The sequence below is a fragment of the Passer montanus genome, unplaced genomic scaffold (genome assembly GCF_014805655.1).
Source record: "Passer montanus isolate IOZ18808 unplaced genomic scaffold, ASM1480565v1 scaffold55, whole genome shotgun sequence".
Taxonomy (NCBI): domain Eukaryota; kingdom Metazoa; phylum Chordata; class Aves; order Passeriformes; family Passeridae; genus Passer; species Passer montanus.
The window spans coordinates 749,065-890,213 of record NW_024370485.1 but is presented as its reverse complement, the minus strand read 5'-3'; the positions used below and the strand labels follow the sequence as shown (position 1 = coordinate 890,213).

General features: G+C 43.9%; 4 protein-coding genes across 16 annotated transcripts; 3 read left to right on the top strand and 1 right to left on the bottom strand.

Annotated features, from left to right (window-relative positions):
• The first annotated feature begins 4,891 nt into the window (after positions 1-4,891).
• On the top strand, positions 4,892-15,797 carry RBX1 (ring-box 1). Its single transcript, XM_039725538.1, has 5 exons — positions 4,892-5,034; positions 7,293-7,371; positions 12,936-13,006; positions 14,239-14,324; positions 15,618-15,797. The coding sequence occupies exons 1-5, from the start codon at positions 4,957-4,959 to the stop codon at positions 15,628-15,630; spliced, it is 327 nt and encodes a 108-aa protein (XP_039581472.1). The 5' UTR covers positions 4,892-4,956; the 3' UTR covers positions 15,631-15,797.
• Positions 15,798-43,303: 27,506 nt separating this feature from the next.
• Positions 43,304-105,655, top strand: EP300 (E1A binding protein p300). Of its 10 annotated transcripts, none has more exons than XM_039725601.1 (33): positions 43,304-43,376; positions 44,375-44,487; positions 44,612-45,194; positions 58,879-59,534; positions 68,160-68,336; positions 70,465-70,726; positions 71,482-71,595; positions 72,507-72,743; positions 75,209-75,302; positions 75,630-75,764; positions 76,151-76,268; positions 76,768-76,942; positions 77,329-77,406; positions 78,258-78,367; positions 78,880-79,035; positions 80,092-80,535; positions 81,021-81,209; positions 82,119-82,275; positions 82,817-82,935; positions 84,390-84,629; positions 85,178-85,266; positions 87,713-87,793; positions 89,919-89,975; positions 91,397-91,474; positions 92,698-92,765; positions 93,416-93,566; positions 94,107-94,253; positions 95,309-95,422; positions 97,064-97,229; positions 97,851-98,015; positions 99,997-100,158; positions 100,633-100,914; positions 102,256-104,478. In XM_039725601.1, the coding sequence occupies exons 3-33, from the start codon at positions 45,101-45,103 to the stop codon at positions 104,476-104,478; spliced, it is 7,338 nt and encodes a 2,445-aa protein (XP_039581535.1). In that variant the 5' UTR covers positions 43,304-43,376; positions 44,375-44,487; positions 44,612-45,100. The 10 variants fall into 10 exon arrangements, with proteins under 10 accessions (XP_039581535.1, XP_039581533.1, XP_039581536.1 ...); XM_039725599.1 differs by having other exon boundaries at positions 44,609-45,194; XM_039725602.1 differs by having other exon boundaries at positions 43,305-43,372.
• A 7,415-nt stretch (positions 105,656-113,070) lies between these two features.
• On the top strand, positions 113,071-129,865 carry L3MBTL2 (L3MBTL histone methyl-lysine binding protein 2). 3 transcript variants are annotated; one of them, XM_039725579.1, is made up of 16 exons: positions 113,071-113,540; positions 114,921-115,188; positions 115,401-115,534; positions 116,247-116,361; positions 117,304-117,383; positions 118,694-118,811; positions 119,139-119,273; positions 119,950-120,038; positions 121,639-121,870; positions 122,588-122,667; positions 123,252-123,356; positions 125,127-125,274; positions 126,072-126,154; positions 127,638-127,872; positions 128,622-128,687; positions 129,597-129,865. In XM_039725579.1, the coding sequence occupies exons 1-16, from the start codon at positions 113,520-113,522 to the stop codon at positions 129,848-129,850; spliced, it is 2,163 nt and encodes a 720-aa protein (XP_039581513.1). In that variant the 5' UTR covers positions 113,071-113,519; the 3' UTR covers positions 129,851-129,865. The 3 variants fall into 3 exon arrangements, with proteins under 3 accessions (XP_039581513.1, XP_039581512.1, XP_039581514.1); XM_039725578.1 differs by having other exon boundaries at positions 113,072-113,540; positions 116,247-116,370; XM_039725580.1 differs by lacking the exon at positions 128,622-128,687 and having other exon boundaries at positions 113,073-113,540; positions 116,247-116,370.
• Positions 129,866-131,672: 1,807 nt separating this feature from the next.
• CHADL (chondroadherin like) lies at positions 131,673-139,450 on the bottom strand. 2 transcript variants are annotated; one of them, XM_039725605.1, is made up of 5 exons: positions 137,685-139,450; positions 136,517-136,687; positions 134,763-136,424; positions 133,907-134,073; positions 131,673-133,558 (listed from the first exon to the last, which is right to left on the bottom strand). In XM_039725605.1, exons 2-5 carry the CDS (start codon positions 136,667-136,669, stop codon positions 133,333-133,335), a joined length of 2,208 nt encoding a protein of 735 aa, XP_039581539.1. In that variant the 5' UTR covers positions 136,670-136,687; positions 137,685-139,450; the 3' UTR covers positions 131,673-133,332. The 2 variants fall into 2 exon arrangements, with proteins under 2 accessions (XP_039581539.1, XP_039581538.1); XM_039725604.1 differs by having other exon boundaries at positions 136,517-139,450.
• Between the last annotated feature and the right edge of the window lie 1,699 nt (positions 139,451-141,149).

The following is a 141,149-nucleotide window of genomic DNA, read 5'->3' as shown; positions in this document are numbered from 1 at the left end:
GAATTTTAGCTTGACAAGCTTGTACGTGAGGTGATGGGGTCAAGCCCTGCACTCCGTACCCTGTGTGGTTATTTTTTGCTTATGCATTATTATCAGAACCAAATGATTCCTTATTTTAACCAAATGATATTGTCAATATTTCAAGTGTATTCAATTTTATATATATATTGAGCTACTTAATTAAAATTGCTGTTACATTTAATTTCATTTGTTTTTTTTTTTTTTTTTTTAATTGGATAATTAGGTACTACCATGTCTCTGACATCTCATTGGGATCCCAGATCAGGTTAAAGGTTTTCTTTCTTCCATCTTCCAAGCTCTCACGCTTCCCTGTGTATACAGATGATTTGGTTTTTGGTGGGGTTTTTTTAAAATTATTTTTCTTTTTTGGGGTGTTTTTTGGGATTTTTTTGGGGTTTTTTTTGTTTGTTTGTTTGTTTTTCTCAGTTGCTGTAGGCAGTCTCACCCTCTGCTTCTTCAGCCTTGTGAGTAACAGCGGTGCCCAGGCTCCAGCTGCCCTTGGGCCCTCGTGCTGCCTCCCCAGGCTGCAGGCGGCGTGGAGAGCCCTGGCTCCCCCGGGCCCTCCGTGCAGCTGGGAGCCTGGCTGCCTGTGGGACGTGTCCTTTCCTCCGAGCAGAAGCCGGGATGCTGCTTTCTCTCGGGAGGTGGCAGCACAGCCAGACGCGATCAGCGTCTGCAGTTTGACGCCCGGAACTGCAAAGCGGTGGCAGGGAGGTGGGGTTGATGTTGGTAGAGCTCCTTAGCTGGGAGCTAGGATTAGGATGGGGAGCACAGGGGTGCTCATGCATAGCAGGGATAGCTTGAAGCCCTCTCTCGAGGCGGAATGGAATCAGCCCAGCATCCTCACGGTGACATAGTGGGATCCCTCTGTCCTGACCGTGCTCCTCTGTATCGGCTGCAGCCGATGGTTAGGTGTGGTGTGGGGCTTGAGATGCCCGCTGTGGGGACAGTGTCATTTGCTGAGCCTGCAGGCACAGCCCCAGCTGCTTGTTTATCCCTGTGTGGGGAAAGGCTCTGCAGGAGTTTGGGCAGAGTCAGTAGGTATTGTGGGTTTTGCAAGCACCCACTTTCCTGCAGGCTGCCACAATGGTTTTGTGTTATTTTAGCTATCAAGCAGTTTAAGGTAAAATGCCAAGAGAAAGGAAGAGCAACAATCACCATCCCATTAAATGCTACAACCTGCTGCTCTCTCAGAACCTCATATGTTCTTTTTAGCCGGTTTGGGGGCTCCCATTCTCTCATGAGGTTTTAATAATGGATTATAAAGATGGGGTACTATATGGGGTTTAATGTGATCATCATCTGGAAAACATACACAGACGTGGGGTGTTTGGGTTTCCACAGAAAGCAAGCACAGTTTGGTCCAAAAATCTGTGGGATATATTGCTTAATGTACCCCTATGGCTCTGTTCTCTGAATTCAATTTCCCTATGCCAAGCACACTGAATCAACTGGAGATGCTACAGAGCTTGTACAGAGCTTTGTTGGGGCCTGTTTGCCTGCTTCTTGAACTTTGAGAAAGTTTTGTGGCAACACGGAATAACCATAGATTCAGTACTGCCCCAACAGTAATTTGTGAATGCTGTCTGTGGGCATCCAAAAGCAAACAAATCCCAGCTTAGGCAACTCAAACAATTTCACTAGCATCAGCAACTGGAGGGCAGCCAGCCAGTCAGCCCTACAGCTCCTTAAAAAGTAACAAAGTGCACCTGAGTTTTGCTCCTTGGCTGGCAACCACTGACTGGCAAATGGTCCCATATACTAGGTAATTCCTGCTGGATGCTGCTTAGGGCACCATTGAAACCATACCTTAAGCAGGCAGTACTGAGAGTGTGAAGCAGAGAAATGCAAGAGAAAACCTGAGGTTTGTAAGCACTTTGAAAAGGGCCACCTCCCTTTGTTTCCCCCTCTTTGCTCCTGGCAGTCTTGGAAGGCCACATGACACTCACCCCAAAGTGTTTGAAAGTGCTGCAATTCTCTTTCAGACCAGTTCTTTTCCTAAGTGACCCAAGTGCCCCAGAAAGATCCTGTTACATTGGAGGACTAGTCATGATAACTGCTCATCTTCCCTGGGGCTGGGAAACAGAATGCAAACAGCTCAGGCAGGGGGGACTAAGCAAATCCATCTTTCCTGTCTGCATTTTCCTTCTAACTCAGTTCTGGGGGATCCTCCCACTGCCATGTGGATCCCTCTGTCCTGCAGGAACAAGTTGTGTCAGTATGGGCACCACCAGGCCCTCTGCCTGGTCCCTGTGCAGCTGCAGAGCCAGGGCTGCAAGCAGCAACCCCTCCAGGAGCAGTCCAGTCAGCACCACCAGGCCCTCTGCCTGGTCCCTGTGCAGCTGCAGAGCCAGGAGCAGTCCCACAGCAGTCCAGTCATGAACATGCATCCAAAGAGTGCATGTATGGAGAGGGAAGCATTTGGGGGATAAATCCCACACAGGATAATGTTGGTGACTGTAGAAAAATAAACAACAAACCACCAACAGAATGAATATAAAGGAGAAAGACAGTGACCAAAATCCAAGCTATTGGTTTTGAAAGGTTGATAGTACCTTGCTTTTAGGAATGGTCTTTGACAACTGGGAGAGAGTTTGTCTCGTTTTAATTGGGACTAACCATATTCAGTTAGCTGTCACATGTCACCTAGTCTGTCTGTCCCCCTGCCTTTTCAATTTGGCAGCCTTTTCTTTTTCCTCTGTATGTCCCAAAGATTTGAAAAATGATAATGATCCATTCTTCAAAGCATCCCTGGTAATTTGGACCACAGTGTTATATTTCTTTTGAGACTGATGCCTTTCAAAGCTGCAGCTTTTCTTCCTGCAGCAGCTCCTGACAGCCCTCTATAACATATAGCCTTAAGAGGGGAAAACAGGTCTGAGGAAATACACTTTTACTAGGAGGAAAGACATTAGAGGTGGCACTAAAATCAACAGAAAACAGATTATTTCAAGCAAAGAAGGTAGCTTAGCCCCTTTTATGAAGTGCAGGACTATACTGTCACTGATTTCACTTTGAAAAGTGTACTGGAGATCTCTTAATGCACTTGTGAGTAAAATGTACCTGTATACACAGATCAGTAAATATGAATTAATTAAACATGGAGATGCAATAGGCGTTCTGTCCTGCACCATGTTTCCTGTCTTTTTTGTTTTCCTAAGAACACTCCCACCTTTTTAGCAAGACTTAACTCGAGATCTGCATTGCTACATTGTTTTTGCTGCCAGATAAGGAAAGATAAATCCAGACCTCATGATTGCTGGCTGTATGGCTTTACCCCATCGGCAACCACCTCCCCCTGGTGACATCAGCCGAGGTGGGGAGACTACAATTTTACACTACAGTAGTCACTTAAAGTGAAAATGAATGTTTACATCTCTCTGGTATGTGTATGCCCCAGTCTACATGTTTGATCAATGTCCTGGTTTCTTACTGAGAAATGTCCTACTGGAGACATTGCCATACACATTTAGGAATTAGGGTTAGAATTGATGCTTCTATTAATAAGAAATCTTGCAAATTCTGCTTTGAAAAGAGCTATTTTCTTGAAGGGGAAAAGTACTTTCTCAAGCACCCAACTCCCATTTTCAAAATACTCCTTTTCAATAGTCCTGAATATGGAGCAACAGGACAGAAACCTGAATTTGTGCAGCTGCAATTTATAGCAATAGAGATGCCCGTAACCAAGCAGCATCTGGGGAAAGGGGCAGTTCAATGAAATGGGAGTTTTCCATGTAGGTAAGTTAAGGGGTGTTTACATGAGGGAGGGCATTTTTCTTCTTCAGACTTACCTTTATTTTCCGTGTAACTTTCAGGCTCAGCCTGATGCTGCAAATATTTAGGTATGTGCATAAGTCAAGGCACAAGTGGTACATGTCTTTCAAATATTAATCCCAATCCAAACATGAAAATTATTCCAACACATCCAATGACAGCATCATCTTGTTCTTACTGCAGGTCCCTACTTTAAGTCTATTTGCAGACTGCCAGAAACCCCACCCCAGCAAGCAGCGAGTCTCAGGAAAAAGCTGTATGCACACAGCAAGACAGGTACAATGGAGCCAGGCCAGAATGCTGCTGTTGGGCCCAAGTACTTGAGAGAGGTAGAGCACAGATACTGCTTGCCTGTCTCTATGCAAAATAATGGACTTTTAGTGCTTCTACAAACTCCTCTTTCCCACATCCATGGAGCAGCACAGCGTACAAATGGATTTAGAAAGGGCGGCTCTGCAGAGATCGCATCTCCAGGGACCTGCAAAGCTGGGTGAAATTTCAAGAGCTGCAGCTGCGCTGCTGGGGAGTGCATTGCCCTCAGTTTCCGTATCATGGAGAATGCTACCACTGACCCCGCCGGGAAGGTGCAGACAGGGAAAATCCCAGAGCCAGCTCCCGTGCCCGTCGTCTCCATCCTTGCAACGGAGCACACAGGGCTTGGGCACCTCTGGCAGCCCCTTTGAATCCGTGTTGGTTGTAACTACTGTAAGCTCAAATCGCACGCCCTAAGGTGCGAGTCCTGTCTCCAGCAATTCCATGTTCCTTTTTAAAAAAAAACCTGGACTGCGGGAGAACAAAGAGCTACAGCGGCAACACCGCCGGCCCCACCTCGTCCTGCCTCGATTACGATGGGCGAAAACAAGTTAGAAGTTTACTGAGGGCTGAAGCCCCTCATGTGAAGAGGCAGATCGCACGGCACTGTGGCGAGCCGCCGCCGCCACAGCCATGAGGGAACCGCGGCGCGGCCCCGCCCGGGCTGCCCCTCAGGAGCGCGCTCACGGCAGCGCGCTCACGGCACCGCGCCCTCAGCCCCCGCACCTGCCGGCGAGAGGGGGCGTGGCCAGGAGATGACCCCTCCCAGCGCCCCCCGCTCCTCCGGCCCCCTGCCCCGCCCTGCCGCGCACGCGCGCGGAGCAGGACGGGCCGATTCACGCACCCAAAATGGCGGCCGCAATGGATGTGGATACCCCCAGCGGAACCAACAGCGGCGCCGGCAAGAAGCGCTTCGAAGTGAAGAAAGTGAGGCCCCGCCGGCGCGCTCCTCCGGCAGCTCCCGGAGGGACGGGGGGGGGCTGGGGCCGGCCTGATGCCAGCGAGCGGGACGGAGAAGGGGCGACTTCCCGCTCCCTTTACGGAGCCGGGCTCCCGGTTCCGCACCGGAGCGGTGGGAGGGGCGGCGCGAGGCCTGCGGGGAGTCCTGGCGTGCGTCCTAGCCAATGGCTGCGGCGGGCCGCCGCACGTGCAGCGGGAACTGGCCAATCAGCGGGCGCGGCTGGCGGGGGCGGGAGCGGGAGCAGGGGCGCCGACGGGGCCGTGCCGGCCGGGGGATGCCCTCATGGGGGATGCCCTCATGGGGGATGCCCTGCTCGGGGTTCCGCCGCTCGCTCCCTTCTGACGCTGCCGCCCCGACGGGCCTCGGCTACTCCTATCCAGAGCCTGTGGGCAGCTCGGGCCGGCGAGCAGCCCTGGAGTGTTTCCGCCATCACCCCCGGCCGCTGTGGCCCAGCCGCCTGGGCTGCCCCATGTGCTGCGTAAAATACTGCCTGCAAATGCCTGTGGCTGGCTTTTTTCCTCCTTCTTGTTTAAGCAGAGACATAACAACGTGTTAGTGAGCAAATGTCCTCGTGGCACCCTGGCTTTGCCTCCTCGCTCCGAGCAGCCATAATATCGCTCTCCTGTCCGGTGCCACCAGTTGTCAGCTGGGTCACGGTGATGGTCCGAGGCTCTTCACGAGGGTGTAGGAAAGCAGGGTTAGGTTGTGTGGGCTTGCACTAAGGTATAATTTGAGGGAAAGTGACCCCTAGACTGAATATCAGTAAACATTTCCAGTGATTCCTGCTTGTAGATGAGTTTGTTTGAAATGCAGCTGCCATCAGTGATGGTGGAAGCCCGTGCATCTGTGCAGAAGGAAGTGTTTGGGTGATGTAATTGCTTGTCCTTTGGAAATAGGGACAAATATAATGATAGTGGTAGGAAGTGGCATCATTTATGTGTCAGTGGCATTCCTCCTCCCTGGCAAGGTAAGACCTTTGTTGCATGTGTGCCTCAGTACAGGTGAGCAGGTCATCAGAGTAGACCATAATGGAACAAAAGATTAAGTTCTGGAGTGTATGGAAGAGATAAGGGTGCTGAGAACTTTCATCTCAGCTGCCTTGATATGGATGAAGTCCATGAGAGATGAGTACCTCAGCCAGAGGCCAGCTAGACTTGAAGTTGGAGATTAGTATAACAAAAGAGATCACTACTGGTGCATGTCCTGAAAGATCTAGTAGTATTGTGGTTACTTTTTATATCAGTACTAATAAAAAATTGAAGAGCTTATCAAAGTCCAAAACTGCCTATCAATACTTGGAACTCAGTGTTCCTTCTTTAATGTCCCAAACTGAGGGAGGGCAATGAAAACATTGAGATGGAAATGGAGCACAGGAGAGAAGATTTACTATAGTATAGTCAGTGCAGATATATACTGAAAAAATGTAAGGGGGGAAAAAATCTATACTACTTAAGTAGTAAATTAAGATTATCCTGATTACTAGTACAACATACTGGATTACTTTGTATGTTGAAGGCAGACCCATTTATGTAATGAGTTTACAGAAGACCTGATTATGGGTTTTGTCTGGAAGAATAAAAAGGTGCCATGTTTATCTGCATAGCTTACCCTAAAATCCTCAAACCTTTCCCCTGGATAGGACAGTGTTATTACTTTTCTATATGTATAAAGTAAGTCTTTGAAAGGTTGATTTGGTAGTACTTCGAAATTTTTATATCCAGCCTTGCTGATAGGTTGTTGCTTATGAACCTTTTGTAGGGAAGATTTTTCAGGAGTCAGTGGAGAGTAGCATTAGAGATTTAGTTCGTGACCCCAACTGCTCTGAAAGGTGGTTACTAGAAGAACTCCACAAATAATGGGAATTCCTCCTAACAAAAATGGCATCTGGATTGGTCTTTCTCCAAGGGGCTGTCCTTTCCTTCAGAATCGAGGATTTGGCATGAGCTTCATCCTTGGATTCCATTGGATCTGGAATTGTGGGAGTTACCTTGTTTTTGAAGTGGGAAGGAGACATTGTGTCTGGGAGGTTTGTGAGGAACGTACCACTCCTTCCTGGTAACCTGAACTTATGATGAAGAATTACTCTGGACTTCTAAGATTTGTTTTTTCTTAAATATCCCAGCTTTTCTGTTTCAAAAAGTACATGACATTTTGAGGAATAGCGAGGATTTCTGTCAGTGTAAATTGAATCACACCTGTGTTTCTTTTTTCCCCCTCTCTCCAGTGGAACGCCGTGGCTCTGTGGGCATGGGACATTGTGGTTGATAACTGTGCCATTTGCAGAAACCACATCATGGATCTATGTAAGTAAATGGGAAGGGACAGTTTGGACTTGTGTGTGCTGAGCAGCTGAAATTAGCCCAGCTGAGGATATAACTCAGCAAAGCTTTCAGTTAGTAACTAATTCTTCTGCTAATCTCTATTTTATGAAAATGCTGAAGTCTCATAATCTATTTTTTTGACCTCTGTCACCATACTGCTTCTTCCTCACCCTTTTCTTGTAAAGGGTAGGATCACTTGATGCCAGATCAACAGACATGATGCTGCTGAGTGTATTTGGAACACAACAAAGGAGAGAAGGAGTAATAATAAAGAGGAACTGAAATTATTCAGGGTTGACAGGCATTGCTTACAAAGAAAAGTATTATATTTCAGAGTTGGGAAGGCTGCTACGAGTGTCAGCTTCTCGATGACACTCATTAAGATGAAGTCTTGTAACACCCTCTGTGTCTGTGTCTGGCAAGGAAAGGCATGGACCAGCAAATTAATTTGACTCCTCATTCTATAAAACCTACCTTGCCTAACTAACTTAGTACATGTTATAGTAGGGGGAGTTTTGTACCCACCTAGAAAATTATTTGTTCACTTACTAAGGAGAGTAATCAAATGCCAAAATAAAAAGTAATACATTGTTAGTATTGGTTTGATTTTAATTTTTTTTGCTGTGTAATCTTGATGGTTCATTTCTATAATGAAATAGGTCTGTATGCATGAAGTTACTGTTTTCAGTCCCTTAGAGTATTGGTAATGAGTACAAACCTTTTTTTTTTCCCCTCAAAAATGACCAAGTATTGTTGACACTGTAACTGTCCATCTTGTTTCAGTCATGAGGGACAGAAGACCTTTTAGCCTACCCCAGATAGAAATTTTTCTATATTCCTAAAATATGAGGCTCGTGGAAGCCCCCAAAACAAGCCCAGGTCCAAGAACAGTGTCTGGGCATGGCCTGTCCTGATCCCATTGGAATAGTTTGGTTGCACTTTGGTTTTATGTGGACACCATTGGTACCAATACTATTGGCCACTTCCTGTCAATAAGACTGTATGGAAATAAAACACTTGAGAAAAATGAGACTTCAAGTTTATAGGAACAGCTACTGAAGCATGTACCTAATTTTACTTCATATTTAAGTAATAATTACAAAATTACTTACAGAAAGTTTGTTTGGGTAGTTTTTTTGTTGTTTGGTTTTTTGTTTGTTTTGTGGGGTTTTTTTGTTTTGTTTTTGGTTTTAATAAAAGAAAACACACCATAACACACTGGCCTGAACATGGGTTAAGCAGGTTCACTTCTTGGGGATAGATATGTTTGTATTTTGAGCCAGCTACTGCCTATCCATGCTTCAGTTTATTCTTGGTTATTAGGCAGGGAATGATAACACTAAAAAGAGCAGGAATTATGAAATAAGTTGAGGTTCTTTAATGTAAAGGTTTCCTTTTGAAGTGTCTCTAACCTGTACCATCTTGGAAAGAAGTTTCAAAAGAAGGTGGACTCTGGACTACTACTTAGTCTCTCAGGTTTATAATGTATTGGAGAGGAAAGCATTTTGCTGACAGGCAAATGGAATTTCAGAGACTTATTAGAACACAAGTTGCATTTATAGAATTTACAAATGTATAGAATACATATATAAAATCGTGTAATTCAAGATAATTATTCATTATAAGAGGGATGTATTTTAAGCTAGGAGATGCAGATGTGTTTCATTCTATCAATCTGCCTTAAAATTAATTGTACCTTCCATGACAGACCAAATACAGTCTCATATATTTGCTTTTTTTTTATAAATAGCAAATAGGACATATGGGATGAAGGAGAGGTGTGGAGGAGTTGGAAGGAGAATGGACAAATGGTATTTTTCAGTAATACATTTTGTTTATCAGTTCTTTAAAAAATATTTTTAAAAGCCCCACCAATATGTGTGTGGGGGTTAAGAGTATATAGGTAGGTTAGGAAAGAAAGTAAAGAAAAAACTCATAGGTAATTTTTTTTCCTTCTTGAGTTGCTCAAGCATAACATGTTATTAATTGGTATGAGCAATGTTATGAGGAGCCTGGACTGCAAATGACAGACTAAAATTGACAGCATACAGAGTGGAAGGCATATCTAAATTGGTATTCCGAGATCAGTGTTGGTTCTGGATTTGCTTACTTCCTTGTTACAGATCATTAATGTTGTTAAAAACCCCTTTAATTAGATTTTCAAACATAAGATGTGAAGTGATGGCAAATTGAGAAAAAATTAATAGAATGTGCAGGGAAGAACAACACAAGATTTGATTTGATAAAATGCAGGATATAAATGTCTCCCACTTCTAGTGATTAAGAGAAACTTAGATTGGGAAAACGCTAGCAGAGTGATAAGCCAGTCATGGTAATGAAAGTTTGTTAATGTTATAAAGTCAGCCATCAATGCTAAGGTGTCATGCAGTTCTCCTCATGCCTTATGACTCAGTAATAATGTGATTCAAAGGATCCCCCTGCCCTCAGTTTGGTTTATATTCAGTGTACAGAAGGAATTAATAGATTCTCAGTGTTTTGGTTTCATTCTTCTCTGGAAAGATGCAGGTTCTGTTTAGATTTTACTTTAGTCTTTCTTCAAAGGCTTACTCTCTGGTGCTGTCACTGCAACATGGTAAGTTGGGGAGTATTAACACTGTGTTTGGTATATTGCACTATTCTGGTCTAAAATGTGTAATGTCTTATTGTAGTAAGATGACCTGTATAGCTTTGAACTGTGTAAAATGTGCCATCAAAATACTGTCCCCTTGCTTTGATGGTAACATGCCAAGTGCCACAAATCCAGCTTCACAAAGATAGATGCATTGCATAGAATCCATCTCAGGATGTTTATTAGCTGGAGTGGGTTTGGATTTATTTCTTGATGTGTAAATATGCAGGTGATTTTTGCAATAGAAAATGTATAGGAAGTGGGCTGGTTCTTACAATGCCAAGATTCAGAAGCTGCCATTTATATAAGATGCATTTCCACAGCTCCCTGAGTTGAAATGCTTCCATTGCATCTTTCACAATTATTTACAGGTATTTCAGGTTTTAGCTGTCTGTTTCTGTCCTCACCTGGAGATACTCTGTGAAAGGCAAGGCAACAGAAGAGTCATTCCCTTTTCCTCCGGTACCTGTTACTATCTCACTCTTACAACTTCTTTTGGGTCAGCAGATGGTAAATAGCTTCTCTTTCTCTCAGCCAGGCTCATCAGCTTTCATTCTAGGATGGAGATTGCCCATGTGGGTTTTTTGTTTGTTTTGGTTGTTTGTTTTTTATTTGTTGATATATTGTCCTTTTGTGAAATTAAGCAAGTAGGAGACCAAAAAGTGCTTCAGCTTTTGAGAGGCCCTTTTTTAGCAGTCAAAGGTAGCAGTGCTAGCAGTGGTCTCCAGTGTGTTTGATGAGGGAGCTAAACCCAGATGTCTTGTTAGAAGGGCTTTCTGTCACCACCAGAGATCTCCTCAGCCACTTCCACAAAAGTTTGTCTGTCCTCTTAAATTTTTGGGATTGTCATGCTTTAAATTGTCAGTGAAAGTTTAGGTTTGTCAGTGAAAGTTTGAGTAACACTGCAATGAATGTCAGTGGTGCTTCTTTTCCTTACCTAAACCATCTTTCTTCCCTCTCACTCCCAGGCAAAATACAGATTCCTTTGAATTGTGTTCATGCAGCTCTAATGTGAGGGCCTCTTAGAGAGGGGAAAAAAAAAGACAAAATGACATAAAAAATGGGGTAGATGGACTTCATGTCTAATATGCCCAATATTTTGTTTCTAGCAGGGAAAGAGAAGAAACAAGATAAGTATATTGCATGCTGGAGTATTTTCCTTGCTTTCAGCAGAGTCTTTCTGAGTTAAACTTTGCTTGCTCTTTGACTTTTTTCCCTTCAGATGAATTTCCTCATCTTTTCCTACTACTCATCTTCTCACCATTATCTGTTACTGTACAGACTCTGGCCAGATATTTAAAATTTAACATACTAGGCCCCATGACCATGAGTCCATACTGCAGTAACAGTAAAATTGTTGCAAAGATCTCAGGTGTAGAATTTTAAACAAGTATCCAAAGTAATTCAAGTCCTTCAAGAGTCTTGAGCATCTTCCATATTCTTAGCCAGTTTTATTGCTGTATCTATTAAGAGATTCAGGAATTAAGACTGAAGTACTGGATTTTGTTTTCTTCTATAGGGAGGTAAAGGATTGAGCTTTGGACTTCCTGCTGTGGTATATCATATCTTTGATGTAAGCCATGTGATAAATACAGGTTCACTCAAATCTTGCAGAACAACTGTTGTTACTGAGTTTCTTTAGACATCATTTAGACAGTTTTGAGTAGTTCCTCATGACCAAGGTTGATTGATATCTCTTGCACCTCAGAAAAAATGGGCCTTTCTTTTATTTTGTGCACATCCACACCTGAAGAGCATGAAAAATGGAGAAAGGGAAGAATGGGACAGAACAACGAGAGATCACATTTTTCAGCCAAATGTTTGGGATTTGAAAGTTTTTGAATCTTAATTTGGTGAATCAAATTCCTTTTACTCTAATCATATTCAAGCACATGAAGAGTGAACAGAGAACTGGAAGTCATTCAGACATCTTCTTTGCCAGGAAAAAAAAAATCTGCAAAACAAGAAAGCAGCAAGCCCATGTATTGAGTTCTAAGCTGATGATCTATCAGCAGATCTTTTTAAATCATTTGGGCTTGACTCCCAAAGAAGGCATCTTTTAGCAAGAAGTAAAATGTTAGTCTTACAGGTTTGTGGTGCTGATGGTGGAGGAGTTGGAAAAATCTTATTTTCTTCTGAAATTTCTTCTTGAACTGGAGCAGAAGTGAATTGTTCAGGCCTTAGAGTGGAGAACTGGCTTGTAGGATTTATTTTCTCAGTGTTGTTCTTCTTTTCTCACTCCTTTTCATCTCCTTCATCTACACCATCTGACACAAAAGCCCAAAACATAACCCAAACTCATAAAAAGTTAGGGTTGGGGATTCTCCTGGGTACTCAGCTCCAAGGTATAAAAGGTCCAAACCATACTGTATTTCCTATTGTGGATTTTTGGGATGTACTGATCTATCACAAGACTATAAAATAAAGACGAGTAAACCCCAGCATTACATGAGCAAATTAATTTGCAAATAAAGTAGATAATGTCTGACAGGAACATATAAGAATTTGTATTGAGAGAAACCTGGGTAAGAAGTTTAAGTAAATGTACTATCAACTCATCATCAAAAGACATCTCTGTAAACACAAGAGGAAAAAATGAAGATCTTTATCCTTGAAATTTGGGAAACAGACACATGTTACCAGCAGATGAGCTATGTACTCTTGCCCTCTGGAACTTTGGAATACTAAAAAAGTAGAAGAAGGGGTTAATCAGGATTAAGAATGTTTTGATATGATACTTTTGGAAAAACAGCACACATTAAACCATAGCTCTTGATACTTTCTGGTGTGTTAAATACCACAAAAGAGCTCCTCCTCCCCTGCCTACATTTGCTATTCTGAAGGAATCTGCCAGTTAGTACATGTGCATGTACATCTTCAACTCCTTTGTATATTTGTTCAATCTTTATTTCCACAGGCATAGAATGTCAAGCCAACCAAGCATCGGCTACCTCTGAGGAGTGCACAGTTGCATGGGGAGTCTGCAATGTAAGGAGAACTTCTTCTGTTGTGGAGCTTTTGTGGGGTGATGCTATCCTCCTTTTTTCAAGATGTGGGACAGAATGAGTTCTGTAGCATGCTTCACATAATCCTCCAGAAATAAGAATATTAAAGTCCTTATGTTTGCTAGAGTGTAGAAAGGAGAGAGAGAAGAAAGTGAAAGATGGAGAGATGTAATAAGACAAAGAAGCAAAGGGAGGAAGATAAGCCTTAATATTTTTATTTTTAGGAATAATAGATCTGTCATTCCAAGCATGATTTTCCTGATCATGGTTTGCCAAGGAGTTATATCTTTTTCTTTCCCCTGCTAATAGGATCACTTGGATGTCAGCCTGCTTGATTTGTCTGTGTGCAGGCTAATTCAAAAAGTCAGTCTGGGGTAACCAGCTGATTTCCTTCCAGTTTTGGGGGAAGATCAAATCAATTGGTCCCACTAGCATGTTAACTCCAAACTCAAATACCTGTTAGCTAGCCTGGGCCTGAGTTGGAAAATAAACTATTCCATAGTGGAATAGCTTCCTGATCCTCAGTCCCATCTTTACTGTGCTGTGGGATTGAGTTACAATGTGATAGTGCTGGAACAGGACCATAAATGTTGCAATTCTGTCTGCAGAGGACAAGGGCAAAATGTTTAACCATGTCAGGATATTCTAATGTCAAAATTATGTTATTGTGTGTGAGAGTGACCACAAGTGGAATGTTGGTTTTAAGTAGCTGGATGGGGTAAGAGAACAGTTGCCCTTATTAAATACATAAATGAGATTTTTTTTTTCTAATTTTGCAAATTCCTTTTTATTCAGGCCCTGGTATCTCCTGCAAACTGACAGAAAGCTTCCTTCAGCATGTATACATTTATGTCATCCCTGCTAGTCACTCTGAAATCCTCTCTTTTCTTTCCGATTATGCTTCTTATCAGCATCTGCTCTGCCAATTTTGGCAGCTGCTAAACTCTGCACTCCCTCCTTCATCATAAGTCAGTCAGTTAGCACTGAATGCACTGTGGAACAGGCTCCCTGCTGCTGTTTCACTAATGTTTCCTCCTCGCTGAAAATGTGGATCAATTCCTTTGTGTTTATCACCTAACTGACTGATCAGTTGGCCCCACCTTTGCCTGCAAACTCTTGCTACTCTCTTCTTACTCCGATGCTTTCAGTGGTAGTTTTCTCATTGAGATGCATTCATACATTCTGAAATTATGTGATCTGAACTTTGTCTTCCAGCACGCTTTCCACTTCCACTGCATCTCTCGCTGGCTCAAAACTCGCCAAGTATGTCCGCTGGACAACAGGGAATGGGAGTTCCAAAAGTACGTATCCTGCACAGATTGCAAGATGAAAAGTCCACTTGTCCTGTAAATATAATAATCAGTGTCAGATTGGTGTGTCTGAGGGCATAGTTGCTGTTCAGAGAGGTTCTTTCCTTAGTCACCTGGTTCTGAGTGAGCTTTGAAGGAAGTCCAAACAGATGTGGGGTATGTAGGAGCTGTAAAAAGTAGTAATTTCTACTGACATTCTCTCTAAAGAATGGAGAGCAGGAGAGAAATGGAATTACCTAGAAGTGGAGTCTCAGGTGAGTACTGTGCTGCTGCATGAGCAATTTGGATTTAGAGGATGACCTGAATTCAGCTGCCTAGGTTCCAAAGTGTTTCTGCTGAGGTGCCAGAGATCTTATTGGATCTTTCCAGTTATCTTGATGATTTGTTTTATAACTCTGATAGCCTCAGAGATTAATACAGCTGATTTTCTAGCCTCTGGAAGTCAAGTGTCCATGTAGCCAGTCCTGCAGCTTTGGCCCATTTATTTATAATTGCTGTATTGTTTGTTTTATACTGTTTTTAAAAGGTCTCCTGTCAAGGATAGTAGGAGGAGATCCAAGAATGGGTTTTTGAGGGGTAGTCATATTTTGAGAGGTAATTGTTCATTGAGAATAGTTAGGAAGTTTGCCTATCACTTGCTTCATTCTGCACCATCGATCTACTAATCTTTTCTTAACTGTAGATTGCCCTCTCCTCACCCACTTAAAAAAATTAATTCTAGTTAGAGTCCAGACTGAAACAAAGCAAAACAGGTATTATAACTGTTGAGGATTGTGTCTGGGCTCTGGTAGACAGTCAGTTGTGCCAATCATCATTGGTGTGACAACTGAAGTACTATAGTGTTGATATTAAGATGTTTTCCTGAATACACAATGAAAACTGAGTCCATGTTGCCTGGCTAATCACTTCATATTGCACGGGCAGCATGATGAGAAACAGAGACATGAATTAATATTTTCTGATGTGTGCTCAGTCTGGGGCTGGGACAAGTTTTGGCCTTGATTCATGCCAGATATATTTGAAGTGGGATTCAGGGCAAAAGATAAATGGTATTGAGATCTCTTGCACGTGGTGTTGTGGATTGCTCAGGCTCTCTTCTAACTTGTGCCTGGGTAGACTTTTAGGGGAAATGAATCTTAGGAGAACTTCCTAAGATTTCCTCAACAGTATTTCACCTATTTACGTGTTAATTATGCTGTGGTAGAATGAAAATAAATCCACCCAGACCAGCACTCCTATGAACAGTAATTTTTAAAATAGCATTAATATATTATCTATTTGCAGGTATGGACACTAGAGAGATGGTCACACGCTCCTTGTTATGTCATCGAACTCAGTAGTTCTTGTCACTATGGGTTTGTTTTAGTGACTTGGAAAGTCAGTAATGTATACAATTCTTCTTTCATGCTAATTTCTTCCTATTGTATACCACTGAATAAAGTCTTGCTGGAGCTTCCTGTCGAAGTTTTTTTGTCTTGTGTTCTGGAGCGGGCAGTCAGAGCATGAGGGAGGAGAATGATCTGCAGACCGGGGACTTAAACTAACTTAACTCTTTAGCTGGGGAGTGCTTCTTTTTTGCTGTGCCAGGCTTTTGACTGTGAGTTTGGTTCTACTCCCACACAAATGAGAACCACACCTTTGGCTCACTGAGGTCGGTGTTGAGCTCCATTGTGTAGTGCAGTGGGTGCAGGACATGGCTTGGCTAAGAGTAGTTTATACAAAGAGCTTTTTGTGTGGACATGCTTTATTAGAGCAGAGTTGAAATGATGATCTATACAATTAGGGGTTGTGTCATCATTAGAAACTACTCTCTCACTTCTGCTCTTAAGTTTGACTAGACAACCTCCCTTGCAGAGGAAATTTTCACTAACTTCCCAGTTCCAGCTGTTTAGCTTTGGGGAACAGAAACGGGATGTCACTTTTTGTGTGTTCATAAAGCACTTTCATGTGTTGAGTGAAAGTAAACTCAGGAAATTCATGTGCTAGATTGGCTGGAAAGCTAAAAGTAAGCAGTATATAAGCAAAGCAATTCTTTATTTGCTTTCTAGTGGTGTTTTTCCCAGTTGAAGTTCAACTGGCCAAAAATCATTCCTTTGAAAACTACATAATGTTCTGTTTGGTGTCTCCTCTGCCACATGGCTTGGTATCCTGCTCCCTGCATCAAATTTTGCCCTCTATGTCAACAGCCTCAGCAGATGCTGGGAACTGAAACAGCATCCAAGAATTTCTTCCTGCTAAAGAGGCAATGAAAGGCTGCCTCTTTATGTCAGCAGTGGTAGACATGGTAGATTTCTGTCTTTGGCTATTCATGATGCCATCTTTGGAGGTCATTTTTTTCCTAGTTACTGAGGATGGGAAATTTGATAGATGATGTTAAACATTAGTGTATATATACTGTAGTGATAGAGACTAAAGATGGCCATTGACAGAACCAAAACTTGGAGGTTTTCTGTAATTGCTGGGGCTTTCTCTAATCTGCAGCAAGCAAATGTCAGGATTATTTTATCAGCTGGTGTCATTGCTCTGAAATGATATGGCTTGCTGCTTTCCACCCTTAAGAAGAAAACAGGAACAAGTAGGACTAGAAGAGTTTATAGCTAGACAGTTTATTTACCATTTTTCTTGGTAGAAAGTTATCCTGAATTTATCAGGTAGTTTTGGTGATGGAGGCAGGAAGGGAATAGAAGAGGAGGGGGAGGATGATTTCAACAGTGGTCAAAGTATTCACCCAGGCAACAGGGTATCCAGGTTAAATGCCATTCCCTGAAATTTGAACTATTAATGTCCTGTTGAGATGAGTGAAATGTCAGATGTCCCTGTTTTTGATTGTCCATTTTGTTTGCAGTATTTGGTTTTTCAGGACCTGGTACCCAGATGCTCACCAGTTTATATCCTTGAGAACTTTGTTTTGAGTCCAGCTACATCGTTCTGATTCATCTCTCTTTCATCTGTGCATATTTCCCTGAGCATATTTGTTTTAGCTGGAGACAGAAACATTTTCCTCTCCTCTGTAGCTTTGTGTGCATTTGCTTGAGGCTGTGCCTGCAGAAAGACAAGGGAGTTTGGTATTTTTTTATTGCCTTTTTTTTAAAATGTACCCTCCAAATGGCTGGCTACAGGCACTCTCCCTTAAACACCCTTTGAAACTCTGCTCTGCTGCAGTGCGTAAAACTTAAATTTGATTTTAGATTGCTTTTGTAGTGTCTGTCCCAAACCTGGTTTTCCCAAATGGAAAAATACAGAGTGTAAAGCACCAATTGCTTACATGCCCAGGAAAGAAAATCCTTTTCCAGCTGCTGCTGGTTGCAGTGGCCGTGCTGCCACTTCCCCTGCTGCAAAGGTGACAGGCCATGGCTGCTGCAGCACAGGGCTGCCAGCAGCTCTGTTTTCTGTAGTGCATTAAGGCTTGTGTTTGGAGAGACAAGGAAAAGCTTCAGCCAGTGAGCTCAGAGAGAAGCTGTGTGGCACAGGCAGCACCAGGTGAAGGTACAAGAGATCTCTTTTATCCAAGGGCACAGAGTGCCCCATTTCCCCAGGGTATGTTTGCTTGCTCAAGGCTGGTCTCTGTCCTGACTTACTGTTCAGCCTTTCCACCTCTGCTAGATGTGGGAGAAAGCCCATTTATTCCCACTGCCTTTTTTCCTGAAGCGACAATCCTTTTTGACTGCAGCTTCGCCTTTTTGCAAAATACAGAGAGCTTCTTGGGGAGGAAAGAGGAATAGGGCACATTTCTGAGTATCCTGTGGGGATGATAGGTGCACAGGGGAGAAAAGACCATGTCAGTGCCATTTGCCCTTCCTATAAATGGAGAATGCATTTGAACTGTGGATTTGAAAATAAAATCGGGAGAGAATGACAGTCAAAACTGCAGAGAACAGAGCATCCTGCAGCTGCCTGGCTTAGAGAAAAACAAATCACTGGTAGACCTGCTGTGGAGCAGAAGGTAATTTTGATTTTTCTGATTCTTTCTACAAGTCTGTCAGCAGAACCAGGCTGCATTACTGAGCAGACCACGACAGAGAGCAGCCAAAATGACCAGACAGTGACTTCCTTCTCTGCCTTTTGCAAAGGAGACAATGAGCTCCAGGTGCTGCATGGCATCGGCTGTGCCTCGTGTGCTAAATCCCTCAGTGGTCTTGCTTTAAAATGCCAGAATCAGGACAATGTGACACCAGGATGACACAGCACATTGGGCTGCATGGAAGTAGGAGATGGATGGGAATTTTCCTGTCAAAATCACTACAGACCTTACATTAAAAAAATGCCAGGCTGTCAGGAGTCTGCTGGTTGAAAAATGTTTGATGTCTGAGGAAAAATGGCTGAAGCCTCAACCAGTTTTCCAGGTTTGTAGCGACACTCTATGGAGTGAACTTCATCATCATGTCCTCCTGCCACAGTCAGATACGGAGGGAGTATCTATGGAGATGCAGCTGTTTGGGCTGGGATGAGGAAGCTTTGCAATTGTTTTGTGTGGTCTTGTGCAATTATCCCTTGCAGGGGAGCCCCAGGAGCTGCTCCCACTTCTCTGCTCAGGTGTGATGGTGAAACCCCAAGCACACATGAGAAAATACACCTTTGAGTGTGGAGTTGTCTGTGTGCAGGTTAGAAAGGGGCCTGCAGCTGTCAGCCTTTCACACCATCTCCTAATAAAGAAACTAATGGCCTCCCCAAGTGGTCTGGGACCACATCAGCAGAACTGATGTGAAGATGAGCTAAGCAGCACTGGTGGTGTGTGAGCTGCAGCAAAGCCTGTGCAGGCAGAGAGCTGAGCTTCCAGGAGAGGAGCACCCACTTGGGAAGATCTGCACTATTTCTAAAAAACTGCCTCCTCCAAAGGCATCAGGACAGAGAATGGCAGTAACACCACTTCCCTGACTGACTGTGCCTTGAGTTTCATTTTTTGAACTAAAAAGGAGCAGCCAGGAATGGGGGGGAAGATAACTCAGAGATGGGCAGAGGCAGAGATCAAGACGAAGTCTCTGTTGCTCCCATTGTCAGGCAGGCAAGGAAGTGTTCTGGCAGATGGGGCCTACACTTGGTGAGGAACACAAGCTTGACCCTTTCTCAATGTGGGGATGATCCCACATTGTATTTGGGCAGCAAGAATGTGATGCTGTCATGGAACAGCAGAAAGGCATTTGCAAGGTGTGGAGCTGATGCCTGTGAAGCATTGCATGGCCAGCACACTGCCAGCCCTTTCCTGGACTGCCATGAGCTCCCATCCCTCTGCCCTATCCATCAAGGAGATGAGTTCCTTGGTGCTGGCACCCCAGGTTGTTCACACCCAGCCTGCTCACCCCAGCGTAGGTGACAGCCATCACTGCCTGGAGATCCCCAGGCTGTGGCTGGAGAAAAAGAGGAGGAGGTGACACTGCTGAGGGTATTGTCCTAATGCAGGTTCCGCTGGGAGCTGGAGAGGAAGAGGATGGATGTAGAAAAGCATCCTTTGTCTCCCTGCTTTGTTCACCACCTTGTCCCCACAAAACCTGTGGGAAGAGCGAGCTCTTCTTGCCTGCTTTTGCTTTTCCTCACAAGCTCCCTCTGCCAATATTGCTGCCAGGTTAATCTGCTGTGAGGAAACACACCATTCCCCCACCACAGGCTCCATACATTGCTCAGTTTTGCTCCCCAGTGCAGCAGGCTTTGCAGTAAGCCTGTTATTGCTTGCCACAGGGACACCTTGGCATGTGGATGGTTTCCACATGCCCCTCACCCCACCACCGCCCTCTCCCCATTCCTTGCTGCTCACTCTGGTCTGTTCTCTGCTCTCCTTTTTTATTTCCCCTCCCTCTGATATGGTTCCCATGGAGATCCAAGGTACCAGTGGTGCCCTTCCTCTGCAGCCTGAGGGAGGGGGTTATTGGGCTGATTTTGGGCTCACCTGGGCTGACATTGCATTCAGTCCCAGAAGTCAAGGTGCTGCAAGTTCTGTTTTGTCTCTCTGCTACTTGACTCCTTCACAACAACAGGGCATTGGTCTGTCCTTTCCCTTTTTTAGTAGCTTTCCAGCTTCTCTCCATTGGACACAAAAGGGATAGCTCATCAGGTCTTTGCATCCTGCCATACCTAGCAATGGTCCTGGTTGTAAAAGCAAAAAAAAAAAAAAAAAGGCATTTGAGGTTTGATTTGAAAATCCCTTGGAAATTAGCACCAACTGATTTTGAAGAGGCCAAATCTGAGTGTGGGGATGTACCACCGCCTGTTGCCTTGAAGAATTTACCCACTCCACTGCAGCAGCCTGGAATTTCCCTGTTTGCTGGCTTTTCTTTACATATGACTGTGAATATGGCTGTGTCGCCTAATTTCTTGGTCCTTTCACGAAAGGTAAGTCCTGACCTCACTGCTCCAGCATATAAACCAGGAACACAGCAGAGCAGTTTCCTCTGGAAAGGAATCATATGTATCAGCATGGTAGGTATCAAAACTCAAGATGGGAATGCAAAGTGCCAGTGTTCTGATGGTGCCCTTGAGAATGTGTGCTTTTCTTCTGATTGTGCTGTTCTTACTCTCATGTCCTCTTCATCTTCCTGTGCTGGATCTCAAATGGATGTTTATTTGCTGGGAAGGGGATTAAAGGGAGTCTTCTTCTCTTGAGATGCAGCCTGCCTAATATCCTTTTCATCCTCCTTCTTCCCCCATCTCCTGAAGATACCATTTTCAATGGAGATCAAAAAGGGCATTCATCTCCTCTCCACTCACAGAGAGAAGTGGTATGCTGTTGGAGCAGTCTCTTCATTACAGTTGTATTGGATGTGTTGAAATTAATCATTTTGGTACTTTAGACATCAAACATTACGATTTTTTAATGAAAAACATGGGCTTGGATGTTTTGTGTGCTCCTCCCCCTCCCACCCTTCACCAAATGTCGGTATTGTGGATTTTTGGAGGCATGTGCTTGCCAAAATCCATCCCAGAGCTGCAGCCTTTTCTGTAAAACATGCGTTCAGTTTTGCATGGTTTCAGTGTGCAAGTCATTATGCTTGTCACAAAACCCTTTTACTCACGTTTGGTTTTGGGAATGAGAGATGGCTCCAGGTGTCAGGGCTCTCGTGTCCCACTGCTCCATGCAGGGTGAGTGGCCATCCATCTCCCTGCTTAACTAAGTGGAGACCAAACATTTAAATACTCATAAATCATTGATCTGTGCAATTTTCTGAGATGAAAGTCTACAAAGAAGGACAACAGCTCTGCGAGGATTTTCTGAGCCTCTGGTTTCTACAGAAACCTTCCAAGACTCCCTAAAGGGACTTATGTGAGAAGCAACACAAAGTTATCCTCACAGTGGATATTTTGGTGTCTCTTGGTGCCACTGTGTGCCTTTCCAGTGGGGCGGTAAGACGGCAAAGAAGTGTTGCTCCCAGGTAGGAGGCAAAATGAGATATCCCCCTTCTTTTTTGAGCCATTTTAGGACAGATATCATTTTATCCATATGGAATCTTCTTGAGATGTTTCAGATAAACATGAATACCAATGAGTCTCTTGGAAACAACTTCCAGAAAGGTAAAATTCAGAAAGCAGAAAGGCCCATATTGGATTTGCTTCAGGGGATTTTTACCTGTTTCCCAGACCTTGTTCCCATGCCTTCTGATGTCATCCATGAACCTCAGCTTAATTTCAGACAATATTCAGCTGATGATAAACCCAAACCACAGTATCTTTTTGGTTCAGGCACCACCCACCTTTAAAACCTGAGACCGGCACACAGAGATATTCCTTCTGCTCCCATATCACATGTGACATCTCTCAAAAGTTGTTTTTAGTGTTTCTGCAACCACTGTTGCTCATGCAGTATTTCTGTCCTGGGTTGTGACTACTTCAACCATCTTACTGACATGGCTCATCCTGCTTACAGCTGGAGACCTCCAAGGGGCAGGCAGGCATCCATGGGAGAGTGACACAAAAAATCCTCAAAATCACAAGCAAATTCAGCATTTGTGCTGCAAATCACTGTTAGAACCTCAGCCATTACTTGTTTTGTGGCCTTTTCCTCACCTGTGCTGTAGGTTGTGTTGGCAGAATGGAGCTACAAGTGATGATGGTGGGTCTGGATTTGAGGTCACTGTTGATCAGCCATCTACTGAAGCAATAAAAGGAGCTCCTGGAAGATGAGGCAGCCTCATTTACTGTCTCCTTTCCCTCTTCTTTTCTGGAATCAGAATACCAGTTTGAGCTCACTCCCTTGAGTGCATTGCCAAGCTATTTGAGCTGTCTATAACTGTAGTATCTTCATTAGTGTTTAATAATCCCTGGTCATCTCTGAGCAGCAGCCCTTGAAGATGTGGTGCTTCTGACAGGAGGCACCTGTGGCCAGTCCTGTCTGTTGTGGCAGCACGTGCCCATCAGAGCTTTGCACATAGAGCAGATGTGCCTGAGGTGGGGACGATGAGCTCAACTCAGCTCCCTTCTGCTGCCCATAAATCATATTAGAGTATATCAAAGCCTTGAACTGTCAGTGCTACCTAGATGTAAATACTGTAATTATGCTAAGTAAAATTAGCAGTTTATCAGACTTCCTGTGCTGAATCTTTTTATTACAGGTTTGGGGGTTTTTTTTCCATCACAGATTTGATTTGCCATAGAGTTTATGTGACTCTGGATTATAAATCTCTGGCTTTCAAACACTACCTGACATCATGAACCGTTATAGCAGCTAATTAGCAGCTGCTCTGAGGCTTCTTTTGCTGAGGAGAAGGCTTCTCTCCTGACTGCCCTGAAATTTTCTAGTCCCTTTCAAAAAAAGGTCTTCCCATGCAATGAGTGATGTTGGATCCTTACCAAGGTCCTATGGGATCCAGGCACAGATGCAACCCAGCAAAGAGCCTGTGCCAAGGAGAACATGGGGTGGCTGTGTGGGGAGTGTGAGGAGCAGAAAGGGCTCGAGCCTTCCTCATGGGCAGCAAAGCAGAAGGCAGCAGCATCACACAGTGAGCACCAGGATGGTCTCTCCAGCCCACCATCCCCAGCAGTGACTGCCATCATGGGCTGCTTCCACGTTAGGGGAGGCTGCTGACAGCAGCTGCCAAGGTAGGAGCTTCAGAGAGGCACCTGCACAAAGCTGTGCTGGTATCACAAGTTATTTATAACACAGTCAAAGCTCCCTAACCATTGTATCAGGCTGCGCAGTTCAAGTCATATGAAATAACCTTCTATTCATCCTATCAGAACAAAATTACTCCAGTAGCAGGGAAGCAATTGACAAAGCCCAGTGCTGTGTTTTGCACTGCCCACCTCCCTGCAGCAGAAGACAGAGGAGAGTCAGCACATTCACCATGTGTTACAACAGACCAAAAGAAAGGGGGCTGTATTTTGAACACATTAAGAAATGAGCCTTTTTCCATACACACCTTTGCACAGCATTAGGCGACAAGGAACATTATTGCTTTTGTCCTAGTGGGTCCTGGCATGAGAGGATCATCTTAGTGTTTTTTCTGCCTGTTCAGTGCCTCTCGACCAGATCCACACTTCCTGAAGATGATGAACAAGAAACATGACAAAACAAAACTCATTTTAATAGCTTGTCTTGGCCAAGGCCAACTAGGAATATAGCTGTGTTATTATTGTGAGCTGGAACACAGAGCTATTTACTTCATTCACAGGAACAACACCAAAATAGCAGCCCGGGGTGTTGGCATGCGTAGAGCCATAACTAAAATATTGCATACAAAATAGAAAAAGACCTGGAATAAACTCCTTATTATGGATCTAAAATATTTTTTCTTCGACAAAATAGGCTCAGAAAGCTCCAACAGCTTGTGAGAGTCTCCTTGAAGAGTGGAGTTTTGTCCAACATCTGACTGGAAACCTCTGACACCCTAAGGATGAAACACTGACATGCCTGTCTCCAGATGAAAGCCAGGGTCTGAACACTGGCACTACAGTGATGAATGAAAGCTTCAAGGCTGGAGACTTAAGAAGGACAGGACATTTAAACAAAGCAATTTTACATTTTGGATTGAATAGAATTCTGGAACCAGGATGAGCATTGAATATGTATATCCATTCCCAGCCATTGAAAAAGGAGAGCTGCAGGTAAAGTAAGAGCAGGCTGAATTCCTCATCATGAGACTAACATAATTAGGTTGGGGTTTGTTTTGCCTTGCTTTACTTTTCTTTTCATTAAAAGGCTCTCTGTACAATTTTGACAAGTATTTTCACTGTTTATGGATATCTTCTTTCCAGGGACAGGTTTCATTCCCCAGCTGGACCTGAGCAGCTTCCCCCAGAAATAACTATAGTAAAATCTGCTTAAATTTGAAAGAGGAACAGACTGTTTCTCTGGTTGTACCAACAAAATGTCCTTCAGTTTTATCCAAATTTTCAGTCTATCTTGGACTATCTTTTGCATCTTAAGTAGATTAAGCTGTCCCTAAATGCCCCATGAACATACCTGAAAGAAATATGTGCTTGTACCTCGAGCATATCTTCTTCTTCTTCAGTTCACTGGAGGAATCTTTTAAAACTACCCTTCAAAGTGCCTTGCAAGAGAAGGAAGGGTTCCCTCTATGGGATTTCAATTTTCTCTCTCTGTTCTGGACACTTGGTCCATCCACCCTGCTCTGCACCTCCCCATTTCCCCAGCCTTGCCTCTGCCTGCTTCCCATACACTTGCAGGCACTGCTGGAGGAGACCGGTGCCACCAGCTCTGCTGAGCCAGGAGGGGGCTGTGGGAGGCAGCACCAAGGACCTCCAACAGCTCATTCAGGAAAATGGCTTGGGATTGGAGGGGTAGGTCCTCTTACCCCCATTCCAAACTGCTGTGAGTGACAGATGTGGATACAGGTGCTTCCCCCCATCTGTCCATGGCAACTTTAGGAGGAGACATAAAAGCTGTCAGAGCTGCCTTGGCTTCCTTCTTTCCTTGGATTTCCACCACCGTTTTTCCTCTCACTCGTACTTTGGGATCAGCTGCAGTATAAACCATACAGAGGCTTGAAGAAGACAAGGTGATGTGCATCTCCTGGAAAGTATGAGCTTCAAGGTATTTAGTCCGTGGGCACAATTACATGCAGAATGGTGTTCAGAAGGACAGCAGGAAGAGAAATACAGATGAGTCCCAGCTCTGCCTTAGTGAAAAGGCTGTGTGCAGCAAGAGGAGCTGAAAAGCTCTGCCACACCCGTGCTCGCTCAGTCTGACTCTGCGGCTTTTCCAGGACATCAGACTCATCCTCCACCTCAGCTTTCTTGCTGGCAGGCCCAGGAAAGCAACACAAACATCTGTAACACAGGTTTAGAAGTGATTACTCAGAGTCTACAACGCTTTGGATCAGAAAAGTGCAGGGCAAGCACTTTTATTTATTTAGATGCTAGACATGTATGGTAATTACTCAGTGCTTGTGTGTTTGGGTGGCTTTCTAAGTTTGAAAAAAAACAGACTGCCACGAATCAGTCACCAGTAAAGATGTGTAAAGAAGACGAGCTGAGGTAGGGAAGTTTCTGTAGTGAGTCATGGCAAGATCACAAGTAATTTGCCAGTGAGTTCCCATCCTCATCCTTGTCTATCCAAACCATTTCCATCCCGTTGGGTGGCCTCCAGGCAGTCGTGTGCTGCTGATGCCAGTGTCCAACATCCCTGTGCATGGCCCCTGTCCTCACCTGTCTTCTGTGAGCAGCAGTGCACAGGTCATCCTCTGGGAGCATCTTTATTCCTCCCCAAAATCTGCTCTTTGGGGTATCTTTCAAGGATTATCCAGAATGCAACAGAGATACATGTTGGGACTGAAATGTAAGCTCTTCCTTTAGCAAGCCATACTGTTTTGATACAAGGAAAACCAAAAATCAATTTCCTCCCCCTCCTTCTGCACACACATTGTTAGAAACATAGACTAAATTAATTGCAGGAACATCGTGCACCAGAGGGATAGAGAAAAAAAAAATCAAAGCCTTGTAGTACAACTCTAACAGCATTTCATGTTCTCTGGGGTTTTCACTTGCAGTGACTCTGAATCAAGGTTTCAGTCACACAGAATTTAATGCCAATTTTTATTCTGCTCATTCCATGCTGGGGACGTGCACTTGACCTCTGTGAAAATACACATTAAGGCCTCAATGCATCAATGCTTTTTGTGTCTTGGATATGAGCAGGCCCCCAAAATTATTTCTCTCTTTAGTCCTCTAACGACAAGCTTTTTCTTCCTCTCTCCTCTCTGGGTCTGGATTAACAGATAGACACTATCCATCTGTGCCAAAGTCCCAGCTCCTGGGCGAGGTGATGAAATTGAAATTTCAGCTTCAGGAGCTGACATTATTTCTTTTTATAAATTAAACTTTCAGTGTTTCATCATACTGAGAGGAAATTTGAAAACATCACCTACAAGATGTTGGCTGAAGTCTGTGGACATGCTGGAGCTGTAGATCAAACAAAAGATGCACTGCACCATGCATCTCAACCAGGACTTAATGAGAAGGGCTATTTCTACAAGGGCTTCTTCCTGGTTTATGGCTGGGGTGGCCTTTCACTGGTGTATAAATCTGGCTGTTGGGGTAGAAGATTTGGCAGAGGTCTCTCTTACTCCCAGAGGTGTGGGAGTCTCACAGCCCAATGACATCATACCAAAGATAGGGGACGTTTGATATACTGAGGATGGGAGATTCCCCTCCACTGAATTGCCAGCAGAGGCTATTTTGGATCACCTTTAGAGGTGATTCGAAGTCTGGAAGATTGCAGAGTGCATCTGGCTGCTGGCACAGAGCAGTGAGCCCTACAAATGTGCTGTATTGTCCCTGGGGGCTTCTGCTGCAGCCTCTTTTGCAGGGCTGCTTACAGGACAGGAGGACCTGATAATCTTTGAGAGCACCTGCTTCATGCCTCCCATCAGGAGTGCTGTGACCACTGCAATCTCTACCTGTTTGTTTCTAGGAGTGAATTTTTCCAGTTCAGTGACTGAGGTGGAGGAGAGGGAGAAGATCTCCAGGTGCTTGTGAGCAAAATGCTTGTCTTGGAAAATGAATCCACCAATATTTTATGCAACCAAACATCTTAAAACACATGATAATGAATGTTCTCAGTAGATCTTCTCTATAGGATTATCTTTTCAGAGCATGTTGGAGCCTGGACGTGTCAGGCTCCTGGCCCATGGAACTTTGCTGAGGGGACACTTATTTTCTCAGCTCTGAGTGAAGAGCTTTGTCAGATAAAACCGTAGCAAGCAGTTAGCAAAATTCTGATCACTTTCTTTGCCATCAATGTGTGCATCTTCTCAAACAGAAAGATTTTGCAGCCATCACTTGTGTACTTTCAACCCCCATACTATGCCAGTAGATTGTTCTGGCTTTTCTGTAATAAAGGAGCTCACTTTGGATCCTGCTGATTTCAAGTATTCACTTCCTCTTGCTATCTTCTTTTTTTTTGTTTGTTTGTTTGGGGTTTTTCCCTTGAGAAAGCGAAAGTAATTTGCCTGTTCTTGCAAGATCTGATTTGCCCGTTCCCTTCCCCAGGACTGACACATGGCTGCTGGGACCAGGAGGTGACTAAGGGCTTTGCTGCAGCCGAACACCGAGCAGAGAGCCCTTTGCAAAGTTGTGTGTTATATAGCGGGAAATGCTAAATATGATGAAACAGTTTCAGGGCTCAGCCTTGCAGCAGCCGATTACTGCCAGTCCAGGATGAATCACCCTGGAGCTGCTGCAACCTCAGGCAGGTGCCGCCTCCAGAGCCCTCCCACCACCTTCCCCATGGCCTTTCCCATCCCCTTGCAATGTTTTAGCCACCAGCAGCAGCAGCAGCCACACAAGCACTCTTCTCACTCAGCACTCTTCTCTCCCTTCAGTTCCAGCACGATGGCTGGAGCCTGTCTGGCATGGTGGGACATTGCTGCTGACTTACTAGACAGCAGCAGCAAAACAGGAGAGGGAACCTCCAGCTGGGAAGTTTTAGGGTCTCTCAACCATTTCCAGGTTTCCCTGAGCTTGTGCAATTTCCTGAGAGCAGAATCTGCTGCTGTTGGATATACCCCATTCTCTGGAGAGGCAGAGGGACTCAGCACCCCTAACAGCAATAAATCCCAGCTGAAGTAAAAGGGGCTGTAGGGTCAGCCTCACTCAGAGAGGCACAGAAACCATGATCACAGAGGAGGAGTGAGCTTGAGATGGAGCTGATAATCCCAGTGAGTTCTGCAATCCGTTATATGCTGCCCACATTGATGGCTGCTCTCTGGTCCTGCGGTTTAAGACGTCCATGGGGTGCTCCTGAGGAATTCAGAATCCCAGCTCATCCCTGCTTTGTCCTGATTGCATAAATGACCCCAAAACAACACACCTCTTGGAGTAGTAAGGGGCTGAACATGTTCATCATCAGGTCTCCCACTGGCAGTATTCTGAAGACAACTTCCCTGCTTAGCGTAGGTGCTGCCAAACAGTGTGGTTGGGAGATGTGTCCTCCTCTTCCTCTCACAGCACCTTCTAGATCCCCAGGGCTCTTCCTTGTCCCACTGTGCATGAAAACTGGGATTAGTATCAGCTGCAGAGCCTGTCCCACCCAGAAGCATCACCATCTACTTCTGGATATCCTGCTCACACCACTCTGACATCTACTTGTAGCTCCAGAAAACAGACATTTGAGGGGCTGCTGCAGGGTAAGCTTGTGACTCAGTCCAGTTAAATGGTGGTTTGTGATTGAGCTGGAAACTGTTTGAAACTGGGTCCATCAGCAAAGTTGGGTGATCAGAAGATGGGGTTTTTTATAGTTGGAGACAGGTTATTTAGAAAAATAAATAAAAAGCCATCAATGATGTGATATTTGATTGATTTGTCCTGAATTCAATTGCTGTTCTTTAAATTCCCTAAGACTAAAATATAGTAAAATAGAGTTTTTTCAGTCTCCTTTTCTTTATAGCAAAAGATAAGATTGATACCGAGCCAAGGTACTGAGCTGTACCATGAGATCCTGGCTGCAAACTTGGCCCTCCATTCCTGGCCTCAGACTTCTTCCCATTGCCACACCAAGGGCTAGAGGAAAAAGACAGGTCCTTTCCAAAGGGACTCAACCAAACTGATTCACAATGTTGGGGTTCTGTACATAAAACCAAAAGGTTTATCAAAATCTGCTGTTGATATACCCTGTGCCATTTAAGCACATTTCTTAAGGAATGCTACTATGTTCAACACCAAATCTATGAGCATCTGTCATGCTCTGTAAGTAAAAACATTAGCGTATCTAAAAAGAAAGTAGTTTATTTTGACTATCCAGAAGGAATGAAAACTAGCAACCAAACTACACGAAAACACAACTAAAACCATAGTCCTTATTTTCTGTATTTGAAAGCATTTAGTTTTTCTCCCCAGTAATTTCTTGGTTTCATGTCTATACATTTTTATTATTAGTAACATGGCAGCTCTTTTTAAACTACATTTTAAGAAATAAGATTTCCTCATTGATAATCTCAAACCTTCAGAACAAACAATGAGTTCCCAACCAAAGTGCTCTTCCCATGTCAGCACAAGATGCAAAATTTTGAAATGCAACAAAAGTAAGGAGAGGTATTTAAATTCCTTTGAAGGAAAATAACTCCCTAAAATATTACTATCAAATGCAGAAGTGCTAACATTTGTCAAAGATGAACAGATCTTCACCTCCTAGAACTGCTGTGACAGAGGGATCAGAGCAGGTGGAAAACATGCAGAAGGAAAGGAATAAAAACTCTTTCTGACAAACATAGGCAGAAGCCCTGGAGAGGGAATGGGCCAAGAAGGATACAAATACAACTTGTGATCCTTCATTAAAATAATCATCAGAAGTGCTATGACCTGGTAGGTAAAAGCTTTAGCTTGTAAGCTGGGAGGAGTGACCAGTAGGGTTTGAAATGTCCCTTGGTGATGAATAAGCAGCTGAGCAAAGGTGGGGGCACCTACCATGTGAACACCCCGAGGCTTCACCATCATTGCTCCTCTGCTTCATTCATCCTCTGGTTGAGTTGGGAGCACCAAGGAGGAGATCTCCCTGGGCTACCCACAGGTCTGCTCCAGGGCAAAATTGCCTTTAGGCTTTAAGGGTTCTGGTCCATCCTGCTTGGCTCCTGCCAGTCCCCTGAGAATCGGGGCAGGGGAGCACACGGGCAGCTCTGCTGCTGCTCTCAGTGCCACAGCCACCCCAGCTGGATCACGGGGAGCAATTTGGTGAGTTTTGCATCCAAAGCAGGAGGCGAAGTAAAAAAATGTCTCTTTCTCGCTGATGTTCTCAGAGCAGTATGACAATGACACAAAAATGAACAAAAAATCAATAAAAAGTCTCTTTTAATCATTAAATAAATAAAAGAGTGCAACAGTGAACCACATAGGTTTCTGGAAGTTTTTCCTCACAGTGTATCATTTCTCTGTTGAATTCAAAACCACCCACTAGTGAATTTGAATGAAAATCACTGAAACTATAAAAGCTCCAGAAGCATTTCTGATTGAGAGAGGTGGACAACAAACAGATCATAAAGCTGCACACAGTCACCATAGCGACGGGGCTTCCAAAAGGACGCAGGGGAGCCTCAGCCTTCAGGAGCATCACCCACCTCCACCACACCAGGAGAAGCAGGAGCGTCCCAAAAGCGAGACTGGGAGGTGTCCTTCAAAGAGGTGTCCCTTCAGGGAGCCAGGTAGGAGACTGTGCAGACAGAGTCCGTCCTGCTGGCCCCCTTGCCAGAAGAATCATCGAGCAGATGTGGAGAGTTTGGGATCTTGGGAAGAGACCTTCAGAAAGATGGCCTTACGACAACGATTGAGTTGTCTGGGCTTACCTCAAGCAGAGGGGATGGGAGGTGATCTCAGTGTCTTTATCAGCCCAAATTTCTATTTGAGACTGAGCCCTGAAGAACTTCAAAAAAATAAATAAAAAAAAAAAAACCACATTAAAAACCAACAGAGGTCAGAAACCAACTAGCTTGGCTCCAAAAAATCTTCCCTGTCATGCACTGATAAAAGAGCACTGAACATTTCTGACTCCAGCATGGGGCACCATTCACAGAAGACTTTGTCTCATAGGGTAAAAACAATATGAGTAAGAGAAAGGGTTGCTCTGCTACCTAATAAATAGCAAAAGCTATTGATAAATACTTTCAATAAAGTCAAAGTCCTTAATACTTTTTTTTATTATCAGCCTGCAGTGAATAAACTGCTGCCGAATAGGCAGCCAAGAAAGGGAATGAGATGCAATCCTGAAAGAAAACAGTGATTAGGGAGCACACAGATGAGGTAAATGTTTTCAATTTTGCTGTGCAGGAGCAATTTCACCCAGCACTAAATGACAGTAGTGGTTAATTTGGGGAGTTAGTGATGGATATGCCAGGACCCCCCAAGTTTAAAAAGGCCGAAGGAGTTCCTATGAAGAGAAAAGGGAAGACAAGAGAAACCAGGGAATCACAGACCAGTCAGCCTAGCTGTAACTCTTCAGAACAAATAATGAATTTATTTGTAAACATCCAGGAGATGACAAAGAGATGAGAAGCCAACTTGGATTAGTCAAGACCAAGCCATACCACAACAACCAGCTTTCCTCCCAAAGCAGGCTAACAGCAGAAGCTCCAGAGGTGCAGCAGCTCAGCTCTGGACAGGCTGTGGTCCAGTCTCATGCAATGTCCTGCTAAACCAGGCAGAAAAACACACTTGATAAAATTAGTGGAGGGCTAGTGGCAAAGCCCTGTGCTGATCTGGACTTTATAAAGGTAATTTATTTTCCAAATGAACGGGTGGACCAAGTGAGAGTGAGCCAGGATCTGTCCTGGTCACAGGCCTGTACATGACCTTCATGTAAATTATTTGCCTGAAAAATCAGGTTGATTAAACCTGCACATGACCCAAAGCTGTGTCACGTTGCAAGTAACAAAGATAACTCTCCCTAAAAATAATTCAAAAGAGGCTTTATAAAACAAAATAAGATATTCAAATTTCAGCTATGCTTACTAATAGCATCTCGGAAAGACTGAATATACATATAGATGAGATCAGTCAAAATCCTAAGCTACATATCACTCTAAATCAGGAAATTACTTTCTACCAGAGCACTGTGCACAGTTCACCCCCTGATTTGTGCTGTCTCTGCAAAAGGAGAACCAGAGCATCTTTTATTTTGCATTTGAATTTTTTAAGGCCCACATATTGCCTCAGGCATGCTATAACTCACATTGGTGACAAAGAAATGTGAAAAGCCTTCCACCACATTACCAGCAAGCCTGGGGCCTCCATGAACTGGGAATTCAGATACATTTTGACCCTTGCTTGGACTGGACATTGTGGAATGAGAACATACCCCAAGCAGAGTCAATACTGAGACAACTTTAATGGTCAAATAGTAATTAATGTAATAGTGTTTTGTAGGTTTAGATAGAAGCCATGAGAGTAAGGGAAAACATTTCCCCAAATCAGCATCCCAAGTCTTTTCCATCATGAAATTCACAATATTTTAAGTGGTGGAGGAACTAGGCCAAGGAAACTGCACCAAGGAGAAAGTGTGCTAAGCAGGACACCAGGTATTTTTCTGAAAGCTGGGAGACTTCCACCGACAGCATGTGATACTCCCTTTACTTCTCCTGCAAGAAAAACTTGCACCTTACTGGGGAGACTTCCTCCTTCACATCTGCATTTTATATTACAGATATATGATCAAAACTGATCAGGCAAAATTAAAGGTCACTTGCTGGTGGGATTTCTGGACACAGCTTATGAGGGACCTGGATGATAGATACCATCCAAAGCACCAGGGTTCAAAACTGGCCAGACAGCCCTACAGTGTGAACCCAAGGCTGATTTAAGTAGAAGTTATATCTATACCAATGATAATGATAAGAGAAACACGGTTCTTTTGTACCATCCACTACCCAAAATAAAAACATGAACATGATGCTTTGGTGTGGGTAAGGCACACAGAGGAAGATGAGCTAGACTTGAGGGAAGGCTCTCATGGGGCTGGGCAGGCTGCAGCCTGCTCTGGGGCCACGTCAGACTCCAGGCTGTGTGCCCAGAGGAAGCCTTCAGTGCTGTGCTTGGTGTAATGAAGAAATATGGATGTGAATTAAACCCTCCAAGGACTGATGAAATTACACTGTTTGTTTTTACCTTTGTTTTAATTAATCAATTCCATCTCTTCTTGGTTTTCTGTTGGTATGAATGGGTGACCAAGTGTGCTTGTGTGAAAAATACCCTTGAAGGAATACTAAAATGAAGTAGTAAATTAGTTAAGATGGCAGGTTTTGGAGCTGAAAACAAGATTATTCAGAAGTAGCCATGCTTACCTAACCACCCCTTCTGCTTTGGCAGTGGAGAAAAACTGGGCTTCTTGTGAAACAGGGTATAAATAGACAATAAATGTTAATACATTTTAAAGTAAAATTAAGGTTTAAGAAAGATGTGTTAAAGGAAAGTTACTGCAGTGATGCCTGTCATTTACATCCCCAAACACAGTGAAAACAAGATTACCATATGACCTGGGTGATACAGCTTGGCAAAAAATCCAAAGACTGGATATCCCCCCCGAAGCAGGAGAGATACCTCCTTCAATATCCTTATATTTTTCAAAGGCCTATGTTCTTCACTGCTGGAAAGCTCACTGGGGTTTTAGCCTGAAAAGACTCTGCCTCCTCCTTGAAATCTTCCTAGACAAGATTAAAATCTAAGTAATTCCTTCAGCGGCAACCTCCGAAGTCACTTTGATAGACATACAATCTGTTGGTCAGCCATTTGAATCTACTGATTTATTGATTTGATCTTAATCGTGATCTTGGTGTGATCACTTAATTGATCTGCCTTAATACTTAATTAGCTTAGTAGAAATAATGAATTAATCTACTGATATCCTTGCTCAGGTGTTCCTTCATGTGATCATCCTTTTTAATCACCTCTGCAGGGAATATACAAGGTAGGTTTACACTATTAAATAGTCACCGAGGTCACAAACCTGAGGGCAGGAGTAAATTTGGGCAGGGCATATGCCAGCAGCTCAGCTCTGTGTCTCTCTGTGAATAAATTCACCCTGTGAATAAACTCATCTCCAGGCACGTTTGGTCTCCCAAAGATCTTACTGCATTGCTGAATGAAGGGCAAGGAGGGCTTTGTCTCAGAAGCAGTCAAACATTTCAAGGATGTCTTTCTCCTCCAAAGAGGAGCAGACAGGGCATTGTGGGGCCCACGGTGAACCATTTATCCTCCCTTAGCCTTCACTCATGAGCACAGAGAGCTCTGACTCTTAAAGTCCTTAGGGAAAAAGTTGTGACTGAATTAAACTGAAAGAGAAAGTAAGATTTTGAACTGTAAGATTTTGAACAATACAGAACTGGGGTGACAAGCATCCCATACTATTCTTTATTTTTTTGCATTGTCACAATTCTTGGATACCAGGAGAGATCATACACTCCTGTGGGATAGGTAACACACAAAAAACAAGCCTCAATGGACTTTTATGTGAGGTGTATGGGTGGTAGAAGGAAATGAACAGCTGAAATCACACAAAATCACTCAGTATTTGCACCTTGATGGTTAAAATTGGAGCAGAAGAGCTGAGACTTCATGCTTGTCACAAAATGTGAGTGAACAGAGAAGGAACTGGGCTGGTGCCCATGGAATAACCCACCATCAGAGCATGAGCCCCCACTGCTCCCAGTGCCCAGGCAACTCTTTTCAGGATTGATGCTTTCAAATTCAGGTCAGATGCATACCAACGACAGAATGAGTGAAAAAATAAGAAAAAAAAACCAAAAAAGTAAAAAGAAAGAAGAAAGAAAGAAAGAAAGAAAGAAAGAAAGGAAGAAAGAAAGAAAGAAAGAAAGAAAGAAAGGAAGAAAGAAAGAAAGAAAGAAAGAAAGAAAGGAAGAAAGAAAGAAAGAAAGAAAGAAAGAAAGGAAGAAAGAAAGAAAGAAAGAAAGAAAGAAAAAGAAAGAAAGAGAAAGCTCATATTACCAACTCTGAGTGGGTAAGGGATGCAGCTTTCCTTACCACTCAGTTAGCTAATTTTGTTCTTTACGAATATTGCTGTCAGCTTTGTGAGAAAGTCAGGAGACGTCATCTGAACTGGCTTAGAAATTATAAACAAACATTTTAATTTTTATTTAAACTGGAGAAGCTGCTAGAGGCCTGTTTTGAAGCCAGTTTAAGCCCATGGAAGGATTTAATCGGGCTTTGTTTGCAGGCGTGGCGGCAGCCTCTTTTAAAGTCATTCCTCTGCTTGTAATCAAGCCTTGCCCCCGTCAGATTTTAACCACTTCTTCCTGGCTTGGGCACGGGGATGGGCTGGTGACAGTCCCTGCTGCAGGCACACACCACTCGTGTGCTGCTGGCCTTCGAAGCCAGGCTGCTTCACTGTTTCCACTGCCGACTGTTTGCAAACGCAGGAGAGGAGCTGGGAATGAACAGAGCAATGCAGAGTCGGGGAGGGAGGGGTTTGGTGGCTGGGCTGGAGTTAGTCACCGCAGACTTCCATTTCCAGATCGTGAGGAAGGACTCAAGCCATTTTAGGCATTTTCTTGGACTTCCTTCTCTGCTTTTAATTGAAATACCCAGGAGGGATGGAGGAATCCACAGGCCTGTTTTGCACTGATGTGGGATACTTCTGTGCAAGCACAGACGTGCTCCCCCTTCATATTGTAGAGTCAGACCACTGTTGTTAGTCCTTGGCTCGGTTCCTTTGCATGGCAACAGGGAATCTTCCACACGTCTCACCTTCTGGAAGCTGATGCACTCCTCTGTGAAAGATGCTCACTGTGGTGAAAATCATTTTTAAATAGTTTTTTTGCAAAACGTAACTATGTTGGGATGGCTTGAATATTCAAAACAAAACACGTTTAATTCTGGTACCTCTAAGGTCTATAAATATACATATACATTTATCCATATGTATCTGTAAGTGGCACAGATAGGAAGACATAAACCAGCAAATTGCAAAATTACAAGAGGCTTTGAACACCCCTGCTCCTTTTCAGCAGGAACTCTGATGCCTACATCTAGCAGAGTAAACAAGAAAAAACCCTGCACAGCTGCCAAGACACATCCAGCTGCCAGACTTTTCACTACTCTTCTCACTCCGGTGTTGTAAGGTTTGCATCTCCCCTTGTCCAGCAGCACTGTCCTTTTTGCCAGAGCAGCTGTCTGGGACATCATCCCCAGGATGTCCTGGGGAGGCAGGCAGCAGGCATGCCAGGAGCACATCCAGCATGGGCAGGTAAAGTCCCCTCTGTCCATTCCCAAACATGGGGCAAACACTCACCATGCAGGGCAGCAGCAGCAGCAGCAGCAGCAAATGGGATTTTTTGCGTGGTTTATGTTACAACACTTTTTTTCTCCTGCTGAGACAAAAGAATTTTCTCTGTCCAGGGGAGCTCAGTGTCCAGGTCACCCAGAGAAGCTTCTCCTGGGCTTGGTGCTTGGCCTAACAGCATCGTGCAGAATGCCCATGGCCAAGCCTCTTCACAAGGGGACCAAACATCTGCAAAAACACTTATTTATCATGGTGAAAGAATCAATATTTCTGGCCTTTTGTGACGCTGATTGTGCACCTCCAGCTTTGTGTTTTGCTTTCTTGAAGCTGATTCTTAATTAGCAACAAAGTTGCAGTCACAGAAACACTGAGGACGGAGGAGTAACATCAACCTTGAAATTGTTACTTTTCTGACCACTAGAAAAGTTTTCTACCTTCTCCTAAAAGCTACTTCAATGTTTCTTCACTTCTAAAGAATGATAAACAAGTCCTTGCTGGCAGAGTATCACGACAACCTCGACCTTCCTTTCCCATTGGGGCCTGCTGGTGTATGAAATGATGACCAGTCCAGCCATCTCAAAATGTTTTCGTTTTACTCCTGGGTGGTTGCACCTTTATTATGGTGCCTGTGCTGGACTGAGTGACTGGCCTTTCCCTGACACCCCACTGATGGGGTTTGTGACCACCTCCACTGAATCTGGAACATCCTGTGGAACCCCTTCTCCCGTGTCTGTCCTGCAATCAGGAAGGCTTCTGAGATGGCAAAAGAGGTTGGAGGAAGTATCACAAATCAGCCCATACACCTCTGCTCTACTAAAATGATCTCTCCAGGGCTTGAGGCAATGTAGGAGCACAAGGAGAAAAAGTGTGCTGCTGGGGTGCTGCCGCAGCTTCTGCATTCTGGCTGCTCTCTTGGTACCTTTTAACTGAGTTGCACCGTCAGGGGTGATGCTCCCTTCTCCAAGGCTGCCAGGCCTCACATGAGGAACAGGCAGGGAATGAGAACCGAATGTCTGGTGTCACCTGATGTCAACATCCCTTGCTACAAGAAACGAAAAAAAAAAAAACCCCAAAAAAACCTCATAGGTAATGAAATGTGAGGGTTCACAAGGAAACTTTTGGGAAGAGAAGTGATAAGTCCATATAAATTAGGAAGGTAGGGAACTGAGGATTAACCCTACTGTTTTACACACAGTGGTGGAATTAGAATCAATTGTATTCTGGTGTTTGTGGTTAATAATTGACTTCTACTTGCATGTAGAAGGAAAGAATTCATGCCAAAAAGCCAAGAATGTACAAGATCTTTTTAGAAAAAAGCAGAAAAAGAAAAAAGAAAAAAAAAACCAACCAGACCTATATTTCCTGTGGAATTTTTTCTTCCATGGCAGCTGCAAAACCAGCTCAAATTGTGTTAAGTAAGTGTATTATCCTGTGAACAACAGGGTTCCATTAGCTCTGTCAGAAGGCCAATACCCTCTATACTAAAACCCTCTTGGTTCAGTACATTTCCCTGTCACAGAGTAAATTTCTGCTTGACCTCATTGAAGAAATCACTTTAAATACTGAAATATAAAAACTATTACAGCAGGAAAAAAAAAGTTACTTTTTCCCTCTCGTTGCATTTTGATTGCAGACATCAAACACCATGTTGCAGTTCAGCATAGAGAAGAACGTTGTAGCAAGTAAAAAAAAAATAATTAAGAAATACTGAGGAAAAAACAAGAAAGGAAGGGATTGTATGGCAGTAATAAATGTATACTGTTCTTTATAAACACATGTGTGGTGTGGATTTCTGTCTGTGGGACAATTCAGGAAACAAATGAAAAGATAAGTTTTGGGTTTAAACTCAGCAGATTTCAAAGTGCATTGTTTATACCCTCTGCAGTGCAATAAAGCTTATCAAGAACTTTTCCATTGGATACAAGAGTCAAAAGAAGTAAGAGGAATGTGAACAGTATGCTTCCTTTGGGTTGCTACAATATCTGTAATTCTTTCAGCACAGATTTCCCATGTTAGCTTAAGCTCTGTCTCACAACGATCATTTTCAGCAGATAATCGTAAATACTTTGCTGAGCTGACTGAGTTGTTCAGAAACTTGCCATCATTTCACTCTCCACAAGCTCAAAGCTTGTGGCAAGTTCAAGGGCCCTTAATTAAAAATATAATACTTTCATTCTAGAAGCTCTTGCTTGCATCCCAGTAATACTCTGGGATAAATCAACTGCTGATGTAAATGCAATTAATTTCAGTGTAATTTCATTTAGAAGCAACAAGAGTACTACATTTTTATTCAATTATTTGAATGTGTTTTCTGTAAGAAGGAGTGGGATCACCTCCCCCTTACAGAGGGGAGAGCTGAGCCTGGGAAGTGAGAGGCAGAGATTTGACCAGCCCTTGGTAAAAGCTGGGAGAGCTTGTAAGCCTCTCAGTCTGGTCCATGTTTGTGCTTTCAGCAGGAACCAAGACATGGAAATGACACATGAAGTACCATACATTTCAAGCACGAGATTTGGCTCTAGATCACCAGACCTCAGAGCTGCAATATTTTGTAGGCAGAATGTACTTCTGCCCCTCTCTTAAACTGAGAGGTCAATTTTGGTCTTCTTTTCCTATTTTGCTCTTGTAAGGGAAGACAGCATGGCATGTTTGTTAGAACTATAATGTTGCATTTGCTAATTAAATAAAGTGGGGTTTTTGGGAGAACTTCTTTTAAGCAAAACCATGTGTTCCAGGGAGGAAACATTCTTCTGGTAAACAGCTGAGCCCTTAACATTTAGCAACATAACTCTGTGTTTGCAGCTATTGAAAACTGTGTGACCGAGGAAGCCTGCGTTTCTGAGACTGAGGACTGAAAGCATTTTGCTTGCTGTCAGAACGCCAGCCCTTTCTTTTATGTATACACTAAAAGCAAGGAGGAACTAACTATTGGATGGTTGCTTCTTATGGTTTTAATAAAATTTGCCTCATATCAAAACGCTGCTGGGTTTTAATGTTGACGCCGCGCTGAGCAATGCTCTCTGCTCTGGCACAGCTGGCTCTTGCTTTCCAGAAATATAGCTGCACCCTGGCATTACTTGTAAAAATTGCAGCCTTAAATCATTTCCTCATCCCCCTAACCTGTGCCAGGAAGGACCCTCCATGCACAAATCTCCTCGCTGGTGCAGAGAAGGGGGTCATTCCTCCTCCCTCCCCAGCTGCTGTGTGAGCAGTGCTGTGGTGGCAGGAGGTAGCTAGGGAACAGAAGTTACCTGCCAGACATGAACAGCAGCCCTGGAAAGCTCAGGGAAAAAAAGATAATGCAGCTGGAAGCTGCAAGAAGAAACAGGACTGAGAGAATGAGAGTGCCCTGTACCTGGCTCCTGCTTTCCATTCCAAGAGTCCACATCTTTCAGAGACACTCAAAGGGCCACAGGGCTGTGGGTCAAATCCTGCTGAGGGGGAGCAGGGAAGGTTTGTTGTTTTGTTTGGTATAAGTGATTTCCTGAGCAGCATTAGGGAGTGGGGGAGGCTGGGTGGCTTTGAGATCTTACTCTGCTTCTCCATCCAGCAGCTGGAAGGGGAAGGCCACAGTCCCAGCTCCCTCTGGGCTGAGGGAGATGATTTTTCCTCTGCCTGCTCATCTCACTGTAGCTGGGCTGCTGAGCTCTGGGCATCACACTGACCTTTGCAGTACAAAGGGATCTTATCTTGTTCTTTGTAGCCCTCAAAGCAGCTGGGCATGCTTACAAATTTCAGTAACTACCAGCTAAGGCCAAACAAGATCCCACGATAAAACTTCAAGGCTCTGCATTCCTCTCTTATTGCTTTCCTGAGCAGATTCTCATTTCAACTGGACTTATGGTACTTTCATCCAGTTATCTTAAAGTACATAACAACTGCTGTAATTACTGACAATAATGAGCTAATCAATTCTTCTAGGTATTATTTTTCAATTATTTTTGCTGTAAGAATGGGGAAACTGAAGCAACGAGGAGAAGTTTTTGGATGAATAGGTGTGTTTTAATATTATAATATCCTCCTGGTTTTATTTGTATAGGTTTATGCATTTACTCCTTTGTATGCTTTATGTTATGTTATTGCTTTCCAGTAATGTTATCTGCCATGGGTTGTGTGCATGTATTAATGTTCATTTAAGAAAATTGCAGTGATTTCAGAAAACTTAACAGACATTGAAGAGCTTTTTGTCATTGTTTATATATGCATACTTGATTTATCATAACCCTATTTTCCTGACTTTTCCTTTTCTTCATCCTTTTATTTTTGATGCTTTTTTAAAAAGAAAAATACTGCAAATAACATTATTTCTATTTATTTTCCATATATTTCAGCTTGCATTTAAATCTCTAATGTGGAAAGCCAACTGAATATGACCTTCTAATATCTAAAGAACTAAGATGTTTTACTGGATAGGAAGCTTGCAAGGCAGAATTATGGCTTTACAGAAGTATCAGTTAATTACTGATACTTTGCACCGCAAAAAAACCAAAAAAACAAAAACAAAACAAAACAAAACAAAACCAAAAAAAAACCCCACCTTTATTTTGTTTGTTACATGAACTGAATGGTAGGATCTAGTCTCTACAAGTCTCTAGATAGGAACAAGTGTCACAAAACTCTTATTTGAAACATTTTCTTTGCTCAAAACTTATTGATTAGTAAGGGCCTGACTTCTAAAAGCATGTAGGTATTTATGTGCATGTCAGCATCTTTATAAAGCCAGCACTAATTCCTTACTGAATTGTGGACTAAGGGTCTCTAGATAGTCTAACAACCTTATATTGACTTATTTCAGTCAACTTCTAATTCTAAGGAGACCAAAAAGTTAAAATAAGTCTCAGCTGTGTTTAAAAATTGCTTCACAAACAAGGAAAACAACCCATCTAAAAAAAAAATAATAAAAAGAGGAAATATACAATCTCTATAACTGGAATATTTTGGGAAATTTAGAAACAATAAAAGGCAAAGGACCTGTGAGAACCACTAACATAGTTTCTAAGGTGTCACTGTTAAGTTTTAGGCTGTTAGCCTGACAGCTTTAGTTCTGAGACTCTCTGCTCTACACATTCTTTTCCTGACGCTTATTTGTCGTTTGCAAGGCTCCCTGCACCTCTCTCAGCGTTCTGCCTATGTCTTCAAGACTTTTCAGGAAGGCTAATCCAATCTTTGGGCATTTTTGAAGTGGTTTGTGTTTTCTTTTTTGTGCTGGGGGAGACAAGAACAATCTTGCTTAAAATAAAACCCAAACAAGGGAAGCTGAAGAGTGGGAGTATGTGAGGGAGCTGGTGGATAACTTACAGGGCTGTGAATCTCCTCCTGTCTGTAGGCTCCTCTTGTAGGCTGCAGTATTGATTCTGTGTTTAGTCTAGGCTCTTCCCAAATACCTGCTGCGGCTCCTACGTGGATTGCAGAGAGCTCAGCCCTGAGGGCGAGCGGCAAGGGAAGTCCTCCTCGCAAATGTCCGGCTTTGGATCAACACCCCCTGATTCTCCATCAAAAACATGCACGTGCCTGCATTTCCCTTCCACTCCTAACTCGTAATGGTCTGCGGCCCGACGGAGTCCGAACGCACCGAAGGGAAATGCCGGGCTGGGGCATTTCCTCACGGATCAGCCCTCAGAGATTTGAGGAAAACCCGCGGCGGGCCCGTAACCTCTGGGGCGGCTGAGAGGCTGGCGAAGGACCGCGCCAGTGCCACCTGTGCCTGCGACAGCCCCTCTGAGGGGCGGGAGCGCTGTCAGGGCTCTGCCATCCCTCACACCGTGCCCTGCGCCATCCCCGCCACACGCGGGGCTCTGGCAGGGAGCGGGGCTTGGGGGTTATTTCCCCTTTGGCGTAAAAGCGTGGCGTTTGGGGGTTTTTGTTTGTTTTGTAACGCCGACGGGAGCCTGAGGCGGCTCTGGGCACCCCCAGGACGGACAGTAGCGAGCGCCCCCAGACTGGGAGGAATTTATTCACAGAAAGGGCAGTTAGGCATTGGGAGCTGCCCGGGAGGGTGGGGGAGTCTCCGTCCCTGGGGTGTTTAAGGAAAGACTGGACGTGGCACTCAGCACCATGGTCTGGCTGACATGATGGTGTTCGGTCACAGGTTGGACTCGATGTTCTCAGAGGTCTTTTCTAATCTAATTTATTCTGCGATTGTGTGCTTCGCATATCGACTCGCCCGCCTCGGGGTGCGGACCTCGCTCCCCAGCCTCTTTGCTCGCTGGCCAGGGGCTGCCGGCCTGGGCTGCCATGTCTGTGGCGCAGCACGGCCCGGGACCGGCGGCAGGCGCGCCCCGCCCGCCGGCGCCGCGGGGAACCGGCCGGGAGCCGGCGGCCGGGAGGGGAGGAGGGAGGGCGGCGGCGAAAGAACCGCGCTCTTCCCGGCGGCGCCTCAGCCCACCGGGCCGGGCAGCAGGCACCGCGTAGCGCAGCAGACCGGGGGGGGGGCCACAGGGTCAGGCCAGGCTCCCCCAGGCCTACGCCGCGCACTTTTGGGCCGACAGATAAGAGCGTGTGGGGCGGGGCAGGAAGAAGGAGCCTTTTTTTTTTTTTCTCCTTTTTTTTTTAAGGGAAAAACCCTTCTCCTTTAAGGGGCGGGACCAGTGGAGTTTGCGGAAGAGCCCGGAGAGAGGCGAGCGCTGATTGGACAACCGCGGTCTCGTGACGGCGGCTGGGGCGGCGCCGCTCCCCCCACCCCGCCGGCGCCCCGCGTTCCATTGTGTGCGCTAGCGCCGCCGGGCCCCGCCCCGCCGTGTCCCCGCCCGCAGCGCTGGCCCCGCCCCCGGTGGCGGCCCCGCCCCCCGTGTTCTCTTGGCTCATTTCCGGCCGCCGCCGCCACCGCCGCTTCCCTCCGAGGGCTCGGGAGAGCGAAGGAACAACAGCCGCCATTTTGTTTGTGTGTGAGCGACGGAGGGAGGAGAAGGGAGCGAGAGGCCGAGCCGGACGGGGCGAGCCAGGGGGAGGGCAGCGCACAGAGACCCAGGGGCTCGGACAGGGGACGGGGAGAGAAGCGAGGAGCCCAGACGCCCCCCCCCCCACCCCAACCCCAGCCTGCCCGTCCCCTCGCTATTCCCTCTCTTTCTGTTTCCTTTTCTCTCTTCTCCTTTTCCCGGAATTCTCTCTCCCCGCGCTGCCCTCCGCCCCCGCTTTGCCGCTCCGCACACACGCCCCCGGAGCGCCAGGCAGGGGCAGTAGGGAGCCTGCGCTCGGCCCCCGCGCTGCCGCCGTCCCGCCCCGGCCCCCCCCGCCGGGCAGCGCCGGGGACCCCCTCCCCCGCCCGGCCATTCCGGGGCCGATCCCCCGCCCTTCCCGGCCCTGATTTTTGTCCTCTTTTATTATTTTAATTTTACCTCTCGATCCTCTTCTCGGAGGGGTCGCTGCGCGGCCTCCCCTCCCACCCCGACTTCCAACCTCTTGGCTCCCTTCCCCACCCTCGCAGAGGCGAAGGGGGAGTCCCCACGGCGCCCGAGCAGCCGCCGAGGGTCTCCTCCCTCGCTCATCGCGCCCCGCATCGCCCGTGGGTCCGGGGGAGCTGAGACAGGCGGCCCCCTCCCTGCCACCATCCTCGGCCGCCCGGGAAGGGGGAAGGTAGGCAGAGAGGGCGGGAGGGGCCGGCTTCTTCCTCCTCCTCCTCCTCCTCCTCCTGCCGCTGCTGTGAGATCGGCCCCTCTGCCTGCGCCGGAGGGGGGGGCAGCCTGCTACTGCGAACGAGAGAAAGAGGAAGGGGAAAGAAGAGAAAAAGGGGGGGAGCAGAAAGGGTGTTGAAACCCGCCCCCCACCTTCCCATCCCGCGATCGGTGCTGCCTCCATCAGGACAACAACCCCTCCTCCTTCCCTGCACAACAAGATGTGAAGCGGAGACTCCTGGGACTTATCCTCACCCTCCTCATCCTTACAGCTCCCCTTTCTGCAGCCATTAGCGACGGGCGAGGAAGAAGCGAGTGGAGCTGGGGACCCCGCGCACGCCGTGCCACTCCCCCCGCCGCCTCCCCCCCAGCCCTGTCGCTGGCGGTGGGTATTTTTTCGCAGGGTGGTGTTGGAGGGGGAAGGAGCCGCTGCTAGAGGACGGTGATCTTTTTTTCTTTTTTCCTCCTCCTCTCCCCTCCTTCGCCCGCCTCCTTGTGGCGATGAGGAGGAGGAGGACGGCGCCGAGGAGGAAGAGGCTGATGGCGGCGGTGAGGAGGCAGCAGGAGGAGGAGACCCCCCGAAGGATGAAGATGATTATGGTGGCGGCGGCGAGGAAGCACCAGCACAACGGCCGGGATTAATTTTACTAAAAAAAAAATTTAAATATTCACCAGCCTCCATTTTTTAATTTTTTTTTTTTTTTGGCGGGGGCTTTACCTGCTTTTCCCATCTTCGTTCAGCCCTTTCGCCTGGGGGAAGAGGCCTCACCCCCGCCCGCCCCAGCTCCCACCTCTCCCAGCTTCTCCGCTGCCGCCCTCCCAGAGCCCGAGGAGCCGAAAAAAGGGGAACTTGGCCCCCCTTCTCCGCCAGATCTTCCTCCTCGCTCTCGGCCTTATTGTTGTTCTTCACCTGACTCGGGGCCCCGGAAGAACGTGAAGGTTTTGGGGTTCACCCCCCACCTTCTCTCTGCTCTGAGTGATTGTCTAAAAAATTAAAAATGGCCGAGAATGTGGTGGAGCCGGGCCCGCCTTCAGCCAAGCGGCCTAAACTCTCCTCACCGGCGCTCTCCGTGTCCGCCAGCGACGGCACAGGTCAGTCTCGGGGCCCCCGAGCCTCCCCGCTTCTCGGTGCCGCAGTTGTTGCCCTTTTCTCCCCTCTTTTGCCTAAATCTCCTCCTCCCTTTTGCTGCTGTTAGCTCGAGCCTGCTTTTCTCCTTCCCGTCTGTTTCGCCTGTTCTCGCTCTGTTTGAAGCTATTTGCGTTAATGGCACAGCGAGGGTGTTCGCATGTTTTTGCCCTTTTGGTTTTTTGAAGTGATTGAAAGCAAAGCTATTGAGTTTATTGTGCTTTTGATCAGCTGCAGATAGGACTTAACAGTTCGTCATTTTCGTGTCTTTCACAATAGTAGCGATTACGAGCTCATTGCTAAGCATAATGCCAGTTGCAGAAATACGAAGGAGTGCTAAAGACGATGCTTTTCTACTCTTAATTGTTGAATTACGTGTGTTCATACAAGTTCCTTGGTTTTGTATTTTATTTAGCATATACGGGGTTCTTTTAGAGCTTTTTTAGAAACGAGAGATTTATTTTTCTGCTATTTTTCTTTTTTCCTTCTTATGTGCAGTCTGCTTATGTGATTTACTTTTTACAATCCTCCGTTTTTCTTCCTGCAGAAGTGTATCGAAATACTGCTTTTCTGATTCAAATAGACCATCGGCTTTAGGAAAAAACAGCTAAAACAAAAATCCAGATGCCATGCTTGTGGCATAGGGTTTATTGAGACTCTTATCTTCTTAGAGATGAAATTTTGTTTCACCTTATTTGCATTAAGAATCAATATGGAGTGTAGTTAATCTTGCATCTCCTGTTTCTTTGCTGCAAGACCAAAATGTCTGAAATTCCCCTGTAGACTTAAGAGCTGTGGAGAGAAAAGGGGCTTCTCTGCAGTCCTGCAAAGGTCTTTGGTGATGCTGGGAAGGCAAACTACAGCATGGAAATTTTAGGTGTCCCAATCCCTAGCAAATATGAACTGGTTGTACTGGGAGGGGGGAGGAAGTAACAAAGGGCTCTTCAGCCTTTTAATGGTTCTTGCGAAGTAGGTGAGTATTTGGTGTCATTTTGCTATGAGAACACTGTTACCTGTCCCACAGGAGTTTCTTTGAACTCCCATTAGATCCTATTAACCTATGGGATATGGAGGAGGCCTCCTCCTGCCAGTCTGGCGAGTGGTGGCATTTCTGAAGGCACCAGTGCTCTTGTTCAATGCAGTTAACAACAGGCAAAAAAAGGGAAGAGTTGTTTTCTTGTTGTTGGTTTTTGGGATCTTTGTTTTGTTTTGTTTTTTTCTAAAAAGCTCTTTGACAATTAACACCAGATTTTAATAGCAGGTCTTTGAGCAGTGGATGTGCTTCTTCTTGGGATCATCTCAAATTTTGATTTTTGCCTTTTCTATTCTCGGTGAATGACATATTAGTTTTGAAAAGTTTGTGTGTGACTTTTAGTGCATATAAAATACAGCCAATATTATGTTGCAATTGGAGGACATGACTCTTTCTAATATCAACAGGTCTCTAGTAAGAGAGTAGAAGAGGGTTGGAGAAGCTACTCTTTGGCTCGAACTAGTTGTTGCCTGTTTCTGTGCTAGATTTGGAAAACAGTGGTTAATTCAATAATAACTTCTAACTTTGTCTTGATAGTGGTTATTTTGATCTGTTTAGAGAGGTGAAATAAAAATATTTTGTGAGAAGTTCTGATACTTTAAAATATGAAAGTTAAAGGCATGTTTTGATTCAAATGAACACACATCTAAGTTTAGACATTTGTGATCAAATGAAAGTTGGATAATTTGTGAATGTATTTCAGTTTAACAGGTGCAGACTCGCAGAATACTTAGTCTTTAGTTGTTAACTTACTGGGCAGCTTTTTATAGTTAATAAATGAACTTTTTATGGTTTTGGTGAAACACTAGAGACTGGACAGTTTCAGTACATTCCAGACAGTTTCAGTTTTTCCCAAAGTGATTGTGACTGTCATTGCCTGGTAGCTATGCAGAGTTTTATAGTGGTGCAAACACTTCATATGTGCTACATAAGACCTATTAAAGATATGCGACAGTTTTACTTTCTGTGGTTTTTTAACATGACATATAATATCTATTTCTGTGAATAAAATCCAACCTATGAACCAATGAATGTATTTTGAGGGTTCTATTTTTTCATTTGCTGCTTGAGACTGCAGTTTTTGTCATACTTCTGTTGTGGGAAACTGCTTTGAAGTTTACAATTTTTTAACCTGTCTGCTGGTTAAATTTGCTTTGAAATAGTGCAAGCAGCTGTCATGAAGTAAATTCCACTTTTAGAATCTTGTATTGTCCCCACTCCTCGGTTAATTATAGGAAATAAGTAACATGGTACTTATGTACTTACTCAAGCACTCTTTTTTTAAAACTGTTCGATTCTCAGCACTATCAGGAGAAGGAGAAAGGCAAGACACTTGCACTGTTGATGAAACTTCTTGCAGCAGCTGTGCATAGTGCTGTTTTTGCTGTTAACTTTTTGATTAATTTCTTAATCTGAAACATTTTATTGTGTTAGATATGTAAAAGTGATGGCTGACTCATGTCACATTATTCCCAAACTTGCAGATGTTAAGTATATTTATATTGAAGACCAAGAGGAGTCTTTAACTCATGTTTTCACTGTAGACCTGGATGATACTCATATTCTGGGCCTGGAATGTACTAAACTCTAATGTTGGTGGCTTTCTTCTAAAAAGAAGTAAGCAGAGATTGTCCTAATATGCTTGATTTATTGGAAACAGCCAAATATAGCTGCATTTCCCACTTTGGCTGCAGTGCTGCATCTTCTTCTGTCTTAAAAGTTATAGATGTTTCACGTGTTCCCTGCTCAGGAATTTGCTTTACCATGCAACATACTGTGTTAGTGTGCTTTTAAGTTGCTTTATTAATGCCAGTTCAACCTTCAGGAGACAGACTGAAATGTTTGTAGCACATCTTGTAATAAACATTCTGAAGTAGTTTAGAAAGTCTTGGTACTTTCATCATCCTCTAATAAATTAGAATTTTTGAATGGTGTCACTTTTTCTTTAATGTTTTGTAGCTCTAGAATAATTTCAGAGACAAGACTGTGTGGGATTCCCTTGAACTACACAGGTTTTTCCAAACGTTTTTTCCCCTTTCTCTATTTAAGTGTTAAATTTGTTGCAAAGAAGAATGGTAATGATCTATGTATCTTGTCCAGGCCTTAAGTTTTCCCAAGGGCCATTACAACTCCACAGTGGGATCATCTGTGGTGGCAACAGTGACTTTGTTACACTTCAGTACCAGCACGGTTACATTGACAGAAGATGACACTGACTACATTGCCATTGTATCACCTTTGCTCACCTTTCCTAACTGGTAGCAACATTTTTGATATGTTGCACCGACTCTAGCAAGGCTTTCTTCAACATTGTGTTAGCACACTGGTGCGTGTTAGTCCCCCCACTATAACAGAATAACTGGAGTGCATCCTGAGGAATTCCCTCTTGGAATAAAATGAGTGGAAGTTGTTAATAAAGATAGATTTTTAATTGGATGCTTTAAACCACTTGTTTTGGGTTTTTGGTGGGGTGTCAAGAGGTGTCTTTTTATTTGTAGATCCCTCAACTTTTCCTGAAGCAATGCAGGTGTGCTGAAATTGCTATGTACACATTTCTACGTGGTATATGCAGGGCAGGAGAGTTTTATCTTATTTTACATCCTCCATATGCACTCCTTTTCCTGCTTAGAAATAAGCTGTTTTCTGTGAACTGGGAAAGCGTTCTGGGCTCTGGGTTCAGAACCTCTGTGTTTCTTCACAGAATAAAAATGGAGTACACCCTCTGCTGCAGTGTGTTTGTATAGTATGTCTTTAGGCTGCTAGATCTGAAAATAAGATTTTGAGTGCTTAGTGTTTCAGGCTTGCTGGGACACTGGAAGTCAGTTTTCTACAATTAGTTGGCATGTGTGTTATATCAAAGAACAGAGAATGTATTTTGTTGTATGTGCCTTAACATCCTTCAGTTTCCAATATCCAAAAGTCACAATAGAACTTCTTCAATCTCCCTTGAAGTATCCATTTTTGTAAAGTCTGGATGTTCCTTTTTGTCAGGAACTGTTTCTGACCTTTTAAATTTTACTCTCCCTCACATCAAAGGTCTAAGACCTGTAACGAAACTTCTCTTCTGGACTGCTGCAGTTCTGACTGATGCTTGTCTTTCATTTGTTCCGAATGGATCAGGATGTTTCTTTTCTCAAAATGAGTTGTATTAATCTTAGCCCACTGCTCTTTTCAATTCTATTTTCCAGGAGCTGTGTGGTTTTTGCTAGTGGCATATTTAAAATTAACAACTTCTCATCAGTCTGTTTTCTAGCTAACATTAAAGACCAAATGATTAGCTACATTCTAACTTGCAGCCATCAGTTAAATGTTTTCATCCCTTCTTGTTAAAGCCACATTTCTTGCTGGTTTTGCCTTAAAATGTCATTTGAGGGATGGAATATACTGTAAGTCAAGTATTGCAGTGGTTGATGCTTGTGTGGCAAAAATGAGTGTCTTTGCTGTGTAGCTGAAGAGGCTCTCAAAGTAACTGTATTGGGAATAAATATAAATTAAGAAAATTTAAGTTTGTGAGACTTCTTTAAAAAGTGAACCAATCATTAATATAGTGCTTAGTGGTTTGAGGCTTTTTTCCCAAGAAAATCATGTGGACTTTTGATCCTTGTAGGTTTCCAAACTGCTGTATCTATTCTTTGTGTCTTTCACCATGTCTCTGACATTAGGTAGCTTTCTAACACTGCTCAGAAAAAGTACATATTCAAAAAAAAATACTCCAGCACAGGGAGGACCATGCATACCACAGTGTAAAACTGAGTGTCGAGCACTTACAGATAAAAAGCCTTTGAGACTGGAAAACCAGTTTACAATTGCAATTTAAAACTAGATTCACAAGTTTAATATTGCAGGGAAAAACCTTTGTTTGGAAAAAGACTTGGGAATTTAAATACTAGATTAAAAAAAACCCAACTGATTTTTCCATCTTGTTCCTTACAGTCCTAGAGCAGGGCTTGCCTTGAGTTCAGATTATTGGTCATTTGTGCATTTGTAGAAAAACAGATTTTATCTGGGAAGGGTCTTTCAGACTCTAGGTTTTAGTATATGGTTTTGGGGGGTGTGGGTCTAATAAAATACTGGGGCTAAATGCTGAACCTCTGTAGGAGTTCTAGTTTTTTGTATCTTTATAACTTGGAGCAAACCACTTCATTATTAAATTTCAATTTTGTGTGATTTATTGTATATTTCCTGCATCTTCTCTGTGGGCTGTCTGATCATCTCCAGTGTGTCACCTCAGTGTCTTGCTTAGCAGGAGCAGCCTTTCAGTGCTTGTTCCAACTGTGTAACAGTACTACTTCAGCCTTTCTCATCACTTGATTTTGTGCTCCTTCTGGGAGGCTTTGCCCAAAAATCACTTAGATTTATTATTTGACAAATGGAGTCATTTTGCTGTGTAGATTTCACTGACAACTAAACAATGCACACCTGTCTCCAAGGATTTTGTTTTTCTGTCTTTACTTAAACTGTAGCAGCAGGCTGAAGTAAAATACATCTGTCTCTGCATATGGTGGTGTGCCTGATAAAAAAACTTCCATGGCTGCCTTGAATTTGTAGAACTTTAAGCAGAACTTCAACTAGGGCAGAGATCCTCCCCCTGAACAGTATCTGACACCCTATCATTCTCTTCCTAAATAGCAACAAGTTTTCTTTAAATGGACTGGCATATGAGTGTATTTAAAGTTCTCTTAAAAACTCGAAGTGCAATATTATCCTTCAAACACCTATTTCTTCCAAATCTTTTTGAAGAAAATTAGCAGAAGGGGTGTTGGATTCTGATGCACTCAAACCACAGTAACTTGTTGCTCACTTGTTGCTGTTCCTGTAAACAGGCCTGACATCAAGCATGTCAAATTAGAGACCAGTCTAAGGTTTTTATTAAAAAGTGCAAGTTAGGTACATAACCTTTGTAAAATAGGTTATTTTCTATCAGTGGTCATTTTGAGATAGGGGAGATAAAAATTTAGCTCTTTCCCATCTGATGGTGTGAAACACTCTGTACTGCATCTTTTGTTGTATTCGTGTGAGAGATCTAAGGATAGGGGTTTTGGATGGTCTCTGCTTGAAGAATCAGGATTTGCTGTTTCCTTTTTTGTGGGATGTCCAAATACCACTGAATAGACAATTTCTCTCGTTTTAAGAGAGATTGTAACATACTCCTACTGTTTTAATGGATGAAAAGATGCGAATTTTCAGTGGTTCTTTTCCTTTTTGGAATCCTAATAAAAAGTAAAAGTCTGCAAAATGCTGATATATGACTTGCTTAGTACAAATTTTGCTGAAACTAAACTGCCTTTTACTACATGTTACTGAGTGTAATTCCAGGAAATCTGGTTATTACTGGTTTAAGATACTGAAGTCTGATCTGCTGACTTATGTTATTTCGTTTGCTTGTCATTTTTTTGTACATAAATTCAGCATTGTTTTTTGCTTTACTCTGGAGTAATGTTGAATGAACTCAGAAAAGTGACTTGGCTTTTTGGTAATTGTATATGCAGATTGCATCATTTCAAAGTCGTTGTTAACTTGACAATGAAATGAACTTTTCTCTTGAAACTGATTTGTAATTGCTTCTGAAATGAATCAGTGTGCTCTGTGTGTAGAAGGGTGTTCCCATCCTATCTGCATGTACCCAGTTTTTGTCCACCAGCTTCTCTAACTTTCTAGACCTGTGTGCATACACAGATGCCACTGGGAATAGTAATACTAATTTAGAGACTTTTGACTCAAGTTAAAGGTAGCCCAATGAAATTTATGCAAATATCAATATGTTCTCAAGGAAATTATTAATGGTGTGACTTCAGCATTTTGGAATTAAAATGCCAAAACTTCATCTTGCGTGGGTTATCAGTGATGGCAAGACTAGTGCCTTTGTATAACAGCATGAATAAACAGGTACATAAATAAAAATGTATCTGAAATTCCTCCTAAAGTAATATTAGATCTTTAAACATACCCCATTCCTGAATTTTGACCCCAGTCTTTTCCATATGATTACACCACTTCTGTTTCCCTAGAACAGTTACAATTCTATATTCCAGACTTGTAACCATTGTATTTTCACTACAGTTTTCTCTGGTTAACTCCTACTATCATCTGTACTAAATACTGTTTTTTTAAAGAACTTTGAATATCAAGCTGAAAAGTTTGTTTTTAATACAATTTTCTCCTGAAGCTGCAAAAACCTTGCATCAATCAGAGTCTACTAAAATGGGCATTTCAGTTGATATTAGTTTGAGAAGTGTATGACTTAAACTTGCAGGCTTCACAAAACTGAGACTATTTTCCTTAAGCAAAAGTTGATGTGTTTGACACCAGTGTTTGAACAGGGATTAGGATAGCTTTAAAAATTGAGAGAGTGAGGTCTTAATTTTCTAGACTTCATTAGATGTTGAATGATATGCTGTTGCTGCTTTTGAACGATTTTTTGTGGTTGTTGGTGTTCACACTTGTAAAATACTTACATTTATGCTTGGTTATTACAGCTAATATTGGAACCATGTGCATTCTACATGGTGAATTGGACTTTGATCAATAAATGTTTGATTGTTTTAAAAAACATTTGTGCCAGAAATTGTGTGCTACCATAGTATGCTAACATGTTTTGAACCTTCGTGTTTGTTGTCTTCTGGTTGTTTTGAATAAGATTTTTTAATATGTTTTCTGTTTGCATTGTTTAGTCTTACTTCAAATTACAATGTTTCTTGATGTAGTGAAGAAATTCAGGTCTTTTCTGGATTGGCAGGGAAGGAAGGTGTCAGTGCTTTCCCAGTTTGTTACAGGGAGCAGAATTAATGTTGAAGTCTGCCGCTGAAGACTCAAATAGTGTAATGCAGAACACGAATTCTCAGTTGCTGCTGAGCAAATGATCAGCCTCCATTAGGGTTACACAGGGAGTGCTGTCTGAGGATTTTGGAAGCAGTAGCTGCAATGATGACTCTAGACCTTAGTACCTTAGGCTGATGTGAATGTTTTGCCCCTTCATTTTAAATCAATTTAGTAGATGAATTTAAATTAATTCTACGTTTTAAGTTAGAACATTTTGGCAAAACTTGCGTTACCATTGGGCAGTTGTGACTTTGTAGAGTATCTACATGAAAAGCCTCCTCTTTTAATGGATTTGATGGTCTGGTCTCCAAAGTGTGATATAGCAAAGTTCCTACCAGATTGGTGTCTGCCTTTGTCCTTAGGCATGTGAGTTTTTGTTTGGGTATTTTATTTCTTCCCTGATAAAATTGCCTGGACTCATCTAGCTTAATTTTCTGTCATTGTAGAGGTATTGGGAATTGACTTTATTAGCACTTTGTTTCAAGTCTGTGCTTCACCTTTGCTTCTGCATTTTCATGGATACTTGAGGATTATCCTATGAGATTGTGCCTCCTTTTCTTGTCTTGCCTTTTTTTGTTTTATGTTTTGAGTTCTGGCTTTTTTTTTTCTTTTTTCTTTTGAGGGCATTTCATGTGTTTTAGGGCCTGTAATGCCGGCACTTAACTGCAAGCCTGAATGGCTGATTTCTCTGGAATACCGGTGGGATCTTCTGGGCACTTTCTCTGTTACATGTAGGCCCTGTTCAGTTATGGGTAGCTTTTGTATCTCCATGCAGGGAAGACACTGACCTCAGCACCTTATTGTTGTTGTTTGTCTGAAAGCACAGCAAAGGTGTTGTGTTTTCCATGTGGTCCAACATCATCTGTGGTTCCTGTCAACCCTGTCACATACATGCTTTGTATTCAGTGTCCTGTATTAAGCCTTGTCTCCTTGTTTTGTTGTGAACCCAATGGCTGTGATATAAGTTGATCCACTAAGAGGTTGCTGGGCTTCAGAAGCATTTGTGTAAAAAGGTGACTGTGCAGCAGCTTTCGGAGTTGGTGTGTCTGTTCCCAGTGTGATGAAGGGGAAACAGGGACAGGAACTGTTGAGTTTCTTTGCTGGTCTGACAGAGGCAGGCTCAGGAATCAGCAGCTGTCTGACTTGTCTGCCATGCAGGGTTCTTGAGGCATTGCTGATCACACATGATACTTTTTCTTCAGCTTGTACCAATTCTTCTCAAGACTGAATGCTCAGATGTCTTGAGTCTGAGGGTTCATTGCTGTGAGAATAAAGTGTTGCAATTTTGTAGCACATGGGGTGTTCCTAGAAAACCAGTATTGTTCACTGCAGCCTGTTTGTTGGGACCAGATACTTTCCATATCGACAGAAATTCCTGTTTTATTCTGAAAGGTGAGTAAAGGACTGTTGTCTGAATCCAGAAATGAGGCTAGAAAGCATGTAAAAGAAACTTGTATGTCCCACCTGAACACGTGCTGATTTCCTTGCTAAGTAGTTAGTATTGATGTATAAATTGCTGCTTTGCCTGCTTCGAGAGCTGTTGCGTCACTGGTGCTACCAGGTGCTCTTGCAGTAAAACTAACTTGAAATAAATACTTTGTAGCTAATTTGAAAATTGATCACTTGATAAGACATTGAAGTCTTATTGACTTAAGGATTTTGATTGCACACTCTGCATATGTATTAGTTTAAAGTCCATTTTGGTGCCAGGTGGCTTTTCAACCCAGGCTGGCAGTTTCCTTGCATCTTGCAGATTAGACAAAGGCAGACTTTTAGAAGTAGAATCCAAAATCAAGAATTCAGTCCCTAGTATGCAATGCAGGTTAGTACACTGATTTTTGAAGTTGCCTTCTCACAGTTTAGGGCACAGTTCATACTACTTAATCGAATCTAACTGAACTGCCACTGATAGAGATGGACCTGCTCCTACTGTCTTTTCTGATTTTTCTCACTACAGATCTAATGTAGCCAGGGTAAGTTGTTGGGATTTTTTGTTTTTCTAAAGGCTTGCTAAGTGTTCAGTAGTGGTACAGTTCCTAAAAGGAAATTATGATATGCTTTTGCATGTTGAGATGATCACAGATTAAGACTTTCAGATCTACTACTTAGATGTTGTTTTGAGGAGGTTTTAATTTCTTTGCCTCTTGGGTGGCAGCAGAAATCTGTTCTATGTGTTCTTGATACCTGTAGAAAGAAATACACTAATAATACCATAAACAGCATCATGGGGAATCACTGTGCTGCTCTGCTGAGATCAGGATTGAGATCAGGATTCAGTCCACCACTGCCACTTCCTACCAGAGTATTGCTGGATGGTTTTGGGCTTTAGGCCAGATACTGTCAGTTCTGTTACATCCCAGTTTTTGTGTTAGGATCTCTAGAGATGATGAATCAGGTGGACAGATCTTTGCAGGACTAATCTTCCTCCTCTGCCTTCCCACAAGCTTGATTTTCTTAGTGAGAAATCTTTGTGCATATCCTTATGAAATAGATTGCAAGAGCAGCAGTGAGCTCAGTGTACTGGAAAGTCAATCAGCTCTCTGGATACTTCTCACCATTGTCTTAAGCTGTGCCTTTGTCTCTTGTGTGAGTGTATATGATCTTGTTTTCACATGGTGGTTGAGCTGCCTTGCCCAGCCTTGACAGCTTTTGGCTTGGTCATAGGTAGAACTCTCTGCAGTGGCCTTTAGGGCACCAGTTCTATGTAGAAGACTAAAATGGATTTCAGCTGTTTTACATACACAGGGTCCTATTCATCTTTATGGTCATTTGAAGTTTTGTTTCAGTCCTGTATCAGAAAATTTCTGCCTCCCAGCAGTTGGCTAAAAACATAGTTTTCATAGCTGACCAGACAATTGAAAGTTTTTTCTATATCTACTGGCTAAGAAAGACTTTGAAGGTTTGTTTTTAGAAAAGACTTCTAAAAAGGAGCAAACTCATACCAGAATATTGCATTCTTGGTAGTTACTATTTACAATTCTGGCTAATAGTTGACAGGATTCTTTTACAATTTATTGTCTCTAGTATATACTCTAGGATTAAAAATCCTAGCAAGTTAGTTTTATGTGAGAGTTTCATATTGAATGTCTTAGATGTTTTGATGTAAAGAACAAATCCAGTTAGGATTATTTCACAACCATTCGGGTTGGGGGTGGGTTTTGTTAATTGTAGCTGGTGCTGTGTTGTGTTTTAAGGTATTAATAAAAAGAATTAATGCCACTTACAGTTTTTATTTTTCTTTCTGTTCACTGATGTCACAGAATGACCAGGCCAAGGAGCTCATTTGGCTTGTACCTGGATGCTCCAGTTAGCAATGGGTAGTAAACCTTAAAGCTGGAATTATCTCCTCATTTATGAGGAAGGAGAATTTAAGGAAGTGAAGTCTTCAGAGAAGCAGATTAATATTTTCTTGTGAGTCAAGATGACCAAATATTTGTCTCTCAAAACAAGAATCGCACTGCCCCTTTGTGGTGTTACATCTGAAATCATCATATGGGGCTTCTTGAGAAAATACTATGTGGCAGTTTGAAAAACAAATTAGTTTTTCATATTCAAACATTTACCAGTCACCTTCCAGTTGGTTTTGTGAAGGGCTTTATATGCAATGGTCTGAACACAAGAAAGGTGAAGCGAGGATTTTTGTTATGGGACTTGCCCTGTACTGGGAGTTGTGTTTGTTCAAGAGCAGAAATTCTTTGCCCAGCTAGAAACAGTCAAAACCACGGCCTTTACACTGTGTGGGTGATGATAGGAGATGTCTTGGCTGCCATGATGGTTATGTTGTAGGTACAGCCTTTGTGCTGGGTCACGTTTTTTCCAATCACTTGATTTTGTTTTCAGTTTTGTTTGTTCACCATTGAGGACAGCAGACTAACTTGTGAGTTCCTGATTGTATCTTTTACTCCTTCCTCACTCATGGGCTCTTTGTCAGGTTGTTAGCATTCAGGATGTAATGTTTCAACAGTTGTCTGTTGTCCTAACAGGCTTCTTAAGGTGCCAATGGAAGCTGATTTAAGCTGTCATCAATTTTTTTATTGCCTTTTCCATTTCCTTGATCTCTACCTTTAAGGTCTCTTCCACTAACTCTTCCCATGTTCATTGAAACGTAATTCTTAAGTTAAACACTGAGCATTGTAAGTTGGTTTTGGTTTCAGTTTTTTGTTTTAGGTTTTTTGTGGGGATGGGGGTGTTTGGTGTGTTTTTAGATTAATCTACTGACACACAACATTAAGTTCATAATTTTAGATGAAAGAACTTGGACAAAGATTTATTCTTCTGATTGTTTCTTCACTTCTGAATTTTCAAAGATAGTAGTCATGCAAATGAATGATCAGTCCTTAGTGTGTCTTCAAAGAAACTTCTAGAATGAGATACATGATAATGAAGAATGGGCTACTTCATTGTAATAGTTTAAAAGTTCTTTAATGAAAATTTTCTATCTCTGGTGGTTTGTAGTAATGTAGAGTGTGTAAAAGGAGTGTTAAAATCCCTGTTGTGCTGTACCTGCATTCTTGCCAATCTCATACCATATTTTCAGAATTCTAAAGTAATAATCTTATCTGTGATAACACTTGTGAAGTTGTAGAAACTGTGTTAGTCCAGGTGTTTGGCAGTGTGGGTTTAGCATCATGTGAAACATTTTAAACAGATCCATAATGCTGATGAACTTTTCTGACTTACCGTTCAACTGTAGTCTTTTCCCACTAATATTTGGACCATTTGCATCTTGAGCTCCACCTTTTTTGGTCACTGCAGCCAGGGCTGTATTTGAGCTTTGCATTCCTCACCAAACACTCATTGTTGGTGAGAACAACACACCAGCTCCTCTCTCACTTGGAGAGGGAAGTTCTCATTAATGCATGTCAGAAACCATAAGCTTTCCAAGTTTTTTTTTGTTTAACTACCATAGATTAAATAACCAAGGTTGGTATATTAGTGCAGACACAAGAACTTGTTCTCTGGAGCAAATCGGTGTTGGGTACTATGTAATATTCTTGTATCTATATATTCTAAGTAGCAATCATACACCACTTAGTTACCTTGGGGGTTGCTTTGCATGGGCTCTTGAGATGGGAATTTGTTTTTTCATCCTAGTGTTTTTCATAACTTTGTGGCAGGGACCCTCCGGTTACTTTGTTTTCTGACAGTATTTGTTGTTGGAAGATACTGGCTGTCCAGTCAAGTTAAGTGAAATCTGGCAATTCAGTGCTGGGAATGAATGCATGTGGAAGAATAAAAAAAACCAAACAGCTACCCAAAAAAGAAACCAAAACAACCAACGAAACCAAATGCCAGAAAACCCAATTCAACATAAAACCCTATAACCAAATCTCTATTATTTAATAAGTAATAAACATTTTTAAAAGTTATATTTCTGTATCAATTATTGCTGTTCCAAAAGCAACAGTTTAGCAAAGGTTTTAAAGACAGTCTTTTCCCATCAACCTGCTAACTCTTTTTTGTAATTGCTCTTTAGTTGGCCAACTCTGAGAGATTTCAGTATGTATTTATCATTCCTCCCTTGTCAAAATTTCCAAGGTGAGACATCATAGGGTGAGATATCCAGTGGTCTTTCAACACAAATTGTAGAAAGCTGAAGTAGAATGATTTTCTGTAGCTTAGACCCCATAAAGTTTAGAATCACTTTTATCCTGATGAATTAGATAGCTTTCAATAACAAGTGATGAGGGAATTTTGCTCAAATACAAAAAGTCAAGTTTTGCTGGAAATAAAAATGTAGAAACTTCAAGATGCTATTAATTGCTCTGACCTCATATGCAATCTGTTTTGTTTTTCAGATTTTGGATCACTCTTTGATCTGGAACATGACTTGCCAGATGAACTGATCAGCTCCACAGAACTTGGACTCACCAATGGTGGTGACATTAATCAGCTGCAGACCAGCCTTGGCCTGGCACAAGATGCTGCCTCTAAACACAAGCAGCTGTCTGAACTTCTACGTGCTGGGAGCTCCCCCAATCTCAATATGGGGGTTGGTGGCCCTGGCCAAGGCATGGCCAGTCAAACCCAACAAAACAGTCCTGGAATGGGAATGTTAAATAGCATGGTGAAAAGCCCCATGGCACAGGCTGGGTTGACTTCTCCCAATATGGCGATGGGTGCAAGTGGACCAAACCAGGGTCCTTCTGCTCAATCCACAGCAGCAATGATGCCCACAGTGAACAGCCCAGTTAACCAGCCTGGCATGGGAATGAACACAGGGATGAATGCTGGCATGAATCCTGGGATGTTGGCAGCAGGCAACGGACAGGGGATGATGCAGGGGCAAGTCATGAACGGTTCAATTGGAGCAGGCAGAGGGCGACCCAACATGCCATACCCAAACCCAGGAATGGGCACTGGGAACTTGTTGGCTGAGACACTGCAGCAAGGCACTCCACAGATGGGAGGGCAGGCTGGACTGAGAGGGCCACAGCCTGGAGCCATGAACAAGGTAAGACAAGCTCAACTTCGTTACTTTTCCTCATTGTTGACTTTGTTTTGTACAATTCATCCTCTGCACTGTGGATTCTATGGGATTTTTTCTTTAAGAATCCTGTATGATGGATTAAAGTGGAATTTGTGATGGTCACAGGAAGCAAAAATTGAGTCTTGCACAACAAGCAAGACTATGACTAGATTAAAAAGCCTATTTTAGAAATCTTGTGACAGTGCAGATTATCCTTTACATTGAAAAGTAACTTGATTGTATTTTATTGTTTTATGCTTTCTCTGCAACTGTATTAATCCATCTAATATGATGCTGGTGTTGTAAGTGTGATGGGAGTCCATCAGGACCTTTTAGGTGCTGTGGTGCTTTTTTCTGTGTGACAGTTAGTGCAAGTATTTGTTGTCTGAGATCAGCTGGGTGTTTGTGCTGTAGCAGATGCTGGGAGCTGCACACAGGTTTGAGTTGACTGCTCTACTCACTGTGTGTGCTGGGTATTCGAGTTAATGGTGGAGAATGGACACTTGTGTAGATGTCTGAAGACAATGTTGGGCTCTTAAGACTGTTAATGTGACTCAGTTCTAGTTTTAAAATTTGCAGTGGCTTTGTCTATTGGAGAGTAAGCCAGAAAGCCAGAAAGCTAAAAAAAAAATATTTTCAAGACTGAGAAGGAAATAAATGTGCTTTTGTAATCCAGGAGGTTGGAAGAAAGTTGTTGTCATAAGTCACTGAAAAGATGAGAGAAGACCTACTGGTTTAACTGAGGATAAACGGATGTCTTTAATTTAATTTTTGTCTTGCACAATTAGCCAGTAGAGTAGGAGCCACTTGAGTATTCTCCATTTTTTAATGTTTTGATCAAAAGCCTAGAAAATACTTCAGTGTTTTAGTTCACTTTAAGTGGGTATTTTGTGTTTCTTGGCTACTGAGGGGAGAGTTTTTTTTTTAAAGTGCTTTGCAATACCTAAATCTCTCTCTGAATGCCTGAAGTCAGTCCGCTTGGAAGACTTGGAATGATAAATAACAGTCTATAAATGTGTTTGAAACATACATTAAAATTATGCTGTGTATTAATGGTTTTGTCATGCTTTAATATATTAAATGAAATTACTTTTGTGTTTTGTGAACTTAATTTATGAAATTCTTTGGTCTTAGCTGTTTGCTTAAGCTCAGTGGGCTAACTTTCGAGGGGGTATGTGTGTGTGTATATGTATTTGTTAAGCAATGAGTTGATTCTGTGGTCTGGTCATTTCAGATATTTTTGCCTGATAGGAAAATTGATGCAAAGTTTGATTACTACAGTATAAAACTTAAATGCAGCTTACAGTGGTAAGAAATATGTAACTGTTAGAAGTATTCTTTCTTGCATTGGAATTATATAATACCTCATTCATTATTCCTTGGCTGTTAAAAAAAAAAAAAAATTGATCTTCAGAAAGCTGTCTTCAAAGGTCAAAAATTGATGTATTGTGTGTTTGGATGAAGTGCAACTTCATCCTGCTTATCAGAGCTAAAGGTGAGTTATGCACTATAATAAACTTATTTATCTAAAAGTAAAGAAAAGACATAAATGAAGCTTTTGACAAATTTAGTCTAAAATTAAATTGTTTCCTTTCCTTACCTAAATTCTAAAAATTCTGTGTGTGTAAATTAAGAACGCTTTATGCTTTTGAGAATATTCAGGCCAAATACACAATAACTTCTGGTTTTTAGTTCACAGTCCCAGACTGGTTAAAAATACTTAGGGTTCTTTCATTGCTGACAAAACAGTCCTGAGACTTTTTGTGTTAAGTGTAGTGGGTATATTCCTCATGAAGGAGTTGAAACTGTCGGATGAAAGAGAACAGTCTGAAATGGAGGCTGAAATTCCGGAATGTCTTCAATTGGTTTGGTTGTTGGCAGGGAGCCTGTGTTTCACTTCATAGAGTAGAGTTAGCTAAGGCTGACAACAGTAATGTCTGACCGTTTTATCTCTCCACCCATCTGCTTCTGGCTTTTCCCACCTACAAATCTTCAAAAAGTAGATGAAAACAGAGGACCTTAAGCAGTTGTTTTTAAAAGCCGGTTTTTCTAATTGGTAAATTTAGTAGTGTGTTGCTGTTAAAGTGGGAGTTGGTGTAGTAACTTCTGTAGGTTTTCTTCATTGCTACAAAAAATGCATGTTATCCAGAAGCTCTCCTTCAGTAGGAAGGAAAAAAAAAATCAGACGAGATGCTTTGGTTATGATTGTTCAACTTCATCATGTTAGCTTGCCAAAGGCAGCCCCTTTAGGTGATGGGAGGGTTGCTTCAGAGTTCTCTCTCAGTGAAATGGACATGTTTTGTGCAATAGTTTGTATGGAATAGCTTAGGTTTCCTGTGATGTTGAGTAAAGGGGAGGGGGGGATGTTATGCTCGTCTAACAGCAAAGATGAACTCCAAGGGGCTAGTCAATTTGGAAAGTGAAACTGGTTATGTTTCTGCTCTGTTACCCTGTGCAGTTACTGAAGTTTTCTTCCTCTCTTCCCAAAACATTGACTAGCAATAGAGTGGAACACTTGCTTTGCTCGTTATCTATGTACTTCCAACCTTCTCTAGTTGTGCATGTTTGGGATTTCAAGTCTGAAAAGTAACATCTCTGTAAATTATTTCTGTTCATAAACTTGTTCTATCACAATCTGATGCTTCCATCCTGTAGTTTTCTGTCCTGATGATAACAGTCACCCACTTAGGAAGAAACAGTTCTCTCTGGATGCTGTTTCCGTGCCAGTTGCATGACAGGCTGTGTGGAGAAACTGAACCTGACTGAAATTGAGACTCAGGTGGTCATTAAAAAAATAATTAATTTTTTTAATTTTTCAGGTCCAGTTTATGCTTGTCATTTGGAAAGCTAGTATCCCTATATTAGGGAGGGGATTTTTTTTTAAAGGAGTTGATCTTGCCTGTCAAAGGAGGGTGTGAATCCTACTTTGTTGACAGTACAGACGTAAAAACACCTATGAAAGTCTGCCCTGAAAGGAAGTGTTAGACGTTTGGAGGGAGAGGAATTGTAAGAACTTTTGTGTTCTTGAATAGTTTTTTGTTTGCTATGTGCTTGGTTTTGTGCAAGTTAAGAGAGGATAACAGACATGCCTTTTACTCTTGAAATAGTGTTTTGGAAATTGTTTGTAAAGCTTGGATTCGGTCATCATTGAAGTATTTTTCAGGCATTTTATTTCACTAGATAGTTTTACAGCTTTGATTTAAATGTGAACAGGTAATTTATTACAAAGCTTGAGTTGCTAGAAGCTGATTCATGTTTCTAGTTTTGAACCATTCTTTGGGATTTTACCTAGTTAAAACCTTTGTTTTGTTCTTCTACTGGCTTCTGTTGAGAGTGCCCATTAGGGTCTTACCCGTATGAGGGGAAGAAGAGGGTATTTTGTGTAAGAGTCACTCTGTGCATTTCTGTCATAGCAGTGCTCTACCACAGAGTGATAGACCTGACCTTCAGGTCACTTACATTTCCTGTCTGATTCAAGAAATGTTCCCTTCACTAATGAAGTAGATGTGTAGGCAGTTCAGATTAGTAAGGGCATTACTACTACCTCTGCTATGTGAGCATTTCACTTGTAACCTTTAGTTCCAGTAGTAATTCTTTGTGACCTGGTTTACTCTTTCAGTAAGTGCAAAGCTCTCTGCTGTTATTGGCTTTATCAGTTCAACCTCTGTGAACAAGATTCAATGGCAATATTTTACAAAGACAAAATAATTTGTCAGAATATCCTAAAATTCTCTAAGTAGAACAATAAGAAATTTCATAATAATAAATTTCTCTTCAAAGTTGAAGACATTGAAGATGTCAGCCTCAAATTGTGAAATTAAATTTAAAAAATAAAAGCATCATATATTTCTTAGTGTTAGCACATTGAGTCTCTCATTTTAGATAGGTGGTCAGTGTTCTGGGTTGCCTTTCTGTTTTTCTGTAGCTCTTTGATTCAATAGGTAATTGTATCCATACTGTTCAGTCTGTGACTGAGCATGCCATATGATCAAGTCCTTTAATCCATTTGAAGGGCAGTGTGAGTTCCAGTCCTTGCCTTTCTCTTCTTTGGTAAACTGAGGTGGAAAAAAAGAATAATTGCTCACTTTGCACCAGAGTAAGAGAGGAATGTTTGTTTATGAGGGAAAAATGAAGCAGTGAGTCTAAGTTTCTGGAGTAGCATGGGGAGTTTCTTGCAGAAATAACAGCGACATAATGCTGGTGTCTTGAAATAGGCATCTTAAAATACTGTGCAGTTAAGTGCAAAGAAAAAAATCAATAACAGTCGTTGAAAAGAATGCAGCAGACACCACTGGCAAAATGTAGTTTGGGTATGGTTGAGTTCAGTAACGCTCTACCAGTCAGTAGAATGGCACTAGGAAGTGTTGTACAGTAAATTCTTTGTTTTAAAGACCCATCTGGAATTTACTTAAACTAAATTTCCTGTTTGGGGAAAGTTAATTAACTTTCACTTGTGAACCTGTGGCTATGGAAAGATACTAGATATCATCAGTACAGCCTCAAACTAGTCCATGCACTGCAGTTTCCCTGATAAAAATATGCATAGTTGCTACTGTGAATTCTGGATTCTTTGAAAGAATGTTATGAAAACTTAATTCTGTTTGTTTACTTCTCCATGCTTATAGTTATCTTAGCAAATCTAAAAGCTGGTCACAGTTCAGTACTAATGCTGATATCTAGCTGTCTTTCAAATATGAGAATGTTAATGATGCAGTTGTTCTTACAGAGAAATGGTAGAATATTTGCAATATCTGTGTCCATACTTATATAGCTACTTATATAGCAGGTATTCTATGGTGTTAACAGTAAACTAGAAGCAGAGTTAGTCACTTGACCTTCTTCTGAACTGAAGATGCATGAGCTTCATAGCATTAGAATAAAACCTTGGGGAATTTCTCTGCTTTTGTAGTTACTCCTCTTAGATGGGGGAAGTACCTGAACAGCCCTGTCTGATGCTGCTTGTAAACTAGAATGTTTTCTGAACTCATGTCATCCATGGTGAGAGATACCCACCTTTCACCATTCTGGTATTGACAGCCCCTGCTTCCCCTGGATGCAGAAAAGTCGTTTTGTATTGTGTTTTTAAAAGGTAGAATCATTTGAGGTTACCTTTGCTTTCTATTATCATAGGTTAATGATCTTCCTTGTTTTCTTCTTCTTTGCTGTGGATTGGACTTCTGTCTGTTCTTCCTTGTGTGCAAGTTCTTGCATATGTGATGAAATTAAGTGGAAGCTGTGAGGTGAGGGGAGGAAGAAAACCTTTAGATGACTATGAAGAGAAGTAGGAAGGGCAGTGAAAGAAAGTGGTGGCCAGGAAGAGTAAATGGAGGTTGTACTTGATGACTTGTAGCTATGATTAAGCCATGTATGTTTTTGCATTCTATTGCAGATGAAGCCTTGTACTTCTCTTATGCAGTGGTACTAACACCATTCTTTGGCTGGTTCTTCTGCACTTGTTTATCTATCCCCTTCCACAGAACATTACTGTGCTGATGAATTGTGTGTCAGTCTTTCTGGTTGTTGCCTACTGAAATAATTATACAGGATTTTGATCTTCATTCTGTAGTCATGAGGCCATACATTTCTTCCTGTTACATGTTTTCTTTTATTCATGTTTCTAACATGTCACAGCACATAACATGAGCATGCTTCTGCTTCTTGTGCAGGATCACAAGGCCACCTTGTGCCAGGTGGAGAATCTCCCATATTTCCCTTGACTCAGTCTAGGGTTGCATGCAGGTGGTTGGTGTCAGGTTAGTCTGTGATGGCAGAACTGGGGGCTTTGCTGTGAGGTTCAGCTGAGGATCTGGCAGGTGTCAGTCTCACCTGGATCAAGTAATGGCTGCTGATTTGTTCAGGGACACCTTGAAGAGTTTGGTTTTTAGCATGTTAAGTGTCGCTTAAGTGTCTGTCTTGGAGTCAGTTTGGTGTGCTTGCCTGTAAGCCTGGCCTGAGCTTCTCAGGTCTTTGCCTCTCCTGTAACCTGAAATGGGAAAGTATTTCCCCTGTAAGGAGCAGCTAGGCTGAGCTGGGCATGTGGTCTTCTGCTGCCAGGCAGAGCAGGGTAGAGGGGTTGGGGAGCCCTCTGTTTCTGCCATGGAGAGAGCCTTGTTGGAAGGGGCTGGTCCTGCACCCCAGGCAGTGCCAGTGGCTGATGCTCAAGAAAGCATCAGGGATCCTTGTGGTGAGCCAACTTGATGAGTAATTTGAAAAAGTCAGAAGCTTCACATAAAGTTTGTGTTCAGCTTTGTTGCAAATATAAATGTTGATTGGCTTGGTGAAATCTCATCTGTGAGTTTCATTAGAAAGTTGTTTTGGGTGACGTAGCAAAAGTGTCCTTTTTAAGTCTAGGTTTGAGTTTCTTGCCATGTAGTCAGGACAGAGCTGGCTCACAAGGCCACAGTTATTCTGAACCCTTTGATATCAGTGTGTGAAGTCTACAGTTGTCTGAGTTGGATGTCTTGATTTCTCCCTGTGACACCAAGTTGTGAAAATGTGCCTTCAGCCTTTAATTCTGAATGTTTGGTTTGTTTTTTAAGGCTGATAGCAGCCTAAGTTACGGAAGTCAAAGGGGGCTGGTGGTAGTAATGGCCGGCTTGTCTGTGCTTTGCTGTACTCTCACATGTGAACTGACTTTGGGAGCTGTGATTGTTAATGAACTTGGAAGCTTTGCTCAGAAATTTATGGTTTTGGGGATGTCCTTGCTTTCAAAACTCTCTCTGGAGTTTTGAGATTCCCTTGAAGGGATAAGGCTATCTTACAGGAAAACATGGCTTGTTTTCTTAAGAGACTAATTCTCACTGTCAGGCCCTCACTGAGCCTTGAAAACCCGCTTGTCAATTTGAGGCGGCAATGACGATGGGGAATATTTCTGCAAGTGTGTTTGCTGACTCCTTATGCTTCTCTTCTCCCTTTGCCTTTGGCTTAACTTGCACATAAGATTTTACCAGTCTGAGGGAGAAGGAGGAAGGCTTTGGGTCTGGCCTGTCCTGGTTTTGGCAGCAAGTACTTCATTGGTCACCATAGGTGGATTCATTGTGGTCGAGACATGGCAGTGGGAAGGAAGGCTTTTAGTTCTGCTTGATCATTACATAGTTTGTTTTTCTGCCATGTGTGGAGATTCTTTTCATTGCTCTCTAATGAATTACTGCTGTGTGATTATGGTTATTGCTTATGTGTGGAGGAGGGGGGCTGTCCTCAAGTGAATTCACTTGTGCATATCAGATGTCTAAAGTGGCAGTTTCTTTAGTGAATTTTGTATTCCTTTTCCCGTGGCTTGAGTTTGATCTTGCCTTATTTTGTAAATGCAAACTGAAGGCTATTATAATGTATTGAAGGTTGTTACAGCCTGAAAAAGAGAAGTGTGACTAATTGCATGTAATCTCAGGGCTTGTTGGTTACTTCTAGTGCAGGTTGAAGAAGTTTGGTGAGCAGAAACAAGGTGTTTCTGCTAGGGGAGGATGCTTTGAGAATAAATGTAGAAGTGATTAGAAACAGGCCTACCATGGAGTTATGTTCTTCCTTGAATGCAGGAAAATGCTTTGAACCAAAGAGCATCAAGGAGACTGGACATTGTCTAGTCAAATGCTAATGTGAGTTGAAACAACACAGCTCTTTAAAGTATTTTTGTGCCATTGTTTTTGAGTTATGGTTCCTTGAGGATCCTGCCTGAGTAATGGTGAGAACTTGGTAATCTCAAGAAAAATCTCCAATTTTTCTGGTTCTCTGTGTCTAGTTCTTTTGGTCCTAGAAGGCCAAATTTCACATGGCAAATAAATGGCAATGCAAGGAATAGAAAAAAATGTGAGAAGACAAACACTTTATTGGCAAGATTGTTTCTTGTTCTTTAGGTTCTGGGTGTTCCAAGACAACAAACAGTATATTCTGGTGTGCTAGAACTGTTGAATATGCATATGGCTTGTATGAAACATGAATCTGTTTCCCCTGTGGGTGAATGGTTTAGTAGATTTGTTTTGTGTGCAGACTTTCTACCTGTCCTCTCCTTTGACCTCTAGCACTGCAAATGAATTGGTGTGACTGTGAGGTGTTACCTATTACTGTGGTGTATTCTTAAATTGAAAATATTTGTGTACTGATAATACAGACATGCATTTTTATGCCTGTCTGGAGATGAGCTGTGGGAGTGCTAGCAGCTGGATAGGATGTTTTTGGGATAAACTGTGCTGATATGAATGAAGATGGTATTTGTCTCCATTTGGAGTCTGCACAAGTGCAGAGAGGAGAACTCAAGTCTGGAACAATTATGTAGTCCATGGTACAAATTTGCAAAATTTGTAGAATTCACAAAGGTGAAATGAGAAATCTGTTGAAAACATTTTGTAAAGAAATAATCAGGCCACTTCTGTCCTGTCAGATCTCAAAGGTTGCTATCTTGGCTTTGTTGTGTTTACAGGAACTGTCTAGTTGAGAAGGTAATGTTGTGTGATGAGTAAATCTGTGAACATGAAGGAGCAGGGGAAGCATGTGGATCAGTGTTGCATTGCAGCCAGCTTGTGGCTGTGATCATCTTCTTCTCTGAAGTATAAATCTGCCTTATACATTGTGAACTTAAACTATCTTACTTGAACACCTTATCATTTTAATTCCTAGATGGGAATGATGAGCAATCCCAGCCCTTATGGTCAGCCCTATACTCAAAATACTGGGCAGCAGATTGGAGCCAGTGGACTTGGCCCTCAGATGCAGAATAAAGCTGGACTGCAGAATAGCTTACCACAGTTTCCAATGGACAAGAAGCCAGTTCCTGGGGCAGGCATGCCTAACATGGTAAGTAGAATGAAAGGTGTATTCATAAAAATGTCGTGGTAAAGAGGAGCAATATGCTCTGGTCTTGCCACATTGTAAGTTTTTTGCTGCTGTATTACCCAGGGTGAATATGTGCTTGGAATCCACACAGAACACACTTGATTCAAGCCCTAACACTGATATGAGGGAGAGGGCTGAGTTGTGCATCTCCACTCTTTGGCCTTCAAACCCTGTTAACAGGGAAAATGTAATGGAGCTCCTTAATTGAAATGAGCTTTGTAACCTGTTTGGACACCTCTCCTGTCCCATCCTTTCTTTTGCTGTTGCTGTATTGGGCCCCTTCTCCTCAGAGTATCTCTGTCTGGAAGTTGTTTTCCTGCTTGTACTTGCTGATGTTTTTGGTTAAGAGAGGTGTCCCTTTTCAAACAGGTATTACCTGTGCTAGGGCTTAGAAACCCCAGCTGTATGTTCATTCTTGTGAAATACAGGAACATGCACAACAGTCCTGATGCTGGAGGTGTTTCCCTGGCAACTGGAGTAGCCTTGGTACCTTTCCCTTTTGCCTCCACTCTTACTGCAGCAGGACTTAAGGAAAGGGGAAGTAAGAATGGTGGGAAAAATGGATGACCCAAGCTTGTAAAGCCAGTGCCTCACCACATGCCTTAACGTTAGATTCTCTGGCTTGAGCTTAAAGCTGATGCCTCATTTTCAAAGTTTAAATTGGTTAGGGGTATGACATGCAACATGGCTTAGTGGGCTTTTCTTTCATATATATATTTGTTTGTTTGTTTGTTTTAAATTTAGGAAACAAATTCATTTTTCTGGATATAGCTTGTGTTTCTCCCTGCTTCAAATTTCACTCCCACATACCCCCTGGGAGGGTCTGTCTATTGATCTTACTAACTTGCTGAAAAACCATTTCCACTTAACTTTAGTATCTTAAAATTAAGAGGAGCTCCATCCTGTGAGTTTTATTTAATATTTTTTTTAGTTGAGTGTGAAACATTGGAAGACAAGCAAACAGGTTGGTTGTACAAATCAATAAAAAAGCAGCCAACAGTTGTTCAGAACCCCAGCAGTCCAGTTTGTGTTCAGTGCAGAGCACGTAACTTTTTAAGCTAGTACCCAGCTGAACATAGGAACTTGAAGTTGTTGCTGTCTCAGCTGCCGTTTAGAATGCCAGGCTGCAAACAAGACAGTTATGGTGATATTGGAACATCCACAGAGCCTGAGAGCCTGACTAATTGGTGAAGTCACCTTGTAAAATGAAAGGTTAATACTAGTAATCAAGGGCTATATGGGAGCTGGGGTTTAGAAATCAGGTAGCTCTGGTCTAAAGATCTGGAGATCTCCAGAAACATCCTGTAGAACCTGAAGAGTCAATTAGAATCTAAAGTCTGTTAAACTGTAGTGATTCAAGCAACATAGAGTACCTGAGCCTCTCTTATTTGAGTATTCCTCAAATGTCACCTGAAAGGAATACAGAGTTCTGAACAAATAAACAGAAGCAGAGAAGACAAACTAGATGTTGCCATACCTGACATTAGTTCTGTGGTGTTTATTATGCTGAAGCTGTGCTTCATCTCTAGCAGAAAGTAGGAGATGCTTATTTTGAATGCTTATGTGCAAGTTTGCTGATGGAAAAAGGTTAAAAGCTTCCCAGAACTTGTCTTTCATTCTCCTTTTCTAGGAGCACTCAACTTGAGATACCTTCTACTGAGAGGGAAAGCCCTTTTCATTCTAAAATGTGCTTTCTTCCATTAATGCAAGAATTGTGGATGCAACTTTTAGCATCCAAAATAAGATTTGAGATCTAAACGCTATTAATATTTTCTGGTTGGTCTAGCACTGCAAATTAACCTGTGAGCATGTGCAAAGGTCTGCTGGCTATTGATAAGGCAAGGGCTAGGACTAATAGAGTGATATGAGGACAAATTTGTGGCTGGCAAGAGAATTGCCAGCACTGTTGCTAAGGGGCATTTTAAATGAGTCCTCCAGAACTACACATAGGTGGGCTGTTTCCTTAATCAGAGAATGTAGTAGTAGTAGTTATCTTATTGGACTTTCTCTTATATTGCTGTTGACTTGCTAAATAAATTATTTTGAGAAATAGATTTATTTCCAGGAATTTGTTTCTCACCTCCTTCAGGGCCAGCAGCAGGCTCCCCAGGTGCAGCAAGCTGGGATGGGGCCGGCAGCTTCTCAAGGAATGGGGTCTGGAGCACCGACAGCAGATCCAGAAAAGCGCAAACTCATTCAGCAGCAGCTCGTTCTCCTCTTGCATGCTCACAAGTGTCAGCGCCGAGAGCAGGCCAACGGGGAGGTGCGACAGTGCAACCTCCCGCATTGCCGAACCATGAAGAATGTCTTGAACCACATGACACACTGTCAGGCTGGCAAATCTTGCCAAGGTAAGTGGGGGAGTGGTTATGTAAATGTGGTCGACGTTTTAGGATGGAGGAGGGCTCCTAGAAAGAGATGGACTAGTGGGTGACTTGGGAAATAAGTTAAAGAAATTCTGTCTTATTTGCTTAAGACAGGGAATTGTAAGCAACTTCTGAGCCTCTAAAGTTTAGGCAAGTTAGAGGGGACAAGATACAACTAAGAGATGAGTAAAAATCTTTTGCCTGACTTTGTAACTCATGGTGAAACCTTTTAGATTCTGCCTTTTTTTAAAGGTAGGCATAAGCCGGGAATCTGCAAATAGGAGTCTACCTGTCTTTCTTAAACTGAAGAGATGAATCTCGAGCAATTCCAAGACATGAATTTGACTGCTACTGGCACTTGCAACCTCTCTCTGTCCCACTAAAATATAATCTGCCTTGTCTCATCTGGATTGTGCCAGTTGTTGACATCTCAGTTGCTTGGCACAGTCTGCCTGGTACCTGAGCTAGATGGAGTTATCCTTCAAGCCGTGGAGACGTAGGCTTGGGTGTATCACATGGGGTTTTTGAGTAGGCTTTGGTTGAGCCAATACTGCTAGAAGAAATCGGGCTACATTTTCAGGGCTAGTGAGTGCTGAATTACTTCAAATAATACTTTATTGACTTCTGTAGATATAGGTGTGTGCACTGAGAGAAAATGCTGCTCTCTACCCAGTTTATGATGACCATGTGGAGATACTGGGAGCAGTTTGTAAATGCTTTTCATTTCTTCTCTTTGTCAGTGGCACATTGCGCATCTTCCCGACAAATCATCTCGCACTGGAAGAATTGTACAAGACATGATTGTCCTGTATGTTTGCCCCTCAAAAATGCTGGGGACAAAAGAAATCAGCAATGTAAGTCTACTGGGGAATTCTGTGTGTTGAATAAACCATAAAATGCATGTTGAGAGTTAAACTTTCTTGCACCTAGATGGTGGTGGTGATGCTTTCAAACCTGGGAACATGTTAATGTGATTTTTCTCTTGTTTTAATCTCAGAGTATTTTTCTGGCTCTGATTGCTAGTGTTTATGAAAGCTTTATAACTTTATTGTATTTTCTATCAAGAAGAAATGTAAGGGTAAGGGTGAACAAATCACAGCTCTCTCAGCCAAATGGTTGTCTTTTCATTGCTGCTTCTTCCAGCTGGACGGTTTCTGGAGACAGATGTGCGCACACACGCACATTGTGTCTTTTCAGCCCCGATACTTGGTTCTTTTCTTCATTCTTTGTTTGCATCAGATGTCACTTCCCCTTTCTCTTTGTGTCCCCTTGGTCTCCCTGACAAAATGTTTGGCCAGATTTTTGTCATTGTGTTACCTGTATGGGGTTCATTTCCTCCCTTATGTAGCCTCTTATGACTAAAGTGAGTTATTTCTTGGTTTAAGAAAACTAAAAAAAACCCAAAAAACAAAAAGGGCAGAAAAGGTGTTGCAATGGCTGGTGGAAAACTGTATGTACAGTTCTGCCTTTCACCTCTGTGACATGGTGTGCCTCTGTTTTCAGTTTGAAGCAAGCAGATGTGTCCTAAATACTTGAGAGTGGGATTTCCTCTGAGCAGCCCAAAGGGAAAACACCATGTTTGATTGGCTGGTTGGGTCAAAATTTGTCTCTCTGTTTCGTGACGGGCTTTTCAGATCTGTTCCCTGCATGCTTCCAGAAGGAGATGTTTTAGTTCTGAGCAGCCAGTGCACTCTGTCTGTCCCTGTATTGGTGGGCCTCTGGCTGCCTCCTGCTCTCTCTAACTCCGTGTGTCTCTCTCTCGCAGCGCTGCTGGGCGGAGCTGCGGTGGGACTTGCCAATACCGGCTCAGTGGGCGTGGGGCAGCAGACAACGCCCAGCATTAACACTACCAGTCAGATAGACCCCAGCTCCATCGAGAGAGCCTACGCAGCCCTCGGACTGACCTATCAAGGCAACCAGATGCAGACACAACCCCAGGCTCAAGTGAAGAATCAGCAACAGGGACAGTCACCCCAGAGCCTGCGCCCTATGAATCCTATGAGTAAGTTTATCTGTTAGTGTTAAAATGCAAACTACCCCAACTTCCCCATGCTACATCTAATGCAAATTTTCTCAACCTACTAGCTTAATACTGCTAGATAATTTGCAAAAGGTAGGGCTTTGCGATATTTTAGACTTGAAATAGCAACTTACTCAGTGGAACAGGAACATTAGAGGGCCCAGGTGCCCTTCTCCTGGAAAACAAATTCTCTGGAAAAACTAGTTTCTTTGTAAAAATGATAATTTTTCAAGGCTTTTTTTTTCTTTATAATTGTACTGTAATGCAAGTTTCAGACTGTTGGGGAGTTTTTAATTGGATATACAGGCATTGGAATGCCAGCATTCAGGGATACTTCCCTGTCACTCAGATTTCAGCATTTTATATTTGTATCTCAGATATGTAAAGTTTAAGAAATGAAGAATAGTAAATAACTGACATCTTCCTTGAGTCCTGTCATGTGATCTCACATAGCACTAAATTGTCTAAGTGGCTTATAGCAACATCGTAGGATTAGGTAACAATTTAAATTCAAAGTGCAGTTAATCATAACCTGGCCATAAATTATGTCAAATGAAGTCATCTTTAACCACCAAATATAAGTTTGATAATTTGAGATTACATCACTGGAGCTTTTCTCACTCTTAGCTGTTTGCTTGAGTTGCATAAGTAGATGTGGTTTTTTTAGCGGAAAAGAGGAAAGAGAAGCTGGTAGTGATTTGTCACAGGCTCGTATGGGATTGTAGTGATGGTGCCTGTGTGTCCCACGAGAAGCTTGTGTGCAGAATGAGAGATTGGAGCATAAACACACAAACTGCAGCCTGAAACCAACTGCTACTTTGCTCTGCAAAGGGAATGCTGCTCCTGAGTACTCAGGAAAAGGCTGCTGGGTAGAGTAGATTTTAATGAGATGATTTGCCCTCACAGATTGCATGTGACTGCAAGTTTTAACTTTACTTTTAGTGTACCTTACCTTTGAAAACAGAGTAAAGGACAAGATTCCTGAGAGATTAGTCTTAAAACAATTAGATTTAAATAATATGATTTTCTATTGTGCCTTGGAGTCTTTTCTGAAGCAAAATTATTCTTATTTTTTTATGTACGTAATTACTTATAGACAGTGTTTCGTCTGTGCATTCCTTGCAGAACAGTGGGCATTCTTTGTACAACTGCTAAGAAAATCCAGTGAAATGGAATTGAAAAAGGTCTTGGAGTGTGAAGAACTACATCTTAACGTAGAAAGGACAAGCATGGATAGTGTAGATGTAGTTTTCCACCATGTTTGACTGGTTCTGCCTTATTAGGAGTGGGTAGCTGAGGAGGGAATTACAACAGGTGAGATAGGAATTCCCAGGTCATGGCCTACAGGACAACAGGGCTTGTTTAGGAGAAGTAGCAGGATTTGATGAGCACTGGTATGTGAAAAGATGTAGTCCTAAGTTGTTCAAACAAGTGGTGGGCTTTGACAGTTGAAAAAGGGAGAGTTAAGGTAAAGGTTGACTGTTGTCTTGCACGCCAGTGTGCTTTCAGATGACAAAGTGGATTTGGGAGGAAGAAAAGGACTAAAGGAAAGGAGATTTGGAACAGATTTGTGAAAAATCAGTTAAGTACTTGGTTGTGATATTAGGGGTATGTATTAGGCTCGATATGCTTAATTTCAGTGAGCTTCTCCTGTATGCAGTGTGTAATTTTGCTTGAAATACAGATTCTGTAGGAGTCAAATGTCCTAAATACACATGAAGCTTGGTAATGGTTTTCATGGTACTTGCAGCTTCACAAAATGATGTGTTTGGAAGCTCCAGACAGAAATATACTGCATTTTTCTTTACTAATTGAGAGGTAACTGTAGTGTGTGAAGAAAACAGGCAATTTTTATGGTGATTAAGACTGGGTATGATTCAGAAAACCAGATTTTGTTACGCAACAAATTAGAGGTGTTTCCTGCAAAGGATTGTCAGATTTTCCTTCTAACAAGCATTGGAGTTTAGAAGTAGGATCATTAAGTATGTAGTTAGTGAGAAAGGACCTTAACTGATGTAGGTGGTAGCTGGTGTTTTAAGTTTTTGAAGCCACTGTGAATATATATCCCAAGATTCTGAATTAAAAAATACCCAACTGCTTCTAAACAAAAAAGCAGAAGTGGTTGGACTCTTTCATTAGAGAATTACAGGAAAGGACTCTGGAACATAATATTTGCAGCCAATTGAAATCACTTGTTTGCTGGTAAGTTCAGGAAGATGTGCAGAGGCGTAATGGGATTGATGCTTCACTTGGAGGTCACCAGTGTTGGGTTTTGGGCTTTTTCTAAATTTGTAAAAGAAAGGGGGGTAAAGACAGCAATGGATAATTAAATTCCCTTCACAAAAGTCCAAGTACTTGCAAGTCTAAACCCTTGTTATTGCTGAACAGTTACTCATTTTGTGTGGTAAATGGGCTCTTCATTTTTTCTGTATTCTTCTGTCTTCTAGGTGCAAATCCAATGGGAGTGAATGGAGGAGTAGGGGTTCAACCTCCTAATCTGCTGCCTGACTCAATGTTACATTCAACCATGAATTCTCAAAAGTAAGTTTGAATCCTTTGTACCCCAGTGATTTTGTTTTGATCTCATGGCACTTCTTGCATAAACAGTGGAGTAAATGCCATTGATGGCTATCTCTCCCTTTGGATTTTGTAGCTTTTGTTGCAGTTTTCCAAGTCCTTGGGTAGAACAGCATGTACTTTCACTGCATTGTTTGGTGTGTGTGTGCAACTATTTCTGCAGTTTGTCCATTGATTAGGGAATGGCTGAACTAGCACTTTGTCCTAACATTATTCTAAAAGAGGCCATGACTGTAAGATGATTAAGCTGGGGCTAGACTTTCACACTCAATTCTTGCTCTGTTTTTGAAGCCCCATGATGAGTGAAAGCGCCAATGTTGCCAGTTTGGGAGCCATGCCAACAGCTCAACCATCCAATACGGGAATTCGAAAGCAGTGGCATGAAGACATTACTCAGGATCTCCGAAACCACCTTGTTCATAAATTGTGAGTAGCTAATATCAAAACAATCTCCTGTTAGGTGAGCTGCTGCCCCAGAGGTGTATTGGAGGCAGAGGGGTTGCAGTAGGAAGCCTGACTTGCAGAGCTAGAGGGCCAAGGAGTGAGTTTTGTCAGGATGCATGGAGAAGGGAAAGCAGAAGCCAAAAGATGGAGCTGGATCTGCTGGTTTGGGGCTGTTGTCTTGGAAATTTCCCACTCCATGCTTAAGGCATCTACAAACATCTACTGCCCCTGGAAGAAGTAGCAGTAGCTGCAGTCTGTCAGCAGATTTGCTTGCTGCTTTGTGTTCAAACCACTGGGGTTAATAATGGTCTGGAAGCATTCTAATCACTTGCATGCATTTCTTTAATATTTTTTTTCTTCCTACTCAGAGTCCAAGCCATATTTCCTACTCCTGACCCTGCAGCACTGAAGGATCGACGTATGGAGAATCTGGTGGCATATGCTCGGAAGGTGGAAGGGGATATGTATGAATCAGCAAACAGCAGGGTGAGATGCCAGCCCCTGTTGTCTAGATCTGTGTATTTCTACCTTGATCCTGTGCTGATTAGGGAGGAAGAGGAATGAAAGCACAGATGGGACTTCCAAGCTGAGGAAACAAGTGTTAAGGGGCTACTGGATGGGATCTAGGAACTAACCAGTTGAAGGCTGCTGCCTGGGTGTGCCAGGAGTTGAGATGTGCTGTGCCTGAGACTTGTCGCAGTCCCCTAAAGGCAATGTTGAAACTCTTCATTGTGATTGTCCCAGAGAAATGTTGGACACAAGATAAATATCTGGTATTGGTCTAATAATTGAGACCAGTGCCCTTAGCATTGCCCCTTTTCCCCCTCCTGTCTGTCTGATAGTCCCTGCAAAGGGGAAGACACCTCCCACCCCAAACCAAAAATGTGTGTCTAAGGCTGCTTTGCAAGTTTGGATCACTGGGATCAGTTGCCTTTTCCTAATGTGTGTCTCATCTCCTTTCTTGGCTTTTATTCCTCCCCAACAGGCAGAGTACTATCACTTGCTAGCAGAGAAGATCTACAAGATTCAGAAGGAGTTGGAGGAGAAACGAAGAACCAGGCTGCAGAAGCAAAATATGATCCCAAATGCTCCAGGCATGCCACAAGCTCCCATGAATCAAGGGCCCAATATGGGACAGCCACAGCCAGGAATGTCTGCAAGTAAGAACCTTTGGGTTGCTGATCACCTGGTGCAGGAAATCCTGTGTCATTTCAGTAGTGTGGTGACCATTTTGCTGTTCATGGGTACCTGACTTGTTTGTGAGCTACTGTTCATTGTTGTACCTTGATAACATGCTTCAAATTTGTCCCCTGTTTCTGAAAGCTGACTAAGTCAGAGAATATTTCTGTCACTGGAATGTGCTTCTATTTTCAAGGAAGTTCTTGAGTTTGCCTCACTTTGAGGATTCTTTAATAATGTTTATATATACTGTATATACTTTCTTTATACATTAGTTTTAATATGTAATTCTCACTAAAATGTTTGGTGGATAAATCCTGGTGGTCTTCTGAATAATACTATCTTTTTTCAATGTCTTTTTTTGCAGATGGTCCTCTTCCTGACCCAACCCTGATACGTGCCAATGTGCCAAACCAGATGATGAATCGCATGCAGGCACAGACAGGTAAATATTTGAAGAAAATTTGCTAATTTTAAAGAGTTTTTAAAGGAATTTTTAAAGATTTTTAAAGGAATCTTGGATTTGGACAGCTCTTACTGAAGCATCAGAGACCTTGTATCATGTGCAGTTTTTACATTTGGTTAAGAAAATAGCTATCTATATTGCATAATTCGTACATAATTATACAATAAATAGAAAACACTATCTCTGGTAGCATTTTGTCTTGTGATTGTGAGCTGCACATTAGCTGCTGCTTTGTTAAATAAAGAGCTTGATGCTTTTGGAATTTCTGATCATGTGTGCATAGGATGGTGGAATCAGTCAAACATGGTGAGCCCAGCCAGCTCAGGTGAGGACATGTTGGAGGCAGAGGGAATGTGGTGAGAATTACTGCTCAGAAAAAAATGGCAGAACCTTTGTTAGATGTGTTATAGCCAACATGCAAAGTACTTGAAGTTAAGATACAGTTTGAGATTCAGTAAGCGAATTTCTAACACATAATATTTCTAACACATAAATAATGCAACTCTCTGTGGAAAATTGATCTTCAGCAGCAGGTGTGACAATCAGTGTTTGTCGTGTATTACAGTAGTTCTCAAACTTAGAGTTTTAATAACAGTGGAAACAGATGTCTTGAGTGGGGAAAAGCTGGTCTGTATTCTGAAAGAGTAGGTAACTTGAACACTGTTTAAAATTATTTCATGTAACTAGTTAATAGAAGACAATATTTGATTGGAGGCTGGTTGCTAGAAAGCAAAATCAAAGAAACAGCATTTCATCTCCAAATATTGCATGGTGCCTAAAGAAGATTTCAGGACTTTGTTTACACGTGTTTTTTTGGCACAAATTCACAGGAATGAATCAGTTTGGCCAGATGAACATGCAGCTGTCACCGATGGGACCCCGACAAACCCCTCCTCTTCAGCACCCTGGACAGCTAAGTCAGGCCGGGGCCATGAACCAGGTCAGTGTGCCTTCCCTCCAGGGCTGAGTTCACAGGCTTGCTTCTCTTGTCTGTGGTTTCCATAAAATCAATAAATAAAAGAAATTTGCAAATAAATCAACTTCTTCATTCTCTTGGCCCTTTGGTTTCTGTCTTTTGCTTCTCCTCTAAGATCTGCCTGGTATATAGTAAATCTTTAGATATTTGTGGTAAAAATTGCCTAAAAAATAATTTGAAGTGGCTTTTTGTTGCATTGTTAAAACAAGGAACTAAAATAAATCTTAAGTCACAGTCCCAATCTGAAATCAATATCCTTTTACTTAGCTTTCAAGAGAAATCATCATAAATTCTGTCTTTTGGGGGCAGCTATAAGCAGGCTTTTTACGTTGTATCCTACAGATAAGTGGCAAGCATCAACTTCTACAACAAGATAAATGTTTATATTTTTTTGTTTTGTTGTTTTCTCTTTTTTTGGAAAATGTTATGGAGGTGTGTGCACATTGTGTGAAATGAGTTGCTTTCTTTTCCACCAGATGGGATTTCCTTCACGTATGCAGCAACCAGGAGTTGGCCAGCCTTCTGGTCAGAATCAATTTCTGCAACAGACTCAGTTCCCTGCTTCTTCCCCGGGAATGAACACAGCGAGCATGCCTATGACTCAGCCTGGCAATCAGACACCAGTATCTCAAGTAAGTTGCTGATTCCTTGATGTGGTGTCAGTGACCTTTGTCATACACTGGTTATGATTGTTCAGTTTGTAGTAGTGGAGAACAACTTGTTTCCTTGAGAGACTTAGAATTATAATCAACTAAATTAATTTATCGAGACTTTTCATTTTCCTGTTGTAGCACTGGGAATGGCAAGGGTGAAATATTGTTGACTTGTTCTCAGGCTTAAATTTAGGTGTTAGAGAGGAACTGTTTTAGGTTTGTTTTTATGGAACAAAGAAGAAATTGTGACTCAGCATGCAGTACTTAAGATTCTCTTGCTGAACAGTGAAGCAGCAGAGCCTGAGAAATTAAGAGGTGGTAGAATAAGTCATAAAAAGGCATGTCTATCCAGGCCTGTGTGGTGCTGCCTCTGGGGAATTAAGAGGGTTATCTCTACTGAAGATCTGAACTTACAGTCTAGCAGTTTCCTTTCTGTCCTCTCCCTCTCCCTTTTCAGCAAGAACCTTTCAGGCCAGGAAGAAGTAGGGAACGTCAGTTTGCTTCTCATTGATGCTTCTTCCTAGTTTGCAGGCAAGATTATTGTGGAGTTAGTTTTTTATCTTGACCAATACAATTTTTTTTGTAATTTTATAATGGTAGAGTTACAGCTGTACTTATTTGTGATGATAAATTCAGTTTCTAATCTTGGGGGTGGAGGCATGGGCGCACACTGTGTTTGAATGCAGTTTTTCACTGTGGTGCATTGTCCCATATTCAGGATGTACAAATCTGCAGTTTAGAAAGAAATGTTTTGCGAGCCGGGAGTGTGTAGGTGTGCCATTCTTTAAGTGTATCAACAAGTATATGTTATTCTCTTGAAGTTTCTCTAAGAGAGATGAATCAACTATAAAACAGCCTTATGTTTGTGTAGAACAAAATAAATCTAGGAGACCATTTCTGCTTTTGAAAGTTTATAAGTGAAGCAGATGGTTTGTCACGTTTTTAAAGTATGCAGTGGGAAAGCAGACATTTGACAGTCATTTCTCTTGCTTTTCTATTCCAAGTCACTACAAATGTGTACCTGTTTTCCCACAGGCACAAATGACCAGCGCTTCCTGTCCTGTGAACTCTCCTGCAATGGCTCCAGGTTCTCAAGGGAGCCATATTCACTGCCCACCTCTTCCACAGCCTCCCATGCACCAAAATTCTCCTTCTCCGGTACCTAGCCGAACCCCAACACCTCACCACACGCCCCCAGGCTTGGGATCACAGCAACAGCAGGCGGCAGCAGCTGCTGCCACCGCTGCCCCCACACCTGCTCCTCAGGCAATGCCACCTGGACCGCAGTCCCAAACTATGCACCCCCCTCAAAGGCAGACTCCAACGCCTCCACAGGCACAGCTGCCTCCACAAGTCCAGCCTCCGGTTCCAGTCACCCCTTCTGCAGAGCAACAGCAGCAGCCCTTGTCACAGCAGAGCACGACTGCCTCTGTTCCCACACCAACAGCACCGCTGCAACCTCAGCACCCCACAACACCTGTAAGGAAATACTTCATTGTGCTTTCCCTGCAAATGTTTGTGTGTAAGGTTTCGTTGTCTGTTGTGTGCTCCTGGCATGTTTAATATTAAAATAGGGGGTTTTTTGTATTTGGGGAGTAAACTTTTTTCATCAAGTTTGTAGATCATCTGCTGTTTCCAGAGACGAAGTGTTTTACAGAATTCTTGTACATGTTTTGAAATTCACTTTGAAACACGGGCGAGGTTTTTGGTTACTTTAACATATGCATAGTACTTATGCAACAGAGGAAACAATGCCGTTTTCTGTAGACAAGGCCTTCTAGTGCATGCCTCTGATACATGTTTTCCAATAGTTGAGGTTGTGGGACCACTGTATTATTCAGAAAAACAAATAGAAGGACTAGAGTGCTTTTAAATTCCATGGAAATGTAGCATAGGTAAAACACAGATCAGAAAAGGAAAATAGGTTCATTAGAAGCCACTTTGTAATGTGTTTGTTCCTTCAGCTTTCACAGCCAGCTGTGAGCATTGATGGGCAGGTATCCAACCCCCCATCCACCAGCAGCACAGAGGTGAACTCTCAGCAGACTGTTCCAGAACAGCAGCAGCCACCCTTGCAGGAAGTGAAAATGGAGATTAAAGCAGATGAAGGGGAACCAGAACAAACAGAGCTGCAAATGGAGGAGAAATCTGAGGTGAGATTGTTGACTAGCTGTTGGGTAGAATACCTTCATCCAGTACTGCTGGATGCTTTCTGTCATTCCTTTCAGAATTCAGTGAGAGCTGTAGGTGCTACCTTCAGCTGCTGCTGCAGATTTGTGTGTTGTTTTTTGTCTTATTCCTAAAGAAGGGTCTGTTTTCTGGTGAAATTGTGGTGCTAGAAGTCAGTGGCCACAGAAAGGACCATTATAATGTGGTTGCTATGAAGCTTTGCTTTGGTAAATGCCAGTGTGAGGGTGCACTCGGGTCAGTCCTCCAGCTGTTAAAATAGCAGATACCAGCATGAGGGGAAATGGCTTCAGGTTGTGCCAGTGGAGGTTTAAATTGGATATTAGGAAAAGTTTCTTCACTGAAAGGGTTATCAAGCATTGGAACAGGCTGTCCAGGGAAGTGGTTGAGTCACCATTCATGGAAGTATTTAGATGATGTGTAGAGGTGGTACTTTAGGATGTGGCATAGCAGTGGACTGGGCAGTGCCACATTAATATTAGACTTAATCTTAAAGGTATTTTCCAACCTAAATGATTCTATATGTACATGATGGGCTGCTTTACTGGGCTTTGACAACTTGTCACTGAGGACAGCCGGGAGTGTGGCTGCCAGTCGCATCATTCTGGCAGCTCTGCTGTATGAGAGGCTGTTAGAACTGCCTGAAGAGCCACCCGTGTGTCTCCTTGCAGCTCAGAACTCGTTAGCAGCTCATCAATGCTGCTATGCAGTGTTTAAAGATGCATTCTTCGAACACATTCGCTCAAGTTTTAGGCCAGTTTTGACTACAAAGGAGATAGAAGAGTGGGTGGGCAGCATGACCGATAGGTTTAAAGGACAGAAATGTGGATGGGTGACCAGTAGATTTAAGTGACAGGCTCCAAACTGCTTTCCAGGCTAAAGTAGAGCCAGTCGTGGAGGAATGTAAACCAGACCCAATGGAGCAAGAAGAGAAGAAACCTGAAATTAAGACTGAAGTACCAGAGGGGGAAGAAAGACCTACTACTCCAGCAACTCAGTCTTCTCCAGCAGCTGGGCAGTCTAAGAAAAAAAGTAAGCAGAAAGACTGTTTTTACTTAAATTCACTGCATCTCCCTAGAGAAATCTCTGCAGAGGAAAAAAAACCTGGGCTTTCCTTTTTGGTACTTAGTGGATTATGTGGTACTTATATGGATTGTTCCTTGTGGCTTTTGGACAAAAATATCTAATAATACATGTGCTTATAATTGGCTTTGGGCAAGTTCTTTAAGCCTTTAGAATTAGACACTAAGCCATAGTAAAATTGTCAATACAATGGAGATTTGAAATACTCAGTTACAGATTCTCTAGACAATTTTTTTTCTTGGGGCCTCCAAGGGGGAATGTGTCTGGAATGTGAACCATCTCTACTCATCAATGCCATCTTATGATTGCCTTTTCTTCAGGTGATCATTTTAATATCCTCCTTGGGACTCAGTGCTACAGAGGATAAACAAGCCATGCTTAAGTACCTTAAACCCACTGTCTATCTTTTTCCACAGACATCACATTTTCTAGCAGGTTTCTTCCTTCCAGCTCTTTCTGCTATCTTTCTAACGTTGATTGTTTTCCAAAGTTTTCAAGCCAGAAGAGTTGCGGCAGGCACTTATGCCAACACTGGAGGCACTTTACCGTCAGGATCCGGAGTCTCTTCCATTTCGACAGCCTGTGGATCCCCAACTACTAGGAATTCCTGTGAGTGTCTTAGCAAGATAATTTCCTGGTTTTAATTCAAAACTACTGTATTCTGACATACCTGTTTGAGAGCAGCTTACATCTGTCTTCTTAACATCTTCATATTGATGTGTTTGGAGAGGTTTAACTTAGGCAGTGGAACAAACAAGGTCTGACTTAGGGAAGTTTGTTTTGTTCTGTGTTCTTTTTGCTAAATAAGCAGATATAGCATGCACTGGAATGATTTACCAACAGAACCCCAGGGCTGTATGACCTTCTTATGGTTGTTGCTTCACGTTGTGGTGCTCTTATTGCTGAATTTCATAATTGTTCTTTCTGACATACCTGTTTGAGAGCAGCTTACATCTGTCTTCTTAACGTCTTCATATTGATGAGTTTGGAGAGGTTTAACTTAGGCAGTGGAACATACAAGGTCTGACTTAGGGAAGTTTGTTTTGTTCTGTGTTCTTTTTGCTAAATAAGCAGATATAGCATGCACTGGAATGATTTACCAACAGAACCCCAGGGCTGTATGACCTTTTTATGGTTGTTACTTCATGTTGTGGTGCTCTTATTGCTGAATTGTTCCTCATCATGTGTAAATCTTTTCTAAAGATGTGGGAAATTAGGCGAATAAAACCCACTTAAAATGTCCATTAGTGATTGTTCTTTGCTATAGGAAAGGAAGAAACAATGTAAGTTAGAGGTTTGTTTACCTGCTTGTTTTAGAATTTACTTGAGAAGACAACTATCATTCAGGGATCTGTGTTTTTAAACTCCCTGAATTGACCGCACAAGTTTACAAAATACAAACAAATACATAGATGTAGAAGTCCTTTTTAGGTGCTTCAGGCAATGTTTTTTGCCTGAAAGAGTCATTTGCTATTGCTGTGGGGGGTTTAAGGCAGATGCTGCAAAATTTCAAGGCCTCCTGTATTGCAAGCATTTATACACTTGCTAATATTTTTAACAAGCTTTCAATTGACTGTCATTCTGCAGACTTTTGTAGATGTTGCACTGTAATCAATGGTGGATTGGAAAAAGGCATTCTTTAGAGGAGACATAAGCTTTATCATAAAGTTGGGGGTTTTTTTGTTAGGTTTTCTGGGCTACTGAAAACAGTCACTTTATAATAATGTTCTTGTGCAAGTATTTGGATCACTGTGACTGCAAAAACATTGGCATTTTCTACTATTTGTAATACTTGTTTTGCTGATTAAAAGTAGAGTGACTTGATTTCATTAGTTGTGAATGAGCAACAGCACCTGAGAAATAAAGGAATAATGAAAAGAAAGCACTGGGGAACTATATGGTGTTACTTAGGGATTGCATTCTGTGTGTGACAAGCAGTTTGACAATCAAGTCAGGGAGGAACCTGTTTTTCTTGATGTGAATTTACAGGCTGAGAATGCACATGCTGTCAGATTACAACATAGTTCTCTAGGAGGGTTTTGATGTGCTGCCTTTTCTTGCAGGATTATTTTGACATAGTGAAGAACCCCATGGATCTCTCTACTATCAAGAGAAAGCTGGACACAGGACAGTATCAGGAGCCATGGCAGTATGTAGATGACATCTGGCTCATGTTCAATAATGCCTGGTTGTATAACCGCAAAACATCCCGGGTATACAAGTACTGTTCCAAACTGGCAGAGGTGTTTGAGCAAGAAATTGACCCAGTTATGCAGAGCCTTGGTTATTGCTGTGGAAGAAAGGTAAGAAAGTAAAATATCTTCAGTGTGTTTCTTGCTTCTTGAATTGAAGGGATAAAATATAGCAGTTGCAGTTGTTATTGGTTATGGTGTGTCAAAAATTTCTAAAGTTTACCAGGATTTAGCAATCCTGAATAATTGAATTTGAACATTTTGTGGATCTTCTAATTCTATCTAGTCCTTAAATAATCTATTTGTATGTAAGCCCTTGGGGGAAAACAGTCAGCAACAGAAGGCTTATTTTGTTTAGGACAAACTTTTGCTATTGCAAATTAAACAGGTGTGTTTTTATTCCTTCAGAAGTTCTGTATTTCACTGTGTATTGAAATTCTGTTTCCCTTGTTTTGATGTGCTTTCTCTTTGGAGAAGAGTTAACTTGAGAATAACAGCCCACTCAAGGTCTTTTGTGACTAGCACTTTGTACACTTTGCTGTACAGAGAGATCTGTGCACAGAGTAAGGTGGAAGTGTTCACTGTCTGGGTCACACTTGCTTCCCATGGAGAGCAAGTGAAAATGTGTGAGTACTAAGGGAACCCATTCCTCTTTGCAGTTGGAGTTCTCGCCACAGACTTTGTGTTGCTATGGCAAACAGCTATGCACCATCCCTCGAGATGCCACTTACTACAGTTACCAGAACAGGTAAGGAAAACTCAGCTGATGCAGTTTTGTGCATGCTGCAATCAATCTGTTACAGGCATGCATGTATTTACATAGACACCCTCTTTATATGTGTACACCTTTATGTTTTAAGATAAAATTTTTTGCTGGAAGTGCTCTTGAATAGTTTGCCTTGTGTGCTAATAATTATTTCTTTGAGCAAAAGTTCACTGCAGCCTTTGCTCTTCCCTCCTTTGTTTGCAGAAATGTGATGTCTTACTACATTTTGATCCTGCATTTAATTAAATCTTCAATTACCTACAAATCATATGTACAAGTCTTGCTTTTACTTCCTACTGTGCAGCAGTATTTTTCATGCAGAACACTGAGTAGACTATGCAGAAGGTGTATTAATGCTCATAATACATATTGGTTTTGGCAATATGTATTATGAGCATTTGGTCTTTGGTTTATCTTGTGATTTTAATGCCAAAGAGCAAACTTACTTCTGTATTGCACATCTTAACTGGAAGATCTGTGTGTTCAGATCTTCAGCAGATTGATGCTTGCTTTTTCTCACAAAGTTTCTTAAAGGGAATTGTCTTGGCAGTAGCTATCAGCTCTGTAAAATGCTGGCCCTTCTGCAGCTCTTTTGAGTATCCTTTTTTACTTGGGGTTTATTAAAGGATTTAAACTTACTTGACTTCTGAAAGGAGGTTTCTTGCTAGTCATCTCTGAAGGTCATCTCTGGGGAAGTGAGGCAGGAAGAAACAGGCAAACACAGGTTTTAACATTCCCAATTCCCTTGCCTGTCATCAGAATTAACCTATTAGAGCAGAGAATTGCATAACTCCAAGATCCATCAATTTATTTAGTTCCTGCTCTCCATTCATTCCAAAACCTCAAACAAACAAAAAAACCAGCCCCAAAACAAACCAGAACGACAAAAACATGAAGGATTTTACCTGAAAGCCAAAATTTTCCAAGAATTTTAGTTTCTTTAAGCACCTGGTCAGATGAAAGCAATCAAAGATTATACAAGTTACATCTTAACCTTTTAAAACTTCATAAAGGTTTATAGCAGCAAATTGTGGTTTTTAAGCTTCACCTGCTTCTTCAGTCCTGTAATACCCCACAATAGCTACTGCAGTTGTAGACTTGCATGTAGAGTAGAGCTTGTCATGTCAGTATCTTCTGCTTGTCCATAGGCAAATACTAGATGAACCAAAAGAGTGTTGCTCAGGAATCTGACATTTGACGTGTTTGCAAATGTTAGAAGGGCATGTTTGTAACAGGTGCCTATGTGTGACTTGGAGATTACATCATGTATACAGATGCATATATCTATAGATTGAAATGTATAATTCCAGAAGTACTGTTCTCTGCATTATCTCAGATGAAAACTGGGAAAGGAGGTTGAGACTTGTCTTTTTAGCCTAACAGTTGCTAATAACATAGATTAGTGTGGCTTTATAATGAACTTGTTCAAGTTTTTTTATTTCTATTTTTAGTTTTCTTTTGCACTCAATTAGCATGTCTTATAATGGAGAAGCCACAGCTTTAGAACATTTTTGAAGGCTAGGGTAGAATCTTGAATTAATCTCTATTTAATTGAAGGACAAATGAAATCTTTCTCTGTAATGCTTACTGTAGTGATGGCTGGACTGTTCTGTGTGCAGACTGGGCTATGGCAGAGTCATATCCATGTAGAGCATTATGTGTCTAGTTAATGTTAGTTAACATGGATTTTGACAGTTCTATTAGCCTGTAAGAATTTTAAGGACAGATTTTATTGTTCCTGAAGTTTCTGGTATTTAGCTTTTCCTTTCAACTGGGAGAGAATTTTGTGATCTTTTAGCATTTACACATTTAAGATGGAAGACTACCTCTCTTCCATTGATCTCCTGCAGATCCTCCTCCCAACAGAACTGCTGTGCTGATGTACAAGTCAGAGTAGCAGTTCCTCCTTCCTTCTGCTCTTTCCCCTGTCTCATTTTAATTCTTTGCTGTACGTGGCATGGATTATTAAAATGAAGAGGGTATGGGTATGCTAAAATGAAATACTCTAATTTGTTTTTATCGTTTGCTGCTTGTGAACCCATTTGAGAGATTTAATGCTAATCTGTGCTTTGCCTTGGCTTTCTGCTTTGTGTTGTCTTGTCTTGCTTCTATGTTTTTGTTTTTGTCCTGCAAACCCCCATTTCTTTGTTTGTGTGTGTGTTATTTTTTTAATTTCTCCTTCATGCTTGTCATTGTCTGCACTTGGCTTTGATTGCGCAAAAAAAAAATCCAAACCAAAAAACCAAACCAACCAAACACAATGTGGGGCCCATAAATCTGCATCATTGAATATCCTTGTCGCCGTTGATGACCTGCTCTCTGCTCCTGTCCCTTCCTTGGCCTGCTGTGATTGGTGGCTCCGTTGCTTGACTTGGGCTGTGTTGTGTGGACGGAGCAGTTCACCCAAATATGGCCTTCTTGCTGACAGGTATCATTTCTGTGAGAAGTGCTTCAACGAAATCCAAGGGGAGAGCGTTTCTCTGGGAGATGACCCATCACAACCTCAAACGTGAGTTATTTGTGTTTGCTTGGGCTGTGCTTTGTGAGCTGCATCATGGCCTACAGTGCCTTCTGTGGGCAAGAGGGGTTCAGCTCTAGGTTTTTAGGCTTAGTAGAAGGTGGATTATAGATCCTTCATAAAAGCCTGGACTTGTGCTTGTCTTTTAAACCTGGACTGACTGAACTAGTGAAAAATAAGCACTTAGTGCTTAAAATTGCAACTGTACCAATAGAAAGGAAAGAAGAAAATGGCTTTTTCCCTGAAAAAAAAGTGGAAGTATTCTACTGCAGAAAAATAACCATGCCTGCAGGCAAGCATGTGACAGACATAGCTTGAAATATCAAATGTACCATTTTCTTTATACCCTAGCTATGCCATTAAACTTGTATTCAACATCAGGTTGTTTTTCATCCAAACCAGAAACAGGCAACCTCCTTTTGCCATACAAATATTTCACTACAGGAATGCCATCTGCCTATGAGAAATGCTGTGCAGTAGTTGAGGACACAATAAAAGGCTGTGCTTAGATTTTACCATGTTAGTGGCAAACTGTTGTCACAGTCTCTCATTTTGCTGTATCCTCCTCATACCCCCCCTCAAAAAGATCTTGAAACAGATTTTTTTGAGGATAAGGAAGTCCTTGAGGGACAAATGAGAGCCAAGCAGTTACTCTTTGAGCTATTCAAGAAATCCCTTTGGAGGAAGGCAGTGCACAACCCTGCAGGTAGAACAACATGAGGAATTCAGAAAAAGTCTAAAGCCAGAGGGAGAGTTGTTCAAGTTGGTAATTGGACAAACTGAGTTAACTTTCATTTGGAACCAAATCCTGGATGCACTAATTGATGCATACAGAACAGTACTGGAAATATTTGTTTGGGCTTGGGATGATGTACTGAAAGAGGGGAGATTGAGCTTAGATACAAGGAAGTTCTTCACTATGAAGGTGGTGAGGTACTGGAACAGATGGCACAAAGAAGTTCTGGATGCCCCATCACTGGAAGTGTTAAAGGACAGTTGGATGGAACTTTGAACTACTTGGTCTAGTGGATGGTGTTCCTGACAGTGGCAGGGGGTGATGATCTCTTAAGGTCCCTGCCAGCCCAAACCATCCTAGGATTCTGTGACCTACCTTTCTGGAAGGAAAAAAGAAGAAATAATGTTGTGTGCTGGTCAGTACAATGGGCCATTTCATGTCCCTGTGGATTGATGGATTGCTATTCTAGTAGAAGCAAAGATCCAAAATTTATTCAATATAGAGTCATAGAGTACATACATAATAGGAATATACATGGTGGGTCCTATTTAAGTTTCATGCACCATATTATAAGAATAATTTGAGGTAATTGAGATATTTAACTTCATCATTTATTTTATAAGGAGCTTCAAGTATTCTGCAGGTGGCATGATTCAGAATAAATACTGAAATAAGAGGAGATAGGAAGGTTAATTAATCTCATGCAAGTTGGAGTGGGTCTGTCCTTGCTTCTCAGGGAGGGACATATTGATCTTTTCATATTATGCAGAACATTCTTTGGAGTAAATTCTCACTGATTTGAGTATTGTATGTTCTGAATCAGGTTGTTTAAAAATTCTGTCAAAAAGTTGAAATTTTAGGCCTTGAAACTGATGTAGAGAAGGTGGAAATAATGTATAGTAGTGGCTGGGCTGGGGTTGCGGGGTTTGGAAGCTGAAATTTATCCTTTGAAGTTGATGTAGGAGGAGGGCTAGGGGAATCTGAAAGAAGATAACCTACCTTTCTCAGTAATCAAAGATAATTGGAATTCTGCCTACAGAATTCGAGTGGCATATCAAGTAGTCTTTTCACCATTAAATACTGATCAGACCTATCCAAAACTTGACTTGTCAGCAAGCTTTAATATTCATCCTGTAGTAAAACTGAATAAGGGAACAATTTTGCTCTCTACAAGAGAAAAATTTTTCCACAGACAAAGTGGAGTGGCATACACTTCAGTTGTCTGTCACTGTGTAAAATATAATTACTTTCCTTGTAGTGCCAGTGAGTGTATAAAACCTGTGCTTGTAAGTTTTGTCTTGGTTTGTGGATAGGTGTGGTATTGCATGAATGTTTGTTGTCTTGTGTTAAAACTGAGTTTTATTGCCTGTTTCTCCATAGCACAATAAACAAAGAACAGTTTTCAAAAAGGAAAAATGATACACTGGATCCTGAGCTGTAAGTATTGCTGTCACTCTTTGAATGATCCTCATTTTATTATAAATACTTTGTAAGATACATGTTATTAATTCACCATCAGCTTTGTCTCTGAATGCTTTCAATTTCATGTAGCTCTGTTAGTTGGTATGGGCTGCTCAGTAATCAGCAGATCTGGCATTCAGTGCTGAGAACACAAACCACTGTGGCTGTGCTTGAGAAACACTGACTCTGGATGTATGGGCTGAAATGACTCCATTTTGTTGTCTTGCATGTAGATTCAGCTGAAGGATGAATGCAGATAGCTTTGTTTTGAAACTTTGTTGTGGTGAATGGTCAAGTCTCAGAACTGATTTGAGTCATTTGGCAGTAGCTCTTAGTGCTGTTGCTGTTTCTAGTTGCTGCATTTTACAGGCAGCTGTGGTAGAAGGAAAAGTTGCTCTATTTTGAATCAGCCAGTTATTCTGTACTGCTCTGAAAGCAGAACTGCAGTCAATCAGTAACATTGAGATGATGGTGACTCAGCTGCTTTTCTTGATATTCCTGAGCAGTTTTTTTGAAGCTGCTTTACAGGGTCCTGCATCATGCACCTATGCTGCTATTTTGCAGACTTTATCTCAGTTCTCAAATGAATGAGGAAAAAGGATATTTATTGTTCCCACACCCTCCTTCTAAAGGCACAAGGGTCAACCAGTTCTTGTGTTTTACAAGGGCTGTGGGAAGGAGAGAATAGTAGCTTGATTCATAACTTTTCTTTCCCTTTGTTAAAGTGTAGATAGTATATAAGGCTAACTTACAGTGTGATACCACATGCTCTACATAGACTACAACTATTCATTCAAAGTCTCAAACTTTTAGACAGGCATGTTCAAAAGGAGTCAATACCTGAAGCAGCCTTTGGTATTCTGGTTTATTATATTAACCAACATCTGAGAACTAAACCATGTGATGTATCTCAGTTGTCCTTAAATCTCTCCTAATTTTCTAAAGGCGACTTCAATATTTGCTTCTGGTTCTTCCTTTCCACCTTTCTGGAGTGTATTTGCAATATACCCCAGGGATCAAGCATAGTAGGGCAGATTAACAGCCAAGTATTTCACCTGGTTCTTCCTTTCTGACATGTGTGAATCCATTTTTCCTCTACTCTTTATAGCAACAAGCTTACAGATTTTATCCTTAAAAGGGCTTCACTTGGAAAAAAATGAGTGGATGGTGGTAAGACAAGCAAATGGTAACAAAGTGTCACTGCATAGTCTGCCTGACTTGAGCTGGCAGGTTCTTAATTTGTTCTTAAGGCTGTTCTCAGCATAGATGTTCCCTCTGTGTTAAATAGACTCCAAAACCTAAATGCTAGAAGTGCTCTAATGAAATACTACAAAATGCACAAGCAAGCAATGGTACTACTAACCTGTGCTTCCCTTTGCCTTTTTTGCCTTGTACAGATTTGTTGAATGTATAGAGTGTGGAAGAAAAATGCACCAGATCTGTGTTCTTCATAATGAGATCATCTGGCCTTCTGGGTGAGGAATTCTCCTTATTAAGTAGATAGCATGTTCACTATTTGGTAGAGCTCATACATAAACTTCCTTATATTGGTTATATTTAAAAGACTGTTTAATGGAAGAAGTTACATTCCCTGAAATTTTTTTTGAAGAAAAATGCACCAGATCTGTGTTCTTCATAATGAGATCATCTGGCCTTCTGGGTGAGGAATTTCTCCTTGTTAAGTAGATAGCATGTTCACTATTTGGTAGAGCTCATACATAAACTTCCTTATATTGGTTATATTTAAAAGACTGTTTAATGGAAGAAGTTAAATTCCCTGAAAATTTTATACAATCTATAGGGTAATATCAAATTTAGACAGTATATCTTAGAGTGTTGTGTGTCAAGTTTTCTAATCTTTAATGTTTCCAATGTTTCTTTGTGTGGAAAAGAGCATTTCAGCCTTTTATGTTTAGAGATGCTAGCTCTTGATGAAAAGATCTTTTTAGTTCTGGTAACAGTTTCAGACTGATCTGATTTCTGTACAAATCATACTGCTTCATCATCTTCAAAAAATTTTGTAACAAGGATTTAGCAGGTGAATCAGCTTTTTTGACCTCAGTGATCAGATTAAATTTAAATTTAAAAAATACAGTTATCTTTAGATGCTCCATGGTTCTTGATCAACATGTGTTTTCTTCTGATTGATTTAAAAACTTAGAAAATTAATGATTAATTATATGTTGATTAAGTTTCATAACAGCTTAAATGTCCCATTTCTTGTCCAAAGAGTGTCAGTTTAGCATTCTGTTGTCCCATCCTCATTGCTGCAGAAGAGGGTGGATGTTCTTTAAGTGAAGAAGAATCACAGAATCATTTCAGTCTACAGTGTATTTGGGCATTTAGAAAAAAAAAAATCAGCCTTATGCTTGGTGTTGTGGTGTCTTATCATCAGAGACAGCAGTTTGAGCCTATTTGCACCAAGAATACTTTGAGCTGATATTGTCAGACCTGCCAGTGGAGACTTCCCTGGGCTTCCCAGTGGTGATGTGAGCAACTGATAGGGCGTAAAGCACCTGGAGCTTAGATCCTCCTCTGCAGCTCTGAAACAGCTGGCTGTTCTTTGTGCTTTTATTTCAAATTTCAGTTAAGGTCTTTTCCAGATCAGATAAGACCTGGTGAAAGATTTTGCTTCTAATAGTAGGATGCTAGAGAACTTGGTGGTCTGACTTCACTTTGTCTTTTGTTTTTGGTTCAGCTTCGTCTGTGACGGCTGCCTAAAGAAAACAGGACGAACCAGGAAAGAGAACAAATTCTCTGCTAAAAGTAAGATTCTGACACTTGCACCAAAAAATTTAAATAATATGTTAAGGATGGGGAAGAGGTGGCTTTTGTGCTTGTGTTTTATTTAAGTTTTTTAAGAGCTCAAGGAGGATACTTTCAGTCAATTTTGACCATCAATTCTGTAGTGTTCAGAGTGTTTGTTCTCACAGCTGGTAGTGTTAGTTAACATTATGTTTTAGAGGGCTAACAAACTGTTTTAGAGTACTTCCATTATTGAAAAATATTATTTTGGTAAGTGGAGATACTAACTTGGCTAGTATGGCTTTATAGACAGAATATAGTTTCAAATGCAATGTCTGCTTGTGAAGATGTGTCTGAAAGCAGTGTTTTGTAATCCAGTTTAAGTAATTAATAACATCTGTTCAGGAGAAACCTTAATTGTGATTGACAAGATAGAAATTGGGTTGAAATACAGATTCATTATTCAATTAAAAAATGTATAAGCATAAATGTGCCTGCAGGGGAAAAGCAGCTCACCCCATCTAGAAGTGGTAGGGTTTAAAGATAAAGCTTTAATTTATGTTAGCATAGTGCATGTGTTAAAAGTAATTTTTCATCTAACATCTGAGTGAGAAATCACATATGAACAGTTCAGTTTTGTATATGTTTATAGCTCTATTTTCCTCCTGCAGGATTACCAGCTACAAGACTTGGTACCTTCCTGGAGAACAGAGTCAATGATTTCCTAAGACGACAGAATCACCCTGAGGCAGGAGAGGTCACAGTTAGGGTGGTGCACGCATCTGACAAAACTGTCGAAGTAAAACCAGGAATGAAAGCAAGGTATGCTCGTTTCTAATTTTGCTTTCTTTTTGTGGAAGTGGGAGCTGTTTGCACTTACATGATACACTTGATTAAGTAAAATAATTTGGGTTGGAAAATAGTTCTAAGCTTGAGTCTAACTGTTACCCTAGCAGTGCCAAGGCCACGGCTAAATCATGTCTCCAAGTGCTACATCTACACATCTTCTAAATATCTCCAGGGATGGTGACTCAAACACTTCCCTGGGTAGCCTGTTTCAATACTTGACAATCCTTTTAATGGAGAACTTTTTTCAAATATGCAGTCAAAAAACTTTTGTGTTCAAAACCTCATCACCAGCCAAGTAGTGACAAACAGGTGTTCCAGCAGCATAATAATTTTTTGTCTTTTTCACAGTAAAAAGTGGGTGCCTCCTATTTGAGTAGTCTGTAAACATTTAACTTTCAAATGGCACTAAAATTACACCTAGAGTAGCCCTCATCTTTGTTGCTTTCACCTAGTAACATGCAGTCTCTGATATGTGAATATATTTGGTATTCCACTTCACCCTCTGGTCTGCAGGTTCGTAGACAGTGGAGAGATGGCAGAGTCTTTCCCGTACCGAACAAAAGCGCTTTTTGCCTTTGAGGAGATTGATGGTGTGGACTTGTGCTTCTTTGGGATGCACGTGCAGGAGTATGGCTCAGACTGCCCTCCACCTAATCAAAGGTGAGGAACCCCACGAAAGTCTGTTTTACCTTGATATTGGATTTTACCAGTATTACTGAACGGGACTGCCCTGGCTTGCCTGGTCCCAGCTGCTGAGCCAAACACAGCACCTGTGGGGTTTTGCACCCCAGAGAGCTCCGGCTCGCTGGGAGTCGCTGCTGAGCACGTGGGGACAAGTCCAGGCATGTCCCGAGCTCCAGTGCTTATGGCTGGAGCTTGCTGGGAGAAGAGGGTCACTCCTCAGGCCTCCCTGAGCTGGAGAAACCTTTTAAGGCGATGGTGAAGGAAGGAGTGGGTCCTCATGGAGAGTTTAATCCAGAGTTTTTATTCTGGGCCGCATGGCCTCTGAATCCAGGAGCAGCTCCACAAGAACCCTGGGCCCATGGTGTGCTCCCCTTTTACCTGGGCAGAGGGGCAGGGGAGGGAACACAGGGAGCACCAACCAGGCACAGGGGGAGGGGGTCTCAGGTGAGAGGGACACCTGGGTGGGCCAAGGGCCCCCCAGGGGGTGGAGAGCATCCTTTGAACCTGCCCATCACTCCATGCTCCCCTGGAATTTCTGGGTTGATAGACTGTGCCCAGCAGGAGTCAAGGTGGGGGAAAGGAGAGTTGATTGACACACCTGGGGAAGGAAACTTCAGGGATGAACCAGGGAATCTGAGGTTTGGTACTCTCTTCTTTGGATGAACCTCCTGTAGTTCTGTATAGAGCTTCTCTGTTGCTTACGTGAGACCCTTAGTGCTGTTAGGTTGTAGAAACAAAGTAGCTCCTGTAATGTTAGAGTTGTTTCTTACTGGGGATGCTGGCTGGAAGACAGTGTTGCCTTAAGGATCACGGTTCTGTGTTTTCAAGGAAGGGGTTGAATAGTTTTAGGGAGATGAAGCTAGGATATCAAAAGAAGGCCAGGTTTCTGGAGGTAAATTAGGATCAGAGGCTTTGCAGATTGCTGTTGTAATGGATGCTTCAGATGTATAAAATAGCATTAATAAACTTGTAGAATTACTTCAAAATCTCTCCTCTTTCTCATGCTTTTTTTTGGTTGGTTTTTTTTTTAGGCGAGTGTATATATCTTACCTTGACAGTGTTCATTTCTTCCGCCCTAAATGCTTGAGGACTGCTGTCTACCATGAAATTCTAATTGGATATCTAGAATATGTTAAGAAACTAGGGTAAGTATTTTATAACATTTTTTTTCTGTACAGCATTTGTGCTGAGTAGTTCTTGCTGCAAATTAAATTACTCATCCTGTAGTAAAGAATATGGTGCCTAAGTGTCAACTTGTGATAGAACGACTTGACAACAACTTTCTACAGTTAAAAAGGAGAAGAGAAGAAGGGATTGCAGGCTTTTCAGAGGAGGCCTCTGCTTCAGCTATTTTTGTGTTTCCAAATTTATGTGAAACTTTCTTAAGTCTAAGTAGAAACAGGGAGCCCCTTCTCCAGTCCATAAAATGTTGTCATTTTGTAATGCCACGGCTTTAATTAGGTCATTCCTTTGGGCTAAGCAAGTAAGGTCTTACCCTTGTTTATAAGGAAAAAGTTGTGTGTTTTGTCTGTACTGGTTAATTCTGTAACAGTTGTATAAGGCCACTAAAAAATCTTGAGTAGTTGAAAATGTGAGAAACTGAAGAGTTAGGAAAGCAAGAAAAAAATATACTTGGACAGCACAGAAGAACACAGAGCAACTGCAGTAACAAGAAAGGTGGAAATTAAATTACCATGATTACTGAAGTATAAAGGCCAGTGAAGTAAATAAACATCACTCTATTGTCAAGGTACCTAGTGCAGGTTAATGAAGTTATTTGTGGAGAAATTGTTAGGGACTATGTTTAAAGCAGTTGATGAGAAAAGTTAGGGGAGTTGAAATGGAGCTAAGCAGTACTGTCTTCATGCATGTACCTCAGTGAGGTGGTGTGTTCTTTATTACTTCAAAAGCATAGATTAGACTTCTTTCTGCTTTTTTTTATTGTCTATTTTCTAATCTGTGAACCTGTACATTTGCTGCATAGAGCTGAAGCCTCAGCTTTACTTAATGCTATTTTCTGTGCTAATGGGTAACATCACGCTCTCATTTTGGGAGAACAGTCTTGGTCTTGCAGTATCATCTCTCCAGTCTCAGGCAGAAGGAATGACAACTGACTGCAGCTCCCAGGGTTTGGGGAGGGTTCTGCAGAGCTGTTTCTCAACAGGGCAAGGATGGTTATTTTTCTCCAACTGATTATTCCTCCTACTAGACTTCACTTCAAACACTAATAGAGAAGAAATGAGGATAAAGAAGTGATCTTAGGTTAAATGTGCTGCAGCTGCTACTAATTGGCTGTCACCTATTTTAATAGCACTCTAGATTATGTACCCAATACCACAGGTTGGCAGTGCCTGTTTATTCCCAGATATAATTCTAAAACTTTTTTAAACTGATTCTCAAAAACCAGTGGATTTACATTAGAAAAGTGAATGTTGTCTTTAAGTAAATCTGTTTTTAAAATGTTTTTAGATAAAGTATTACTGCTCTGTCTCAAGATTTCACTGTTGAAATACCTAGACTCAATCTTTCTCCCATTCATTAATTGGAAGATAGTAGTTGCAGGTTTGTGTCAGGCTTTGTTTTTTATATAGGCTGTAAAATGTGCACCCTTTACGTATAAGTGCTCCATATATAGCTCTGGATTTTAGAAACTTAGTGAAAAGATGGAAATGTTAGGTCGGGAAGAGCTGCCAGCCTCGGTGGTGGTGCCACCTGGTGCCGGAGGGGAGAGCGCGCGCGAGTCATTGTCAGCGCCCGCACGAGCCGGTTTTGTCTGACCACGGCAGGTATACTACTGGACACATCTGGGCGTGCCCGCCCAGCGAAGGAGATGACTACATCTTCCACTGCCATCCTCCTGACCAAAAGATACCCAAACCCAAGCGACTGCAAGAGTGGTACAAAAAGATGCTGGACAAGTCTGTGTCAGAGCGCATCGTCCATGATTACAAGGTGTGTTAAGTGTGTGCTTGGGGGAGATTGGTCAATCTTGCCTTGATTTCTTCTGTGCCTTATGCATTGTGCCTGATTCTTTGTGTTTACTGCATTAATTTTAAGTGAATTGAGCACCAAAAGTGTAGAGTTAAAACATACTCTCTTCAAAACATGTAGCTTCTGAAATGGTTCCTTAGAACAAGCTAAATTCTTGAGGAATACTGTAAAAGAGCAAAAGAACATATATAGAGTCTTAAAGTGTCTTGTGTTAGATCAAATTGCAGGGTTAGGATGCTAATGCAGTTAGAAGTATGTAAAATCTTTGGAATTATAAGGATTTAAATGAATGTTGAGATTATGGTGATTGCATTGTCCCAGTTGGTAAGAATACATATTGAAGTCTAGCACACAGTAATGATTTCTTTCTTCTGAGTGGGAAGGTTTGAATTGTATTTGACAAACTGTAATGGATACATTGTTAAATTTGCACTTCGAATGTGTTCTCTTAAAATGAATTATAATATTAAGCTTTCATTTGTTTAGTCTGCTGATGCATTTTCTTGTCACTCATTGAGAATGTTGCCTTCCCTTATGTGACTTGTAATAGTGATAACCAAAAGTGTGCTTGCTCTCTTTTAGGATATATTTAAGCAGGCAACAGAAGACCGTCTGACAAGTGCAAAGGAGCTCCCTTACTTTGAAGGGGACTTCTGGCCTAATGTTCTGGAGGAGAGCATTAAGGAGCTAGAGCAAGAGGAGGAAGAACGGAAGAGAGAAGAAAACACTAGTAATGAAAGCACAGATGTAAGGATGCTTCTGCTTTTCATGATCTAATGTAAAAGTTCTGATTCGATAAGGCTAATTATTAAAAAAGAGGTGCAAGACACTTTGGTTAACTGGGGGTTTCACTTTTCACTCTAAAATACATTTCCATTTTACAGTTTATAAATTAGAGCTAGTAAAATACCACTAGGGTACATCTGGATGAACAGCAGGTGTTCATATGGCTATGAACTATCTAATTACCAAAGGCAATTTTGTTGAAACAGCTGCTAGTTGAATATTTTGTTGCTGAAATCCAGTTGTTATCAATGATCATGTTGCCACCTCAGTCTGATTTGGAAATTTTTTCCTTAAGCATTAGCTTTCAAATAGTGGCTCACTCTTTTCTTTCTAACTTAGATGATATAACACCAATCTTAGCAGAAAGTAATAGAATGCTGTGAGTTAGTACTTGACTCTCAATAGGTTTGTTTAGTAGCTTTAAGGCATCGATGATCTGAAGCACAAATTACTGCAGAACTGTTGTTGGGCTACTTTAAACTAGAGAAATTTCTTGCTGGTGTCTTGTGCAATTTTTTTTGAGAATCAAGTTCAACAAAAAAACCCTCAAAAATAAAAGAGGTGCCTCTTAATTCAATAATAAGTTTGAAAGTGAACAGATGCAGAATTTATGCATCTGCCTGTCCTTGGATGCTCTGAACTTTTATGGAAGAAGTGGTGAATCTAGGACAGGGTTAGTAGTTTTGCTCATGCAGTAGTACTTGTTAGTTAACTCTTTAAACACTGCTGCTTCATCACCTTATCAGGTACTACATTGTAGGGGGGGGGGAATTAGAATTTTTTTGCTGGAAGATCTTTGGATCAAAAAAAGTTAGGTTTAATGTTACAATCAAAAACTGTGATTCTGCTGTGCTGCTCTTTGCAATACCTTCTTTCAAGGACTTTGATTGAACAAAGTGCAGGATATCAAATTTGCATTAAGTAGCATCTTTCGTAGGAAGGTATTGTTTGCTTTCCACAAGGTCCTCATCTTCTAATTTACCCAGAAACCACTTGTGAAGAATGATTTAGCTCTCTGTGTGAGATTGTTCAATATTTAGTTGAGTCTTCACAGCAGTTTGGCCCCAAACTCCTGACGCAGGGCCAGCTTGCAGTATGTTACTATTTAACTTATTATTGTTACAAATATTTTGAACTCTTTATTGATCCTATATTTCATATTTGAAGATGGGGCAATAATAAACTGTACTGTAAAGTGATGTCATAGTCATCCATCTTCACTGGAAATTTCCATTCTGACAAAGTTATTTTAAGCTTAGGAAAAATGCTTGTTTGGCTAACAATTACTTTGATCCTTGATCATCTTATGCTGTGGGGTTTTGAGGGGCTCTCTAATCACCCCAGTGAGCAATAAACTGTTCACTGCTAACAGAATATAGTTGAAATTAAGCTGACCTGTTTTGTTTAAGTGTTGCAGAGTATGACAGATGCATGCTAGAAGTTGCACTACTAATGCATTTTGGACTCAGAATAACAGCTTCATACCAAAATCAGTTTGATGCAGTCTGTAAATCTGTCAGAGCTGTAGCAAACTAAATCTAAGTGGTTTAAGTCTTTCTTACCTTTGTTTAGTACAATATCAATTGCAGTTTGCAGTTTTTACTTTTGAATTGCATTGAGAATTCATCTACTGAACCCCTTGGTGATTGTCCAGGAGTGTGTAGCTATAATGGACAAAAAGTTTCATTATATAATGTTTTGCTTGTAAATCCTGGGCATCTGTGCTTTTAATATTTTTGGGGGTATGTATTGCTGATCTTGATATCTTTTGGAGTAATTCTAATGGAGTTAACTTAATGTTTCTGGGAACCCTAGTATGTGTCTACAGAGTAAATGATTGTGAAGTGTGTTTTGTCCTGCAGTTATAGAATATGTAAAAATAATAAAATTGTGATGTGGTGTTGCTTAGCTATCTGACATAAAATGTCTTTAAAATTGGTAGGTGAGCAAGGGAGACAGCAAAAATGCCAAAAAGAAGAACAATAAGAAGACAAGTAAAAACAAGAGCAGCTTGAGTCGTGGCAATAAGAAGAAGCCTGGCATGCCCAATGTGTCCAATGATCTCTCCCAAAAGCTGTATGCCACTATGGAAAAGCACAAGGAGGTAAGAGTTGATTGAATGAGGAATTTTTTTACTTCAGTAAGGAGGTGTACAAAGCTTTGCTACTTAAAACAGAGTCATGCCCTGTAAATTATACAGGTTTGGCTGGAGAATTGGCTGCCTCACCCAGACAGACCAGTACCAGTAAGTCTGGGTGCTCTTTGCTGCAAGGGCAGTGGGAATAAATGCAGCAGTGGGAATAAATGCAGCACAGTGCCTGTGCAGAACTTCCTAACAGTCTGGATTGCCACAGCAGTTCTGTTACTGTTCAGTGCAGTGCCCCTTTCCTATTTCTTCAGAGGAAAGTGAACCTGCAGGTCACCCAGAGGTCTGAGTTTTCCCAGGCCTCACAAGCACCTCACCTGTCAGCAGGTCATTCAGATGTTAGCTGATCCTGGAACCGTACACTCTGTAATGAGGTTTGGTGACCAAAACTTCTTGATAAGTGCTAACATATTAAGCCTTTTTATTTTTCAGGTCTTCTTTGTCATCCGTCTCATTGCTGGCCCTGCAGCCAACTCCCTGCCCCCCATCATTGAGCCTGACCCGCTCATTCCCTGTGACCTGATGGATGGGCGTGATGCTTTCCTAACCCTTGCTAGAGACAAGCACCTGGAGTTCTCCTCACTACGAAGGGCTCAGTGGTCAACCATGTGCATGCTGGTGGAACTGCATACCCAGAGCCAAGACCGCTTTGTTTACACCTGCAATGAGTGCAAGCATCACGTGGAGACCAGATGGCATTGCACTGTCTGTGAGGTATGTTTGGTGAAGTTCTCCCTGCTTCTGCTCCTGCATCTCTGTGCCCAGAGAGCTCTTTACCTCAACTGATTTCTCATTATTAACTGATGGAAAAATATCTGTGCAGCTCATCTGCTGGCAGTTCAGAAAGGAGGGAAAACATTTGCTATAACAAGTGGTTCTGCTGATGTGCTACTTGGTGTGATTTCTGCCTTGTGGAGAGCTGGAAGAGAGTGTTTTCTGTAGTTTACTTAAGGTGCTGCTGCCTAAGAAATTGGGAACTGTAGCCATGGCTTGAGCTGGAATGGTAGGATCAGCTGATTTTTCTGAAGAGCAATGCATACATTTTCCTTCCAGAGTCAGAAGTGTGGGGCAGCAGTGCTTCTGTAAAGAGAGCTCTCTGTTGGTTTACTGGCACAGAGGTTTTGCTGTGCTGCAAGTCAGATCCCAATACTCCTGTGTCTCCTCTACTCTGTTGTGTCTCTGTTGAATGCTGCAAACAGTATTTGTGTCTTCAGAAGTGTTTGCAAAACCAGTGTGTTTGAAGATCGAGTCCAGGGGTTTGGTTCAATGCCCACTGGAAGCTGGATTATCATTGTATCTGGCTTCTAACTTAGTTTTCTAGCCTGCTGGAAGCAAATGACTGACTCAGATTCCATCCTAATTACAATTTGATACTTCCATTTCCTCTGGATATATTATTTCCTCTGGATATATATATGTGTGTATGTATACATGCACACATGTGTGCTTTTAACTTCTTGGTATATACCAGGAAGTAAATTCTAATTTTCCTATGGTTTAGTCAATCCTAAGAACTTAGGTCTTTTTCTTAAATATTATGATTGAACCCAAACTCATGTGCTGTTGCTTTCACAGAATGCATTCTGTTCTTACAGCACTCTGTTGTTTAACTCATATCTGCAAACTGAAAATGCAGCTTTCATTTCTTTTTTTGAAAGCTGGTACCTCTTCTGCCACTCCTGCTCTCTTCTTTTGAAGTAGGAGCAGATGAGCAGCTATTTGTCCCCTCCCTATTTCTTCTCCTTTCCTGATGAGATTTTTCGGCCCAGCTGAATAATGTGTGACTTTCTAGCTCAGAGCCAACTTGTTTTTCAAGGTTTATATATTTGTGTAGCTTTCAGACACCTTTACACCCACACACTTTCCCTGGCTATAATTTGGATTTATTCCTTCTCTACTACCTCCACATGACATGAAAGATTGAATTTTTCCCTAGAGCAGCAATTTGCCTAGAACAGACTGCGAGTAATTTGTTGAGGTGGCAGGACATCATTTATTCATTTATTGTATGGAGTTTCAGGAACACTGATAACTCACCCTTTGTTGTCTTTTCAGGATTATGACCTGTGCATCACCTGCTATAACACTAAAAACCATGACCACAAGATGGAAAAATTAGGCCTCGGTCTTGATGACGAGAGCAACAACCAGCAGACAGCCACGACGCAGAGCCCCGGCGACTCCCGCCGCCTGAGCATCCAGCGCTGTATCCAGTCTCTGGTCCACGCCTGCCAGTGTCGCAATGCCAACTGCTCGCTGCCGTCCTGTCAGAAGATGAAACGGGTCGTCCAACACACCAAAGGCTGCAAACGCAAGACCAACGGAGGGTGCCCCATCTGCAAGCAACTCATTGCTCTCTGCTGCTACCACGCAAAGCACTGCCAGGAGAACAAGTGCCCCGTGCCCTTCTGCCTCAACATCAAACACAAGCTCCGTCAGCAGCAGCTGCAGCACCGCCTGCAGCAGGCGCAGATGCTGCGAAGGAGGATGGCGAGCATGCAGCGCACGGGCGTGGCGGGCCAGCAGCAAGGATTGCCCTCGCCCACGCCGGCCACGCCGACAACTCCGACGGGCCAGCAGCCCCCGACACCGCAAACCCCGCAACCCCAGCCTCCGCCCCAGCCCGTGTCACAGCCTCAGCCTGCACCTCCCAACAGCATGCCACCCTACACCATGCCAAGAACTCAGCCCCCCAGCGCTGTGTCCCAGGGCAAGGCAGGCGGCCAGGTGACGCCTCCAACTCCACCTCAGCCACCACAGCCACCAGTTCAGGGTCCTCCTCCGGCAGCAGTGGAAATGGCCATGCAGATCCAGCGGGCAGCAGAGACCCAGCGCCAGATGGCACAGGTTCAGATCTTCCAAAGGCCGATTCAGCACCAGATGCCCCAAATGCCACCAATGGGAATGAACCCTCCACAGATAGGCAGAGGTCCCGGTGGCCATATAGATCAAGGAATGGGGCCAGCAGGAATTCAGCAGCAGCCACCGTGGGTGCAGGGGGCCTTACCCCAAGCTCAGCTGCAGCCAGGAATGCAGAGGCCATCCATGATGTCAGTAGCTCAGCCAGGTCAGCCGATGAATATGGCCCCTCAGCCAGGGATGGGTCAGGTACCTGGCGCTGCTCAGCCCAAACAACCTCTGCCCCAGGCGGCCTTACAAAACCTACTGAGGACTCTCAGGTCTCCCAGCTCACCCATGCAGCAGCAGCAGGTGCTTAACATCCTTCACTCCAACCCTCAGCTGCTGGCTGCTTTCATCAAGCAGCGGGCGGCCAAGTACGCGGGCTCCCAGAACCCGCAGGGCATGGCGGGGCAGCCTGGCATCCCACAGGGGCAGCCGGGGCTCCAGCCGCAGCAGGCCATGCAAGGGCAGCAGGGAGGGGTGCACCCCAACCCAGCCATGCAGAACATGAACCCCATGCAAGCAGGAGTGCAGAGACCCAGCATGCCCCAGCAGCAGCCGCAGCAGCAGCCGCAGCAGGCCATGGCTGGGATGAATCCTCAGGCGCAGCAGATGAATATGAATCACTCGGGGATGGCTCCCCAGTTCCGAGATCTCCTGATGAGACGGCACCAGATGATGGAGCAGCAGCGCCACCAGCAGCAGCAGCAGCAGGGAGCGGGACCGGCGCTGGGGCCAGGGATGGCCAACCACAACCAGTTTCAGCAGCCCCAGGGTGTCGGGTATCCCCAGCAGCAGCAGCAGCGAATGCAGCATCACATGCAGCAGATGCAGCAAGGAAACATGGGACAAATAAGCCAGCTTCCACAGGCCATGAGTGCAGAGACAGGAGCCAGTTTGCAACAGGCTTTCCAGCAAAGGCTGCTTCAGCAGCAGATGGGATCCCCAGCTCAGCCCAATCCAATGAGCCCCCAACAGCACATGCTCCCCAACCAGGCCCAGTCCCCGCACCTCCAGGGCCAGCAGCTCCCTTCATCGCTCACCAATCAAGTGCGTTCTCCACAGCCTGTACCCTCGCCGCGGCCCCAGTCCCAGCCCCCTCATTCCAGCCCATCCCCTCGGATGCAGCCTCAGCCTTCTCCACACCACGTCTCCCCGCAGACCAGCTCCCCACATCCAGGACTGGTAGCTGCCCAGGCTAACCCCATGGATCAAGGGCACTTTGCCAGCCCGGACCAGAGTGCAATGCTTTCCCAGCTTGCTAGCAATGCCGGCATGGCAGGCCTCCATGGTACAAGCGCCACGGAACTGGGGCTCAGCTCCGAGAACTCAGACTTGAATTCAAACCTTTCACAGAGTACACTAGACATACACTAGACACGTTGTAGCATTTTGGGAGCAAAAAAAAAAAAATTAAAAAACAAAGAAAATAAAAAAAACTTATTTTCGCAAGACTTTTTGTACTGAAGACAAATTTTTTTGAATCTTTCTTAGCTAAAACGACATTTTTCCCTGGAACACATCTGAACTCTGCAGCAGTAGTTTGTGGTTTTAAAAGCAAACCGACAACGAACCTGAGGGACAGTAGAGTACAAAGAATATATTTTTGTTATGGCTGGAATCATAACCAGTCGTTTTTCTTGGCTTTTTTTTTTCCTCGTGTGCGTTGGGGAGGTTGGGGGAGTACGGTGGTCTTTTGGTTGTTCACCAAAGGATACCCTGCTCGTACCTCCAATAGGTTTTATTTTTTTTTTAAATTAATGAAAATATGTAATATTGATAGTTATTATTTACTGAGGCAGATGGTAAACATTTTCCCTATTCTGGTTTTGATTCATGTCACTGCGAAAAAAACCACCACAAAAACAGAACAACAGAAAAACACAGGAGAACCTTTCCTAAAACCGGAGGACAAAAGGGGTTAATGTTGCTTTAAAACTACATTACATATATAAATATATATATATATAAAAAATAAATACCAATCTTTTCCTCTTTGGTTGGAAATATGTCAATTCTTTGAAAAATGTAAAAATATTAAATAACTCAGTCCCCTCCTGAAGTCTACTTTTGTCCTCCAAGAATTTTCTATACAAGAGTCTGAGCTTAAAAAAAACTTCAAGTATTAAAGTAATTTGTACATGTAGAGAGAAGACAACATTTTTGGAAATACACAGGGGCAGCTGCCAAATGGATGTAGTATATATATTGTGGTTTCTGTTTTCTTGAAAGAATTTTTTTTGTTATTTTTACATCTAACAAAGGAAAAAAAAAACATAAAAAAGAGGGTAAGAAACAATTCCAACGGGATTATTTCAACCTGAGAAAAAGTCCCTGGGGTTTCTTCTTTATGCTTGCTTTCTCTCTCCCATGCCCCTTTCCCACCCTCTTCCATTTTCTGTAAAACTTGAAAATAGAAAGCAAAAAACCCTCAAATGTTGTATATCATGCAATTAAAGTTGGTTACTTATAAATAAGAACTTTCGATCACTGTATAGACTGTTAAAATTGATTTCTTATTACCTATTGTTAAATAAACTGTGTGAGACAGACAGCCTGTTTTTAATGTTTCCCTTCTCTCCCACATGTGTTGCTTGTTCTTAAAATGGTGGGGGTAGCGGAGTATGTGCTACTTCAAATGTTTGCTATCTAGGCGTTGGAGAGCTATTTAATGTATATGACTGTTTTAAAATGCAAATCTCTAATAAGGGGTGTGGAGTAATAATTAGTCTTCTAAATGGACTCTTTTGGTACAACTCTACATTCGCGTTGTTCCCGGCATATATCTTACCAAAGAAACGAGGTCTGACCTCAACAGTTGTGCCAGTCAGCTGTGCCCTGCCCTGCTCACACAGCCTGGGAGCAGCTGATCTTCAAAGGACCTATTTTGCATTTTGAAATGAGAACTATTTGTTTGGATATGTGATATTAAAAGATCCTATTTCACTTGGAGTATATTGTGCGCCTTTTGGCACCGAAGCGTGAGCACGAGGTAAGCTTGTGTGGATGTCCTGCAGGCAGGTGCTGTACCAGGATGGTGTGTGGGTGCCAGTCACCCTGTGTCACATCTGGTGACCTGCTGGACGCAGAGGCATTCCCAAACAGAGGTGCTGTCACCATGGAGCAGTGACCCCAGATGTGTGCTGCCCACAGCTGCGTTCACACAGAGTTAATCTGGTCATGTCGCGTGTTGTGCTCAAGCTGGTTGTGGTGGGTGTGGCTGGTTCACTGAGGGCTTCCCAAAATCCAGCCTTATGGGTGTGCATGTGCATACAGTGCTGGCTGCCTAGGGAATAACTCGCCACCAGGGCATTATGCATCTGGAAGACCCAGATGTAACCAGAGCACAACTGTGTAACGCCAGCTGTGTTGGGAACAGCAGATCCCAGACAGATAACACAAGCAAGCTGACCTCAGGAAAACTGCTCATGGAAGATGATGGAGGGGGTAAGTGCCAAATAAGTCATGGTGTATTAAAATGTGAATTGATGTTAGAGGTCTTCAAAAGTGGGAGTAAAATGCTTGGGTTTTGGATATAAACACAATTAGGACAATGAATCTTGTATTTAGAAAGGGGTTGGTGGCAAGCCTTCAGCAAGATGGTGGAAAACTTGTGGCAGGCTTAAGGAAAGCAGCCCTGGGCTTTGGTATTTGGCCTTGGTTAAACCTCATACTGCTCACCCTGACACAGTGCAGACCAACTGTGCACCAAGCCCACAATTACCCTGGTGCATTGGGAGGGACTGCTCCTGACCTAAAGGAGAGCAGAAAGCAAAATAAACTCCATGTATTGAATGCCAGAACAGCAGCCTGGGATTGTTTAGATTTGCGCTCTGCACAGTAAGCTCTCCTCTTTCTTCCCTGACACCAAGCAAAGCCTAGCTTTGCTTTCAGCCTTGAAGGACTTCTCAGGATGGAGCATAAAAAAAGTTCCTTCTGAGCACATGCAGGCTAATGAAGTGAAAAGTGTGCCCAGCCTTCTGACTTACATGCTTTTAGTGCAAACAGCTTTCCTTTGTGCCGCTGACTTAGCACACAAACCGTGGTTAGAATTTCTCCTGACCTGCATCAAAGCATCTGAAGTGGGGAAGTCCTGGGACCTTGCAGAGCACACTACAGATCTTCCAACTTCAAATGCCAAAACAGAGACTTGCTTGAAAGATGCCATGATGCATTCTATGTGACAGCACAGCTGCTCTGTCCCTCTTTGTAGGTGATGACTGAGCCAAGTTCAGTTTTTGAGGTGATGTGGATGATCAATAGTCTAAAATTTGCATAAGGTTTATTTTCCTGAAATCCCTCTACTTCTGCTTTCCGTGGTTCTACTGGAGAACCAGAACCCACCATTTGGGGCACTACTATGGCTGTTTCAAGTAGTGGGAGGATTTCAGGGTGACAACAAAATTAGGGTGTCATCTGTATCTTGCCATTCAGTTGTTTCCAAGTTAGGTTGTTTGACTCCTATTTATTAGACTCTTGGACCAGCAAAAAGAATTCATACCTGAAGTTCTAGCAATCCAGTCAGATATTGATTGTCCAGTTACAACAATGCTAATGGTTGTACTCAAATAATATGTAGTTCAGTGATGTAAACTTTGTAATGTCTGACCTTCCAACATCCCAGCTCCCTCAGCCTCTCCCCATCTGACACAGGCTCCGGTCTTCCCATCACCGTGCTGCCCATTTGCTGGATTCACTGTGCCTGTGTCTCTTGTACTGGGTAGCCCAAACACCAGATAATTGCACAAACCCAAGGCAATGTTGGGAGCAGTCACCTGGTCATTAGACAACTGTTGTAACAGCAAAACGAGCTACAGCAGCTCCTGGCAGGCCAAGACAAGCCCAGGCAAAGCCTGACAGAGCCTCACATAAGGCAGAGCTTGTGGCCTCTTACCGGCAGTGGCAGCACCATGACAAGGCTGAGGTAGATGATGTGGCAGTGACAGCCACTCCAGCTTTTGTTTCATTTTTCCAGTATATGATACACAATTTCTCTGTAAGAAACTCCACCTCCTGTTTCCAAGATGGTCATTTTGCTGCTTCCAGTTTCAGCCAAACTCAAGGACTCCAGCCCATCCTCTCTGGGCAGTCTGGAACAGATCCTGTAGTGAAAGACAGCAGCAGTTTAGAAGAGTCTGCTCCTAATGACCAGTTCTGCCTAAGTGTGTGATGAGGCTTCCTACCCTAAAAATGAGCTTTAATTTGAAGACCAGCCACAGGGTGCTGTCTGGGGAATGTTTATTTTTACAAACCCTCTCAGCAGGTGCCTTCCTACGATACAACACTGGGGTATCTGCCAGTTTGCCCAAGGAGCCATTTCTTCCCTCAGCTTGTCAAAGCAGATTGTGTGCCATAGATCCCAGCCTGAGACAGAGCCTAGCGTGGCCCCTGAACATGTGAAAGCACAACATGCTCCATCCACAGGGATTGCAGCAGCATCTGTGCTTGCTTTCTGGCTGGAGAGCTACTGAGCTGCTCTGTCAGCCTTGCTGGTATGGCATGTGCATCAGCTTTGCCTGCCTGAGTGTGCTCTGGCATTTTGGTTTGCTCAAGTTGCTTCAGTTGCACTCCCTTAGAACAGGATCTCGGTTTCAACTCTCCAGGAAGGGATATGGGATGTTTGGAAGAGAAACCTGTTCTGTGACTGGTGCTGTGGGTAGCTGATGGGCCATCAGCCGTGGCTCTGGTCTACTCTCCCTGTTGTAGGGAGTGTGGTGGGTTTGGGGAGGGTGGAGAAATTACTGTTGGCACCATTGTCCCTCAGTCATCTTTAAAGCCCTTCCTAGCTCCTGGTGAAGGTGGCACAGCTCAGACTGTGGCTTTCCCCAGGTGTGCTGGCTGGTGGCAGGCTCTGGCATATCTTGGGAGCACATGTCAGCTGTAACCACAAGCACTGGCAGTGGGTATTTTGCTTCTCCTCGTGCCCTGCAGTCCCCAGGGCAATAGCAGGAATTGAAAGGTCATTACCAGAAGAAAGCTCTTTGCCAACCCTGATCTTTTAGCTGAAAGTGCAGAGCTTCTGCTGCCCTGAAAAGCAAGGAGTCTTTCATTCTGTTTCCTCTTCACTTTTGCTTTTCGTGGTCTGTGCTGTCCCACAGCAGTGTGGCACTGGCAGGAGTTCCCAGTACAATGCTGTGGTGACTGAACCTTTGGGAGCCAGGCAGTGGATATCCCACCAGGCCTGTTGATGGAAAGCCAGGGCGTGACCTGGGTCTGCCACCACCCACACTGCCAGGGCTTGTAACCACACGGCCCGAGTTACAGCCACCAGGAGTTAGAACTCCTAACTCATGAGTTTAAAAAAAAATTTAAAAAAAAAAAAGGGGAAAAAGACCTCAGGTGCTCCTCTGTTTGCCTGCTGTTATCTCAGTTTGAGTTTGTAATGAAGGGTTTCAAGCCTTTTGTTCTGTCAGGTGGGCCCAGTTCTCCTGTGTCACCACAAACAGTGAGAGAGAGCCCTTAACTGGGCCTTGGGAAAGGATATGTAAAGAGATTTCCACCTTGGTAAACTGCATATTATGTGTCAGGCCTTGTGGATGGTGTAACATCTTCTGCCATTAGCTGGACTTGCTGGTCCAGGCTGCTCTTTCTGCTGGGAAAGGTGACCTGGCAGGACATGGTGTGCCCCATGTCTTCCTTCAAAAGCTTGTAGAGGGATTGAGAGGCAGCACAGCTCAGCTCTCAAAAGCCAGATTTCTTGGGGGTCTGGGATGGGATAACCACTTCAAACTGAGATTTATTTCCTAGGCAGTTAACTCTTCCCTCTCCATGTCAGGATAGCCTTGAAAATGGCTGCAGCTTCTTTTTGGGATTTTGTTTTGGTTTTGGGTTTTTTGTTTGCTTGTTTGTTTGAGTTTTTTTTTTAATTTGGACAAAAATTATTTATTGTTTCATTAGTATTTGTATGTAGAGTTGTGTTACATCTATTGACAGATTTAATGTGGTAGTAAAATAGCAAGGAAGGAGAGGCTAACTTAGTATTTGTGCCCTTAACTGGGTTGCCTGTTGGGTCTGGGGTGGGATTATTTGTTCACTATACAAACTGTTTGATTACTATGTCCATTCTACAGTGTAACTTAGTGACAAGTGGCTGTAAATGTGGAAGAACATCAGTGTAGCATTAAGGATGATCCCACAAAGGTTTTCTGCAAGCTCCTCAGCCCTAGAGAGAGATCTAGAAAACAGTAACTGCTCAAATCTGCCACCTGCAAGCAGGCTGTTGCCTGTTCTTACACAGTGCAGGACACCCCACTCTTCATTTCACAGTTACCTTGGTAAAATTAGTCTGCCAAAAGTTAAGCAGAATATTTTCTTCTATTATTCCATCTGTTTTCTTGTTGGTTTTCCAAGCTCATCTACCCTATTTTCCTTTTTCAAAGCCAGTACCATGAATGTACAGCCAAGGCTTACATGTCTATAAATACTTCTTCTTCAAAATGGTTTCCTTCCCAGTGCTCATGACAAAAATTAAACCCTTCAAAGTCTTTTGGTTTTTCACAGTGTCAGCTAGGAGGAGCCTTACGGAAGCCATGTGCCACTTCCCACTGCACACAAGAATTTGGAAAGCCTGTAACCAAATGGCTGCCACTTAGTGCTGGAAGTGACAAAAGGCCCCTGGAGCACCAGGATTCTCATGAGCTCTTTGAAATAACAGAGTAGAAAACTGGAAAAGGAGGCTCTGGAGAAGCAGCAGATGAATTTATGAAGCCTGTGGACGTGGAACATGAGCATGGGTGAGAGGACAGTCCCAGGACAAGCACAAAGAGCCAGTGAGACAAGGCTCCTCGGAGAAGTTGTGGTAATGAGGGACAGAGCAGAGCTGAAGCTCAAGAGCTGAGTGCCTGAGGAAGCAGCCTGGCCCCCTGTCCTGCAGCCAGGGCTCCTTCTGTCATTGCACCTGACAGCAGCCCTTTGACACTGATCCTTCTAAAATTTTTATTGCAGATTATGTTAAATCCAAGAGCAGACCCAGAACAGCAGTGGGGAAGGAGATGGGAAAAGTGAAGTCCAATCTAAGTGTTGGGTTTTAGCTACCTGAGATTGTCAGTGCTCTTCTCTCTAGAAAAAAGGAGTTGGCTTTACAGAACTATTATGATTATTGTTACATAATAATTGTTACAACAGTCTTTATTATTGAAAAGAACATAAATATTCCTCAATCAAGCTGAACTTGAGTCACATTAGAATTAATTTATTTAAGTACTATTTTTTATTGAAAAGGCTTATTTAGAACTGCAATGAAAAATGAACAGCTGTGGTGTGGGGACTGCCTTTCAAGCTTGCTCTGTGTCAACGCAGGAACTGGAAAAGGAGGCTCTGGAGAAGCAGCAGATGAATTTATGAAGCCTGTGGATGTGGAACATGAGCATGGGTGAGAGGACAGTCCCAGGACAAGCACAAAGAGCCAGTGAGACAAGGCTCCTCGGAGAAGTTGTGGTAATGAGGGACAGAGCAGAGCTGAAGCTCAAGAGCTGAGTGCCTGAGGAAGCAGCCTGGCCCCCTGTCCTGCAGCCAGGGCTCCTTCTGTCATTGCACCTGACAGCAGCCCTTTGACACTGATCCTTCTAAAATTTTTATTGCAGATTATGTTAAATCCAAGAGCAGACCCAGAACAGCAGTGGGGAAGGAGATGGGAAAAGTGAAGTCCAATCTAAGTGTTGGGTTTTAGCTACCTGAGATTGTCAGTGCTGTTCTCTCCCTAAAGAAAGGAGTTGGCTTTACAGAACTATTATGATTATTGTTACATAATAATTGTTACAACAGTCTTTATTATTGAAAAGAACATAAATATTCCTCAATCAAGCTGAACTTGAGTCACATTAGAATTAATTTATTTAAGTACTATTTTTTATTGAAAAGGCTTATTTAGAACTGCAATGAAAAATGAACAGCTGTGGTGTGGGGACTGCCTTTCAAGCTTGCTCTGTGTCAACGCAGGACTTGTTTCTACTGAAGCCTTCAAGAAGCCTTGAGTGAGCCAAGGCAGCAGTGCTGCTTGCTCCACTCTGGGAAGGGAGCAGGGGATGCACACCAGTTACAGCTCACAATGTGTTCCGTGAAAGATCATTGCAGTAGAAAGACTTAATGAGCCTTTAATTTTGGATTGTGTCTTTTCTGGAAAGGGCTTTGCTGTCTGCCAGGCCGTGCAATGTCTAGCAGCATTTACAAGGGAACAACAGTCATTATGACTTATTTCATTATTAGCTATATTATTTTAAAGCAATTTTCTATTTTTAACACTGCTGGGAGGACTGTTTGGAAAACCCCAAAGTGGAGGATCCCTGATGCTATGGAAATTTGCTGATCAAGTTGCAGACTGGCTTTGCCAGCTCCCCAACACTGCCCCTCTGTAATTAGGCTGTGACCACTACCCTGGATTCTCAGTGTTTCATATGGATAGTTGATATAAACACTCCTTTGTGTTTATATCAACAGGCTGTAGCCTCATGTCAGAGCCTTTGGATTGTCTGGAAGAGCAATTCCAAAGGTGAGCCTTTGGGATGACCCTTTTTCATGCTGCCTTACTCCCACCTGCAGCTAAGAGTGTACAGTTGTGCTTCACACATTATTTGTTCAGCCACTCACTACAAAGCCCATACAGGCTAGGAATGATCGGTACAGCCCTTTTTTCTTTACTTTTTTTTTTCCTCCTACAACGTCAACACAGTGACAACAAAAATAAAAGGGTGGAAAATAGAACTGCCTCCAGGGGCTTACCTTTACATAAGCTTCTCGGCAGGCTGGTAGAGCTGGGGCTGTTCAGCCTGGAGAAGAGAAGGCTCTGGAGAGACCTCACTGCAGCCTTCCAGTACCTGGAGGGGGATTGTAAAAAGGAGGAAGATGGACAGGGGAATTATAAAAAGGAAGATAGACTTTTAATGTGAGCAGGCAGTGACAGAACAAGGGGTAGTGGTTTTAGACTGAATGAGGGCAGATTGAGGTTAGATACAGGACGAAATTCTTTACTGTGAGGGTGGCGAGGCACTGGCACAGGCCGCACAGAGAAACTGTGGATGTTCCATCCCAGGGAGTGTCCAAGGCCACGCTGGATTGGGCTCTGGGCAACCTGCTCTAGTGAAAAATGACCCTGCTCTCCGCATGGGGTTCGAATTGCATGATCCTTAGGGTACCGTCCAATCCAAGCCATTCTGGGACCGAGTGGGTTAATCCCGAGCCAGCAGCAGGAACGGACCCGTGGACACGGCACCGGGGCCCGGCCTGTTCCTGGGCGGGACCGCCGCCAGGCGCCATGGCCGCGGGAAAAGAACTACAGCTCCCGTCGTGCCCCGCGGGCAGCGCGGCGGGAACAAACTCCCCGCTGATTTGCTCTGCTCTCCGCTGCTCCGGCCAATCAGAGGCACAGCGCACGGGGGGCGCTCTCCGCGCGCGTGAGGCGGGCTGGCGGCGTCCCGGCAGCGATGGAGCGGGAGCGGGCGGAGGTGAGCGGGACGGGACGGGAGATCCTCCGGGAGCCGGGCTGGGCTGCTCCTGGGGGCGGCGGTGGGTCCGTCTGGTCCCGGCGGGATGGGCCCCTGCGTCCCCCTGAGCTTCCCGAGGAGGCTCCGGGTGATGGTGCCCCTGCTTGGCAGCCCTGGGGACTCGTGTGCGCAAGTTTCACTCACGGCTGTGGAAGAGCAGCGATGCAATGGTGCTCACGTCCTCCGAGCTGGTGTAAAATGCACCCACACAGCGACTAGAAGACGATGGAAATCTTTCTTTTTTAGAGGAGTTCAGGCCTTTCAGGCGTCAGGAATGCTGTCTGAGGGCCTGGATCCTCAGGAGAGCAACTCCTTGTTCAGGGAGTAACCGGGGAACCTTGGGTCTGTTTTGTGTGAAAGCCGGGGAGGATGCGGGGAGACAGCCGTGAGTGAAGTCTGAGCTTCCTGTGCACGTGTCGGTAATGGTAGCTGGGAGCCAGGGATCGGAGGGAATTTAGCACTGGGAGGTGATGGGCTTGCTGCTGATCTTTTGTTGTTGCCCACTTGGAGGAACAGTGGTATCCTCCAGCCTCAGGTAGCTGTTTGAATCTGCATTTCTGTTTCATCACTTCCTGTGCTGATGCTGAGTTCTTGCTGCTCCTTCATGAGTTGCTAACATATTTTCCCTGCTTCTTTTGTGCTTATTTGGAGCCTGGCTCAAGATTCTTCTAGTCTGAGACACACTGGTTTTCTGTGCTCTTTCTTCAGTCTCTGCCTTGCAGCTCTCCTGCTGTAACAGCAAGTACAAAGAGCCAGTGAAGATGTGTAGCTGTGGAGGCATCTGGGTGTAGGCAAAAAGCTATAGCAGACATTCTGCCATCCTGCTGGTGTAGTTTCTGAACCGAGGTCAGCTGGGACTGTGCAGTTTCCAGAGGACGTGAGCTGTCTCCAGGACTGAGCTGGCCCTGCTGACTTCCAGGCTGTGCTGGTCCTGTGAGCTGTGGTGGCAGGAACGTGCAGGCTGCACTCCCTTCTCAAAGTCTGTGCTGGCTTTACTGTGACAGTGTCTGCATGGCTGTGCCGTGCAGCTGTGTTGGGAGGAACACTGCCTGCAAGGACACAGTCTCAGCTGTGCTTTGCCCTGTGTTTTGATATGTTCCTCAAGCTGTTTTCTATCCAGCAACAGCCCTGTGGCACTTTCCTCTTGGGAAGCAGAACACAGCACGTGGAATACCAGTAAAGGGACCTGTCTGGGGAAGGCATTCAGAGTCCTGCCTTTGGGGTTGTTATGTGGACTCCTTGCCCACCCTGAGGCCACTCCCTCCCCCAGCAGCAAAGGCAGATTCATTGTGCAGCAGGGTGCAAAATGTCTGTTTTAAAACAAACTGTCTCTTTTTCTAGCTGGCTTCTTCCTTCTGCCACAAAACTTCATCTTTGGAGCGGGTGGAGGAGGAAGGTGATGACGATGAGGAGGATGATGAACTGGACATCTTTGGGGGTTACGACAGCCTCACGTGCTACAACAGCAGCATGGGCAGTGAGAGCAGCTCCTGCCTGGAGGAATCCAGCGATGATGAGGTGGCAGAGCGGGAGGCTGGAGAGCTCTCGACCTCTCCCATGCACCAGCCATCCACAGGCCGGCTCACAGAAGACAGTGGCTCCGAGCCAGGTACTGCCTGTGCTGCCTGAAGCATTCAGGGGCAGTGAAGGCTGTGTGGCTGCACCTTGGGGATGCTTTGGGAGCAGCTTTGGATTCACACTGCATTTTCTGGGCTGTGTGGGGGATCTGCTCTGTGTAATGATGCTTAGCTGGTCTCAGCTCTGTCATTCTAGTGAATTGCCTCTGCTAAATCCTCACGTTTTTGGCCTTCCTTCTCGCAGCTGTGTGCGAAATGTGTGGGATTGTGGGCACCAGGGAGGCTTTCTTCTCCAAGACCAAACGTTTCTGCAGTGTCTCCTGCTCCAGAAGCTACTCCTCAAATTCCAAAAAGGCCAGCATCCTGGCCAGACTGCAGGTGCGTCAAAACCTTTCCAGCTGCCTCTCAGGCTCCATCGTGCTCGCAGGCTCTTGTCATGCTGGGGGACCTCAACCACCCCTATACCTGCAAAAAGTAGCATGGCAAGCTCTAGGTAATCCAGGAGACTCCAGGAATGCATGGGGGGAGAATTTCTTAAGGCAGGGAATAGACAGCTGTAGCAGAGGGAATGCAGCAGGAGATTTGATGGTCACCAAGGTAAGTGAACTAATTGGGGATGTCAAGACTGGAGGCAGTGGCTCCAGTTGCAGTGTCATGCACTGGTGGAATTTGCAGTCTTGAGGAATATAGATGAGTTAAGGAGTAAAGTCATGCTCCTGACCTTTAGGAAGGCAGACATCCAGCTCTTCAGGAAGAGTTTATAATTCTGTAAGATTTCCTGGGGATGGAGCAGGATGTGCCTGTATGTAGGGATAGGTGGTTGCTCTCTAATTAAATATTAGACTGACATTCCCAGTGGCTTGTTCTTCCTGCCTGAAGTCCTCAGAGAAGGCATGACAGCTTAAAGGTGGTGCTCCCTAACAGCTGAGAAAGGACACACTGGTATTTTACCTGCTGTTTCTTGTTCCTGTGAGGTTAATAAATATTGTAGCAGCCTGAAAAATGTCCCAAGGAAGAGATGAATACTGAGTTGCAGGGGGTGGCTTAGTCTCCTGTGTCATTAATGTTTCTAATGTTCCTTCTTTTGTAGGGGAAACCACCAACAAAGAAAGCTAAAGTTCTGCACAAGGCATCCTGGTCAGCCAAGATCGGGGCCTTCCTCCATTCACAGGGCACAGGACAGCTGGCAGATGGGACACTGACAGGTCAGGATGGTGAGTGTAGGTGAGGTGTGAGGAGGTGCAGCTGCTGGAGTCACAGAAATGGGGACACTTTGAGGGCTGTAAGCTCTGCAGTCCTCCTCCTCCTCCCTGGTACACTGCCTTGTGTGATGTGTGTGGATCACTCTGACACAAGCTGGCAGAACACAGGGCCTGTCTTATCCTCTTCCTGCCCATCCACTATTGTAGCCTCATCCTCACTCCTTGTATGACTTGACCTGGAGTGTAAGCTCTGTGATCCCAGTCCCATGAGGTGCTGACTTCTGCTGGCAAAGGTGACTTTAAGGTGTCCTGCTTCCCCCAGCCATTTGCTGCCCCACTGCTCATGGGGAGTTATATTTGCCCCGAGTCACTCACTGATCACTTTGAGCAGTAACCAGTCACTGCAGCTGAAGGAGAAGCAGCTTACTCTGTTAGGGAAAAGGGGAGTGCTGGGGCATGGCAGCAGCAGGGAGTGGTCCCTGAGCAGAGCTATAGCCTGCAACCAGGAGTGACTGTGGGATTCATCTCTCAAATTAGTATCTCTGATTTTCCTGGCACCCTCTGTGAAAGCAAGTGCTGCTGATATGACCCTGCAGTGTTGCTGCTGAGAGGCAGAATGTGAAGTGGTTTAACCCTGAAAGAATGCACTCTCTCTGGAGTCCTTTAGGCCTGGGCTGGACTTGACCCCTTTTATTGCCCTTTCTGCTCCCCCAAAAGCAAGTGACAGCAAATACTGATTAATAATGTATTTTGCCTCTTGTGGGGGTTAGTGACCATGCACTCACATAGGTTCTAGTTTCCCACCAGAGAAAATGCAGTGGAATGCATAATCCCTGTGTGTTGTGTCCTTGTGCCTGGAGGCTGCAGGCTGTAGTCCAGAGGTAACTGATCTCTGTGCCTGTTCTGTGATCTCATCTGATTTTCTGCTCTCATGTCTGCTTGCAGCACTCGTCCTGGGCTTTGACTGGGGAAAGTACCTGCAGGAGCACGGCTACAAGGCAGCTCCTGTCAGCTGCTTCAAACATGTGAGTTCTCCTTTGCTGTGCATGGCAGGGCACACAGGGCACGTCATGTGCATGGGCCCCCCTGTGCTCCTCTGGCAGGTGGTGAGCAAGGGCCCAGCAGGGGTTATTGAGACCAGGTGATGCAAGGAAAGAAGTTGGGGTTTCTGGCAGCTGAGAATGGGAGTCTCACAAAGGGTTCAGGAGTTTTGGGGGAAGGAAGCAGATGGAGACTTGTTAGAAACACTGCTGGTAGTGATGCCTATGATTTTTAACTTTTTATGTTTTTCATATATTTGTAGTTTTGTAGATTGTTAAAGCATGGCTGTAGCTTCTAGTATTTTTTCCTATTTTTCTTCCTTACGTGTAGGAACAATAAGCTAACCATATAAACACATTCAGAAATATTGTAGTCTTATTCCAAGAATAGAACCGACTACAAGAACATTCTGTTTTCCAACCAGGATCTGAATGAGACATAACAGTCTTGTTATGGGGCAAACAAAACCTCTGGACTGCTTCCAGTGGGTCAGAACCCCAGGAATTATTACCTGATCAACTAACATTTTAACTGGATAGTATATGATAACTATACTAATTGACTAATCTTATAAAAAATGCAGAATTACTACACCACATGTGATTTTTGCCATACTGTGTACCTGAAAGCTTTCAAGTAAAGGTTTGCTTATATATTGACTCTAACATTGCTGGGAAGATCTAGTCTATTTTCCAGGCATAATTAGCGATGGCTCAGTGCTGACTGGGAACAGAATTAGTTCTGACTGGGGATGACAGTGGAAGCTAATTTTGCAGTTTGTATGGCTGAGTACAGCCCAAGGTGATGTGCAGAGAGGAATCCAATTTATGTGAGCCTGGCAGTAGCTGTGTCTCCAACATGTCCAATTTTTATAAGACTCGTTATCATCCTTTTGAGTTGTGGTCTGATAATACTGACAACATTTCCTTTTCTTGAGGATAGGTCAGGCAGACATGTTCGGTATCCTCATTGTTAGGTACCTCATTGTTAGGTATCTTTATGCCATAGAGGAATGGCAGCAGCTACTTTGGGATAATAGGACATCTGGCAGTGAAACAGTTAAGTATTGCTATATGGTATTCTGCCTTTTGGGATCCTCAGTGAACATGTGAGATGTTTGGGACAGCTCAACTGTATTTCAAGATGTTGGCAAATCTAGGAGGGGTAAGGCATGCAAGCCTGTGTCTAAGGTGAAGGTATAGCCCCCTAAGACATGTCTCTGAAAGCTACAAGGGCCTAAACCCTGCTCTGATTTCCACATCCCTCTCCCAACATGGCTGCCTCAATCTTTCAGGTGCCACTCTTCGATCAGTGGGATGATGTGGTGAAAGGTATGAAAGTGGAAGTGCTGAACAGTGATGCTGTGCTCCCCAGTCGAGTGTACTGGATTGCATCTGTCATCCAGATTGTAGGTAAGTCTCCTCAGTAGTCTGATAGCTGGGCACAGCTAAACTCTGAGGGAAGCTTTAGAGAGTTGAGGGTAGCTGATCAAGCAAAACAGCAGCTCTTTGGAGCTCTTCAACTGCTGAGAGATTTTGGAACAGGAAATACCATGGTGCGGGAGTGAGAGGAAACCAGCACATAGTTCCTCCTGGTTGCTGCTCAGTTTTCAGGAATACCAGAGCTGGAGAAGTTCTGGTAACCTATGCAGTGTGCTGAAGGCCATGCTGTGGGTACTAAGCCTGTGGTACCAAATTCTTGGCCTCTAATGCCTTTGTTTGTCTGCTCTGTCCTGGCAGGATACAGGGCCCTTCTGCGATATGAGGGCTTTGAGAATGATGCTAGTCATGACTTCTGGTGCAATTTGGGCACAGTGGATATTCACCCCATTGGCTGGTGTGCCGTCAACAGCAAAATCCTGGTACCACCACAAAGTGAGTGTGGGGCAAGAGGGGTCAGCATATACCTGGGCATGGAGAAGCTTTGGTTTGTGCCTAGCACAGAGGGACAGGTGTTCCCACTGCATGCAGGACCACAGCTCCATTTGTGCTTTCAGTTACAAGCAGCTGTTTGAGTTTGGGAAGCTGGAGACTGCTTGGATTGCTCCCTCTGCATCTCCCTATTATTGATCTGGGGATGCTGCATGCAGAGCTGATAGCAGACCTGTGGGGGCTAATGCAAGGTGGCTTTGCCTCCTTCTAATCCATATGGTGGCTAGACTTGAACTTTGGGGGAACCTTTTGATCCCATATCCTGGGCAACATCTCTGGTAAATGCAGTGACTCCAGTCCCTGCACAGCTAGCAGTTCAGAGAGGGATGCCAGTCTAGTGGAATTCTGGCAAGCTGAGATTTGTTTGGTATGGCTTATGTGTTTTGCTCTATTACCACTTCCTAATCTAGATCAGTGGAGGTGATTGTCTGCTTGGTCCAGTCCATTCTGTAATGGTGATCCCTTCAGCCAGATGTGGGGGCAAGCTGGCAAATCGCAGTACAGAATCTGAGTGTGAAGAAGGCCTTTTAGTGCTAATGGGCTGTCAGAGAGAGATGAAAGGTGTGGTGCTGTAATTATTTTGGTCATAAAGATGGACTTTTTCCATGCTCATATGCAGCTATCCATGCCAAGTACACTGACTGGAGAAGCTACCTCATGAAAAAACTGGTGGGAGCTAGGACCATCCCAGTGGATTTCCACATAAAGGTAACCATGGGAGGCTGTTGTTTTGCATGGGGGAAATGAAGCTGAAGTCAAGACATGCTCAACATGTCTCTTCTGGTTCTGATCTGTGCAACTTTTGTGTGCCTTGAAACCTGGGTGGGACAGGGGCAGTGAGTGCTTCCACATGTTCCTAAGACACCTGTCATGATGCTGTGGGTAATGGATAGCACAGCCTCCATGCTCTCAGCACAACAGTTTCTGCTTTGGGTCATAGGCAGGCTTTAAAAGATGTTGTCCCATGGTCTGCTGGGAAATACTGGGGATGAGGTTTGGCATTTTGCTGAAGGTAGAAGCCAGTGCAGTTCCAGCCTGGCCTTTCCCTGCCCTGTTTCAGTGCCATGGAGTAGCTCTGAGAGTCAAAAAACTTTGCCTTCAGTGTTGGTAGCAAAGCAGCCTGCAGGGAGTGAGAAGAGCACAGGATTAAAGGCTTCCTTTAAGTGCCATGGCCTTTGCATCTCTGTAGCTCTCATGATTGTTTTTGTCTAGCCTGCACTGAGATTAGACCTTGTTGGAGAGAAAGGGGGTCTCCTGTGACTAGGAGCTTTGGAAATGGCAGATAAGGAAGACAGTCACAGAGACAGCAAGCAGGAAGGCAAGTGATAGGTTTTTTTGGTGTGCAAGGTAAGTGGTGACACTGAGCTAGAAATCTGGATGTAGTTAGTGCTTCCCATGTTACTTCTCAGAAAGCTAAGAGGGTGTTTGTAACTGCTTGTTCCTGGGCCCCAGCTTGTAGCTGAAAGGGAAGTAGTGGAGGGAAACAGACATTGCTTTTGTCTTTCTCCCTTAGCATCTCCACTCCCACCTAATAAGCAGCAAGTGTAAGGGGAAGACCTTAGCTTAAAAGTTTTCTGGATTCAGCTGTAGGCTGGTTTGGGTATCTATTTTGTGTTTCCTAGTTGCTGCATGGCATCTTGGGATCACAGTTCCAAAATGTCAGGGGTTCTATAAACACCACTGGACATTTGTGGATGAGTAGGACAAGGCTGCATGAGCAAACTGAAGGTCTCAAAAAAAGTCAGAAAGCAGCCAGTGACTCCACTGTGCCTTTGGGTCAGTCTGCAGAGTAACTGGCTTTGGATGTGGAGTTGAGAGATGGGTCATCATGTAGTTCAACCTCTGATCAGAATAAAAAGGTGAAAAAAAAGAACCTGACCTCTTTTGAAGTCAACTGAAAATCCTGTTGCACTTTGGGAAGCTACACCTCTAACTAATTGCAGCCTCAAAACCCTTGTGATCTCTTTCATGACTGAAAAAGGCACACACAATTCCTTGCTCAGTTCCTCGTGAACAGAAGTTCTCACTGGGAACATTTACACCAGGTGGTGGCTGGGTGTTGCTGCTGGGCTGGAGTGGGGCAGCTCTTATGAGGGCACATGACAAAGGGGAGACCCTGGGTGTGTGTGCCCAACCATGCTGTCATGTCTGGGGCTGGATCTACCTGTCCCCCCAAAGAATCCACTCCTCTGCATCCCTTCCTAGTCAGCTTTGGGCAGTGCCAGGGTGCATGTCTGTGGGGAAAGCTGTTCTCTGAAGTGTTTGGAGAGCTCTGGTTGATCTCACCTCCTCTGCTGGTTGTTGCCAGATGGCAGAGAGCATGAAGTACCCGTTCCGGCAGGGCATGCGGGTCGAGGTGGTGGATAAGAACCATGTGTCCCAGACACGTATGGCAGTGGTGGACACAGTGATTGGGGGCAGACTGAGACTCCTCTATGAGGACGGTGACAGTGATGATGACTTCTGGTGCCACATGTGGAGTCCCCTCATCCATCCTGTGGGCTGGTCACGGAGAGTCGGCCATGACATAAAGAAGACAGGTAAGGATCAGCCATCAACCACTGCAGCCATCTTCTGATTTGCTGGGAGCTGCCTGCACCCTGCTGTTGCCACCAGTCTTGCCATGCTGGGAGTGAGGCAGTTGCCTCAAGACCTAACTGCTGAAGTCTGCTTCGTTTTGTGTCTGCTGTTTTTTTATCTGGATAGGTAAGAGCCCTGCAATCACAGGTCACAATGGGAGACTGGAGGGTTTCTTACCAGAAGCAGGCAGTCTGTCCCCTTAGTGTGAGAATGCAGACTTTGCAACGTGACAGATGTTTGTAGTATTTTTTGAGGAAATTCATGCTGACTTCTGTAACACTGGATGCCATCAGGTTGTGTGTTTTTTGACTTTACCAAGCGGAATTGATGATTGGCTTACTCTGGCAAAGTAAAAGACAAAGAAAAAAGCAAGACTTGAGCTCTGCTGATCCTTTTGTTTGTGTCTCTATTCCTTGCTGCCTGTTCCTGGTGATTATAGCTGCATGTGTTATCAGTAGTTCTCAGGAAGCTGAGCCATCTGCTTTTGAGCAAGCCCTTCATCACAGCCCATTTTATAAGAAGTGTAGAGGGACTGACCTGTTCTTTTTATTAAATGATCTCATATTGAGGGGGTTTATAACAGCTAAGCTGTCACAGGAAAATTAATAACCAGTCTGTTTTCTTACTGCAGTTGCTGCAGGTTTTTCACCTCTCTGTGTTTCTTCCATTCCTCACAGAAGAAAAACGTAATGACATGGCAAACCATCCTACCTTCAGGAAGATTTACTGTGATGCTGTGCCCTATCTGTTTAAGAAGGTAGGACAAGTCTGCCTTTCTGCGGGGGTCACAAAGGAGGAAGCAGTGATAGCACTTCCTTGCTTGGGCACACATGCTGCTGTGTGGGTTGTTGAGGGTGGTCTTTCTTATACCTAAGGGCAGTAAGGTCTTTGGGGTGTCAAGGCTCTTGTAAAGAAGGAGCAGGTCAAACTAGAAAGCTGAAAGAATAAAATAAAAGGACAGTGGTAGATTGAGGCACTCAATCAAAGAGCAAGCCAAGGGAGCTTTGAGTTGGAGAGGGAAGAGGATTGCATGGGAGAGACCAGTTCCAACAAGGAACTGGATCATGCTGGTAATGACTCAGATAGAAGGAAGCTTGCTTTGTTATGGAGCAGCAGTTGGGCTTGGCTCTCTGACTGACCAGAGCCATGGCAAGAGGTTGCTGACACAAACATAGTGTTGGTTTGGCTGCCTCTTTGTATTTCTTGTAATATTTTTGCTTTCCCCTCCCAAGCTGAGCCAAGTGAAGAAGTTCTAATCCTATTTGCACTTGCTGTGCTTGGTGTCAGGATGGGACTGCCCCATAGCCATGGCAGCACATGGTATATCAGAGTCTCCCTTAGGTACGAGCTGTCTATTCTGAAGGTGGATGGTTTGAGCGAGGCATGAAACTGGAAGCCATTGACCCCCTGAATCTGGGCAACATCTGTGTGGCCACTGTTTGCAAGGTAAGTTCAGTGAGCCTAAGGGGGTCTGCTATGTTTGCTTGGGATAATGCAGCTTCTCCTCAGGTCTTTTCAAATTAGTAAGATCAGGTAGGATCTTACATGGGGGTGCAGAGAAGGCTGTGAGGAGAGGTAGACAGCTGATGTGTGGAGGGAACTGGGGGGTTACCTCAGAGGTCTGACCAGCTGTTATCCATGGGTACTTAAACAGACAGCATGAAGATGAGTGTGTTTGGTCTGTAAGCTAGTGCCCAGTGTGTGTGACTGGCAACCACCCTTGGGCATGCAGTAGGGAAGATTTGTTCTCCAGTTCTGTGAGTGCATAGAGAGGTCCCTGTGGAAAGAAGGGAAGAGTTGTGAGGTGACCTCCATGTGGAGAATGGCATGAGGAGGGATGTGTCACCTTCAGTCTGTCTTGATGAGGTGGTTGTAAGCTCTACTCTTGTGCTAGTGTTGAGAAGTAAATTCCTTGCCCAGGTTTCCTCAGCAAAGTGTGTTGAATGTTGAAAGTACAGCATTCATGTGGCCTTTTCCTGCCTCCTCAAGAAGCTGTTTGCCCTCACAGAACCCAAGCTGAGGACTTTGACACTTGGAGTTTGGCAGTAGGATGGTATGAGAGCAGTTTGTGTCTGTAAAATGTTCCCTTCTGCCACAGTTTGGAAATGGAAGAGTTTGGGACAGGCATGCCTATCACCTTTGGTAGGCACTAATTACCAGTGAGTGACAGGATGGGACAAGTCTTGTTGCTGTAAGAAGCAGCAAATCCAAGGATGGTGCTCCTTCCCTTTACTCAGTAACAGATTCATGATGTGGCTGGTGGAGAGGGCTTTTGGGCTGCTAATGAAGTGTTTCTGGGGGAGAACAGAGCTCCTGAGTGTCATATTACTGGAGCCTGGGCTAGCTCTTAGAACTCCGGTGCCATGACAGGAGTGGGGAACTGCCCCAGTATGGGGATTTACCAGAGGCAGAACCTTTAGAGCCACTTGCTCTACAGTGCCAGACACAAGTCATGACAGGGACCAGGCTGACGAGAAAGGAGGTGGCTCTCTGTCTTGAGGCTCCACATGGAAGGGTTTATTGCAAGAAGAGGGATCAGAAATAAAGAGCCCTGCACAAGGGATTTTGTACAGATACAAACCAGGGGGTGGATACAAACAGCTAATCAATAGAGAATCCTCGGGGGAGGAGTAAAGGGATTATATCAAGTGTCTGGGGCCAGTTGGGGTAGGAGGGTGGAGAGGATGGGTCACATGGGCCAATGAGCAGGGGAATTCCAAAAGGTTGTTGCAGTCAGGGATTGGCCTGAGGTTAAAGTGACAGAGAAGGTTCAGGAACAAAAGTGGCTGGGTTGCCTTGACAGGCAGGGAAAGAGCTGGAACAAGGGGTGGGGAATGGCATGAGGGACAGCTTTGAGGGAGGGTAAAACCCCGGGGTAAACTGACTCAGGGGGAACATGGGGGTACAACAGAACAAACCACTTAACAAGGAATCAATAAAATAAATTCAAACCGCAACACCTGACCATTTAAGGCTTTTCACACAGTTCTTTCACAAGGCTCTTGGTGTTGGTCCCAGTCCTGCAGAACTTGCTGCTTTGGGGATTAGCTTGTGTTGACTAACATATTAGGAGAAGCTTGGGGCATATAACATTGGATTTTATTATCTAGTGGCAATTGTGATTGATATATGGGGACTGTTGAGAGAATCTTTTGTGAGGAGGAGAGGTTTTAGAGCAAGTAGAGCTCTACACTTACGCCTTTACTCCCATCTCAGGTTCTCTTGGATGGGTATCTCATGATCAGCATTGATGGAGCAACGTCTGATGATGGCTCTGACTGGTTCTGCTATCACGCCTCCTCACATGCCATCTTCCCTGCCAACTTCTGTAAGAGGAACAACATCGAACTGACCCCTCCAAAAGGTGAGATTTGGACTCTGCCCTGTGGTTACAAACCTGCATGCAGTTTGGTGGGAGGTGTGTTTCTGAGAGGGGTCAGGTTCAGATAAATCAAAACAAGGTCCCGGTCTGCTTGTTTTTCATGTAGACAGCTAGTTCAGAGAGCCAGGCTATTTAAGCTTTGCCCATATACCAGTTCTTGGTTAGCTCCTGGCAGATCAGTGGCAGAGGTGTATGATCCCCAAACTGAACAGAATAAAAGGGCAAGGAGGGTGGGAAGGAATAAGTAGAGCCCTTGCTGGAGGAATTGGTACTTAAGTGTCCACAGTCCTCTCTATTCTTTTTTCTATGAATAGATCTGACATGAGTATTTCTTCAGACTCCTAAGAGACAATCATCCTAGGAGTGTTTTTGCTGCCTCATCTAGCCATACTCAAAAAGGCCTACTCTGAATTTCTGTGCAGTACTGTTCCATCTTTATTTGATGTTCCTGCTGCTGGGAGAAAGAAAGATTGGTCTAAGTGGTGTGTTTTGAACATACTACTTCCTACTTGCTGCTGGTCCTCCTCTTTCTCTGTGGTCTGGGTCTGTGGCTGGCACAGATGTTCAGAGCTACAACTTGCTTTTTTCTGTATTTGCCTGCAGAGAGGGGTGCTGGGCTCCCATGGAATCCATGCACGAGGTTCATGTCCAAGATCAGGCTGTACATGCAGGTTCATTGACCTGCTCTGCAGCCAGTTGCTATGCCTACTCTGCATTTTGTCCCAGCTGGTCTAGCCAGTGACTGCCTTTTTACCTCTTAGTGTTAATTCCTTCTGCAGGGCATGAAGCAAAGACATTCAGCTGGGAACGTTACCTGGAAGAGACCAAATCAAGACCTGCTCCATCACGGCTCTTCAACACAGTGAGTGCTGCCAGGAAGAAACGATGTGTAGGAATTCTTGGAGTAAACAAGGAGGAGTGCAATAGCTCTGGCTGTCACAAGATCACAGTGATGGAAGTGACTTCTTGTCCAGCACCCCTGCTACCCCAGGGCTACCTGTAGCCCATTGCTCAGGACCATGTCCAGATGAATGGAGACTCCACAAACATGTGGGCAGCCTGTGGCACCTGTTGGCTCTCATGGGAGAACTTGTCTCCTGATGTTCACAGGGAAACTCCTGTCTTTCAGTTGGTGCCTGTTAACTCTGATCCAGGCACTGGGAGCCACTGAGAGGAATCTGGCTCCATCTTTGCACCCTCGTTTCAGGCATTTATACACATAAATAAGATACCCCTGAGCCTTTTCTCCTCCAGGATGAACAGTCACAACTCTGTCAGCCCTTCCTCATACAAAAGATGCTCCAGTTCCCTCATCATCTTCCTGGCCCTTTGCTGCACTCTCCCTACTGTCTCCTTTGTACCAGGGAACAATTCAGGTGTGGCCTTGTCAGTGCCAAGCAGAGGGGAAGGATCATTTCCACTGATCTGCTGAGAACAGCTTACCATTAGCCTTCTTTGTCCCAAGGGTACATTCTTGGCCCATTCAACTTCATGTCCACTGGGATTCCCAGTCCCTTTTCTGCCACACTGCTTTCCAGTCAGTCTGCCCCTAGCTTGTGCTGGTGCCTGGAGTTCTTCCTTTGCAAATATGGGATTCCAGCTTGCCAAGGTGCCTCTGGAGGGCAGCACAACCATCTAGTATATAGTCCCTCCTCCCAGTTTTCTACTACAGGCAAGCTTGCTTGGTTTGACATGATTCCCTGACATGTTCTTATAGTTCAGTCATCTTCTCTATGAGGTTCTTATGGCAGACAGTGTCAAAAGTCTTCCTGAAGTCAGGATAGACAATATGCATTACACGCAATATATGCAGTCTGTAGTGGGCTGCAGTTTGCTGGCAGCACTTTAAGTAGAGCTCAAAGGCCCAGGAGTATGTACTCTCCTAGCTGGTACATCAGTGTCCTGCCTTTTGTGGGTCTCTGTGAGTGTCACCTGTGATTCTCTAGTGTTTCTGTGAGCTCCAGGCTCCTGGTGGGCTCTGCATTGCTCATTGTCTGTGGATGTGTGGCTGGCATGTTGGGTGGAGGGTGGGAGCTGTTTTACATCAACAAAACTGCAGCACCTGGGCCTGTGCTGGTCTTTCTGATTTCCCAGGGGTATATCAGGTAATTGTGTAACTGTGTTCCTGAACTTCTGCTCCCCTCACATCAGGATCTTGCTTCTAAAGGCTGGGCTGAAATTGTCTGAGGGCCCAGCTGGTCTTGGATCTGGTTTTGGATCTTTGGGCTTGTTGTCTGCTTGCTTTAGGCTAGAGGCCAGCCTGTGTGAGAGTGGTGTTGGCCAGATACAGGTTTGGACTGAATGCAATGGCCTTGGCTTTTCATTTTTAATTTTTATGCACCCAGGACTGTCCCAACCATGGCTTCAGGGCAGGCATGAAGGTGGAGGCGGTGGACCTGATGGAGCCCCGGCTCATCTGTGTGGCCACGGTGAAGCGCGTAGTCCAGCGTCTCCTTAGCATCCATTTTGATGGCTGGGACAACGAGTATGACCAGTGGGTGGACTGCGAGTCTCCAGACATTTATCCTGTGGGATGGTGTGAACTGACAGGCTACCAGCTTCAACCACCAGTGGTTCCAGGTGAGTGAAGATTTTACTGTGGTTTCTAATGTTAGACATAAAGATTTCTTTTCTCCTGCTCTGTGAGTGGCTCCTTTGATTTTTGGGCCTTGTAGGGAGAAGCAAATGGCCTCCTTGATTTGCACTGGCTACCATAAATCTTCCTCTGTTGCCATATTCTAGCAGCTGGCAGAGGGAGGAGCCTTGATGGGGAGAAAACAGCCTGAGTTTTGAGATTGGCTCTGTTCACCCACACCAGCAGAGAATTAATTGCTCCTGAGGAAGTTGGGTAGAGTTCCAGGTGGTCCTATCCCTGCACAGCTCCCTTTTATTAAGCATAGCTATAACTTTAGCCAGATAGCAGCAGGAGCTCGCCCCATGCTCCCTTTTCTCATCAACTCTTTGTCTGTAAAAGGTAAGAGCATCCTCTCAAGAGTTCGTTCCTTCCCTTGTCACAGGGAGGCCACTGCCTCACCTTTGCAGATGTTTTCCTTCTTATTTCAAACTACGAATCTTGTTTCTTTCTGCCCCTACCAAGTCTATACTGGGCCTCTCTCCCCTGTGCTGCCCCAGCCTGCCGCTCTGGGCCCTCACCTGGAAGCACAGACAGCAACTGCACCAGAGCCTTGCTTTCCCCTCAGCTGGTTGTCTTGGGAAGAGGGCTTTGGCTTGGGGGGACGGGTATATCTGTTTCTCGCTTATGTCACTTCATCCCAGTTACCTACTGGTTATGGGACTTGGCTTTCGTTTCCCTCTCGTCTCCATGACAGAGCCCACAACTGCAGCGAAGGCCAAGGAGGTGCCCAAGAAGAGGAAGAAACCCTATGGAAAGAAGAGTGAGTGATGTTTGATTAGTGCCCTCCCGCTCGCTCGCAGGCTGGGCCCAGTTAGAGGAACACAGTCCATGTCCCATCAGAGCAGGAGAGAGAGGCCTTGTCTTGCTGTGGGTTTACCAACACAGCTTCACCCTTCTTACCTGCCCTGTTTCCTAAAGAGCAGAGAGCTGTGTGCAGGAAGGATCTGTTTTGCAGTCTGTTTTCTGTTGGCTGAGGTATATATGGCACTTGCTTCCAGGTGTGAGGTTGTGCTGCTTTCACTGCTGTGTCCGTGGTTGGAGGGAGATGTTTGCTGCAGCTGGAGGGTAGCTGGAGAGCAACCCTGCTTTGTGCTGAGGGAAAGAAAGCCTTAAGATGGCTGAAGAGGCCAGTAGAAATACTTTTATTGTTTCATCTTGTCATTGTTGTTGTCATTGTTGCAGTAGCTGTGGCAAATCATGTAGTCAGACAAGAAATTCCTTCTTGAGGGGTGGAGGGGAAAGAACATCCAAAGAATATAAAGACTTTCAACCTAAATGAAAAGGTCAGCTAAAAACCAGAACATTACGGTTACAATGTCTGCATCTTGCAGCAAATATGCTCATTGCCTAGGACTAGACTCAGACAGGTAAGCAAAGCTGACTCCACACTGATTCCAAGAGGACCTGCTCCTTGGAAGTTAAACACATGCTGAAGTGCCTTGCCTTTAATGAAGGAGAAGATGAAGGAGCATATTTTGAGGTGATGACTATAGAATTTTTCTCCAGTAGGCCTTTTCTGTTGCATAACCAGTTGGCAGCTAATGACCATGTAGCTTTCTGTTCAGTTGTGCTGGTCCCTGGCCTGTGGTTTCTCAGAGGAGCAGGGTTGCTGATTTTCCAGGGGAAAAGAAATACACTTTTGCTCATATTCCGTTATCTCTTTGTTAAGGAAAAAAGTTACCTGCCAAAGCCCGCAGTGTCAAGCAGACTGTCAAGAAGCCTTCTGCCACAAATTCAAAACGAGAAGCAAAAGCTGCCAGCCAGGCTTTGCCAGAGCCAGCACCTGATGAAAGTAAGGGAATTACTTATTCTACCTGCAGCCACATCCACCTCTCCCCATACACCCTCTTGGCCAATAAGTCATGGACACCCTCAGGCAGGAAAAGGCAGCCACATGTCCTTCCGTACTCCTCCAGAGAGTAGAATGAATCATTTGCTTGCTTTCCCTGGAAAGATTTGCCTCCTGAGAAAGTTTGGTGGGACAAGTACTGCTCAAAATCTCAATGCTGCTAATGCCTGGTTGTGTGAGGTCAGGGAGGAAAGATGAAGTGGATATGTCAGGGGTGGCTGTCACATCCCAATCCCAATAAGGACTGTTGCAGCATGTGAACAGCCTCTCATGCTGTGGTGACCAGAAGAGCAGCTGGGTCACCTGTCAACCCTAGTGGGTAGGGGGGAAGCAGGGTGGGTGAGGTGCCTTGTGCACATGGGGATTGGAGAGTCATGAAGGTCCCTCCTGTTCATTTAAGTTCCCCTGTGTAAACTCAGGCAGATTGAAAATGGATGGCATCAGCTTTGGATGTCATGACCTCTTAGGAGTTGTTGGTTGCCCAGAGCCCCATCCAGGCCTGGCCTTGAACACTTCCAGGGATGAAGAATGCACAACCTTTCTGGGCAACCTGTTCCAGTGCCTCACCACCCTCACAGTAAAGAATTTTTTCCTAATGCATAATCTGAAACTACTGTCTTTCAGTTTGAACCTATTCCTCCTTGTGTTGTCACTACATGCTCTTGTAAATTGTCTTGTCTCATCTCACCTGTATGTTCCCTTCAGGTATCAGGGGACTGCAGTTAGGTTACCTTGAAGCCTTCTCTTTTCCAGAGTGAACAATCCCAATTCTATCAGCATTTCCTCATAGGAGAGGTGCTCCATCCTTTTAATCATTTTGGTGGCCTCCTCTGGACTTGCTCCAACAGGTCTGTGTCCTTTTTTGTGCAGAGGACCCCAGAGCTGGATGCAGCACTGCAGGTGAGGTCTCACTAGAGCTGAGGGGGAGAATCCCCTGCCTCACTCTGCTGGCCATGCTGCTTTTGATGCTTTCACTCATCTCTTGATGCTTTATTGGCTTTCTGTGCTGTGAGTGCACATTGCTGGGTCATGTCCAGCCTCTCATCCACCTGTATCCCTAAGTCCTTGGCAGGGCTGCTCTTGATCCCTTCATCCCCAGCTTGTGTTGATTCCGGGTTTGCCTCAGCCCAGGTGCAGCACCTTGCACTGGGCCTTGTTAAGCCTCATGAGATTCCCATGTGCCCACTTTTGAGTCTGTTCAGATCCCTATGGTGGCATCCCATCCTTCAGGTGAGTGAAGAGCACCAATCAGCTTGGTGTTACCTGCAAGCTTGCTGAGGGTGCACCTGATCCTTTTGACTGTGTCAGTAATGAAGACATTAAAAAATACATGTCCAATACAGACCCCTGAGGGACACCACTGGTCACTGATGCCCACTGGGAGTCTCAGCTGTTGACCACTACCCTCTGCAGGCAACCATCATAACAATTCCTAATCCACCAAACAGTCCACCCATTGACCCATCACTCCACTTTGGAGGGAGTAGTTTTGGGGGACTTTGTCAAAAGCTTTACAGAAGTCCACCTGGCTCAAGAAGCTGTCTTCCATGCATTGCAGGAGTCTCCTGGATTGCCTGCAGTTTGCCTTGGTACTTTCCCAGTAGATGTCAAGGTGGCTGAAGTCCCCCAGCAGGACTGGAGGCTGTGAGCACGATGCCTCCTGTAACTGGGGCAAGGCTTTGTCACTGGGCTCCCCTTGGTCAGGCAGCTGTAGCAGAGCCTGGCTGCAAGGTTCCTTTTGTTGTCTCAGGGTCTGATTTTTACTCACAGTCTTTCAACCTGCTCATGGCTGTTCTTCAGAGACAGCTCTATCACACTCTGCACCTCTTGGTACAGAGGGCAACCCCTCCACCTCTCCCTCCTTTCTGTGTCTTCTGAGCAGCTCACAGCCATTGGCAGTCACACTCCAGTCACACAGTTTGTCCCACCAAGTTTCAGTAATGGCAACAAGGTCATAACTTTCCAGCAGCGTGGTGGCATCCAGCCCCTCCTTTGGTTTGTTGCCCATTCTGTGTGCTTTGGTGTAAAGGCACCTTCCCAGAGGAGCACCCCTTAATTCCTTTGAGATTATTTCCCTGCTGGTATCCCTGCTGGCTTCTGTTACCTCAGAAGTCCCTGGCTCACCTCTGTAAGGCTCTAAGTGTGCTCCCCTGTGTCTGCTATCTCTTCAAGTCACCTGCAGAGGGACTCACTACCACCCTATCCCTCTAACCTTTTCATACCATCCTACAGCTTGCCAGGGAAGAACATGAAATTGTCCCACTCACATCTGGTTTAAGCAAGAAATTGTATTACCCAGGAAGGAATTTAGAAGGATTCACCCACAACCATAAACACCTTCAGTGGTACCTCTTTGATGCTTACTTGTGTCCCTTACTTGAGGGACAGTCAGGGAACATCTTTCACTACACTGATTGGTGTGATCTACTCCCCAGGAGGAAGCCATGGGACTTTGGAACTCACCTACACTGAGTTATTTAGTTTAAGGCCCATCTCACCAAACTAGGCAGGCTGCTGCCAAAGATTCTCTTACCATTTATAGACAGGTGGATCCCATCCATCTAACATGTTACAATCATTAAGGTACACCCACCCTAATATGTTACAATCATTAAAGCTCACACCATTGTCACAAAAGCCAAAACCTTCTCCATGGCACTGGCCTCAAAACCAGATATTCATAGGCACTATGTGTCTGCTTCTGTAATTTCTTGCTTTTGAACCCAGAATTGCAGAGGACTTGGAGCATGGTTTGAGTTTTTAATTTTTTTAACAGTTGTACTGTAAATTTGGTCTATGATTGGTAACTTAAAGCCCTGTGACCAACATCAAGAAGAGGCCCAAGGCTTGCATATTGCTTTCCAGGCCACCAAAATCCGAAATTTTTTGTTAGTCAAAGCATATCTTTGTCTGTACATTTATCTTTCAGAGCCTTTTCAATTTAAGCAAACTTCTGGGGTCCCAACCTATGCAGTCACGGGGAATAGGTTGAGCACATTGTTTGTCATGGGATAGTACTTAAGGATCACTGATTGAATTTTGCAGGAAATAAAAAGGCTTCCATGTGCATATGTTTTAATTCTGAGGAACTTCTGGGAATTAAGGCAACATTTTCACTAATAATTTTTAAGCTTTCTAGCATGAGATTTGTGCCAGTGCAGGACTTCACTGGATGGTGCTGGTTGAAGTCCCACTCTGGGTTCTTCTATGATTTTGGCAGCTGTGAAAGCACTTTCAAAAACAAAACCAAACTTCTGGATAGCAGCTTTTCCACATGACTGGATGAAGCCTTGGAAAGAAGAAGCAAGTATTTGGCTTCATTATTTGCATCACCAAAGCATGCTGCAGACTCTTTGGGATGTGCCTTTGTGTCCCGCAGAAGCAAACCCTGCATCTTTGGTAAGTCAGCATTGTTTTGGTGGCACCAGGCTCTCCTGTGCACCTTGGACAATATTCATGTCTCCATGGTGGGGGCAAGTCTAGAAAAACTGCTCTAGCCAGACTATAGGCATGGCCCTGTTGTGTCCAGCACATGTCCTACACACCTGAAGAAACTCTAAGCTCTGCTCTTACTGAAGCCTCTGGCTGGAGATTTTCCCAATCTCTTTTTCTTGCTGGGCTTGCTTGCAGCCTTAGTCTTGTTAGGATAGGTTTCCCCAGCCTTGCCTTGTCCCCATCCAGGACAAGTTTGGAAGGTGGTGGAAAGCTTCACCTTCAGCCCCTGGGCTTCTGCAGGGGAACCACAGGTGGCCCCTACGCAGAGGTTGAGTTTGTTGATCCACCTGGAAATGTGGCAGAAGATCAGGGAAAGAAATGAGGAAGGGCAAAAGAAAGGGCAAAAGTCTATGCCCATAAAGGCATAGATCTATGGATGATCACTTCAAATTAAGGCCAGGTAACCAGGGTAACCTCTGAGTGTCTCAATATTTGCCCTCCCCAGCCTGGGGCTGCTTTCCCTACACCCAGAAAGCCCAAGCAACTCCATCCTTTCACACAGATGAGTGCTACATCTCACCACTATAGGAAACTACCAAAAATGGCCAGTGTGCTGTGAGCTTGTGCCTTCATCAGAGGAGTCCAGCTGCCCCCCAGGCAGATCCCTGAGGCTGCTCCCCCCTTGTGGCACTCACCTGTGCAGTGGAAGGAGCTGGCAGTCACAGTGGAAAGGCACATCCTGCAGGTTGAGGATCTCCAGCCCCGTGAAGTTGCTCATGTTGGGTATGTTACTCATTTTGTTGCTCTCCAGGTATAGGCTTCTGATCTTGGGACCGAGGCCAGTGAAGGCATGGGGGGAAATCTGCAGTGGAAGAAGGGCAAGTCAGGTGATCAAGGCAGGGGAACAGATTGCAGATCTCTGCCCCTGCACTTCTGATCATCTTGGGGAGCCTGACAACCTGTCCTGAAGCTGGTGGCCCCACAAAAGAGCTGCTTTAAATAGGGAGGACTGTTAATTAATTCAAGCAGTTTCAATCACATTTTGGAACTCATTAGGCTCTTGTTCAGTCTTCTTAGAAAGAAGGTCACATGCAGGAGGTCTCAGAGTGATCCCTGGGTGCTGTTAAGATACACAGTTTTTATGAGGCTGCTGTTAACACCACTTCCTTGAGACAATGGAAATATTCAGGATAATAGCGGTGGAGAGGCCTGCAGGACAGCCTGTTATAAGAGAAGGAGAAATCTGGCCAGAGCTGGGGGAAGGAGGTGATTTAGGGAATGGTCTGGACCCCAGTGAAATTGGGTGTTGAAGGACTGGAAGGCATAAGTAAGCTTCTTCCAAGGGAGCCAGGAGCAAGGTGGAAGCAAGGGAATGTTACAGCTGGGCCTGAAAAAATCTGGCTTCCCAGCCAGGCTATGGAACATATGAAGGCTTGGGAATTTGAGGACGTCTGTTTGGGTGACCCTATAGGGGCCAGCAGCCCTGGGCAGTGTAACCTGTTACATGCCCTGTGGTGCCACTGCCCCTTGCGAGTCCCATAACACACTCACCCACTCCAGGCCCATGTTGTCCAGGTAGAGGTGCTGCAGGCTGGAGGCCACTGGCAGGAAGACACCGTCCCCCATGTGCTTGATGGGGTTTCGTGACAGCTTCAGCTCACTCAGGGCAGGCAGGCCCTGCAGGGCTGCTGTGGGCACCTCTGACAAGTGGTTTCCCTCCAACTGCAGCTTTTCCAGCATCTTTGTGGGAGCCAGGGCAGTTGGGGCAATGTGCCTGATGGCATTCCCAGCTAGGTAGAGCCAGCGGAGCCCCCTGGCACCAGCCAGGTCACCCTCCACCAGTTCCTCGATGGCATTGTGCTGCAGATGAAGGGAGATGAGGTTGGGCAAGAGCTGGAAGGTGCCTGCAGGCACACGGGTGAAGGCATTGTGGTCCAGGTCGAGGTAGGCCAGCTGCGGGGCCCCCTCAAAGGCAGCAGCCGCCAGGGTGGAGAGGTGGTTGTCGGTGAGGTACAGGTAGACCAGGCTCTCCAGCCCCCGGAGTGCCCCGGGGTGCAGCACCCTGATGCTGCACTTCTGCAGGTGGAGTGACACCAGCTCCTTGAGGCCAGGGAAGGCATCTGGTGGCACTGTCCTGAAGGGGTTTCTGCGCAGGTCCAGAAGGCGGGTGTCCTCAGGGAAGTCCCGAGGGATCTCCCGCAGGTCCCTATTCTCACAGGACCCATGATGGAAATCAGGGGAGCAGATACATCTCCGGGGACACTGCCTGCTGCCAGCTGAACTTGGCTGCTCTGGTGGTGTGGTGGGGCTGGGGGGTGGCCGGAGGTGACTGCATCTCATCTCAGGGGGCTTCAGGGAGTTGAGGGATCGGCCACGGAGGGCAGGGGGTGCAGCACAGGCACCCTCAGCCTGCACTCGTGCCTTTGCCAGCCACTTGTGGAAGGGGCGCAGGAGGCAGGAGCAGAGAAGAGGGTTCCCTTCCAGGCTGACCCTTACCAGCCTCCCTGCCCCAGCCAGGGGTGGCAGCCCCTCCAGCTGGTTTTCCCGGAGGTCCAGAACACGGAGCTGGGGACTGCGGGCAAAGGCGTCGGGTGCCACATCCTGGAGGGAGGCATGGTCCAGGAAGAGGTGCTTCAGCGAGGCCATGGCCAGGGCTTCCTCGGCCACGTAGGTGATAGGGTTGTGGCCCAGGTCTAGCCGGGTAGCCCCATCCAACCTGGCCAGGGCCTCGCCAGGCAGTGCCTGCAGCTCATTGTGGTCCAGGCTCAGCCTGCGCAGGGCAGGCAGAGCAGCAAAGGCCTCACTGCCCAGCACATGGAGGGCATTGTGAGACAGCCGGAGCCATCTAAGAGCCTGCAGACCCTGGAAGACCATGTCTGGGAGGTAGACCAAAGCATTTGCCCTCAGGTCGAGGACAGTGAGGGACCCCAGATGGCCGAAAGCACCCGGCTGTATCTCCTCAATGCGATTCCCCTCCAGAATGAGCTGCTGGAGGGAGAAGAGCCCATCCAGGGACTCCTGGTAAAGGATGGCTATGCCGTTGGAGGCCAGGTTGAGGTAGACAAGCCTCCCCAGACCCCGGAAAGCCCCTTCCTCCAGCCTCTCCACCTTGCAACGCTGCAGGTCTAAGTGTGTCAGGTAGGGGGTAGCAAGGAAGGCTCTCGCTGGGATGACCATGAAACTGTTGCCCCGAAGGTCTAGTTTTCTGGTGAGCTGTCAGTCACACAAATAAAACACCAAATTACCCTAAGACTGCCATACCTATCTTCTGTCCCCATCCCTTGACCTTTCGTGCCCTTTCCCACCTCTGGGATGGTGTCAGGGATGGCAGTCAGGCTCCCATTGAGACACAGGACATGGGCACGGAGGTTATCGCAGACACAGCGTGCAGGGCAGCGGGCAGCAGCCGTTGTCCCCAAGGCTGCTGTGAGCAGGAGGAGCCCCCAGGATGGCCCCATATTGCAGGGCACCTGTGGCTGGGGAGAGACAGATGTAAGGCCAGGAGAGAGGCGAGGTTCCCATGCATCCCCAAACAGCATGGCCTGCTTGGAACCCCACGTGCCAAGAGGGCTGCTGCTGTCACCTAGTGGGTCAGGTCTCACTTTCTCTTGCTCTCACACTATGATTTCACAAGTTATAAATGAGGAAGAGTGGAAAAAAGAGAGGAGGAATTCTTGGGACTGAAAAGTGAAGGTCACAGCTAGCAGGTCACTCACAAGGAGCTGGCTTGAAACAGACACCCACCCCACCTCTGCATTTTCTTCAAATATCACTAACTTAAGATTGCCTTGGTCTGTGCAAGCTATCAGTATCTCTCCTACAATTCTTTTTGTCAGGCAAGCAGATGTAGCCATCCAGAGAATGTGATCACACAGGCTTCTGAGCTGCTACCCTTCTTTAAGTGGCAGATGTCCCATGTCTCCACCATCCTGGTAATCTGCTTCCCACTCTGCAAGCTCCCTGCTTCCCTCCTAAGCTGTTCATAGCAGTGTCTGGAATAGAACTCCACTGTTTAGCTGCAGGAAGAAGAGGTTGGTTTTGGCTGGGCAGGAGTGAGCCCCTGGGGTGAAGGTATCAGAGAGAGGCCAAGGCAGGGAGAAACACAGGGGAGGCAGCAGGCTGCAGGTATGACCAATACATCCTGCTAGGCTCCGAGACAGCCTCAGTAGGGTCTGCAAGGCTTAGATTTGTGGAGCCACTGTAGTGCACAGCCCCATGCCCACTGTAGCTTGTTGTCCCCTGTGGTCCCATATACCAACACTGCTCTCCTGCTGTCACCCGATCTAGTCCTGCTGCAGCCCACACACACACACAGGGGCAGCCCTTTCCTGCACACCCATTGCCCAGTGCCACCAATGTCATGTCACTAAACTCAGTCCCCATGCTGTGCCTGGAGCACTGCCACATGCCAGCCATCATGGCATCACTCCCTCCCTCACACCTGGAGGTTCACACACCCAGAGTTTGGAGTACCTGGACTTCAAGATGTGTTGAAGAGAGGAAAGTGTCCCATACCCTGTCAGGCAGCTGCCGAGCTCCTGCACTGCTGTTTGCTCTCCTTGCAGAAGTGAGAACTGAATGGGCCCCGTTGTGTTGCTTTCCCAGCAGCTCTCACCGGGCAGAGCCACAAACGTGGGAGGAGGAAAACGACGGGGGGAGGAAGGGTAAGCCACCCCTGGAGAGAGGGCAGCAACCCAGACATTACCTCCCCCTCGATTCACCGGGGGCTGAGAGCACCAACCCGGCAAAGCCCATGTGGGGTTTGCATTCACTGTTTCCAGGCTCTGCCTTCATTTTCCAGGCTGTGTTAGTCACAGGAGCTACAGAGCTGCAGGGCAGAAAGATGACATCCAGCCAAATTCAAAGATGAATTGCAATGGCAGTTGTAAGCCTGAGCAAAAGGAGAGGCAGCTGACCAGTCCTGCCACGTTTACAGCCCTCCACTCCTGATTTTACTTTTTTGCTTGTTTAGAAGAGGCTGGATTGGCATTGCCTGCATGATGCATCATTAGCTTACAGATGGACATGGAGGCATTCATTTTCCTCCCAGACTGTTGTTTTACCCTCCCAGGGAACAGGAATAGATCTGCAGCCTTACAAAAATATTAGAAGATTTAATACTAGTATCTTGTTCCACTTCAAGCCCTTCTCCTATGCAGCAGCCTCGATAGAAGCTGAAGCAGGTGAGATCATTGGTGGGTAAATAAGCAAAATAAGAGGCTGGGGTGAGGCTGGAGAAGGGCCAGATGTGACGTTCAGTGCCTGGTACAGAACCTTACCCTCTCCATGGTTCTCCAGCAGAGTCCAGGCCACCACCAGGGCGGTTTTGCTGTACAGGCTGCTGGCAAGCCATGGAAGGGGGCTCCTGGCCACAGTCAATGATGGAAGGGACAGGCAGAGAGGAGCAGTGGGGCTGACAGCAGCCAGAGTGGAAGTTCAGGTGTGCTACCTTCACGTCCCATGCCCCATCAGGGAGAGCAAAGAGCGGCTGTCTGACAGCAGCAATCTCAGCTGCCAGAACCAGTATGTCCCAGTAGAGACACTGGCTTCTTCCAAGACCTGCCACACATCCCTGCTTCTCTTACCTCACCGTTCAACATGAGTTGAAGCTGCACCTGCTCTTGCTCACTTACCTCGTTGTCCCACAGCTTCTGCCAATGGACAATGACACACTCAGGCCTGAGAAGCTCCAGCTCCTGTGCCTGAAGGGAACCGTGACCCAACAGCCCCACAGGCTCAGCCTCCAGCTACCCAGTCCCAAATATTTGCCAATATTTTTTGCTTGGCTAAGTTATATTAACATTAATAGAATAATTTTTTTGCTTGTTTTAATATAATCACTTCAGTCTTTGTTCAGAACAGTGCATTACACTGCGCTGGTTTTTATAGTGCCTTTATTGTGTAGCAAACAATTTTGATTAAGATACTTTTGTCTAGTTATTATCATAATAAATTATATAAATTTATATGAATATATTTGGTTTGCAATCCTTTATCCTGAAGGACAAAATTGTGTAAAGGTTCACTTCTATAAAATCTTCTAGATTTGCCTTTGTCTGTTGACAGATCTGGGGCTGAGACCAGGTTCCTCTGTGAGGAATTTAGAAAGCAAGGGGGTCATTTTTGCACCTCATGACTGAGCAGGAGGGCTTTTCTAGCAGATTTTTTCTGCAGCTCCCATTCTGCCTGTGACAGTACCCTTCTAAAGTATCACAGGTTTTCAGCTAAAAATGTCACCTCTTTCCCTTCTAAGTTATCTCATATTTTTTGTCAAATATGCTGACCCACAATGCTGTGTTACGAACCAATGTCTGTGAAAACCTCCAATCACTTGTTTTTAAATTTTTAAAAGTTTAATAGTAATAAAATTGTTATAAAAATACTAATAAAATCATGGTAATAAAAATGTGGACAATTAGGATTAGGACAATACAAGACAATAAAAACAAAGACGTACGGACAGTCTGGGTACCTTTTTCTAGGCAAAATAAGCCTGAAAAAGGACACATGTTAACAGAGGACTAACCTTTAAAAGCAATAGCCTGTTGCATATTCATACATCTCATACAAGATGCATAAATTCCATTCAAACAAAGGATTCTGTCTGGTCAGTGTCAACTTCTTCCTCTGAATCCTGACAGCATCTTCAGGGATGAGCAGGGAAGGAGTTAGTTTCTTCTGAGAAGGGAGCAATAAATACTTTTTCTCTGAAAGACTGAGCTGTCCTGTGGCTGCTATCTCAGTGCAAGTACCCTATTCCTCTCTTAAAAAGTATCTTACATAGCATAGTTTCTATTTTAACATTATGTTATAACCTAAAATTATATTTAACACACTACTTAACAAAATTAATACAACACAACTTTCTAAACATAACACGTATAATATGCATTTTAATATTTGCAAAAAGCCAATCATAAAATACACATTTTTCACACTCTCCCCCTCAGAAATGCCCAATTTTCCTCCCTAAATTAGTCCAAATTCACCTGTCAAAAAGTGCTAATTTGTTTCATGTAATTTATCTCAGTTTTCTGGCAAGAAAGTGGCTTTGGACACCCCAAAAGATTACCTCTTGATTTTCCCTCCAAAACATCCCCTAGCTGTATCCTATGGGTCACCTAAGATTTTATCTCAAAAATATTATTAGTGTCCCATACAGATTACCTCAAGTTTTCCCTCCAAAATGTCCCCTACCAGTTCTGCACCCAAAATATCCATTCTGTCCCCCACAGATTCCTTCAGATTTCCCCTCCAAAATATCTCTTACAGATCACCTCAGATTTTGCTTCTAAAATGTTCTATGCCATAGAGATTACTTCACACTTTCATTCACTCCTTGCAGATTACCTGAGATTTCAGCCCAGTGATATTCCTTCAGGCCCTTTAAAAGGACCTCATGTTCGATCACAAAAAAAGGAGGGAGGTGGACACAGCGGGTCTGGGTTTCCGCTGTTATAAATGAGAAGCCTGACTAGGCCAATATTCAAGCAGCAATCACTTTATTAATTAATATGGTAAAGTATGAGCACTACAGCGCTGGGTACAGTGGGGGAAGTTTTCCTCCAGCTGCACACCCATAGCTGGGGCTGACAGATATTTATTAAGGGTACTCATAAGCTTTCTCAGCAGTTTCTATTCCCAATTTTTACGTCACAATTCCATACACTATTGTGATTTAGTTTTTCTCAGGATGTATCCCAGAAAGGAGTATCCCCAGATGGTGGGGTCCGGCTTCGGAAAGAAGAAAGCAATCTCCCAGCTGGTGAGGTCCAGATTCCAGATGGGGGTCCACCTTTTAATTGCAAGGACTATAAATCTCATACCAGTGATGTCCAGCTTCCCTTGGTCGAAACTATCAGTCCTTGGGTTGATGTTCATCTTCCTTTCTCAAGCTGCTTTTCACTGTTTCGTTAAGGCATCGAGATAAGCATGTTT

Excerpts from the sequence above, each read along its gene's own strand:
- CHADL (XM_039725604.1), bottom strand. The coding sequence starts at position 136,750 with ATGCTGTTTGGGGATGCATGGGAACCTCGCCTCTCTCCTGGCCTTACA. Across the intron at positions 136,425-136,516 it reads TCCCTGACACCATCCCAGAG|CTCACCAGAAAACTAGACCT; the intron begins GTGGGAAAGGGC and ends TGTGACTGACAG. Across the intron at positions 134,074-134,762 it reads ACAACATGGGCCTGGAGTGG|ATTTCCCCCCATGCCTTCAC; the intron begins GTGAGTGTGTTA and ends CTTCCACTGCAG.
- RBX1 (XM_039725538.1), top strand. The coding sequence starts at position 4,957 with ATGGCGGCCGCAATGGATGTGGATACCCCCAGCGGAACCAACAGCGGC. Across the intron at positions 7,372-12,935 it reads AAACCACATCATGGATCTAT|GCATAGAATGTCAAGCCAAC; the intron begins GTAAGTAAATGG and ends TTATTTCCACAG. Across the intron at positions 13,007-14,238 it reads TTGCATGGGGAGTCTGCAAT|CACGCTTTCCACTTCCACTG; the intron begins GTAAGGAGAACT and ends TTTGTCTTCCAG.
- L3MBTL2 (XM_039725578.1), top strand. The coding sequence starts at position 113,520 with ATGGAGCGGGAGCGGGCGGAG. Across the intron at positions 120,039-121,638 it reads CAGTGGATTTCCACATAAAG|ATGGCAGAGAGCATGAAGTA; the intron begins GTAACCATGGGA and ends GGTTGTTGCCAG. Across the intron at positions 125,275-126,071 it reads CGAACTGACCCCTCCAAAAG|GGCATGAAGCAAAGACATTC; the intron begins GTGAGATTTGGA and ends TTCCTTCTGCAG.
- EP300 (XM_039725593.1), top strand. The coding sequence starts at position 45,101 with ATGGCCGAGAATGTGGTGGAGCCGGGCCCGCCTTCAGCCAAGCGGCCT. Across the intron at positions 75,303-75,629 it reads TCAACCATGAATTCTCAAAA|CCCCATGATGAGTGAAAGCG; the intron begins GTAAGTTTGAAT and ends CTGTTTTTGAAG. Across the intron at positions 100,915-102,255 it reads GGCATTGCACTGTCTGTGAG|GATTATGACCTGTGCATCAC; the intron begins GTATGTTTGGTG and ends TTGTCTTTTCAG.